Below are 104,884 nucleotides of genomic sequence, written 5' to 3' on the forward strand. Positions count from 1 at the left end.
GTATATATGGTGTGAAATTCAAAGAATACAATGAAAATGAAAAATGTGTCGAGAGAGACAAATATCAAACAATCGGGTAAGAACCAGCCCTACAATTTATATAGGTTTATGCTTAGAGCTATATAGCATAATAACAAATGGTCAGTGAAGAAATGTGCCAAGTGCATAACAAAAAGCCCTTTTTGCATACATGTAATTATCGGACTAAATTGCATTGGCACCAGATTGCATGTTATGCATGGTCGGAAAACAAGTCCTCATCTGATAATGACTGCGCCATCTCCATCGTGATCAAACCCTAACTTGATTCAAGTTAGGGTTTGATCACGATGGAGAAATGGGCGTGTATTTATCCCTGTCCATCCATCTCGATTGAGTTTAATGTTACATGTAGTGCGTTTTTGGTGCATGTGTCAGCCACTATACATTCTATGTAGACAATAGTAATGTTACATCTAATTTACATGTGGATTGGTCTTTGCATCAAGTTTAGTTCTTAGTAGGTTACTGTAATATATACATATATTTTCGCTTGGGTGTCTCTGGTAAGTTTACGAATTTATGTCATTTTCTCATTGTATACATAGCTGCAGAATTACAGCTCTCTGGGGGAAGAAATTGAAATGTACCATAGAGCTACAGGATCACCCATATAAAACTTGACATTGCAAATGTTTTTATCTTCTTACGACCAAGGTCTTATATCGCTATAGTCATTGCTGTCTCAAAATTAAGATATAAACAATTTCCTAACATATTTCCTAACACTCGTGTACTAACATACATCAAAAACCGAAAACACAGTTGAAAAATCGTTTGGTGACTTAGCCATGTACGGGTGTCAGTGACATAAGACATGATATGTGCGCAGAAAAAGCTACATGTACATTATAAATAAAAACGAATCGAAGGTTTTTATACCAGGCGGAGCTGTAGCTCGCTGACATTTCCTATTTTTCGCCACGAGGAACAATTTTCCAGGTAATGTACACCCATGGTACTATAAAATATTGACCATTACTTGAAAAAGCTCTTCAATATATTTATAGAACTCTCTAGTGGAAATGCACAAACGCAATTTCTATTTCTGAGCATCCTTCAATTCACCTTACCATAATCTTTTTCATTTCAATTTTGGATGAAACTCAACCGTTTGGTTTTTAAGAAGATACAAATGTGAAGTTTATGTTACATCTCTTAGGCATGCAGATAAACTGAAATTTAATTAATAAATACGTCATCTTATTGAGTCTGCTGGATTTAATCATGTGGTCAAAAGTTAAGTTTTACGATTAGAATAGTTTTGTGTTTCTTGGTAATTTATCTTATTATCTTCGTACATTAAATAAAAGTACTGAAAAATTTATTCCATCGACAATACTGAATTTTACCTTTTTTATTCACCAAAGTATACTCATTAAGTCCTTTGGAAGCGGTATTCTTCTGATGATTATTAAGTTTGTAATCACATTCCATAGCTTCATTGTTGTAGAGAAATTCTTCCCTAGACATCAAGTTAGACCTCAAGGCACATTCGGATAAACTAAGGGTAGCTTTTTTGGTGCGGAGAAAGAAACAGCAGCCGAGAAACCTCTCTTTGAAAGGTTAACACGATATAACGCTGTGACAGTGCGACTGGAATCGACTATTAACAGGACACTCTGAAGTAGTACTGCATAAAGACCGAATCTGACCATCATTAGCAGATTTAGCCTTTCCATTGTACATAAAGGTTTTTCTTTTGTGAATATTTGCTCCTAGATATTCATGAACATTGTCGACTAATGGGTTTTATGCAATGATAATCTCCAAGTTTCATTAATTATCATCGCAATATCTAACGAGATTTGTTGCCAACGGATGTGGATATTTATTATCTGCACGCTATATGTTTACCTTTAATTATTTGAGAAGTCTCTTCACTTAACGTATTGTATGTTCATTATCTTTATATGAAACGTACATCGCAGTAATGAGCGAGTAGCGCGGTCATATATGTTTGTTCTTTAAAAGTGCAGCATGAACTTCTACAATTATCCTTAAACGGACGACGGTATTAATGTGTTTTCGGGGCAATCATAATGCGGTCCTCTTCATCAGAAATGAAAGAATTGAAGTCTGTAGGACAATGTTTACATGACTTGCACAGGTGCTTGACGATCTTGTACGAAATATTCGGGTGTTGCTAAAACGCGGAACGGAACACGGAAACTATTGTATGCCATAATGTTATGTGGAGGTCAGCATTTTGTAAAATCAAAAGGCTTATTATAAACAAGGGAAGCAGAAATTACAGAGAGAACGGGAAGTCATCCACAGAATCCATCATTTCATATTAATACCTCATACTAATGCATTATTATGTATTTTAAAACGATGGATTTTGTGGATAAATGTACTGGTCAAGAGGAGCTTACTTAATTTTGCATAATTTTTAATACAAATACATATTTTTAGCAAGTGCCTGTTGGTACCATCCTTTTCCCCGGCTTTGCACCCCCCCCCCCCTCGATTGTTTGTTTCACAAATAAGGAAGAAAAATAAGATAAACATACTGAAAAAGACTTGAGTTATAATTGACCCCCTTTCAAATTCTAGTACTGTACCTTAAGAAAAGATTTTATGAGCCTATCCAATGAATAAAAGGTACACACCCTCCTCGAGAAAACATTATAAAAGATAAAATAATTTTTTGAACAATTTCTCACAAATATAGCCTATTTAAATCACAGGGGCTAAGCCCGTTTTGGGCCCGAACCTTGTGATACCATGGTACCACAGGGTTCGGGCCCAAAACGGACTTAGCCCCTGTGATTTAAATCAAACGTGCTTTTAATCGAACTAGATATGTTTAAGATAACTGAACTTGAATTTAGTTTTACACCTGTTACAATATACATGTATGTATCACATTAAATTTCAAAGCGGACGAGTCCGGTGTGGAGGAAAAGGTTTGCCTCATTTTGTTGAAACCGAAGAGAAAGATTGAAACCGAACCAATGTAAACTAGGTTGACGTTTGTACGATCCATAGTAAGAGGAATTAACAGATTTATTATTTCATAATGTATGAAATAGCTAAAAGCCTAACACAGAATTTATAATTGAATGGAATTAAAAGTCATCGCATTATTAATCTAAATGTTAAATCGAGGCAAGCTACTGACAAACAAGTTGATGGCACAGGGGTTTCAACAGTCTCAATTAAAGTCAGCATTTCGCAAATTCTATGATCGTTTTAACGATCTAGTTTGCCAATGCAACCTATCATTGGGTCAATTGCTGTCTGACGTGTTTCATACTGATTGTTAGACCGTTCTTGGCACACTGGTTTTAACTACAGATAACTATGTTTACCTGATCAAGATATGGGGCTCACGGCGAGTGTGACCGGTCGACATGGGATGCTTACTCCTCCTGGGCACTTGATCCCACCTCTGGTGTGTCCAGGGTTTGCCCAACTATCTAATTATGCCCCCCTTCAAAGAAGAGGGGTATATATATTGGTTTGCACTTGTCGGTTGGTCGGTATGTCGGTCGGTCGGTAGACCACATGTTCTCCGCTCAATATTTTGAGAACCATTCTTTTGATCGTAAGGATATTTCATATGTGGGTTGATTATGAGTAGAAGAGGATCCCTATTGTTTTTCAGGTCAAACGGTCAAAGGTCAAAGGTCAATCTACTCTGGACATAGGAATATACTGTCCGCTCCATATCTTCAGAACCCTTTGCTTGACAGACGTCAAACTGGGTACACTGGTACATCCTAAGGAGAAGATGACCCGTATTAATTTTGAGGTCACATGGTCGAAAGTCAAGGGTCAAACTGGAACATACTGTTTGTTCAATATCTTGAGAACCCTTTGTTTGACAGACATCAAACTTGGTTCAGGAGAAGATGACCCCTATTGATTCTGAAGTCACATGGTCAAAGGTCAAACTGGACATAGGAACATACTGTCCGTTCAATATTTTGAGAACCCTTTGCTTCACAGACATCAAACGTGGTACACTGGTACATCTTTAGGAGAAGATGACCCCTATTGATTTTGAGGTCACATGGTCAAAGGCCAAGGGTTAAACTGGGCATAATTATTTATTGTCTCCTATATTTTAATTATTTGCTTGATTGACACCAAACTTGGTACACCGGTACATCATAAGGAGTAGATGACCCCTATTGATATTTAGGTCATGTGGTCAATGTACTCTTGACATAGGACGATATTGTCTGCTCAATATTTTGAATTAATGATGCTACTATCAATTAAATGATGTGTGTGTATAATTCTTTTTTTAATTTTGCACCATGGGGGGCATATGTGTTTACAAACATCTCTTGTTTGTATTGCTTATAGAAGTTATGAGATTGATCACTGTTCGTTATTTTCATCCTTCATATACATATAAATGAAGGAATCAATCCAGTTCATACTGTTTGTAATATAAGATTAATAGAATCCTTCATTAGTACGAGTGTGGGATAGGAAAATTCCACCGAGGGGACAAGATTCTCAGTCTAGGACGAGGCTTTGCCGAGTCTTAGACAGCGAATCTTGTTCCAGAGGTGAAATTTCCCTATCCCACACGAGTAAATAATGAAGGATTATTTTTCTCACATTTTACCTACAATTTAGTGCATAAATTTAGGAGCTTTGAGAAAATTCTAAATTGTCAAAATCCTCATTTCAAATTCGATCCAAAAATTAATTAGATAGGCAGAAAGAGCATACCCGAAAATAGTCACTTGTCAGATAATTATACACAAGTCGACACAAGCAACTGAATAGTCGATATAATTAGCTGACAAGTCGACATAATTATCTGACAAGTCAACATAATTAGCTGACAAGTCGACATGATTATCTGACAAGTCGACATGAGTATCTGAGAAGTCGACATAATTATCTGACAAGTGATGACATACATATGCCACCATAATGATTGAACCTTCTTTAGCCATATGCTCTGTTTTCCACGTTTTGTTCAATAGTATGTTGTTACCTGTAACATACAGGTAAATCTGTACATCTCTACCTGTCTATCTCACCTGAGTGTGGAATTTGTAAAGCATAAACGTATACTGATTATACACCTACTGAACGGTTATATGTCTTATCAGTACTAACACACACAGCTTGTGTTACCCTCAGTGTAAACCATTCACAATTAATCTCAATATACACATACGACTGTGTCGAAAACACGGCGAAATCGTAGAAAATGAATTCGTTCAGGGATTTCGGATACGTACAATGTGTGATTATGTGTGCCTTTTGTTTTGAAGCAACTCTGTTTGAACTCGGGGGTAATAATTCTTCGTTGGACACTACTGTCAGCGTCCTAGATGTTGCCGAAAGTCTTGGAGCAACCACGTTCTTGGATTTTGTCCGTAAAACAAATCTGACAGGGAATTTTACTCAAACAGGTAGTGATATTTTTCGTTTTATTATAAATAAAGTTTACATTGTACCCTGTTTCACGTGTACATTACACATAATATATACAAAGAGTTTTCTACAATTTTCTTTTCACATGTTTAAAATATTCTGTGCTAATCTCAAAGTAACCCTCCATGCCAATATGACGAATTACTCAACTTGACCCAGTGGTCCAGATCTGTGTGAAGGTTTTGATATTTGTAAGGACGATGAACCTAAACTGAACACGTACATGCAATTCGATTAAATTTTGAACTCCGCGCAGAAATTCTCCCTTCGTTCACAAGATACGGACATGATCATCTACCCCCTTAGTTGACAATTTTTTTAATTACTTAGGGTCAATAACAGTGTTTGTACCATCCAACCAGGCTTTTGAGGACATTCCAAAGGAAGAAAAGGATAATCTGCAGGATTTATCATATGTCAAGTTCATCCTACTATACCATATCGTACATGGTGTCCACGAAAAACGCAGCTTCCGAAACGAAGTCCAATATAATTCTGAAAGCAGACAAGAGGCCCAGAGTGAACTACTAAAAGTCCGTATGAATGTTTATCACCGAGGAGAGGTGCGTAAAACATTCACTAACGGATCCAATAGGGTCAATACTGGAGCAAAACGAAATGTCAAAAATTCAAAAAGTCTTGATTACAGGTAGGGGTGTTTACTGCACATGCGAAATGTTTCCAGGTTTGATCGTGTAATGTTAGGTTTTTCTGGATGGCGCAGGAGTGAGAGCCTGGTTTTGCAACATACGAGGTCGTGAGATTTAATCTCACTGCTAACAGGCACAGCTCCTCATGAACGGGTATAAAACTGAGATACATGTACCATATCAGTACCCATAATTCATAGTCACGAAACGTAGAAGAATTCCGGTCTTTCTGGCAGCTAAAGATATTGGCGCTGTAAAGTAAAGCCGACTACACTCGGTAACACATTCATTAGTGAGACAGTCGTAACTACTCGGCTGTTTCCGGAACCGGTTAGGATCGTAACTACTCGGTTAGGGAAAAGGAGGAGCGTGATCTGATTAATAATACAAATTTTAGGAAGTTCATCATGATTTGGGATTTTAAAAATCTTGAAGTGACGTAGAACAGCTACGATGACCAGATTGCAAATCTGACTTATAGTGTTTCAAATAACCGTTTCTATATTTTTTGGAGAACAAGAAAATTTAATATAATATATTGTGTATGTTTCTGAATTATCATACTATTCTATGTAACAGATTATTACAGCATCTGGAAGTCCAATTATTAATTTTGACAACAAGGCAACCAATGGAATGGTTCATATCCTGTCACGTGTCATGTATCTACCTCCATCGTTTGGTTCGATTACCCGACTCACATCTCTTCCGATCACGCGTTACGTTTCCTACGGATTGTTAGACGGTGGTCTGGCGGAGAAACTCAACAGTAACAATTATATATCTTAAAAGAATGAATTTCATAGCAAAGTATGTTATTTAGGCTATAACTGAACTTAGTGCAGATTATGGTCATGACATAATCGGGAGTTACCTAACTGGTGTAGTACATAGGAGTAAAGGAAATCTGTGGCTGGACCGGGAATCGAACCCGGGACCCCTGCATTATTAGTAAGGTGTTCTAACTACTGGGCTACTCAGGCCGATATCCACGGTCCATATTGCCCTAATTAAGAATTCCTTCCTCCATTAATTCGTATTCCCTTACAAATCATTCGCCCCTGGTAGGAAAACCTACAATGCATGGGTGGACAACGGCACTACCTGTAGTATATACAAGAGGAGGAAATATGTGGCTGGACCGGGCATCAAACCCGGGACCCCTGCATCACTAGTCAGGTGCTCTAACTACTGAGCCATCCAGGCCGATATCCACGGTTCTTATATCGCCCTAACGACTGCACTAATATATAACCTAATAATGAAAAAGTGAAGACAACGAACAGTGATCAATGTTATGAATCTCATAAAGGTAGAGAAGCACGGAACCCTGGACACACCAGAGTTGGAATCAGGTGCCTAGGAGGAGTAAGCATTCCCTGTCGACCGGTCAAACCCACCGTGAACCCTTTATGTTGATATAGTATAAGGAATCTTTAGTCAGACTCAGAATGTAGAGAAAGGTCTAATAAATGGTGTAGAGCACGCCAGACAGCATTCGACCCTATTATCTGTTGTAGATCGTTATAACGACCATGATAGAATTTGCGAAATGCTTACTTTAAACGACACTGTTGAAACATCAACTTATTTGACATATATATACATGTACTTCGCTATTAATTTCATTCTTACGATTCATCTTATTGATAACTATAAGATGAATTTTAAACCCAAAAGCGTAAATGACGTCATGTGCAAAGTTTAACGTGCAGCATTATAAGTCAGTTAAATTGCGTGTTCCAGATTAAATTAGATTAACACACTTACTAGTAATCCATGCAGTGTGCATTGTTTTAGTATAGAATTCATTCTATAAATTTTGGAAAATGTATAAGGGTATGATCTACGGTGCCTCATGAAAAGCATGTCTGCTTGAAGCGTAAGTAGTTAAAATCCACTGACGTGGCTTGATACGACATGTACAGATGTAGGACACAAACAAAATACTGAAGCAATAATTCACTTGACAATACTGGATTGTACAATTTTTATTTTTCATGCACATAGTAAATACATACACAAGTTGTGGTTTCAATTTATTCAGGAAAAGAGCCATACACCCTCTTCGCGCCCTCAGATCTGGCCTTTGAAGCACTACCAAACAAAACGATGGATCTTTTCATTAGGAATAAAACCGCCATTCACCGTGAGTGTTAAAATGAGAAATGTGTGGTGTCATTTTAACCTCGGAATTAACAAACACTGACTTCGTATCGGACATATTTCAGGTTTGATGGAGAATCATATTTTGTCCGGTACATATTTTAGTAAGGGAATGGAAGCAAACGACACATTTAAAACAATGCTTGGAGAAACACTGACAGTCGATTCTATCAAAGGTTTGTGATAACAAAAATCAATAGCAATCTTCAAAAAGCCTAGCTTGCATGATCGAGATGAATTATTTCATAATAGCTGATTTTCTGCCCATCACAATCATCATCCCAACGACATGGTATAAGCAATATAAATTCACATGCTTTGTACATGATTTTATCCCAAATATCCAATAGGAATGAATTTTTATACACTTTTATTCAGTGACGTAATCAGAGTGACGTAATCATTGGTTTTGTAGGTAATGTGACAGTCAGTGGCGCCCTCCTCGTGCTCCCGGATTTTACCGCCACAAATGGGGTAGTTCACATAACCACAAAAGTCTTCCTACCACCCGATTTTTGCTGAATTAGAGGTCGACCGTACATGTTGTATTTATGTGATAGAGTTTACGATGGAATGTTTGACGATGTAGTCTTTGTTCTTGCTCATTACAACCTTCATCGTTTTCATTGTCTTAAAATGATGACGACGATCTAGGGTACATATTTTGGTATTCAGTGTTTATATAACCAATTTTGAATGATTTCAATCAACATAAATGTTTGTTGTTAAATAATGATGAAAAGTGAAGTTGATCAAATTCACATGACTTGTACACTCACAGGTACAGGATTAGAAACTGACCTTTTTGCACTCGAGACTTTTTTCGAAGAGTTATCTGCGCTTGGTAAAAAAAATAAATAAGAAAAATATGTCCAGTAAATAATTAATTCTATTTCATATTTTCATAAAGAGAAAGTGTATGTAACTTTTTACTACGAGATTTCTTTAAAGAATATTTTAATGAAACATGCTCTTCCGATAGACTAAATGAAACAGTAATCAAAATTCTAAAATCCCTATGGGGGATTATCTTTATTTGGTGAACCCTTCAAAATGATACCATGATTACAAAAATCCCATTATTCATTTACTACTTTTGAAATAGGATCGTTATACATTGAATACCTTAATTGAAACATGCAGAACTTTTGAATTTTGTTTCTTGTCTAAATCACAGGTTTGCATGATGCAATCGGACAACTCATTGTTGATGAAGTAACATTAAAATTAATGTATGTGTGACGTAGATACAGCTAAACCAGTCTAATTCGAAATGCTCTGCGAGACAGAGTTTGTGATTTGAGAGAATGTCGGCTTGCAGTGTTAAGAACACGGTAAAAAGGTCCGGATTCACAGTGAAACGGAATACACAGGTGTTTGGATATACAGGGTAAACTGTTTTATTATTTATTTTGTAACAATAAGTAAAATTAAGACTGAATACGACTATATATCGTCAGGCAAGTACATGTAGGGCTATCAAAACAAAGGTTCCACAAAGCTCACAGCATTGCGTGTTGTAAGGCAGTATTTACAGGCAGGGGTTTCAACAGCCTCGTTTAAAATCAGCATTGCGCTACTTCTAGGGTTGTTATAACAATCTAGTTTGTCAATATAATAACCTATCATCGGGTCCAATGCTGTGTGAAGTGTTTCATACTGATTGTATCCCGTGGGGATCCGGGTTAGAATAAGTCCTCAGTACCCCTTGCTTGTCGTAAGAGGCGACTAAATGGGGCGGTCCTTCGGATGAGACCGCAAAAACCGAGGTCCCGTGTCGCAGCAGATGTGGCACGATAAAGATCCCTCCCTGCTCAATGGCCATTAGCGCCGAGCATAGGCCTAAATTTTACAGCCCTTCACCGGCAGTGGTGACGTCCCCATATGAGTGAAATATTCTTGAGAGGGACGTAAAACAATATTCAATCAATCAATCATACTGATTGCCAGGCCGTTTTTGGCACATAGCCGATTTTGACTACGGATAACTACGTTTACCTGGTCAGGATATAGGGCTCACGGCGGGTGTGACCGGTCGACAGGGATGCTTACTCCTCCTAGGCACCTTGATCCCACCCCTGGTGTGTCCTGGGTCCGTGTTTGCCCAACTCTCTATTTCGTATTGCTTATAGGAGTCAGTGACGGATTTAATGGGGGAGGGTCCAGGCTGCGCCCCCCCCCCCCCTAAAATTTTCAAATTCAAGGTAAATCGTAGTATCTTGTTCAGAAAAATGTAGTAAACAATAAAAAAAGCAAGAATTTCTTCCACTCACGGAGAAATAAATGACGAAATCTTTTGATTTCTTGAATTACCTTATTGGGAGAACTTAATTTTTTCGAAAAACCCTTAAACTTTGCGTCATTTTATTAATTTCACCTTACATGTATAAAAAATGATAGAAAATAGTACAACTGACCCCAGACCCCCTGCCTCATAAAGTGGCGCCCCGCGTAACCGCAATTCCTGGATCCGCTCCCAAGAGTTGCGAGATTGATCGCTGTTTCTTATCTTCACCTACAAGGAAGTTTAGGATTTCCATCTCAGTGACTTGGGATTTCTTTTTTTTTTAACTTGAAAACCAAGATGAACCCAGATTTTTTAAAGTCACATTTGAAATGGAAAACAAACTATACAATGAAGATGCCCTTCTAGTAACCGTGTTTTTGCAGGGTTTCATTCCTGAAAGTTCGATGACACTTGAAAAACTCCGAGAGATTTTTCCCTTCAGTGATCTTAAACCCTTACATTTAATCCTTAAAACTATTTGAAAGTTTAAAAAAAAATTAAGGGATGAAAATGTTTTTAAAATATCGTGTGCAATAATTCGTAGAATTTCCCTTTATGAAAGGTGAATATAACGAACAGTGATAAATCTCATAAATCCCAAGAACAATACAAAATAGATAGTCGTGCAAGCACCCTTAGACATACCAGAGATGGGATCAGGTACCCAGGAGGAGTAAGCATATATAACCTCGACCTTTCATCTGTGATCTTGAAAGCAAATAAACGCTACTTACGATAGGGACTTTATTAAAAGAGAGAAATTTACTGTATAAGTTTGATTGAACACGTACTTGAATGAAGTATGCAGTTTAAATACTGGTACACACATACATTGTACAATACTCAGAAACTACATTTCAGTAAAGATAACCTTTTAAATTGAATACCGACACAGATACGAGCATGTCTGCAGAGTACCACCCATAAAAGCAAAATTTGAGTAAGAAGTTCCACTCACATTTCTTCCCGAGGAGAAGTTTCATTTTGTGACCTAATCAACATCTCATGTTCTGACCTTTAAAACTACTGACTTGATACAGGGTTTCATAATGTTGCACAACATCATAATATGACAAAAGAACCAAGTTCATTTGGTATCATATTCGGCCTCGTGAATATTTCAAAAATGAAGTACATTTCAGTAACTATAGATTGACCCTAGTAATATAGTAATCAATGATAACCTACCAGTGGGTCTTTAAGCAAGGTATTATACCAGATAAGATTTGCATGAAAAATTTTAATATTGCTCTTATACACAGGCACTACAGATCTTCCTTCTGGTATTTTTTCAACTACAACCTTGATAATAAATAGACACAAAGCGTCGTATATGACATTTTTCCTTTAAAAAGGAATGTTACACTAGAGTAATTCAATATGGCTGAAAAGTGGAGGATATGAATAACAGTATTTTGAAATTGAAAACTTTCAAATCTACTTTATTTAGTCAGAAATTGCAGTTTTAGTAGAAAGCAATATGAAAAAAATTAAAACCCCTGCTGTACTCGAACCCGCGATCTGCAGTTTAGCAGTCGACGATGAGCTATTCAGCTAGGTAATTAAAACTAAATAGAATAAACCAATATTGCTGATATTCATATTTTCATTCATGTTTTAAAAAGAAGTCATCTAATATGACGATGTAGAGTACCTAGCAAAAAATCTGAGAAGAGTTTAAAATGATTAAACAAAGGTAAATGTACGAACCAACGCAGGAACAGGAAAACTCTTCTATATCCGCTCCCCGTTCAACTCTAGATTGAATGACTAGTTTTACGGAAATTAATTTGTCAGCTAATAGCATACTTTTATAGCTGATACGACTTAAAATGAATATGACAGGAAGATGAATCGAAGAGCTATCAGTCCTGCAACACCCCCCCCCCCCCCCCCATCCTCCAGTTGTCTACCGAGTAAATCAGATCAATGTTGATCTTTCGATATGCATCTCAAAATGCCTTGATGTTTGTGACTAGAACACATTTACAACTTGTGTGGTTGTAAATCGTGCATATACATTTAATGATGGGCTTCATAATGGAGTTCTAGAATGGACTTTTATCAAATCATACAGCTTTTTGACGGATCTTGTTAGTACTTTCAAAAATCAGAAGTTGCAGGAACATTGAACGTGGGTAACAGCCCGTGTTACATGTAATTATGAACATAATCAAGCACAACCCGTTTTTTTCTCTATTTCTCCCTCTTCAATACATTATACACAGCCTGGGATTGATAAAACTGATTTTGGAAACGGTTGCTATTTTGTAAAAATCCTATCCATGCATGCATTAAGTCACCAGTAGTGAGAAGTTTTGGAAAATCCATTAATTTCGCCCGCGCATGTTTTTCATCGATACCCGCTAGCATATTCCAAAATCGCACAAATTTTTCGTCGTCTATTGGATGATTTCGTCCTTGTTCGTGCGTAGAGAAGAAATCGAAAAACTCCACCACACATCGTCGAGCTGCCGATTGAAACTCATTGGAGTTGGTGTATTGACCATTAAAATTATCGTGACTATTGGCAAACAGCTCAAAAGTAATGGAGTTGGTGCCCCTACGTAACACATGTGATTTCCACCAGGCTATCGTTTTGGCTCTGTCCATTGGTACATCCCTTTGTTTGAGATATATACGAATGGATTCTAGCTTTTCATTAGTCTTGATGACGTCAGACTGAGAGATGATTCCATCTTGGTCATGGTCTAAAATCTGAAACCACAGCAGCCATTTCTTTTTCATAAATCTCTGATCTGAAAATTAGATAATATGATTAGTGATTAAATGGTTTTTGGCAGCTGCAGAGCTACATGTATCAACGAATTCGAGAGTTTTTGCAGAAAGAATATTAATTAATAGTATTATAAATTTTGCCTGCTCCAAAATTCTTCCGATGATTTTTGAAAATTATTTTCTTTATACATGTACTCACATGTACAATTACCATAATCAATAACAAATTCTAGCACCATGTGAAAGTTTCATTTGTTCTATAGTATGCCTTGGAACTTTAGAATCACACGACAAAAAGGAATACAGAAAAATTACACCAGTGGTTGTTTGTTTTACGCCCCGTCGAGAATTTTAATTCATAATAAGACGTCACAAGGCCCAGGTCGAGTACCTATGCTAAGCGCTCAAGGCCGTAGCAGTGGAGGTTCTCTACTGTGCCAACGCCTGTCGCGACACGAGACCTCCGTTTTTAATGACATATCCGAAAGACCCATAATTCTCACTTCTTAATGTCGAATGTTTGGCGATTAGGAGCAATTATTACCTATCTTTATGCCTTAGGTTTGACGAAGTCATGGTACGAACGGTGCTCGAACTCAGGACCTCCCGGTTATACGAGGCGACCGCTCTAGTACTGTGCTACCACTACTTGTGCGCGAATGGTTGCGTAAGACTGATGTAAGAGGACGAGTTTGATGTCTTGTTGTAAATGTAAATGATCAACTCCGCCACAAAGGCAGCGATCGTGTTGGGTTGAAATTTCCTTGTGTCTCTTTTGTCCGCCATCGTAACAAAAACAGAGGTAAGCTAAACATCTTTGTCTAAATGTTGGTTTACTCATATGCAGACAGTCCCGTGGGGATCCAGACTAGAATAGGTCCTCAGTACCCCTTACTTGTCGTAAGAGGCTAGTCGGATGAGACCGCAAAAACCGAGGTTCCGTGTCACAGCAGGTGAGGCACGATAAAGATCTCTCCCTGCTCATAGTCAAATAAACGCCGAGTATAGGCCTAAAGTTTGCAGCCCTTGATCAGCAGTGGTGACGTCTCCATATGAGTGAAAGGGGCGTTAAACAACAACAATCAATCATATGGAGACCTTACCATTAAGAGACGTAAAATTTAGGTGTACATGCTCAGCACTTTACGGTCTTTGAGAAGGGAGAGATCTTTTACCATGCCACACCTGCTGTGACACGGGGCCTCGGTTTTTGCAGTCTCATCCGAAGGACCGCCCCATTTAGTTGCCTCTTACGACAAGCAAGGGGGTACTGAGGACCTATTCTAACCCGGATCCCCACAGGAATGTTGGAGGATACTTCGATCACTTTAATGAGACGTTAGAAAGCTTCTACAGTTATTGACTGTTAATGAGGTCTACTTACGACAACACGGACCAGGTCAGGCAGATACTTGTTTGTCCATCATATCAGTCAAATCGACCCTTATGTTTTCTATACTTAAACATTGATGTGCACACAAATGCTTCAAAACAACTTACTTTCATTTGGATTGACAGATATCCAATAAAAAATAATTATCAATCCTATCAAAGCTTGAATGGCAGTTTGTCCGATTCTGCTGTAGTACGCAAAGTCAAAAAATTCAGCGGCGCAGTACCAGGTCTCATTGCTAGCCTCGCTTCCGAATTTCCTCGATTTGTCCACAGATTCATTTGATATGCCAAACACCTCAGAACAGCCTAATAAAGATAATTCAATGAGGTGAATGGTCTGTTGCGATCTGTTTCTTATTGCATTACTGCATTAATATTTTTTATTTCTTTGCAAATACAAATGGACAGAATTTTACCATAACGAAAGAAGGGGAGGGGGTAAAAATTATGAATCATACAAACATATAAAAATCTTTTTTCCCCTGAAAGCAGATAAACTGTACGAAAAGTTACATGTATCATGAAAAGGAGCACAGCCAAAATTGCAAATTGATGACTCCTGGGTGCCGGAGAAGGTCTGGTAATGAGTAGGGGTTTGTAACTAGTAAGGTCTGGTAATTGAGTGGGACCTTACTAGGCACAGAACCCTACATGATTACCAGACTTTACTTAGACTTAGTGGGCACAGAGCTACACTCAATTGCTAGAACTTACTAAACACAGAACACCACTCAATTGCTAGAACTTACTGGGCACAGAGCCCACTCAATTGCTAGAACTTACTGGGCACAGAGCCCACCCAATCGCTAGAACTTAATGGGCACAGAACCAACTCAATCGCTAAAACTTACTGGGCACAGAGCCCACTTAATTGCTAGAACGTACTGGGCACAGAGCCCGCTCAATCGCTAGAACTTACTGGGCACAGAACCCACCCAATCGCTAGAACTTACTGGGCACAGAACCCACTTAATTGCTAGAACGTACTGGGCACAGAGCCCACTCAATTGCTAGAACTTACTGGGCACAGAACCCACTCAATCGCTAGAACTTACTTGGGCACAGAGCCCACCCAATCGCTAGAACTTACTGTGCACAGAACCCACTCAATTGCTAGAACTTACTGGGCACAGAACCCACTCAATCGCTAGAACTTAATGGGCACAGAGCCCACTCAATCGCTAGAACTTACTGGGCACAGAGCCCTACTCAGTTGTCATAACGTCTCACCCAGGCACATGAGTTATTGTCCTTGAAACCACTTTTAGGTATAGATGAATGATTATCTATGAAAAACAATATCTGTTTAATTGATTGTATCTTGTTTTAACGTCCCTCTCGAGAAGTTTTCACTCATACGGAGACGTCACCAAGACCGATGAAGGGTTATGCTCGGCGTTTACGGCCATTGAACAGTGAGGGTTCTTTAGCGTACCACACCTACTGTGACACGGGACATCCGTTTTTAATATCATCTCCGAGGACCCGTGACATTCACACCTGATGCCGAGCGTTTGGCGATGGAACTGTTACTACCTGTTTTGACGACTTAGTTCTCTTGCGGCCGGAATTCGAACCCCGAATTTCTGTATGCGGGGCGAACGCTCTACCTCAGACCACCGCGGTGGTTGAAAATACAAAAACTGTTTTTCAGTATGAAATCGTTTACTAGTTTTTATTTTAGTTTGATCGATTAAAATGTTGCAATAACAAAAAAACAACACAGACCCCCCCCCCCCCTAAAAAAAATTCCACAAACATAATATCACATGAAGATAGAATTACTATAAGTCAATAGTTTTTGTAAAATTTTCTTTGCTTTTTAAAATTACACAATTAATTCATGAATCTCAACATAAACATTTGTTAACGTAGCGATATTGGGCGGTAATGGTTTGCCAGTCAATTCGAACACCGTGTCATTTCCATAACTCATTTAATCTTTTAGAGACAATAATGTCTGCGTGAACTAATATCTTAACATTGTCAAATAATTTTCGGGAAATATTTTGGATGGAATCATCCTTGTCAGGTTAAATGATAATTATTCAAATAGGTGTGATTATTGAACTAATCTCGAGGCTCTCATTAGTCTGGTCCACCCCCCCCCCCCACCCCCCCCCCCCCCCCCACCCCCCCGCAGAGCTACATGTGAAGTTTCAAATCAATCGAGCAGACAATGTGGCCTGTAGAGTGTCTACAATCTTTTGTCAAGGTCACTATGGGACTTTGTAGAAAAAAGCTTTGCATGTTTTTCTACGAAGACGTTATATATATGTATATATATAAGTTTCATAGCGATAGATAGGCCGTTCTTGCCACACTGATTTTGACTACGGATAACTCCGTTTACCTGATCAGGATGTAGGGCTCACGGCGGGTGTGACCGGTCGACAGGGAATGCTTAATCCTCCTAAGCACCTGATTCCACCTCTGGTGTGTCCAGGGGTCCGTGTTTGCTCAACTATCTATTTTGTATTACTTATAGGAGTTATGAGATTGATCACTGTTCGTTATCTTCACCTTTCATGAAAAATTTCACGACGTACGACGGACACCGAGCGATGACAAAGAGTGCAAGGTCATTTTGACCCTGGGTCAAGGTAAAGTAATAATAAAATGATTCTAAGAAATACTAACCAATGATCCACAGCACATACAGGTAAAGGACATAAGCTAAATAGAAAACTGCAAACATTGTGTAGTTGGACTGATGTTTGATGATGTCCTCCTCGTTTCTCCTCGCTGCCTGTGGATGGCCATATTTTAACAGAATTATGTGTAAGAGTATGTATCCCAACACGGAGAGTCCCTCTATTCTGAGAATTTGGGGAATAGAGGAGGCCAGAGGGCAATCATCTGCATTGGTGAAACCTGAAAAAGTGAAAGTGAAACTATGATGTGCATGTTGCCTATACGTGACAAACATTTTCGGTGGGAGGTGAATTATGAGGACTTCCAACACGATGCATTTGACCGAAAGCACCAGATATGGTTCCTTTAATTATAACTATAATGTAATAATTATAACATTATAGTGTTAATTCTAATGTCATTTGTTTACAGAATAAGACTTCACCTTAACAGCATATGATTATTTGCCAACAAAACAGTTTCAAGCATCTAGAAAACTCTCTCTCTCAAACTATCTCTCTCCTCTCTCCTTCCTCTCTCTGTCTCCTCTCCTTCCTCTCTCTGTCTCCTCTCCTCTCCTCTCTCTCACTCTCTCTCTCTTCCTCTCTCTCTCTCTCTCTCTCTCTCTCTCTCTCTCTCCAGCTTACCCTCGTATGCATACACTATCCCTGTAACCATCAACGTAAAACCACCCAAGCCGTATAACACTACAATATAAATAATGGTTAATTTACCCAAGATACAATTTACCGAATACCTATGGCGAAATACGGATAGCATTACAAATTCTAAACATAGATATTACAAAATCAACTAATTTCCATTTGATATTTCTTATATTTATAATAATTATTTCAAGATAATTCCGTTTCTTAGAGGAAGAAAAGAATTAGACGACAATTCGGATCTTTATGATAAAAACTTAAGATAATTTCTTTTCTCAAACTTTACATACGCCTGTTATTTTCACAGAGACAGCCCTGTTTTTCCCAACATGTCGGAAGGTCATCTTCGTAGATCTTTGACTTGTGTTTCGTCGGAGTAGGAATCAAAAACAGTGAGTTGTAACTCGGTGGGGCACGTCCTATAATGAAATGGACATGCATAAAAGGTGGAGATAAGGAACAGTGGTCAATCTTATAGCTCCTATAAATAATACAAGATAGAGAGTTGAGCGCACACGGACTACTTGACACACCAGAGGCGGGAGCAGGTGCCTAGGAGGAGTAAACATCCTCTGTCGACCGGTCACACCCGCCGTGAGCCCTATATCCTGATCAGGTAAACGGAGTTATCCGTAGTCAAAATCAATGTGCCAAGAACGGCCTAACAATCGGCATGAAACACATCAGACAGCATTTGACCCAATGATAGGTTGTACTGGCAAACTAGATCGTTATAACGACCATCTAATTTGCGAAATGCTGACATTAATTAAACGATACTGTTCAAACCCCTGTACCATCAACTTGTTGCAGCTCTCTGTACACCGAAGGTAAGTAAGCAAGTACTAGAAGGAAATAAACCTGCATTCTGTATTGCTGTTTTATGCTAAAATGGGAGTGTACTACAACTATATGATAATATCAATGTCCTAAGAAATGGTGTACTACATTGTATGAACGTGGATGTTATTTAGGTGTAGCACGAATGATTGATTGATTTGTTGTTTTCCGCCACACTAAACAATATTTCAGTTACCTGGTGGCACCGGGTTTTTATTAGTGGAAGAGAGAACCCAGATACAATGTACCTGGGAAGAGACCACCGACCTTCCGAAAGTAAACTGGAAAACTTGCTCACTTACCGGCGCGAGCGGGATTCGAACCCGCGCCGGCCAGAGGTGAGAGGCCGTGTAAAATTTTGAGCGCTACGCTCTAACCACTCGACCCCGGAGTTCCTTTGTAGCACGATTAAATAGTTGTACATATACATCTTGTATTATGGTCCTGTAATAAAATGGACGTACATATCTAATTGCTGTCTAACGATGTAATATATTGATGTTGTATGAGGGACTTTTATAAAACTTCGTATTGCACTTGTCAATAGGCGAGAGCAGTAACATACCTTAACCAGAACACTTAAACACTAAATAGAGGGCCTCCGTGGCCGAGTGGTTAGAGCATCGCGATCAAGATCAGAAGGCCTCACATTTCTGGTCGGCGCGGGTTCGAATCCCGCTGTGCCTGTGCCTAGTATACTTTCGGAAATTAGGTGGTCTTCCCTGGTACATTATTTCTGGGTTATCTCTCCCACCAAAGGTCAGTAAACACTAAATATATATGTCAATAAATGAGAGACACTGAAACACTAAATATATAGGTCAATAGATGAGAGAGACACTGAAACACTAAATATATAGGTCAATAGATGAGAGAGACACCGAAACATTAAATATATAGGCCAACAGATGAGAGAGACACTGAAACACTAAATATATAGGTCAATAGATGAGAGATGCTGAAACACAAGATATAGAGGTCAATAGGTGAAAGAGACTGAAACACTAGATATAGAGGTCAATAGGTGAAAGAAGCTGGAACACGTGTCACATAATCCACTTTGATATGTAATCCACTTACTTGTACACTTTGGGAACCATGCTTTAATTGACATCAGTCCTGCGTTTACAGGCGGACAGTCTCAATGATTCAAGACACCCCCTATAACTTTGTTATGTGGGACAGGTCGGCATATGCGGTTAGTATGCGCTATAACTTCGTTATGTGGGACAGGTCGGCATATGCGGTTAGTTTGCGCTTACCTTTACCGTCGTGTGTCTTTGAAATGATTGGCGGAAGTCGCGGATATTGAACAAGTTGATCGTCTGCAGGAGGAATGGAATTTCCTCCTTTCCCTTCCTGAACCGTAAACACGTTCAAAGGTCGGACGGACATTCTTAAACGTAAGAGAGTTCCCCAGTCAGCCTAATGATGAATTTAATAAACCGACAGGCAAGAATATTCCAACATACGGTAATTGTGTCCCCAATAGTTAGGACATTTAAACATGCAAAGCTTTGTAAAATGGTTTGTGTACATGCATCAGTGGCTTTAAAAAATCACCATTATTCCAGTTTATCTAAACAGATGGAATTCAACGTCAATAAGTAATAAAGAATCGTTGTTTTTGTATGTACACCTGACATAAATTCATTTCACTGCTCGAAAATTGATATGGATGTTAACACTTAGGGAGAAACACCACGAGAGAGAGAGAGAGAGAGAGAGAGAGAGAGAGAGAGAGAGAGAGAGAGAAGTTTTCAAGAAAATTATCTGATCATTTCAGAGAAATTCAACCAGTCTTCACACTGTAGCTTCATGTATACACAACTTATTAAACAACATTTAATACAGATCTCTAGACCCGTGTTTTTTAAGGTTCTATTCAGAAATGCATGGATGGTTCGACGATCTTTAAATTTTGCTTTATACATGTACGTGTAAGCGCAGAACGTCATGTTGTTTTTACATACTTTATCAGTGTTCAGTGAAATACTTTTACATAATTATGTATCCAATGTAAAATAGCAGCTCTACTAGCCCATTGGCCCTTTTCGCAACAAATATTACGATTAAGACGAACATTTTAAAGCGCTGTCATTCTTTTATAATTCTTCACTTATATTTCTGAATGAGTAAAAATAATCATATACATGGGTGATAGCACTGACATTCTTACCGAGGGTATATAATTGAAATCGGTTTATAGTAAATAAACAGATACAAAATTCTTATCTTAGTCCCCACGGAGGTAAGAGATATCCCCGAGTCTTTGAAATGTTCATTGCGACATCGACTACTTACAGAGCCGAGAAGCTGTCTCGGTATTCAGAGTAAATAGCGCATTCACGCCAAATCCCGAGATTCTCCAAAAAAAAAAAAAAAAAAAAAAAAAAAATTAATTTCAATGGAATGGTCACAGACATGCATTTTAAAGCTGTTTGATTAACCTACGATTACGAGTTTATAATATAAACATACTCTACTTATTATGACATCATAAGGCCCCTTTCCTCATACACTGCTTCAAATATTTTCAGTGGAGATGAAAAAACCCCATAAGCATGTTCTTGTAACACAGGATCATTTTGTCACAGTTAAATCGATTAAGCTTATTGTACAGGTCATCGTGGTCGAAATATGACGAAAAATATCATAGGTGGCGAAAGTTTGAAAACATTATCACAAGTGATATTTTAAACATTTAAAAAAAAGTTCCAAAATCTATTCCGATTTAGATGCATTTACTGATGAGGTCAAATGGTTACAATACTAAACAATACATGTAGTTTCTCAGACTCCGCTGCATCCGTTAAAAATGTACCGCGAGGCTTTTGTTAAAAAATTTATATTTGTTTATTTCGATATGTAAATGAGGTAACTCATGATTGTAAGTATCTTTTGCCAATAAAATATATTTAATAGTATGTAATGGGTGAATCTATTATTTTTTTTTAATTTATAATAATTCCCATTGCTTATTCTATATATGACAAAGAAAAGGTAACTCAATCCACAGTCGACATTAAGGAAAGATCCATGTAACTCAATATGCAGCCAAGTTGTATACATACATCACCTCCCCTTTCCAATAAATTAAAAAAAACCCATAAAGATGCCCATGGGCCACATCGTTCACCTGAGTCACCTTGGCTCATATTTAAAGATTTTCCCTATATATTCGCATGTAAAACTTTGATCCCTATTGCGACTCTAACATACTTACTGGGGGCATGATTTTTATAAAATTGAATGTGCACTGTCATGAAGCTTTCATGTAAATATAAACTTATCTGGCCCAGTGATTTTTCAAAAGATTTTTAATTGATTTTCCCTATATATTTGTATGTAAAATTTTGATCCCCTACTGTGGTCTTATCTTACCACCGGGGACCATGATTTATACAAACTTCAATCTGCACTATCTCAGGAAGCTTTCGTGCAAATGTAAACTTCTTTAGCCCAATGGTTCTTGAGGAGAATTTTTTTCTATTAGTCATGTAAAACTTTAATACCCTATTGTGGCCCCACCCTAACCCCAGGGGTTATGAGTTTAACAAACTTAAATCTGCACCATGTCAGGAAACTTTCATGCTTATTTCAGCTCTTCTGGCCCAGTAGTTCTTGAGATTGATTGATGTTTTCCGTCACACTCAACAATTTTTCAGTTATCTGGTGGGGTCCAGTTTTTATTGGTGGAAGAGAGAACCCAGATACAATGTACCTGGGAAGAGACCACCGACCTTCCGAAAGTAAACTGGGAAACTTTCTCACTTACCGGCGCGAGTAAGATTCGAACCCGCGTCGACAGAAGGGAGGCGGCCGCGTGATTTTGAGTGCGATGCTCTAACCACTCGGCCCCTGGTTCTTGAGGTTTTTAAATGACCCCGCCCTATTTTTGCATTATGATTATCTCCCCTTTGAAGGCGGCATGACCTTTCATTTGAACAAACTTGAAAGCCTTTCACCCAAGGATGCTTTTGGCCAAGTTCACTTGAGCTTTCAGCACACACCAAACAACCCATTTTTGGCCTGAGAAACTATTATACACATTTTTTTTGGCATAACATAATAATTCGATTGGCTGAGAAACACGTTTCATTTGGTTGTGAAGGCGTAGTTAAAATGTTCGCTTCATGACCGTAAGGTCGTGGTTTGAGTCATGCTCGTACAGATGTACAGTGTAACTTGGCCGCCTCAAACCTACATTTAAAGCGTACAATACGAACGGGTGCTCTTTTGCCAAATGATCGGCTTTTCAAAATGAGAGTCGAGGGCGTCCCCGTGTCGCGGCAGACATATTGTCACGATTGAAAACCTTTATAGAAACGCCACTGTGCGCCACAGATCGATATTTAAATGTAGTTTACATTTAGTTCGTAACGTCTCAACGTAAAAACAAAACGAAACAAGGTGTGTTTGTGAAAATGGAACTAGGATAAAGGTCAATGTTCCAAAATTTTTGAGACACAGGCAATATGCATACCAAACAGAAAAGTTCCATTAGGGTGTAAAAGATATGACCAAGGTTATAGTTTTGTGCCAGACAGACGGGCAAAAAGCTATATACCAGCGAATTTTCGGTTCCGGGACATAAAAATCTAAGTGAAGTAACCCCCCCCCCCCCCCCCAAATAAATAATGTAGCGATCTGATGTCATGACTGCTGGACATAATTAAAATTCATGCTAAAGACTTCTTTTTAAACAAACCACACGATAAAGACTAATGACAAGTTATGGTGTTGGATTTTAGTACACTTACTGCATTTTTTCTTCTTCGTTGGTAACAGTCAAACTGTTGTCCTAAGGAAGCAGAAAAAAACTGTGGTTTATGCGTTTAATTTTAATGTTTAGCTTTTTTTGACTCTGCATATCTTAGCTTGTCTTACAGATGTGCAGTTGTAGAGAAGGTTTTCAACATTTTTTATCCCTCCTCTAAGACCCCAGGGGTGCAAGAGTCCTGAAATTTACAAATGATGTCCCCTATGTCCCAAAGCTTTGTACATATTTGAATAGAATTGGAAGGATAGGTATCAGAAGGTTAAAAAGTGTTTAATTTGTTGATGGCGATGGACGCTGACCAATAGCAATAGATCACTTGTAGTTGAGTAACTCGGGTGACATAAAAACCTACACTGTGCAGTACAGTAGGCATGAATGTACTCTGGTGTAATTTCTTGTAATGCAACAATAACAGAATAACAGCAACACGTATAATAGAGTTAAACATAATACTTCTATTACAAAAGTGTATAATTATGCTTACAAAATTGCATTTGCTATTTCATATTGTACATTAGAAAAACAAAGCACAATCGTAAAAAGATGCAAGCAACGTCTTTTCAAACGCCATGCTGATTTTGGAGGTTTACACTGACACGATTACATGTACAAAGAATTTCATCCTGGAAAAAAAAAAACAATCACCAGGTAATACAAAAAGAAAAAAAGACCCCCCCCCCCCCCCCAAAAAAAAAGGAAAACCCATAAACAATCCAATATAGCTATCTCCTTAATTTCCTTTCACATGATTTCAATATAATTTATGTCTACTTTTAACAGAGGTTTGGCATCTATAAGTACACTATGGGACATAAGCTAACAATCTGCCAATACATATTAACATACACTGGGTTACTGACTATCTAATGATAATGAGTGACTGCTATACATGTATATATTTGGTTAATATTGCATATGGAAATTCTGGACAAAGATGATACATGAAGATATAACAGGTGAAAAGTGTTCTGGAGCACTTAAAAAACAGGAAAATAAATTTAGTTTATTTTAAAAATTGATTTAAATTACTTCTTTGAGGAGCTTTATTTTTCTATCCACCGAGACTGCATTTCTATAATTTATTATCAGGGACACTCATATCCAAATTCATCAAATATAAATATACAATAATTAATTAAAAATACCAGAATACATGCATCATATTTACTTCCATTGTTCTTGTAAAACCTAACCAAGTTTTGTTTTTTATTATACATGTAATTTACAAACAATCTTGTGAATACTCCAAACATTACATATGTACATGTAATACCATTTTACAACATGGTAGTTCATCTCTGAATATATGTCACCTGTTCTACACTGCCCGGTAAATGTTTGTATTTAACCGGACACTGGGAAGTCCTTAAGGTAGGATTTACGAGCATCCATATCGTCTGCTGGCCTGTTATGTGGGGTCCAAACCGGTTCTCCCACGAAAAAACGGTGGGCCTGAATGTAGTTCTACAACGATATAACTTAGTGGTGAAGAAAAGCAGAAATGTTGTGGCCTACAAACTAGGATCAAGTTCAAGTGACAACAGTTTTATTGAAGGAAACAAAACAATTGTACAAGTTAGTGGTGATGAAAAGCAGAAATGTTGTGATTGATTGATTGAATATTGTTTAACATCCCTCTCGAGAATTATTCACTCATATGGAGACGTCACCACTGCCAGTGAAGGGCTGCAAAATTTAGGCCTATGCTCGGCGCTTATGTCCATTGAGCAGAGAGGGATCTTTATCGTGCCACACCTGCTGTGACACGGACTTCGGATTTTTCGGTCTCATCCAAAGGACCGCCCCTTTAATCGCCTCTTACGACAAGCAAGGGGTACTGAGGATATATTCTAAGCCGGATCCCCACGGGGTTGTGTCCTACAAGCGGGTCAAGGTCAAGTGACATAAGTTTTACTGAAGGAAATAAAACAATTATATAAGATATTGGTGATGAAAAGCAGAAATGTTGGGACCTACAAACTAGGGTCAAGTGACAACAGTTTTACTAAAGAAAACAAAATCAAGGTCTTTGTGATTTAAATATTTAGAAATAATATTAGATTTGTAGATTTAGTATGGATTTTGTAAAAAGGAATTATTAATGTGGGAGAAACAGTATTAATCAGAGAAAGCCCACTTCTATACAGCCAGTACTTCATTTGGGAGACTTTACAATTGACATTTCATAATCATATCTCCTTTAGTGTGCCATAATATGATGAATGTGATGTGATGTCAATGCTTTTACTTAGTGAGACATACACTGAATGTGATGTCAATGATATTATTTAGTGAGACATTATATGAAGAATGTGATGTCAATGGTATTATTTAGTGAGACATTATATGAGGAATGAGATATCAATGGTATTATTTAGTGAGACATTATATGAGGAATGAGATATCAATGGTATTATTTAGTGAGACATTATATGAGGAATGTGATGTCAATGGTATTATTTAGTGAGACATTATATGAGGAATGAGATATCAATGGTATTATTTAGTGAGACATTATATGAGGAATGAGATATCAATGGTATTATTTAGTGAGACATTATATGAGGAATGAGATATCAATGGTATTATTTAGTGAGACATTATATGAGGAATGTGATGTCAATGGCATTATTTAGTGAGACATTATATGAGGAATGAGATATCAATGGTATTATTTAGTGAGACATTATATGAGGAATGAAATATCAATGATTTTTAGTGAGACATTATATGAGGAATGAGATGTCAATGGTATTATTTAATGAGACATTATATGAGGAATGTGATGTCAATGGCATTATTTAGTGAGACATTATATGAGGAATGAGATATCAATGGTATTATTTAGTGAGACATTATATGAGGAATGTGATGTCAATGGTATTATTTAGTGAAACATTATATGAGGAATGAGATATCAATGGTATTATTTAGTGAGACATTATATGGGGAATGTGATGTCAATGGTATTATTTAGTGAGACATTATATGAAGAATGAGATATCAATGATTTTTAGTGAGACATTATATGAGGAATGTGATATCAATGGTATTATTTAGTGAGACATTATATGAGGAATGAGATATCAATGGTATTATTTAGTGAGACATTATATGAGGAATGTGATGTCAATGGTATTATTTAGTGAGACATTATATGAGGAATGTGATGTCAATGGTATTATTTAGTGAGACATTATATGAGGAATGAGATATCAATGGTATTATTTAGTGAGACATTATATGAGGAATGTGATGTCAATGGTATTATTTAGTGAGACATTATATGAGGAATGAGATATCAATGGTATTATTTAGTGAGACATTATATGAGGAATGAGATATCAATGGTATTATTTAGTGAGACATTATATGAGGAATGTGATGTCAATGGTATTATTTAGTGAGACATTATATGAGGAATGTGATGTCAATGGTATTATTTGGTGTGACATTATATGAGGAATGTGATATGTCAATGGTATTATTTGGCATGACATTATATGAGGAATGTGATGTCAATGGTATTATTTAGTGTGGCATTATGTAATGAATTGGATTAGCAATATGTGATGTGAACATTATTGTCCTACAACAGCAAGACATTCAAGTTCTTCATAGGAAAATCTGCTTGAATATATTCAATATTTAACCTGTTCTTCCAATCTGTTGTGTAATGTCACAAACATTCATATGACATTGAAAATTAATTGGATTTTTAAACAATAATTCAAATATTTTAACAACAACGAAAATCCTTGATAAGAAAATGATTTAAATGGATAATACAGGCCATTTTGTTCAAATCTTTTTTAAAGAATCAATATGAGTTCAAATGACTCATACAAGGCCTGTAAATAATAATACTTAAATGTTATGGTTTTGTCTGCATTTATTTCCAATTTTAAAACTATTAAAATTTTCGAATTACATCACCTGAAGGTTAATATAAAAGCTTTGGTACATACTTCTCACCTTTTCGTCCAGAGTAAAACCTTTGGTAGACAAACATTTCTCACCTTTTCGTCCAGAGTAAACCTGTGGTAGATACCAGCTGGGAGGATGATAAGGTCATTGGGCACTACTTCAATCCGGATCCATTTGTCATTTTTGTCTCGAACATCAAAGTATCCGCTCCCCTCAGTAACATAACGGATTTCCTCGTCGACATGAAGATGCTCCTCAAAGAAATGCTTCAGCTAAAATTGATTGCAGTTCATATTAACAATCAGAAAATGCTATCATCTGATCAGTTTGTCATCAGATCTATTGCTTTGATATTATGTGTTATTATATACCCATTGATGTTTCGTTGTTTGATGCGGTTGATTTCACAGAGTGTGATCCGATTTTCTGGATCACCACACTGTGGTGTTTTCTGATTCTGTAACCTCTGAAACTGATGACGTCACAATGCATCAATGCAACATTTTTGTAGAAAATATCGACCTTATCTCAAACAAAATTGCATACAGAAAATATAATCTCACTGTATGTCTGTGTTTTAAATAATTTATATTATATTCATTATCTTATAAATGTGGATTTGAAATACATAAGGGGGTATATACATAATAAACTGAGTTGACAGAAGCGGATCATCAGATAAAACTTGACGCTTCACGTCTCCTGTCAACTCAATGTGAGCCGACTCTTTGGATCAAGTTACTGTAGTAATAATATATACATGTATGTATTAATTATGTAAATATTCATTTGTCATGTACAAATTTTGAATATGAATTACTAGTACATTGTAAATCTACCCCAAAAGTTCTGTAAAAAGAAGGCACCACTGAATTCACCTACCAGCACTATCCATTCGATTATTGATTAAATATTGTTTAACGCCCCTCTTGAGAATATTTCACTCATATGGAGACATCACCATTGCCAGTGAAGGGCTGCAAATTCTAGGCCTATGCTCAGCACTTACGGCCTTTGAGCAGGAAGACGGACCTTTATTGTGCCACACCTGCTGTGAAAAGGACCTCGCGATGCCCCTGCGTTAAGGTGTCCCGAGTAAAGTTAAAGCAAACATCATATAATGTACCTCGGTGCACTTCATACTATATGACGTCACTATAAATGTACGTCATGATGTACAGGTCTATAGTTGTATCGCGGGGAAAATGTCATAATATTTTCTCGCTATTTATTGCCGTTATCTAGTGTTCAAGCTGTATGTGTTTAAATCTGTTTGTCAGATGATTTTTTCCCCAGTTTTCTTCGATAATATATATAAGTCTCATATTTTTATATATAGTATGTGCACGAAAGACTGTAAAGTAATCTTTACATCACTTTGTGAGCTTGATATCGCCCCCGATGTGTATAGTCATTTGGAATAAAGAAAACCAATGCATATACATATCGACTCCATACAGGTGAAAGATGACGATATTTTATTTCGATCAAGGCATATTCAGAAAGGTAACTAATTGCAGATTTAGGATTTTGATACCGAAGGTACAATATTTTGCCTCGTTTAGATACAATTTGAATGTGAATGTGGAAAATGCTCAACATTTGAGTTGAGATAATGGAAATTGCTATATTTGAGAGGATATTGTACCGATCCGTATCACTTTTTAAATTTACCACATCAATGTCGACATATCAAGCCCAAACTGCAAATGATTTGTGTGCATCTTTCACCTGTACCAAGGTGATAAACAAGTAAAAGTCTAGCGGATAAAAATAGCTCTACGTCACTTGTATGACGACGTAATAGTTAAGCAAAGGATTTCCCCACGTGATATGATGTTTGTTTATGTATTGACAAACAATTTTTACTAAAAATATGCAACGCTTGAAAGAATTTTACTTTTATATGAATATGCTTTATTACTTGTTATTTTACTCGGGACTCCTTAACCCCGCTGTGCCTATATAACTTGTACATGTATCAATAAATGGTACAATTTCCAATGTCAAGCACAATCACTTTTCCCCAATTTTGAGTATATATAAAACCCTAACACTCACTAAGACATATCATAATTCAAGGCTTGTAATTCATTTCATATGAAATGTTGTACATGATGACTAATTTCTTCCTTTCCTGAATCCTCTGAGCAGAAAGTAGAGGTCAATAAAATGGCACTCGTTTAAAAATTGTAAACAATGACTACTTTGTTTCCTCTTTCAAATATGGCTCATTTAGTGTTCATTCTGAAATAATTTAATTCTTATTGTATTCTAGTCTCTGATTGGTTGAATTCAAATTGAGGAAGGCAGGTTATTTTTGTATAAACTGGTTTGGTATGGGGACACACCCCCTTGACAACCAGTTGCTGGAACAATCAGACTGCTGTCGGAACTATTTTTTTCCTCTCTAAATAAAATTTACATTGCAGCACTGTTTGGGGCCTTTTATGGAATAGAAAGTCAATGTCTGCAATAAGATACTTCAGTTTAATACAAAGATTGTTTTCTCATTGTCAGTAAAAGGCTTTTTTTCCCCTTGCTATCTGTAATAAAGCATTTAGAAGATTGTCGTTGACAAGTACTCCCCGCCAAAATGTCTCTTTGTATCTTAACTAACGTCCCTCTCGAGAATTTTTCTCTCATTTGGAGATATGTCATCAATACCGATGAAGGTCTTAAAATTTAGGCCTATGCTCGGCGCTTACGGGCATTGAGCAGTGAGGGTTCTTTAGCGTGCCACACCTACTGTGACATGGGACATTTGTTTTTAAGGTCATCTCCAAGGACCCGTGACATTCACACCTGATTCCGAGTTTTTGCCGATGGAACTGTCACTACCTATTTTAATGACTACAAAAGGTCTTGCCGTGGCCCGGACTTGAACCCTGACTTTCTGCACGACTGTAAAGCATCCTGTTAATGAGCCAAATATCCCTTTGCATGTTTCTATTCAGTGAAAATCGACAATATAATGCACAGTTTTAGAGAAAGAGATCCTCGCACAGATCGCAAGCGTAATGAAAAACTCCGTTATGTCAGATGGCCATGCAATGTTAAATGGATCCGTCATTCTGATGTGCACATGGAGTTTGCATACTATATAGGCTAATGTAGCAGTGAGCTAAGGGAATAAGAAAAGATTTATGCTTTTACTGTGCATCAGCTGATGCCGTTTTGAAAGGACCAAAATTTATACAGAAATTCTGTTAGGTTCTCCCAGTCCGTGCCGATTGTCTTGTCAAAGGGATAAAGATTTTCAAAGAGAAACCCTCTGAAATAGACTGATGAGACCACACTCAGATAGGAACGATCACCTTTGTCAGAGTTTTGAACAGTCATTTTTTCACCTTGATTGTTTTTGAACGAAAAGAAAAAATATCTTGTCAGAAAAATAAATCTGTTCACTGTTTTATATCATCATTATGAATTTTAAATTGAACTTCAATGCAAAAACAAGAGGTACTGTGACCAATGCTCACTAAGAATACCCCCCGCTTACCCCAATCTCCCAAAGGGTGTTGGTAATAGGTATAAACTACCTCTTTTCTGAGTGTAAAAAACAAATGGCATGACAAACCGAACCATATTGCTACTTCGATGTCCAGTGCACCTGACCTTTGACCTTTTGACCCCAAAATCGATAGGGAACATCTTCATCCCATGGGTAGTCCATATATATGATATGGTGACGGTAGGTGGAAAGGGTAATGCTTTAGAGCCCGGAAACCATTGCGTCTACAGACGGACGGACAGATGGACAACCCGATTCCAGTATATCCCCCCCCCACAACTTGTTGCGGGGGGTATAAAAAGAGAAATAAATAAATTCCCTCCCTCCTTCCTGGGTCTGAAACCCCCGGGCGGCAATTCCAAACAAACATTTTTGTAAGGATGGACTGATATAAATATTTAATTTAGAAGGTTAAAAAAAGAAGAAACAGATGTAAAATAAACTAAGCATGCAAGGTTAAAGTTTTAAACTGTGGGTCAAACTTCAAGGTCACCAGATCATGGTATAAAATGTAAGGTATTGCTATATGGAATCTAAGTTTTCCTGGCTTATTTTTGGAGAAGAAGATGAAAATGTGAAAAGTTTAAAGACAGATAGACAATATGAGATACAACAGAAGATCAGAAAAGTTCACTTGAGCTTTTAGCTCAGGTGGCAAATTCAAAAGTTCTGGTAAATCAAGTCAGGAGTAGAAGTCCAAACCATGAAAATTTAGCAAACGGGACGCCACACAACAGGTGATCAGAAAAGGTCAACCCCACCCACCCACCCACCCAGAATTAGCACATAAAACATAGGTTCATTTTTTAAAGGGGCATGGACAGGATCTGAGCTGAAAATTTTCAAATTTCATTTTTCCATTTTTATTGTTTACAATGCTTAAATAAAGTATTTCTAATGGTCCTCCAAAATTTGAGTGTCAGTTGTTGAGTTACAAGTGAAATACAACACTCACAATTTTTTGTTATGTAAACATGGCTCGTGCCATGTTTTTGTTTACATATAGATTGCTCAGTAAAAAATAGCATGTTTAAAATAATGAGATGTGTAAAGTGCTAGAAACTAATTAATTTTGTTTTGAATTAACTTGTAAATTGAAAAAATACGCTTTTAATGAAAGTTTTACTAGTATTTCTAACCTATGGATGTAAACAACAATCAGATTGTGTAAACAAAAAAATGGCACGAGCCTTGTTTTACATAACAAAGGATTGCAAGCTCTGTATCCTCCCGGCTCCATGTACCTCTACAGCTGACATTCAACTTTTGCTGAGAATTTAGAAATACTGAAACATTTAAAGCATTCTAAACATTCAAAATGGAAAAATAAAATTTGAAAATTTTCAGCTGGAATAATTCAGAATTGTGTCCATGCCCCTTTAAGTACTACCCAGTATGAGTAAAAGATAAACACTGCAGTCAATGTAAGGAATTCTGACCTTTTCCTCGTAGTTGGGGAGTTTGTCTCTGCTGCATGTGATCATGTCCTGGTAACTGTAGCCCCGGTCTGCCCGTAACTTCTTCACCTGTTCCTCTCCTTTAGCCGGGTCAGAGTTAATCTGTTCAAATCATCAATAAATATGAGTGAGAAAAGGCACAGAGAATATTTGAATGCCCAAATTGAAGTGATTTCAACCTGATGGTAAATCCCAAAGATATTTTGCCAGGATGAATATTGGCTAGCCTTTTGAAATATTGTTTCAGCTGACCTGTATCCCCCCCCCCCCCTCCCCCTTCGTTTGATTGGAACTTTATTCTAAATTGTTTTCTCTTTTTATTCCAGTTTCCAATTATTGTGGATCCGATGGTTGTGAATTGTCAGGAAAAAAATAAATATCAATAAGACTGCTCTCTCCCCCCCCCCCCCCCCAAGATGTAATATAATTTTCGGAAAGACCTATCCCTATCCTCAGGAAACAAAAAACAAAAAAAAAACACGAGAAAAATATGCCTAGTTTTGATTGTTGCCATTGTCACTCTCTCAAATTCTGACATTTAAGGGGGAGAATTGTGGTCAGACAGGTTTGATCACCGGTGGCTAGATAGCTTAGTTTGAAATATATATGGAATACAGGGGCCTCTTGTCCACTCTATTCTCTATATACACAATTCATACACATGTATTAAGGTTTGTGGCTCACTACACCCAGAAATAGTTTCTCAAATCAGTACCAATTGATTTAATTATAAAAGATATGATGATATACAATAAGTATATATGCCAAAAAGGCAAAAAATATACAAATTTGGATATTAAAAACATGATTTTCAAAAAAATTATTTCAACACATATGGGATTTGAACTCGAGATCTGCAGTTCACCAGTCCAATGCTTTAACAACTGAGCTACGATGACAGACAAACAAATCGATCGATACAAATAATTTCACAAAACATTTAAATCGCCATCTTGAGACATGGTGTCATATACAGTATAAGCTTTAGTGTAGTGAGCTACCTTAAGGAGGAATGCTACACCAGAGAAATTTGATATGGATGAAAAGTGGAGGATATGTATGTTAACAATATTTTGAATTGAAAACTTTCAAATTTTCTTTAATTATAGTAAATAAAAAATAATTCAGTTTTAGTAGAATGGGATTTGAAAAAAAAATTAAAACCCATGCATCTGGACTCGAACACACAACTTAATACACAAATATTTTTATTCATGTTTTAAAAGAAAGTCAGTCATTATGACGATGTACAGTAGAGTACCTCCTTAATGACATATATATATACACTTGAGAGATTGTACTCAGGATGTCAGTTTAAAGTAATATTCTTAAAAATCAGTACCGGGGACTATAATAAGTATAAATAAGAACAAATTGGGTAAAAGGACCCTGAGGTTAGTAAAGCACCTGACCAGAGACTCGGAGGGTCCAGGTTCGAATCCAGGTCTTATCCATTCATAATACACAACCATGGATTTAAGGTGATTCCACCCTTCAAGAATAGGTTGCAATCTTATATTTTATTGTTGATTCTTCAAATAATATATTTTAGTAACAAATAAAAATGATAAAATAAGTAGATGTTGCAGTTTTGATAAATGTTTTATCAATTAGCACACCCATACCTGTATCAATGTCAGAAAATTGCAATTTTCCTTCATCAGCATTATCCAAATTTCGCAAAAACTGGTTGTAACGATGTAATAGTATTCATAACAATTTCATGAAACGGTTTCTTTAAAAAATAAACAAAATATTTGTGAAAAATAAGGGAAACCTATATGTAACATTTTTGGATAGAATAAGTCGATCATGAGTGACAGAAGTCAAACTTAATCTTAATTCTTCTTCCACTACGGAGTTGAACTCATGCTTGAGTGTTGGATAAACTGGATCTACTCAATAAATAACGGCATAATCATGTTACTTGATATACAGCAGATCTTTGATATACAGTTTATTCCGTCTACCCCACCATCCCCCACCACCACCCTACACGGTTGTTTTAATTTATACTTATTTCACCTGTGCCATATGCAAATGTTTGAAAATTTGCATATTCCTATAGTAATTTAATGGAATAAACCAAATTTAAAGAGCAAATAACTCTTACACTTTATCGCGAATCAAATAACATGATAATGCCTAAATAACAAATGAAAGCAAAAACTTCGGAAACAACATTCGGTACTTAATGACTTTGATCACTTCAGACACAGATGCTTAGGTACACATCTAACCTTATACATATGTAAATAATTTACATATGTATAAGATTCATATTTTAAAGCCCAAGCACCAGTGCCTGCAGACAGTGCGTGCACACATGCATACAGTAGACCTATTTGTTATCTGCTACCACATGCAGGCACCTGAAGTGTGGATAGCTTGTATAGATCCGCTCTCCCATTTCTAGTGTGACAGGGAGAAAATGCAACGGACCAGACCGGGATTCAAACCCAGGCCTCCTGAATCTCTAGTCAGGTGCTCTACCAACTGAGCTAACTGGCCACCGGCAATCGAACCCGGCTGACTGCTACATTACTCCCTCCTTAAATGTCTTCACACTTGAAGACATCAATCTAGGATCTTTATCCCTAGCTGGCATTTTCACCTGTCAGTTCCAGGGGCTGGTCTACGGCACCAAATGTAACAGGAAGGGAGAAGATGAAAAGGACCAGACTGGGATTCGAACCCGGCTGACCGCTACATTAGTTTAAACAGAACCAATAATTTATCGGTTCTGTAAAAAAAACAATTTCATTCTAGAAAGGGGGGGGGGGGGGGGGGGGTTCTAGCCAGCTATCCACACTTCAGGTGTCTGTGACTACTAGGCCTATAATAGTCACAAACTGACAAGAAGTGAAGTTTGAAGAAGAAATTAAATGACAAATCACCAGGATGTCACAATGTGGATTTACAGCGCTTTAATAGTCTGCAGCTGTACATTAATTTCAAAATGCGCACATCGCAGAAAGTCCGCGACTCAACCATGCAACATACAGTACATGTACCTCAAAATACAGGACCCCCAGTTCCTCCAGCTGATCCAGGGTGACAAACTGTGGCGGGTCCGTCATGTGGGGTTTCCTCTGATCCTCAGTCACATCGTTCATGAACCATGCTCGTACCATCTTTAGATTTTGGACTGCGACCGGTGTTTACCTCTACAACGTTGACACACTTATTGCACGGAGTTCACGAGCGAGTCGGTTCCTAGTCGTTTCGCCACCCTGTTAACTCGGCTTTGTCATTACACTAACATTTTATTTAATGGCTCGTTAAAACACTTCTTATAAAGTAAGATTTCACCATCGAAAAAGTGATACAAGCTCTCAATCATTTCATATGATTTTTTTGGGGGGTGATTTTTCCCGAATTGATAAAAAAAAAGGTGTTTGGTTTCCACTTGAATAAGAAATTTCGCTGTGATTTGGTGCATGATATGAATATCTAATAAAACATGCCTAAATGATTCACATATTACCGTTCTAAAAAAAATTAGAAAAAAATATTTATAAAAATTTAAAACATTATTTGTTAATATTTTTTTTAAAATCTATGAATAGAGTCTTCAAAAAACATGTTAGTTAGAATAGAGATATATCGAGGAAATATATTATAAATAGAAATTGAAACGAAATGACTGCATTTTAGATAAAATCACAATATTCAAACTGGAGAAAAAAGCACAGATCCCGATCAATATTGATAGAAATTATCAAAATAATCATAGTGTTGCTAAATGTATGCACTGCATGTTCATCAAGAAATCAATTTCCTTTATAAAGTCGTTTAATTTGTAAACCATTTTACATCAAGGAAATGTGGTTTTCTGATTATAATGTTCAATATGACTTTTTCTTTTAATAATTCCCATCGGGCTTAGTTCAAATTAGAAAAATCGTAATATTTCTGAATTATGACCATTTCATTTCAATTTCTTTTTAAAATATATTTGTCTGATATATCTTTTTTTCCCTAACTGACATGTTTTTGAAGACTTTATCCGTAGATTTAAAAAAAAGATTAGCAAATAACGTTTTAAATTTTCATAAATATTTTTTATTCAAAAAATTAGAACGTCTGTCTGAGTCGTTTAGGCATGTTTCCTTAGATATTCATATTATGCATCAAATCACAGCGAAATTTGGACTCTAGAGTATCTTATTTGGAAACAAGATACCCTTTTTATCATTCTGGGATAAATCATAAAAAATATCATATAAAAACTTGAGAGCTAGTATCACTTATTCGATGGTGAAATCATACTTCATAAGAGGTGTTTTAACGAGCCATAAAATAAAAATTCAGTGGAATGAGCTACAGTGTACCTTAAAATATTTATGTTAATGATTTAAAAAAAAAAAAGTTTGCTGATTGATCCATGCTTTCTAAAAATTGTTCTATGTTTTGACAAAGGAATGAAAGAAAACATTAAAATATTAACAACTTGTATTATTCATAGGTAAAAAAAAAAATCCTGTATGAAAATGGTTTATATTTAACAGTGTTATAAAAAAAATTAAATCGTGTTTTTTCTCATCAACTTAGTAAAAGTATTTAGAGATTTACAATTAAAAAATAATCATTTTACGTCATGTTTGAACTTTAGGAAAAGCCATTGGTGACTGCAATTCTCAACTTTGACAAATCTTTTCTGTTTCACTGTGGCAGTGGATTTCTTCAAGCTATCAAATTTATGATCAGATCTTGAAGTTGTATTTCATGGATTTGGCTAAGCCTACCGTTCATTTAGTTCACATCGTAAATTAAAGTTAAAGACCCTTTTAATGAATTTTGCAACTTTCTTTAGTTATTTCATTGGTCAATTTATACTGGAGTAGTACGTGAATTATACATTGTAGATCTGCCGAAGTTGAAACGTGCATGTTGTGTAAACCTTCTAGACTGAATAAATTCTAAAACTTAAAATACGAATAATAATTTTTTATGGTACTGTAATGAATCGGTTTTTATTTTCCCCATCTCATTGTCGGTATTTAAGTCAGAGCTAATTTCTGCATGAAATGCTTTTGAAAATTCCGAAATAATCCCGTATATAAGAACACCCGGTCCCAATAAAAACAAGACGGAATTTAAAAATGAAAGGTGAAGATAACGAACAGCGATCAATCTCACAACTGCTTTAAGCAATACAAAATAAAGAGTTGAGGGCAAACACGGACCCCTGAATATACCAGAGGTGGGGTCAGGTTCCTAAGAGGAGTAAGCATCCCATGTAGACCGGTCACACCCGCCGTGAGCCCTGTATCTTGATCAGACAAACGGAGTTATTCGTAGTCAAAATCAGTGTGCAAAGAACAGCCTAACAATCGGTATGAAACATGTCAGACAGCATTTGACCAATGATAGGTTGTATTGGCGAACTTGATCGTTATAACGACCATAGAATTTGCGAAATCTTATGTGAATCATCAGAAAGGGTACTAAAACCCTGAAGTTAAAGGCTATGTACCGAAAGACACAATAATTTACTTCTTAATTTTTGCATAATCTGCTATAAAGTGCCCCTGGTCTCTACGAGGACGAACATCAATGCCTCTATCAGATGAATGAGGAAACCCAAAACCTTGGGGGGTACCCAGAAACGGCATGAGATAAGGCGAAGAAGGACAATGTGGTTGCTCCATCAGTTGTATATTTGATTGCATCACATTTCCCAAGCTTCTAAATTGATATACTCCCTATTTTCCCTTTTCATCAACTGTCCCAAACCCTTCACATGTTTCCCCTTTTATCCAATCAGCTACAACATTTGCAATTTTCTTATCCTCGGCTACACCGTACAACTTCATTTGTAAGCTTACATAAATCAGAATTCTCATATTTACAATGAATGAATGTTTTGGAGTAAAAATCAGCATCTTTTAAAATTGCCACATCAACAGATATTAATAGCCCGGGTGGGAGTGGTAGTAGCTGCCTGACCATTCGTAGTTACTGAAGCGTTGTATGAGCCTCAGCATAAAAGCGGAGTTAAGATTGGCCTTTTTGGTGACCCCACGAAATTTGCTTATGCAATCGCAACATGCACAGGTACCACTAAACTGTCAACGCTCTCCTCTCTCCCAGTTAGTCTTAAGACATTCCCCAAATTATCTCCTGTAAGGCCCTCAAACTCTTCAGATTACATCTACATTTAACACAAAGGTTAAATAAATGTCAACATATCTCCATAATGCTGTAGTGCTGTTTAATTATTTTCTTCAAATAACAATACCTGGTTAACGAGTGGCTCTTCTCCAATCTATTCAAATCACCGTTGTCAATTCTCAGCTCCTGAGCAATAATTTTTAAAGACTGGCACCAGAGACTTCCCGAGAAGGGAATATTTACTAGGCCTGAGGTCATTCACCCTTAATATATAAATAGATAATTTATTATATATGTATTTCCTTTTTTAAATATATGTTATCGGAAATTAAATTACAAAACTGGAAAGTAAGTGTCTAAATTCCATGGCCTGACACCGCGCACGAGCAATCAGCCCCGATAGCCTAAATATCAAATATTTCTACTACGTACTAACTGTGTAAAATCACTGTCGCAACTGTTTTCTCCCCACCTTTTACAAAATACGCATACATATGTCTATTCTACCAGAATATATTTAACCATATATTAGTTTTCAAACCAGAGACCAGTTTCGAAATTCACGCTACCGTAAAAAGCGTGTATATATGTGAAAGTATATATTGTACTTAAAATCTTACCGATCGTTCATAGGGTCCTCGTAACACAAACCCCATGCATTGAATTAGGCCACTGCCGTGAAAACTCGTGCAATATCCACCCCATTGTCACAACAATTAAAAATCATTACGGCCCCCACCGGATGAAATATATACCATCAATAAGATACAGCAATATGGTATAATATAAAGCTGAAACCTATTCCATTGCCTCAACGGTAAATCATGGAAATAGGTTTACAAAAATGCAATTTTATTTCATTGTCCCCCCCCCCCCTTCCGCCATGTACTAATTCATCAGAAAAATCGTTTATTGTTATATTATTTTTTTTTTTTACTTTACGTTTAAAACTGTATATCCAGATCTCAATACAACATATGATATTGTGCTTGATATATTTCAAGTTCAAGTTCTTTATTGATCTTAGGTCAAACGATTCATCAGAAACAGAATAACATAAATATGATACAGTATATACAAACATCACACCGGCGAGTATACATAAATAGAACAAAAGCTAAACTAAGCATCTATTCGTAAGCATGTTGAATGCAAGTACTTTCTTAAATTAACCAATTCTTTGACATTTTGAACACTTAGTAATTCAACCAGTTTGAAAGCACTCGGTCCTTTATAATACTATTCTTTTTATATATATATATATATATTAAGACATTCATTTCAAAATTACAGATTATATCCCTTATGCATAGCTCTAATCCTTAGAAGAATTTGACTCTGGTCTTTGGCACCTTGGTTTTTTTCTTTTAGTTCTTGCAAGTTTATTGTTATTTCGAATTTCCAATATTTTGGCTTGGGCATCACTGAAAAGACATCATTTGTCGAAATGCGCATCATGTGCATCAAAATTGGTACAGTATAAGTTTTACATTTTGATCTCAGTTCATTATAGTATTTATGGACATTTAAGTATGAAATGGAATTCATCCTCTACAACAAGTTACATTTTTCAAAATACCTGTTATTTTTAACAATAAAGTTCTAAATTCAATTAGATACATGTAATTCTTATATTTTCTATCTGATAGGTTTGCACAAGTAATATTTAACAAAAAATTGTCATTGGGGTGTTGATACATGGATATTAAAAAAAAAATAGACATTTTATGAATATTATCAAATATCTGTTGTTTTATTTTGCTGATGCCTATCAAAACCTGTTCTACTGATTTAAGAGCAGGAAGTAGACTTTGCTATTTTTAACCTCGACTATGCATTGTAGTACGTCATTATCAAAGCCTGGCTTTAAGTACTTTCAGTACTATGATTATCTCTATGAAGTTTGACCATAAAATGCCGTTACATGTACTTGCAGTAATTCATAACCAAAGGTTGCAAAAGAGAGAAGATACATTTAACTGATTACAAATATAATTTTGCCAATATTTAGACAATGCATTAACCATATTTCATAGTGAATTTATCGTTTATTTTCTGCAATACCAGACAATTTTCTTCATATAGCTGATTGAAAATTGTCCGTATATTAACAGGAACCTGTCTGTGTAATGACAATAAAACTCGCATGTGGATGACTATATTGCGTTTTCATCAACTTTTGATTATCTGCTGGAAAGGGAGAGGTGAAGTGTTCTTCTATCAACATTGATTTCGTAATTCAGTCATTGTTATTTCTCACATGATTATCTTTAATAAGAGCTATATTGCGGGTTTATACGCATTATACGACGGAGGAGTGACGAAATCATCGACGACGGAAGAAAGTATTATACTAGTGAACAATAAAGCTAAACATTAGTACCATTCACTGTGGATGTGTTTCTACAGCCCTGTAACTAAGTACTTCGTTACTAGCTTTAAAATACGAAAGTGTACTTAATTGCCGTGATAAAATTTAGAAATTCATTTCAAAAACTACAGATTATCTCCTTCATGCATAGCTCTGATCCTTAGACGAATTTGACTCCAGTCTTTGGCACTCTGTTTCCAAAATTTCGGCTTGAGCATCACTGAAGAGACATTGTTTGTCGAAATGCGCATCTTGTGTATCACAATTGGTACCGTATAAGTTTAACACAATCATGGTACTAAACAGTACGTTCATCAAAATTGCCCTATTCCTGATTATTCATTTTTAGCATCAGTTTAGCTCAGTGTCCTTAACCATGTATTGAATCTCACGAAATAGAATTTTCACATTGCAAGGCACCGGGTCTCCGGCAGCACTACTGTTTTATATACTGTTGTAAGTTCCTTTTTTTCGTCCTCCACGGATGATAAAAAGCATGCCATCCTAAAACATGTACATGTAAAAAGAAATATAGCACATTATTGCACACACTTAATACTATTATTTATCTTCTGAAAGTGACATCTCAATGGAACTACAGATTATTGCTGTCTGCTTAAATCTATTTCCATCTTTGGGGGGTGTGACGCATGCCTACCTTGATAAGCCCAGGAAGTCCAACCCAAAAATTGTAATTAGGAATGACTTTCATGCCGCTATTCTTTCTGACGAAGACTTGGAACAAAACTCCCCCAATTAGGTATACGGGAATCATGGCAACAAATCTAAGATATACAAAAACAGTTTGAATGAAAGACGAAGATGACGAACAGTGATCAATCTCAAAACTCATATAAAGAATACAAAATAGAGAGTTGGGCAAACACGGACCCCTGGATATATACCAGAGGAGGGATCAGATGCTCACACCCGTCGTGAGCTCTACGATCTGGTACATGTATTCCCTGTCTCTTCTACGAAATCATCAAGTCTATCAATAGTCCCATGTTGTTGATCTACACTTCCCAGCTGCACCACCTATCAGTGATTACTATAGAAATGAATCGCAGTGAGATAGCTGGGTTTTATTCACCAGTGTTAGATGAAAGGTGAAGATAACGAACAGTGATCAATCTCATAACTCCTATAAGCAATACAAAATAGATAGTTGGGCAAACACGGACCCCTGGACACACCAGAGGTGGGATCAGGTGTCTAGGAGGAGTAAGCATCCCCTGTCGACCGGTCACACACCCGCCGTGAGCCCTATATCCTGATCAGGTAAACGGAGTTATCCGTAGTCAAAATCAGTGTACCAAGAACGGCCTAACTACCGGTATGAAACATTGTATATTAAAGTATTGTTTGTCTGTCTGTTTTACATTCCGTTAAAAATTTTCACTCATATTGAAACGTCACCATCTGTAGGTGAAGCTCCACAAATTTAGACCTACGGCTTTAGCAGCTAGGGAATGTTTTTTAACGTGCCAACGCCTTACGTAAAACGGGACCTCCGTTTTTAAGGCCATATCCGGAAGACTCGTGATTTTTTGTTGTTGTTGGTATTATAGTATTATCTAACAAAACTAATAGACTCGTATAGTAAGCAGCTTATTACCGATCGTTATAGAACCTCATCACCTTCATTATGCATAGAAACCGGTAGACATAATAATATTCCCAGAAATATGAGGATTTGTAAATACTGTAATTTAAATGATATTGAAGACGAATTCCACTTCATTCTAGGATGCTCTCTTTATAATGAATTAAGAAAAAAATATATTACACAATTCTATTATGCAAAACCAAGTGTATTTAAATTGATCGAGTTTCTGGGTGTAGATAACATCAAAGAACTAAGGAATTTAGGTAAATATCTTAAATATGCCGCGAAACTACGTAATGACACTGTTATTAATTAGTATATAGAGCATATTTTCTCTCTCGCATATATCAGATACAGTACATATTATGAATCAGTGTAATTGGTTATGAATACCTGTAATATATATATATATATATATATATATATATATATTTCCAATATCATTTATTACAATTGTTTTGATTGGACAAAAATAAAGCTGAACAAGAGTTTACACATCAATAAATCCGAAAACGCGATGTATTCATACACGCCTGAAAACAAATAACATAGTGCAGGGAAACTATTCAAATTTTTGCAATTGTTAATGAAGTGAATGAATTGGAATTATAAGAATCAAACATTCTTTTTGAAGAATTTATCGATGTGTAAACTCCGGACATTTTACTCACAAACTTAACATAAAAGTGCTTCGCACTTTTATTCAGTTTGTGAGTAAAATGTCCGGAGTTTACACATCGATAAATTCTTCAAAAAGAATGTTTAATCCTATAATATATATATATATATATATATATATATATATATATATAGATACTGTGTTTATATATAACTTAAATTTATGGAATAATATTACTATATAACGTTATATAAGTTTATACACTCTCCATATACGGTTCCTGTATGCATTATATCTTTATATCTACTGTACTGCCTGTGTATATTTATGTGAATCCAATGAGCTGTATCGCTCACGGAAATAAGGACAATGAAACTGAATCTTCTGTAATTACCTGCAAATTTTCTTATACTTACATAATAATCAAAATGGTTCCGGCAGACAGTCCAGCATCTGACCTGGGACATGAGTATTTACTTTTGAAAGACAAATTCTGAAAAAATAGAGTGCATTACTTAGACGAGAAGGATTTTCAATTATTGAATTATTATTCATACGCAACTGTAAACACACTATCAAAATTTTACATGTAAAATACACAATCTCATCATTGTACATTTATCATTAAAGAGAAATTATTTCAGAATGTTGAGTGATAAATTTGACATGTTCTGTTCACGGAGGATCGCCTAACCATGAATTTAAGTTTAGCAAAAGGTGAAATAAGAATTAATACAAAAAACAACTGACAAAATGACGTACTTAATTGACGCCATGGAAAATTTACTGTGTTACTTCATCATTAATGTGTTCTGATTTACTGTGTTACTTTATCTTAGTAATTCTTGTCAAATTGCAGATACGGATGAAATAAACTACAAAAGGTAATTGACAATGCTGACAGAATAAATTGAGTAGTTTTTTTTTCAAGTATCAAAATGTTTAAATCAGAGGTTAAAGTTCAACGAAAGGTGAAATAAGAAGTAATACAAAAAAAAAAAAAAAAAAAAAAAAAAAAAAAAACCAAAAAAACCCCCAACCAACAATAATAAACGTCCTTATTTGACGCCATGAAAAATTTCATACTGTTAAATTTCCCATTTGTATGAGACCAGAAAATGTATGCAATGAACTTTCTATTTCATGAACTGATATTTAGTCAAAAAGTTCTGTGCTTCACAGATGCATCAAATCTTGTTAAAGTAACCCTCTTTCAGTATACATTCATTATAAGAGATATGGTCTTAAAGGGGCATGGACACGATTTGAGCTGAAAATGTTCAAATTCTATTTTTAAATTTTTATTGTTTACAATGCTTAACTAAAGTTTTTCTAATGGTCAACCAAATTTTGAATGCAAGGTGAAGATAACAAACAGTGATCAATCTCATAAGTCCTATAAGCAATACAAACTAGATAGCTGGGCAAACACGGACCCCTGGACACACCAGAGGTGGGATCAGGTGCCTAGGAGGAGTAAGCATCCCCTGTCAGTTTTTTAGTTAGAAGTGAGACACAGCACTTGCAATTCTTTGTTATATAAACAAGGTTCGTGCCATGTTTTTGTTTACATTAGACTGTTTAATAGAAAATAGCGTGTTTAAAATAAAATGAGCTGTGCAAAACACTAGAAAAATATTTGATTGTGTGAAGAATTCACTTATGAATTGAAAAAAAAAAACTGCTTTAAAAACATTACACGAGCCTTGTTTACATAATAAAGAATTGTGATCTCTGTATCTCCCATGTACCTTGACTATTGACATTCAATTTTTGCTGATCAATAGTAATACCTTAGTTAAGCAGTTTAAACATTAGAATTCAAAACAATTTCTAGAACAAATCGTGTCCATGTCCTTTTAAGTTTAATACACAATTATAATACAATATAGTGCAATTGTTTTCTTTAAATAATGATAATAAAAACATTCTACGTACGTATGTCGCTTGCCCTGTTTCCCCAGTTGGCTCAAAGACATCTGGACCTTGCTGACAGAAAAGAAACAGAGTTGTGATTCTGAAATGGATGAAAGGTGACGATAATGAACAGTGATCAATTTCATAGCTCCCACAAGGAATACACAATAGAGAGTTGGCGAACACGGATCCCTAGATATACCAGAGATGGGATCAGGTGTCTAGAAGGCAAAAAATCCCCTGTCGACCGGTCACATCCGCCGTGATCCTTATATCCCAATCAGGTAAACGGAGTAATCCGTAGTCAAAATAAGTGTGCCAAGAACGACCTAACAATCAGTATGAAAGCCGACAGACAGCATTTAACCCAATGATAGGTTGTATTGGTATACTAAATCATTATAACGACCATACACTATGAGAAATGCTGACTTTAAACGAGACTGCTGAAACCCTTGTAACATCAAATTGTTTGTCGATTTAAAAACGATTAATGCTAATTGATATTCTATGTCTATTGCTTTCTTTTATGTACATTATCTACACTTGTTCGTATGTGTATGGTATGGACAAATATTACCAATGTCTTTCAATGTTAGATTTATTCTCGATAAAAATGAAAAAAGGCTCTATGATAGCTTCCTTTGATATAATAAAAATCATTGTGGAATAAGTTATATACCGCATCACCAGTTGTGGAAACTGATGGAAAAAAATCAAATGGGTATAACGAAATACTGTAAACTAAGTTTTTTGCGAGCGAGAAATTTTCGCGAAGATAGCGATAATCCCATCATCGCGAATAGTTCACGTCGTAAACCAGTCCATTGATGTCTCTTATATTTCCTTAATAACTAGTCTATCTCTGTTAAATCGCGAAATAAAGTAGTCGCGAATAAAAGCTGCTTTACAGTATATATGGGCTTACCTTAAATCGTTGCTCTTTGTAACGGTATCTGCCTGATATGTGAGTGTGTACACTTGTTCTGTGTCATCATAACCAAAAACAGCACTCTCCTGTGTTCCACAGTTGTACTGCAAATCTGCATGGGTTTGGCATACCTAGAACACGAGCTTAATTTCACGTTTTGTGTAAACCGTTTAAAAAAAAAATGAAGAAGAAAAAAATGCAATGTAAAGGATGTTTTGGGACGCAACACAGGAAATGGCCATGCATGAAATGATTACGTTGATCACAACTGATAATCTATTAATCATTTTTTTTTATGATGACATTAAGGAGAACATTTAGTGAAAGGTAAGCATCCCGTATAATCCTATAGCCATAATCTCCTGTACCCCCCCCCCCCCCCCTTCCCTCCAGTAATTGTATTAATGTATCACATGCATGAGAATATGAGATTGATCACTGTTGGTTGTTTCCACCACTTCGTGCTCACGGCGGATGTGACCGATTGACAGGGGATACTTACATCGCCTAGAAGCCTGATACATGTATACCCAGGGTTACGTGTTCTCTGTTTTGTTTTCCTTATAGTAATTATGAAATTGATCACTGTTCGTTATCTTTAACTTTCATGCATCTAATTGTATACATTTTGCTGAGAATTGGTCAAAGCTAATTTTCATTAGACAAGATAATTACCGCTGCATTAGTGCATGCTCCTTCCGAGAAAGATGTGCATGGATTCCAGGAAAACGTGTCCAACCCGCTACTGTCCAATACGTCATTAAATCTGGGAAACAGAAGCAGACATATAGCAAAGGTGTCACTCTAAGACCTCTACTGTTTATTGACAATTGCACATTATGTCATGTTTGATGATATTGTATTCTCTCTCTCTCTCTCTCTCTCTCTCTCTCTCTCTCTCTCTCTCTCTCTCGTGAATAAAGTCCACACAAGTTGTTTAAATTGATATTAAGAAAACAATAAACACACGCTAAATGTATAAATATAGAATTTATCATTGTTTTTAAATCGGTACTTCATGTATTAGGATTTTTTCATAAATCTAAAAGTTCTTCTTTGACTCATCATCCAAACTTTGTAGTATTTCTATATTCTGTAGAAATAGCACAACCGATACTCTCTAAGAAGATGCAGAACGTTCCAAATGTCAAAGAGAAATTCTGAATGCAAACCATTTTTTGTGGAATAAATAGTACTCAATAAGTTACACTGTACATTGTAAAGAAAACAATATCTAGATTTATGAATACCTGTGCCCATCCCCTGAATCATAAGGCGACGCACCTATACCACAAATACAGGTATAAAAAGTAAACAGCGAAAATGTAAAACTGAAAATGCACACAAAGTCAACCATAGTAATGGTGTGAATATCCGCTACTGTCTGACTCGTCACGAAGTTTGAGAACATATACATCAAATCATTATTTACGGCCGTCAATCTTTACCAATACCCGAAAATAAAAACACGTACATACAAGTAGACACAATTCAACGGAACCGACATCATTCGAACGACCAGTTATATTTGAAAATTAGATCGTTATAACGACCATAGAGTTTACGACACGTTGACTTTAAACCTTTCACCAGAGAGTTGAAACCCATATAACATCACGTTATTTGTCAGTAGATTGCCTCAATCTAAAAACTGATCCTACGCAGAACATGCTCTTGCGTTTCGATGTAGAGATTATTTCCAATTTTAGACATTGTCCTTCCCATCACGATATCTGAAATTAAACAGATATCAAACTCTTCTACTGTCCTTCACATCACAATATCTGAAATCAAATAGATGTCAAACTACTCTACTGTCCTTCACATCACGATATCTGAAATTAAACAGATATCAAACTCTTCTACTTTTCTTCACATCACGATATCTGAAATTAAACAGATGTCAAACTCTTCTACTGTCCTTCACATCACGATATCTGAAATCAAACAGATATCAAACTCTTCTACTGTCCTTCACATCACGATATCTGAAATTAAACAGATATCAAACTCTTCTACTTTTCTTCACATCACGATATCTGAAATCAAACAGATGTCAAACTCTTCTACTGTCCTTCACATCACGATATCTGAAATCAAACAGATATCAAACTCTTCTACTGTCCTTCACATCACGATATCCTAAATTAAACAGATATCAAACTCTTCTACTTTTCTTCACATCACGATATCTGAAATCAAACAGATATCAAACTTTTCTACTGTCCTTCACATCACGATATCTGAAATTAAACAGATATAAGACTTCTACTGTCCTTCAAATCACGATATCTGAAATCAAACAGATATCAGACTCTTCCACTGTCCTTCACATCACGATATCTGAAATCAAACAGATATCAAACTATTCGACTGTCCTTCACATCACGATATCTGAAATTAAACAGATATCAAACTCTTCTACTGTACAATATTTGACTCCTTTAATTCGAGCACAGTAAACGGGCACACTTTTAGTAGGAGTATCTGTAACTTGCCTATAACACTTTATTAATTCATAAGACCCATTGTATGTATTTAAAACATGGGTAGTTGGGCGAGCAGTAATAAAGCCCTTGATAAATTGATATTCTTTAAACGTAAGATATCCTTATATACGATATATATCGTTGATTTTTATTTTTGAAATAAATTTTACATTTTCTGCCTTGTCAAATAATCTAGCACTTCGCGAGTACAAGAAAATAAAAATAGTCGATAATACCAGTGTCTAGTCTAAAAGCATAACATCGCTCATATCAACGAACACCCTATAAAATGACGAATAATAACTGGCCTTCAGCATGAGGCGTATTTACCATTGCTCATAATTAGGACAAAAAGTGATAAATGTACAAATTTGGCCATTATTTTCAATTTTCATGTTGAAAAACTGCCAAGAGGCGCAATAACACGATTCACTTAGGGAATTTATACCTTATGAAATGTTTTAGAGATTGACGGCAAAATCGCACTCATGCGACATTGAGAGAAAGTTGATTGTAAGAAAGCAAGGCCAATATCGTACTCTTTCATGATTCCCTTTGATTTGAAAATCTTACACTGGATTTAACTAAGCAGTTTGATTTGAAAATCTTACACTGGATTTAACTAAGCAGTTTGATTTGAGAATCTTACACTGGATTTAACTAAGCAGTTTGATTTGAGAATTGTTTGAATCATTCATGGATCATTTGGTACACTTCTATAGCACAACAAATCGTTACATAATTCAATGTGCCATATTCACTCAGACGAATAACTTCGGTTAGATGTGTTGATGACGCAGTGGGAAAATTTCTCATTCAAATTTAGTGAGCTTTATATGTTCTAAACATCTTCAGAAATAGTGGGATTTTTTTCGTTATAGATTGCATGCCCTGATCAAGTAACTTATTTTATTAAAAACTTTTCCAAATGACCCAAGTTGCAAAGTTATAACACATTGTCTAGACAAAGAGACGTTTATCCAAAATACAAGGACACCCTGTCTGAAATTATGCTTTAAGAAAGGCGAAGATATAGCGAACAGTGATCAATCTTACAACTCCCACAAGGAATACAAAATAGAGAGCTGGACAAATACAGACCCCTGGACACACCAGAGGTGGGATCAGGTGCCTAGGAGAAGTAAGCATCCCCTGCCGACCGGTCATACCCACCGTGAATCCCATATCTTTGTGAGGTAAACGGATGCAAGGATATTCTGCCTCCATTGAACATCTGATTCTAACATTTATACCGGATTTTATTCTTCCTTCAATATAAAGTCAGGGCCCTGAGAATTATTTCAGGTATTTCTACTCGACACCTTAACCTTGGTTAAATGACCTCAGTTCAGAAACATGGCGTACAGGTATTGTCTTTTATTTCGCGAGATCTTAATTTAGCATGGATGCGATGATGTATTTATTAACGAAACAAAACTCTCACGAATCATTACTTATTGCTTAAGTCTTCTATGTGTAAGAGTTTATAAGCGAGAACTGGATCGCAATCACGCATAGTCCTCGCAACTAAAATGTGATATACAGTTTATAAGTAACCTTGCTCCTCCCTTAAAATATCACGGTCAACATTTATTCTGACAGTCTTGATCTTGGCCTAAATTGCACTGACACACATTGTGATGTAATATAAAACTTGTGTGCCAATTATGAGCTTTTAATGTGTACATGTATCTCCAATACAAATTACCGGTCGCGGTATGTCGTTGGTAGATAGTTCGCTTCGTAACCGGAAGTTTGTGACTTGTGCCACGGCCGCGTCAAACCTAAGACATAAGCATAGGAAGTGATTGCTCCTTTGCCAAACGCTCGGTATTTAGATGCGAGAATCACGGGTCTTTCAGATATGACCTGAAGAACGGAGATCCCGTGTCGCGGCAGGCGTTGGCACTCTAAAATCCCAGAGCACTAAGCACACATTGCGGTACTACGCCTACAGCAGGTATCGTCTCAATATGAAGGGAAAATTATTGCCAAGACGTATAAAAATTATCCAAAAATCAGACCTTGAATAGGTGTTGTCTCGATAATGAAACAACACTTTTACGGCCCTGGCCTGGGCACCATTGATCGGTCAAAATTTGTGGCACATCACGTAAAGCTTGCGACCACAGGGGCTAAGCCCGTTCTGGACCCGGACTCTGTGATACCATAAATATAGAAAGGGGTCTAATACTGACACAGATAAAAAATCTACCCACTCGCCTCAAAAGTCAGAAACTAGGTGCGATATACGTAATATGTCGGTCTCCCTGCATAGATTAATGTTCGAAGTACTTGCATGCCAAATAAATTTCAAGCAACAAGTTCTTAAATATAACAGAGATATACGTCATCGCCACTGTCATAGCCAAGAAAGCAACCAATGACCTGGACCGGTAAATGTCCTAGTAAAAATAAACAGGTGAAATCGAGAGAACGATGACGTATATCTCTGTTATTTTAAGAAGCTGTGGCTTGAAATTTGGCATGCAGGTATAGTTCAAGCATTAATCCATACATAGAGACCGGCAAATTACGCATATCGCACATAATTTCTTATTGTTAGGCATTTGAAGCCAGTGGATAGTTGTTTTTTTTTTTATCTGTGTCAGAGTTGGACCCCTTTCTATATTTATGGTATCACAGAGTCCGGGCCCAGAACGGAGTTAGCCCCTGTGCTTGCGATGTCTCAAAGTAAATGAAAAATTCTCAAATGAGACTTACAATAACAAACAACTCGGCCTATCATTGAGTAATCTTACAAACTGGTACTTACGCGGCTCCGTCGGATTTCGCCACCGGCGACAAATCAATCACGTCCCCATTGTCAAATTTACATTTACACGAATTCACTTTTTTACATGTGCTTTGTGCGGATATGTAAAACAGCGTGTTAAGTAGAGTTAATAAAATCACCAAGGATTTCATGGTCGTCAATGAGCTTAATAATCTCAGCAAATGAAATAATTTTCTGTTACAGTGAATCTATCTGTGATATGTAGAGGAGATAAAATATCATTGATATCGTCATTGTGTTTAAAATAGATAGATATGATATGTATATCGTGTATTTTAACTTCCTTTTCACAATAACTCATTAAATATGCTATCTTATCTAATCTTTATGGGCACTGAATACAACAATAACTCATTAAATATGCTATCTTATCTAATCTTTATGGGCACTGAATACTATATATTACCTAACTGCATATAATCAAAATATTTGTCACAATGATTAAATTACTCTTAAATGGTTTTCAAATGTAATAATCACACTAAATGCATTATACATTGTATCTGGATTTAGATAATTATACTTACCCTTACCAATGAAAGGTGAAGATGACGAACCGTGTTCAATCTCATAACTCCCACAAACAATACCAAATAATTCACTGCACGAAAAATTGCGTTTAATATAAAATTAAACACCAATTATTCCCCAATTAAATGTCAAATTTAAACGTAAAATGCACATTTAATAGAAAATTAAATGTCAAATTTACTTTGCGTATCCAGTGGCGTATAATTTTCCGTAAACGCCGAAATTTAATGACGTTTAATGTCGATTATATGCCAAGTAAATGCCATGTTTAAATAAAATTAAACGTCATTTTACGTCTAGTTGAGAATTTAATCATCTTATTTTACTCCATTAAATTTCACATTTAAGCAATATTAAACGTCAATATACTCGAAGTTTGGCGTATAATCCACCCATATCAAACTTCATTTTACTTGAAGTTTCACGTATTTTCATATTTATACTCCATTAAATTTGACATTTAAGCAATATTAATCATCAGTATACTCGAAGTTTGGCGTATAATCCACCCATATTAAACTTCATTTTACTTGACGTTTCACGTATTTTCATATTTATACTCCATTAAATTTGACATTTAAGCAATATTAAACGTCAGTATACTCGAAGTTTGGCGTATAATCCACCCATATTAAACTTCATTTTACTTGACGTTTCACATATTTTCCTCCATTGAATTTCACATTTACAGCTGTAAGCAATATTAAACGTCAAATTACGCAAAATTTGGCGTATAATGCATCCATATTAAACTTAATTGGAGTTTCGCAGAATTATTCTGCATCTCTATAAAGCTTCCATATAAGCTAGAGTTCAACTTTCACTTTAGGAGAAGTTTAGATAAGTATAAGCATACGAGCTATATAGTAAGCTTCTTTCTGTGAAAATTCACAAAAGTTATCATGAATTAGTTGCCGTAGAAAGAAAAGGCATGAATAATTAATATTTGTTATTGCATTTTTTTTTATTTCACATAACATCTTGCCTGGGATATAAATTCATATATAAGAAAAAAATATATGTAATGAACAATATTACGATACAATGTGAAAAATATTGCTATTAAAAATATCAAAATAATACAGGAATACCAAAAAGGATTACATTCAGAAATATGTCCCAGACATTTAAGAAATGCATGAAATGAAGACAAATACCATCCAATACAATGCAATCATACTATTAAAGCCTATCACAATGTGGAGTCCAACAACCGCACACATGAGTATAAACTACATTAATAAACAAATTGAAGGTAAATATGACTAGACACACACACACACACACACACACACACATACACACACACACACACACACACACACACACACACACACACACACACACACACACACACAATATGCTATCACACAAAAATCATATAAAACTCATGAAAGGAAATATATAAAAATATATATTTTGATACAAAGCTAGCATTGCACTGTCAGTGCAATGCTAGCTGTCTGTGATGATGTAAGATTGTCTTGGCATAATATAAAACTACTTCACACATTGATGGGTATGTAACCTGGAATTTTCCCAGTAGGCTGCCCTAAACATTGCTTCTTTCCTCTTTTGACACATTTTTTCTCTAACAAAGCAGTGAAAGTTTATGGGGAGAAGCATGTCGATTCAATGAAGACAAACTATTCCCGAAAAAGTAATGTTTTCTTAGCTTATTCCTTTGAAAAGCAAAATGAACAAATCTTAATGACATATGCAATATATATTCATCTACAAGTATCATGATATATGTACATAATAACTAGAAAACTGACAGGTCAGAAAAGGACCTGTAATATATATTTCAGAGGCAGGAATGACATAAAAAGTACATATTAAAAAGTTAAAAAGTTCCATAACTCTATAAGGCATGACATATAATATTAAATATAATCAAAGTACTTAAAGTACTCGTGGGAGTTGAACATTGTGGAAATTCAGTTAGAAAAGATAGTACTGGAAGGGTAGGGGGATAAATGACTGAATATTATCATGATTTTAGATACAAATCAACTATTGTTGTTTTTCAAAGCGTTACAACAGCAAACATGGATAATGGAAGACCCATGGGCCACAACGCTCCTCGAGTAACTGAAGTCGTGTTGTTGTTTTCTAGAATTTCACCCCTTTATATTCTCATGAAAAATGTGACCACATATTATGGCCCAAACATTCAAATCAATATGGTTATCAATGCCTTGCAGTTATGAAGAAGTTTTTCCCCTGTATATATACATTCAAGTTTAATCCTAATTATAGCTAATTCTAAGGATTCATTACTTGAAAAGGTAGTCCAATATGCTAAACTGTCACCTGAGTATACTACAGTCCTGTAGAGGATCATTGGAATGGTAAATAATTGTATAATAACTCAAAATAAATGAAATGCAAAAAAATTAAAAATTGTCGGGCATCGGAAATGCACAAGCCGAGTTGCGCAAGGAATGGGCATAGAGGGAACCGGTAGAAAAGTTTTCAAGAATTATCAAGCAGGGAGCAAAATTTTGCGTACATAAATTTCAGCCGACTTAAATCCTTTGTGACCTTGACCTTTAACCCTTGACCAAAATCAATAGGCTTCTTTGTCTCATCAAGGGCGATAATCCATCTAAGTTTAATTGAGATCCTATAATTTGTTAAAAAATTATAGTGCAGAAAACAAAATTTTCTCCAAATTTCAATCTATTTATAGCCACTGTGACTTTGACCTTGTGACCCCGTAATCGATAGGCTTCTTGTCTTACTTAATCGATCTAAGTTTGATTGAGATCCTATAATTCGTTCAAGAGCTATGGTGCGGAAAACAAAATTTTCTCCAAATTTCAGTCTATTTATAGCCAGTGACCTTGACCTTTGACCTAGTGACCCCAGAATCGATAGGCTTTCTCATCTTACTGAGGGTGACAATCCATCTAAGTTTGAATGAGATCCTATAATTTTCTCAAGAGCTATGGTGCGGAAATGAAATGTTGATGCGTGCCCGCCTGCCCGCCCAAAGGCACTTCATCAGATCATAAGCCGAGTTTGACTTCATCGCAACTCCGCTAAAAATGAAACACTAGTCAAATAATGTTATTTATTGCCAAGGTATTTGGGATATTATACTGTGGCTCAAACAGGGGGTGAATGAACCTGACAGTATGGAAAGCATATAGTGGAATCAGACTTGTGATGCTGGAAATCTATAGTGATTAATAAACTATACATGTACAAGATCCATAACTATTTTTTTTCCCAGTTTGTGAGGGAGAATCCTCATGTCTCTTTCATCTGTAGACAAATAAACAATGTGCTTTGACCAGAGCAATTTCCAATCCTTTTTGCAGCATAAATTCAACATTGTGGCAACTGGGTTAAACTTTGATAGTGAAGTAATACATGGCAGCACCTTATCCCATGCTCTTAAAATTTCTGTTTGACACACACTCATGACATCCACTCAAACATTACAGAGTGCAGCAAAATCCCATTGTAATAGGGGATTCAAAATGGATAACTGGTACAAAATATGGTACATACTATTCAAAAAGGATAATGAATTTGACATATTGATGTCTTGGAAAAGGAAATTCTGACATCGGGGCTCAAAGCGTTTTCAAACATTGTCATTTGATAAAAGTGTTCTACATTTTTAAAAATAGAGATTAATATGTCTTTACATACATAGGTGAGAAAGTTTCCATTATTCCTAGCCGAGACATACTATGTATGCGCAAAAAATTCATAAACAAATATCACACTACTCACGTAGAAAATGTGGACCTTACCGTCATCAAGCGCAGCGAAACACGCCATTTCGAGATTATAGTCGACGAAAGCTCGGTAACAGTAATGAATATATGGTACACTCATTTTGTATCTATTTTGTGACTTTCTTCATTAAAAGGAACAGTTCTCTAATGTGTAACGTGCAATTACTACGTAATTCAATAACTTGAAGCATGAAGCAGTTTCACTTTGCCACCGGATATAAGAAATTTTATTTCGTATTCCGATCCCAATCGAAAGTTGTTGACTGGGAATGACGTGTTTTAATTCAATCTACATGTAACATCAAGCATTTTTTATATCACATTAAAAAAAAAACCAAATATATACACATACACAATGTTGTAGAGTTATTTCTTGTAAATTTTCTGAGGTTTCGCACCATATTCGATATTTCGCGCCACGGTGTCAATAGGGCTTATGTGCAGTTGTCGTTCGTTTCCCTATCAATGTTTATAGGTGACGCTGCGCTACAAACGACAATTTTCAACCTTATCTTTTATTTTTCTATGTCTATCAGTATCAATTTGATCGAAATCTTGTATTCAAATTGATTTGAATACAATATCATTGCATTTATTTACATGTCAATTATCAAAATTAGATTAATTCAGAAAAGTTACATGGATTATTTAATGGCGGATGTTTATAAAAGTTTATGTTGATTTACCTAGGAGTAAATCAGCTGACACAGAACCCCCGCTCACGACCACTATACAAATCAATACAAATTACTGCGCAGAAAAGTGCGTGATGACCCAGGGAGATTGAACATAGTTCAACTCCCAAAAATGAAGTCTCAGAACTCTGCAACAACAAAGTTAATAACTATTCAAATTGAAAGGGATCTTCATTTGCCTAATATTTTATTAATGTTTAGTGTATTACTTTAAAAGAGTTAAAAAATTCAGTTACACAAATGAAAAAGAAGGTATCCGATACAATTACAAAATTAACAAGGAAATTGTTCATATTCTATTACATGTAAGTATTGAGAGCGGTAATACGCGTGTTACAAAGAATCTATTTATGTATTGGTCTCATCCTCAAGCTCACTATCATTCTGTTCAGCTTGAATTTGAATTTGAAGTTTCTTTTCCTCTGCCCTTCTCCTTCGTTCCCCATCTCTATCACACGCAAAGCGAAACCAGTCTTTTGCCACGTTTAAAATTTCCACGTCTGTTGCATTAACACAGAGGCGATTCTTCCTCACTGTTTCTGATTAAAATAGATAAAAAATGTTCATCAAAAGTGTTTATTTCTCAAAGCTTGTTCATGAAATCTCTCTCTTTCTCTCTCTCTCTCTCTCTCTCACACACACACACACACACACACACACACACACACACACACACACACACACACACACACACACACACACACACACACACATACGCGTAAGCACCTTCAAGTTGGGTCCTCTAACTCAGCACGGGCAAATGGGAACCCCCTTTTCTAGCTGGTATTTTGTAATGGTTTTTTGGCTACATATTGATTTTAATATTACCAAAGACATGTGCTATTTCAAATTTTGATTTGACAAGTATTTCACAATATGACCTAGCACCTTCAAGTGAGGACTTCCGGTACAGATACACCCTGCCAACCTGGGACAACGATACACACACAATCAACTGAGGACACCATATACATACTGACAACTGAAACCGTTACAGAATAGCAATAGCTAATTCTTTTGTATCAAAACATTCTTGCAGTTTTTGCATAAAAGTGAGAATATTTTCCTATTACATTTTCGAGCTCACTACGAAAATCTTAAACCGAACGTACTTATATTCATCATAAAGAGCAAAATGAAAATAACTATTGACTTTATTGCCCGGTCTCTCCCCGAGGAAATTTAAAAGTTTGAGAAATTTATATGCGGAAACTTAAGCATAGGTATTTAGCAATGCTGCAGTATTTTCCTTTTAGAGAAAAATCATGAAGTTGTCAGGACAACGAATAGACAATGAAAGGATTTTTGCAACACAGATTAGTTGCATTAAACTTGAAAATTCAAGTAGATGTCGACATTCCCTTCACGCTGCATCTCCACGGCCAGTCTTGCACATGCATAAATTATACGAATAGCGCATGCGAAATACGTCGGAGGTTTCCGCTGATGTTGCATATCCAGTTTTAGTTTGTCGAAAGCATAATGTATATATTTTTCTAAAATTTAATGTTCATTTCTTTTGAATATTGGAACGATTTTTAAAATCACAATATACATTTGTGAAATTTCAAATGTCGAATGTCATTTAATGAGTATTTCCTGAAATATTGTTAATATACTTCAGAAATGTTTTTAGTTCATCATGATATCTGTCGGCATTCTCCTGACATAAACATCAGAAGGATTTTAACAATGATCCGATATAGATATGACATTAACAGACAACTTTAGTAGAGAGAGTGTCAAATAAGTATATATTCACTTTGAAACAATCCAAACATTTGATTGATGACACCGTGTAAGAGGATTTGATCACCTTAGTCTATTGAGGTCAAATCGATACACACACACCATCAAATGAAGACTATTACTTTTTAGGTTTGTTACTGACATTTTTTCATAGAGAATAACATACTTAATAAGAGTTTTGTTTTGTTGATGACCAAAACCTTTTCATGTTATTATATATAAGAAAGTTGCTAAATTTCGCCACTCGCCAACAGTTACTACAACAATTTAGACGTCAATCACGTGACGCATTTTAATTAATGACAGAACGTCATTCTAGTCCGAGGCAAAACAATTTAATATATACATACACTCAACTGAGATCAATTCATACACACCGTCAAATGAAGACTGTAATATACACACAGTCAACTGAGGTCAAATTGATACACACACCTGCAAATGAGGACTTTGATATACAGACAGTCAACTGAGGTCAAATTGATACACACACACCTGCAAATGAGGACTTTGATATACACACAGTCAACTGAGGTCAAATTGATACACACACCTGCAAATGAGGACTTTGATATACACACAGTCAACTGAGGTCAAATTGATACACACACCTACAAATGAGGACTTTGATATAAACACAGTCAATTGAGGTCAAAATGATACACGCACCGTCAAATGAGGACTTTCATATACACACAATCAACTGGGGTCAAATTGATACACACACCGTCAAATGAGGACTTTGATATACACACAGTCAACTGATGTCAAATTGATACACGCACCTGCAAATGAGGACTTTGATACACACACAGTCAACTGAGGTCAAATTGATACACACACCTGCAAATGAGGAATTTGATATACACACAGTCAACTGATGTCAAATTGATACACACACCTGCAAATGAGGACTTTGATATACACACAGTCAACTGATGTCAAATTGATATACACACCATCAGATGAGGACTTTGATATACACACAGTCAATTGATGTCAAAATGATACACACACCATCAAATGAAGACTTTGAAAATCAGTTTATGAGGGGTTATGGTAATCAAAATGTTCGTGGACTGATGCTATAAAATCATCATCGGCAAAGCTACAAGAATGAAATTTGGCATACTTATAGATATACACAAGTTTCACTTATATATACGATATTCATTCATTAATTAAGTATTATTGATGATAAAACACCGGGCAATACGTCGACACGGCACAACCCTAAAATTATATAAGATACCAGTACTCTGCTTTTTATAAGGATCAAGGAATGATATTTATATCTATTGATAAAGGTTCGTGAATCTCTAGAGATATAATGTAGTACAATTATACATACTGCTGCAAATTTTAACGTTATTTCTACCGTTTCTAAGGATTTTTGGTCGATTGCGTGAATGAAGTTCTAAACATTGTATACAAAAAATGACGATGGCGGACAGTGTATTTTTCCGCAGCGTAATTAACATTTGTCTTAAATTTGGAAATTGACCAACAGAAACTGTTTATCAGTTTTGCGAATCTGGTGTATCATATCAAGTGTTCCAAACTGTAATTATTAGAAGGCTTAAACACTTTAAGGAAACAAGAGGTCATTGGGTCACATCACTCACCTGAGTCACCTTGTCTCATATTTAAAGATTTTTCCTATATATTCACATGCAGAACTTTGATCCTTATTGTGGCCCCATCCAACCCCATGGAGCCATGATTTTAACAAACGTGAATCTGCACTATATCAGGAAGCTTTCATGTAAAGCTCAGCTTTTCTGGCTCAGTGGTTCTTGAGAAGAAGATTTTAAAAGATCCTTCATATATATTTGTATGTAAATCTTTGATCCCCTATTGTGGCCCCATCCTGTCCTCGGCGACCATGATTTTAATGAACTGAAATCTGCGCTATGTCAGAAAGCTTTTCTGTAAATTTCAACTTTTCCGGCCCGGTAGTTTTTGAGAAGAAGATTTATAAAGATTTCCCCTATGTAAAACTTTGACCCCCACTTGTGGCCCCATCCTGCCTCCTGGGGCCATGATTTGAACAAACCTGAATCTACACTATGTCAGGACGCTTTCATCTAAATATCAGCTTTTCTGGCTCAGTGGTTCTTGAGAAGAAGATTTTTAAAGATTTTCCCTATATATTTGTATGTAAAACTTTGGTCCCCTATTGTGGCCCCATCCAACCCCCGGGGGCCATGATTTTAACAAACTTGAATATGCACTATGTCAGGAATTTAAGCTTTCATGTAAATCTCAGCTTTTCTGGCTCATTGGTTCTTGAGAAAATTGATTGATTGATTAATGTTTTCCGCCACACTCAACAATTTTTCAGTTATTTGGTGGCGCCCAGTTTTTCGGGGTTTTTTTTGGTGGAAGAGAGAACCCAGATACAATTAATATACCTGGGAAGAGACCACCGACCTTGCGAAAGTAATATGGGAAACGTTCTCACTTACCGGCGCGAGCGGGATTCGAACCCGCGCCGACCAGAGGTGAGAGGCCGTGTGATTTTGAGCACAATGCTCAACAACTCGGCCACGGAGGCCCTCTTTCTTTAGAAGATTTTAAAAGATTTTTCCTATATATTTGTATGTAAAACTGTGATCCCCTATTGTGGCCCCATTTCAACCCCCGGGGGCCATGATTTCAACAAACGTGAATCTGCACTATGTCAGGAAGTTTTCATATAAATTTCAGCTTTTCTGGTCCAGTGGTTCTTGAGAAGATTTTGAAATGAGCCCACCCTATTTTTGCATTTTTGTGATTATCTCTCCTTTGAAAGGGAAATGGCCCTTCATTTGAACAAACCTGAAAGCCCTTCATCCATGGATACTTATGGCCAAGTTCGGTTGAAATTGGCCCAATAGTTCTGGAGAAGAAGTCGAAAAAAGTTTACAGACAGACGGACAAACGACGGACAACAGGCGATCAGAACAGCTCACTTGAGCTTTCAGCTTAGGTGAGCTAAAAAGAGAAAGTATTAATGACGACGAAAAAATAGGATGTCCATAGCTATAGGTCTTATGGGTATATATCAGCACAATCAATACTGATTGACTAATCTCTTTGCGACTTCGCAATAATTTCAAGACAAAAGAAATAGCGATTTTTGTTTCTTATGATTAGGAGAAGTTCATCCAGTTTCTTTCGTACGTAAGGGTATTGCTGCCAATTGATATAATTTTTTGCTATGTCGTAGGTACGAGATACTAAGTCGTACGAACGAGATACTAAGTTGTACGAACGACATACATATGTAATAAGTCGTAATTACGAGATAACAAGTCGTATAAACGACACATACTTAGTCGTACGTACGACATAATAAGTCGTTATAACGAGATATAAGTTGTAGTTACGGGATGATAAGTCGTACGAACGACATAATAAGTCGTAATAGCGAGATAATAAGTCGTAATAGCGAGATAATAAGTCGTAATAGCGAGATACATGTAATAACTTGTACGTTCGAGAAACACTAAGTCGTTCGAACGACATAATAAGTCGTTATTACGAGATACTAAGTCGTAATAACTCGATACTAAGTCGTAATAACGAGATACCAAGTCATAATAACGAGATACTAAATCACACGAACGAGATAATAAGTCATTATTAAGAGATAATAAGTCGTTATTACGACATAATTAAGCCGCATGAATGACATACTTTCACCAAACAACAAATATGGACGGCGTAGAAACAGTTGACAAGCTTGTGAAGTTTTATTTCAAGATAGGATCTAACCACAAAGAAATTTTGCAATCGCTAGCTTTTTATAATGGGATCGTGATTAGTATTAGAAGCTTGAGAGTCTTCTGGCAAATATGGGTTTGTTTCGCCGCAAGGGTTATTCGAATATTCTTGCTGTGGCTATGTTTATAATGGAACAAGTTGATAAATCAGGTCAGTTACAAGGATATAAACTGTTACACTTGAAGTATATCAAGAATGGCTTTGTTGTGAATCAGGAGAGTGTTCGATTGTTGCTTCAAGTTATTGATCCAGCGGGCGTTGAAATAAGACAGCGAAACAGATTTCAGAGGTGAAAATACTTATGCAGTGGACCAGATTTTGTAAATTGAAGCCATGCGGATTTTGCATAATACCACCTTCACACTCGCGGATTTTTCTTACGAGTCCTTACGGATCTCAGACTCGTAGTCAATCGCAAGCATTCGTAAATCACTCGTCGGTATCCGTTAATAACTCGTCACAACTCGCACACACTCGTAAGGATCCGTGAAAGTAGGGGCAAATTTTTTGACATGTCAAAAAAATTCACGATTGTCCACGGATTTCATTTCCCGTAAATAACCCGTAAATAACTTGTAACAATCCGTAAGACTTTATTATCGTAAACTGGTCGCAAGAACACGTAAACTGCTCGTAAGAATCCGTAAAACACTCGTAAAAAGTTTTTTTAACGAATCTTTGCGGCTAGTTTACGATATGTTACGGATAGTTTACGAGTTGTTTACGGATATTACGAATGCCTAAGTGATATTTACGATTGCATTCACGTCGGGTTACAATCGCTTTTACGCTTTTTCAGAGTCATTACGAACGCTTTACGTACAGACACGAGTACTTTACGAGTACATACTTAAACTTTACGATTAAGGAAAGGTATGAAAGACGAAAACTCTGATAGTTTCTTTCAGTTGTTATCAAGACATTAAAGAAGTTACACATTAATGTCAGGGCTGCGTTCAAGATCGTAGCGGGTAGCCTAGCTGCTAGGCTAGATATCTAGATCTATTAAACGCACTGTATGAATTAACGCTTGTTATTCCTACGTAGGACTAGAGGACCCAGATATCGTGGTTTATATAACTTAATATTTTATGATACGGTATAATGAAGATACTGCATGTCTGGTAAATTATGGAATTGTTCTTGAGAAGCAATCTATTTTTACTGTTCTCTGCACATTTTTCCTTTGACAGAAGTGTAACACTTCAGTTGAACAAATTATATTTCACTCAACCTACATGTATGAATGTTTTGTGCCAGGTTTGGTTGAAAGTTGGCCCTTCGGTTCTAAATAAGTTTAAAATCATAAAATTTACAGATGGACAGATAGATATAAATAAATGGACACCAGAAAACTTTTAGCTTCAAATGAGCTCAAAACTAATGAAGACCTAGTTCCTGTTCAGCAAGAAGCATTGCTCTAGTTTTCTTTGATCAACTCCCATGAGTACAATCTGTAATTTGAATTACATGACCTTGACCTAGACACCTTGAGATTCATAATACTCTGTCAGAACATAAACGTACTTTGTGTCAAGCATATTGTCACAGTTTCAGGAATATCTCTTGAGAAAGTTTTAAAATCTTGATAAAGACCCAGGTGCAAGATCACAAGCATACCAAGCATAAGTTTGATGTTTTCTGTCATTGTAAAAGTTTTCAATCTAAAATATGACTGTAATCAAATTCTAGGACCTTGACCTTGATAAGAATGAGAATTGGTAAATAGTTCATAGTAAATCATTAAGTATCATACAAGCTTTCATGAAAAGCAAGAGTTACTACTGCCTCTTGGTTATATGTCTATGCACGGTATAAAAATTCTAATGAACATACTCTCCATCAAAGTTTGGAGAAATTACAAAAGCTTTAAATTATAGTGTCAAAAGTATTCGGTTTTCCTTTGGAGACATAGGGAATGAAGGTCAGGACAATGCTAAATTCTTGCTCTGTACTGGTATAGTAAAAAACCCTACTCTTTGAATATGTAGCTTTTAGTAAATGTAAAAGACTAAAGTGTTCATGGGTGTATTTTTGATGCTTATTATCTCGCTAAGACCACATTTAAAATATCTCATCCGTACGACTCACTGTATATCATTTGTACGACTTATTATCTCGTTATAACGACTTAGTATCTCGGTATTACGACTTAGTATCTCGTTTGTACGACTTATTATCTCGTTATTACGACTTATTATGTCGTACGTACAACTTATTATCTCGTAATTACGACTTACCATCTCGTTCGTACGACTTATTATCTCGTCCGTACGACTTATTATCTATTTCGTATGATTTAGTATCTCGTTACTACGATTCATTATCCCGTTATTACGACTTAGTATCTCGTTATTACGATATAGTATCTCATTATTACGACATAGTATCTCGTTATAACGACTTATGTCGTTTGTACGACTTTCTGTTTCTCGTACGTACGAGTTATTATCTCGTTATTACGACTTATTATGTCGTTCGTACGACTCATCATCTCGAAACTACAACTTATTATCTCCTTATAACGTCTTATTATCTCGTAAATACAATTTATTATCTCGTAAATACAACTTATTATCTCGTTATGACGACTTATTATGTCGTACGTAAGACTTAGTATATGTCGTTTATACGACTTATTATCTCGCAATTACGACTTAGTATGTCGTTCGTACGACTTAGTATCTCGTACGTAAGATATATTATCTCGTAATAATGACTTATCTCGACTCGTACGTACGACTTGGTATCTTGTTCGTACGACTTAGTATCTCGTACGTACGACATAGCAATAAATGGATTAGAAAGCAATGGATAATAGTCTTACGTTACCACTTTGCACAATAACGTCGCATGACATTAACCGAAGCGCGGAGTTTGCGCCGAAGTAACTGATCGTGAAATATATAAAAGTGTATACTAAGCTTTTACAAGAATGCATTACACTGAAACTTTCCACACTTACAGAAAATATGTCTAATAAAAATTACAATAAAATTCATTGCAATCGAACAAGTACTTTTTGTTATATGTCATTAGTTCATGAACTTGATAACCACTCGTACATTCAGCGAACCGAGATCAATTCTATATGTACACACAGCGAACCGAGATCAATTCTCTATGTACATACAGCGAACCGAGATCAATTCTATATGTACATACAGCGAACCGAGATCAATTCTTTATGTACATACAGCGAACCGAGATCAATTCTCTATGTACATACAGCGAACCGAGATCAATTCTATATGTACATACAGCGAACCGAGATCAATTCTATATGTATATACAGCGAACCGAGATCAATTCTATATGTACACACAGCGAACCGAGATCAATTCTCTATGTACATACAGCGAACCGAGATCAATTCTATATGTACATACAGCGAACCGAGATCAATTCTCTATGTACATACAGCGAACCGAGATCAATTCTATATGTACATACAGCGAACCGAGATCAATTCTATATGTATATACAGCGAACCGAGATCAATTCTATATGTACATACAGCGAACCGAGATCAATTCTCTATGTACATACAGCGAACCGAGATCAATTCTCTATGTACATACAGCGAACGGAGATCAATTCTCTATGTACATACAGCGAACCGAGATCAATTCTCTATGTACATACAGCGAACCGAGATCAATTCTATATGTACATACAGCGAACCGAGATCAATTCTATATGTACATACAGCGAACCGAGATCAATTCTATATGTACATTTACCGAGAATTTTCTCCCCTCTTTTTTTTTTAAAGAAATCTGATTGTGTTCATACAGCTGCTGATAAAAGCGAGTCAAGATTTAACTAGTTTAAACCTATTTGTCCACGTATAGATATATACGCACTCCTTAAACTTTTTTTTAAATTGTCCTCAAACGCATTATTTTGTTCATTTAGTGAGAATGTTATTTTTTTCAAATAATTATAATAAATATGGTTTATATTGTTAAATGGTGTCGTATTTTATACTTTTGAGGTTGACTTTGCGTGGATTACTTTGTGATCAATCGAAACTTTACCTACACTGAGAGCACGGACTGAACGGACTACATGTACATAGACTGACGTCATACTTTCAAATGTAGTTGTAGTAACCTTTCATATATGGAAGAATTGGCTACCTTCTATATGATGTACTATTTTCTTGAAACGCCCGTTACCTTCATATCCGCATGAACCACCAAAAAAAAAAAGCATTTTTTGTTTAAATATACACCGTCAAGTGAAGGCTTTGATACATTTGTACACAAAGTCTACTGAGGTCAAACTGATCCTAACCTGCGCAATGGAATAAGCTCCGCAGATATTTCTACCAATATTTCCTTCGATTTTTTAAAAGAAATTTTACAATCATCCCAAGGCAGATTTGATAGGGGATTAAATCAAAGATCATAAACTAATACGGTACGTCGTTCTAGTTATCATGACATTTATTATTTAGGAATCATATACAATAGCTTTTAAATTGCAGTTTACCGATTTTGTGAAGTACTAATTATTTGTAAACGTATTTGATACTCTTGTCACCGTCTCGATCATCAGGCATGCTAGAGTTAAGACGTGTTTTAAGACGAACTTACAACATATCTTAGTCATAAGTGTGGCTAACAAAGCTATCCTAACTTTGGAGACTTCCTAATCTTCGTCATAATTTTAAAACAACAATGGGGTACATAGGATACACCTGTTAAAGTATCGATACTTGTAAATATATATGACTTACGTCCAATAACAAGAAAATCAAATTGCCAACCATGATTTTTCATGAACTGGGGCTCATAACATAAAGGGTACTTAAGTCTAAGACCGTGCTTATGTAGGACTTAAGTACATTCTTAGACTAGATGCATGCTAAGCTAGGACAATTCGAGCAAAAATTAAGTTTGTCTTCCATACTTTTTACACATGTTTAAAGATATAAATTAATGATTCCGGGATTAGCATTTTCTAGGGTACAAAAATAACAAGAGGTTCTGTGAGCAATGCTCACTAAGAATACCCCCCGCTTACCCCAATCTCCAAAAGGGTGTTGTTAATAGGTATAAATTACCACTTTCCTGAGTGTAAAAATATGGTATGCCTTTGTAGAAGAAAATGGAAGGTATAGTCCGAACACAAATACATGGTACAAACCTATAATTTTGAGCTCGAGATCAAAGGTCAAGGTCAGAAAGAGGTCATGAATGTACATGACACATCGTCTCATGGTGATACACCCATATCTTCTGGTATGACTATGTCAAAACCCTATAATCAATTTTGACCTCGAGGTCAAAGTTCAAGGTCATATAGAGGTCATGAAGGTACCCGACACATCGTCTCATGGTCATACACTCATGTGTCAAATATGGTATGCCTATGTCAAAGAACAAAGAAGTCATGGCCCTGACACAAATCCATTGTAAAAACCTTTAATTTTGACATTGAGGTCAAGGTCATATGGAGGTCATGAAGGTACATAACACATCGCCTCATGGTGATACACTCATGTATCAAATATGGTATGCCTATGTCAAAGAACAAAGAAGTCATGGCCCTGACACAAATCCATTGTAAAAACCTTTAATTTTGACCTTGAGGTCAAGGTCATATGGAGGTCATGAACGTACATGACACATCGTCTCATGGTGATACACTCATGTGTCAAATATGGTATGCCTATGTCAAAGAACAAAGAAGTTATGGCTCGGACATGAATCTGCACAGACAGACGGACGGACGGACGGACAGATAGTGATTCCTGTATACCCCCCTGAACTTCGATTGGGAGATATAAATATCAGTTTGTAATGTATAAGATAAATAGATTTAATATCTATTACTTCAAATAATGAATATAAGGATTATTTTTTAATGTTAACATTTAATCGAAAAATTCATTATGAAAGCAACTTTAAAAACTTTAATCGACAAGATAAGGTCTTTGTATAAACTGTGCATTTACGAAGATAAATTAACCTTTCTATGATAATTTATTATCATTACATGTTAGATATGTATTAAAATACAAAGGAGATAGCAAGAAATTTTTTAAACAATTTGATGTAGTTTTTTTGAAAATTCAGAGTCACAGGGTAACAGCAAACGTCCTTCACATACAGGATATTTTAAATTTTGTTGAGATTTGTTTGCTGGACATGACTTTTGGTGCTTCCATAAGTCTGTAGCTACAACAACGGCCAAACAGTGTGCACATGGCAGGTACTTTTCTTTTCATTTTTTCTCGGTCTATACTTTGGTACGACAATCCATGTTCCCTTTTCAATGAATGCTGCTGTCATAGGCGAGAAATGACTCCGTGACCTGGACTGGTAAATGTCCTAGTAAAAATAAACAAGTGAAATCAAGAGAACAACGATGTATATTTTTGTTATTATAAGAACCTGTGGCTTGAAATTTGGTATGCAAGTAGTTAAACATTAATCTATGCGAGTAAAATGACAAATTACACATAGCGTACCTAGTTTAAGATTTTTTTGGCATTTGGACCAAGTGGTTAGTTTTTTTTATCTGGGTCAGAGTTAGACCCCTCTCTATATTTATCATGGTATCACAGAGTTTGGGCCCAAAACGGGCTTAGCCCCTGTGTTTGAATCTGACAAAGCTCAGACAATAAAAATTGAACATAGTAACAATACCTAATGATAACAATAGGACATAATTAGCATATATCTATGATTTAAAACTTACTCAGTTTTTGGACTTGCAAGAGACATGCCCTAACTTCCTCATTCGTTCCATCTAGAATGATGATGGACTCACTGCTGATTGGTATCTCCTTGGACGGAATAGTAATCAAATCCTTAACCTCTGATGAAGAAATAATATGAAACAAATTTTAGCAATATTTGTTAAACGAAATGCTATAAAACATGATTTATTTTCAAACAATTGGAAATGGTACCCATAGCCATTCAAATGGAAAAGATAATGTAAAAACAGAAAGATATTGGGGATTTTATATCATATGAACAAATAGCATTTATTCTAATATTAACAACAATAGTCTAGACTCACAGTCTTATGTGACCATTCAAGAAGCTAAGAAGAAAAAAGTCACACAAGACAGGGAGTCCCTTTTAAACAGTCCAAAACTAGTCTCCAGGGCTTCCTCATTCCTGAAACTATACTAACTCCAGAAATGTTATCTATATCTAAAAACTAGTTTTTAATTAATGCACATGTGACTGATTTTTTAAATTTTATATGCTTTTATGCTGTAAAAAATTACTTACAAAATGGTATAAGGGGAGTTGATTCATCAACTATATTAATAAAATTCTTGAAACAAATGGGATATAAAAGTATGTTAATGTATTTTTGGCTGGCAGGTAATGCACATCTTGGTTATGTTATCTGTAACCATGCAATTTTTTGTACACTTTTACAAAGTGTTTCACAGGAAATTTCATCACTAATAAATCAAGATAATTCTGAACATTAACTGCATAAAAAAAATATTTCAAACAATGTTCCAGGTGTCCGACTTGCAATTTGCCATTTATATTTATTGACTAAGATACCTGGTTATCCCCCAATATATCCTTCAAACACAGATTGATTACATGATTTCTTTATATAAATACATAAATTGAAAAGTGCTTTTTCAAATGTCCAGATATTTATGCAAAAAAAATTGCTGTTTAGAGGTCAAATTAATTGCTGTATATACAGGGTTTAACAAAAGTCATTGTAAGGACATGGTACGAGTACTTGGATTGCCGAGTCATCAAACGCCTAGTTAAGGGATAAGTGATAATGACATTTATGAGAAAAAGAGTAAAGACTTCATATACATGTAATTAACAAAACAAAACAATATAATGTTTTAGTCAACTTGGGACACCATTTTTCAATTACGAACAATGGAGTAAACAAATAGGTTTGTCTCAAAGTCACTTAAAACAGTTTAGATGTCGTTTTGGTACTAAAAATCACAGTTGCTCATATCCTAAGGCAGAAGGTCACTTAATAGTGTTTTTATGTAGATGGGACTAAATATGATTACATAAGACAGAGTCATGTAATACAGAGAGCTATGGCAGTCTAGATTGTATTATTCCAGTTTATCCCTTAAATAAGTAACTAGTTATTAAGTCAATTCATACAATGTTTCATAGTTACAAACTTCTGGTGAATCTATGCTTACAGCTCAGTAAGTTTCATTCTGCCTAGTCTTGAAAAGCATTATAAACTCATGAGATATATAATAAATTCTGTTTATAACGAATTAAATAAATTGTTGTCCCTGACACTTCACTATTACTGTAGTCTGCTTATGGCGATTAAATTGGTTATTTTCAATCTCAAAATTTGGGGGAAGGGGGGGGATATCAATATGTTTGGTGTTGGGTATGGTACTAATTATGGGACCAGTTACACAATGTTATTGTAGTATCACTAGCTCATTAGTTATGGATGAATTACATCTGTTTTAAAATATGTCACCAATTGCAGAATAAATGATATTTTAGTTTATATGTAAATTTTTTATTTTAAGAATTACTGTCAATCAAAAAACTGCAAGAATTAAAGGAAAAATTGGGAGAAACATATTATACAAATCTTGACTGAAATTGAGGGCAACACTGATTAGGGGGCTCACATTATCAATGCCATCCACATTCTAAAATTATCCTTGTCACCCAAACAGACTCTGATAATACTCCTTCACCCACAGGAATTATATTACAGACATACTAGCTGGGTTTTTTACTCATCAATCATTTACAAATCCTTGTATCTGTTAATTCTGCGAGCAAATCGTTGCACTGTGCACTGTGCATCCATTGTTTATGTGTCTTGACTAATTACCTATTATGATGTCACATTGTTTTTGATTCGCGAAGGTTTATTTACGTCAGTCAACGAATCTATAAATTGGATGCAATACATTGAAATTATCAGAATATTATCTCCATATTATTCCTATCCGGTCAGTATTAAAAAATATATTGACTGGTCAATATCTTTTGGATGGGCTACCATTTCAATTGTTGACTATTCGTCAATACAGTGAGAATATATTACTGAATATAACAATACAAATTAACAACCTACCTAAGTTGAAGGAAATCCAACTAGTAGGAAGTTCATTCCTTCTAATAAACTGCCATTTCTTGCTAATCTGGATAATTTTGGCTCATTGTGCACAACTCCAGATAAATAGTCACTATTTATCTCATATTGGTCCTGAAAAATACAGCCTAAATTGCTTTTATTCAAATAAATACTGTGGAAACATTAGAATTTGTTGTACCTCAATTTTTGTGGAATTCATGGGTACCCCCACCAATGATTTTACATCCTAATCAAATCATATTTACATCCACTAAGTTTTTTCCTTCATTTCTTATGAAAATTGATAGGCTAATACAACAGTCTATGAACAAAATATCAAATCTAACCAGTTTGAATGACAAAGATTGGACAGGTAGTTTCAGAGAAGTTAAAAAAGAGCCTATGGGCCACATTGCTCACCTGAGTCACCTTGGCTCATATTTAAAGATTTTTCCTATATATTCGCATGTAAAACTTTGATCCCTATTGTGGCCCGAACCTACTCCCAGGGGCCATGATTTTTACAAACTTGAATCTGCACTATGTCAGGAAGCTTTCATGTAATTGTAATTTTTTCTGGCTGAGTGATTTTTCAGAAGAAGATTTTTAATGATTTTCCCTATACAATGTACATTTGTATGTAAAACTTTGATCCCCTACTGTGCTTACTCCCCGGGGGGGGGGGGGGGACCATGATTTTTACAAACTTGAATCTGCACTATGTCAGGAAGCTTTCGTGCAAATGTAAACTTCTTTCATCTAATGGTTCTTAAGGAAATTTAAAAAAAAGATTTTTATCTATTTATTAGTTATGTAAAACTTTGATCCCCTATTGTGGCCCCATCCTAGCCGCAGGGGGTCATGAGTTTAACAAACTTGAATCTGCACTATGTCAGGAAGCTTTCATGTAAATCATCGCTTTTCTGGCTCAGTGGTTCTTGAGAAGAAGATTTTTAAAGATTTTCCCTATATATTTGTATGTAAAACTTTGATCCCCTATAAAGGATGAGCGGAGCCCCCTCCCTCCAATTTGGGAGTACGAAGTTTGGACAAAAGAGACAATTTAGGTTCCTTTTCTGCTTGTCAACAATTGTAGAAGACAATTCTCCTCCGACTGTCCCTATACACTTTGAAAAACGATTCTGTGTGTTTGCTTACTATTCTAAATCTTTCCAAAATAATCACTCAGTGATACGAATTACATTGGTTTTGCAATTGGCAGCCGCCATATATAAATTATAAAATAACTGGTGGCCACCAGTTTATGTATATGGCGGCCGCCAGATAATAAGTGGCGGCCACCAGTTAATTTATATGGCGGCCGCCAGTTAATTTATATGGCGGCTGCCAGTTAAAGTGGCGGCCGCCAGATAATAAGTGGCAGCTGCCAGTTAAACTAAGTGGCGGCCGCCAGTTAAATAAATATTAATTCCATACCCTGGCACCTATCGGCTTCCGTACAAAATCGATTATTCCTTTTAAAAATGCATGAATTTCCAGGTACGTTGATGAAAAGTTACAGGATGGACAATATTGTTCAAATTTTGACCTTCGGGCCACAAAAAGGATTTCTTTGCAACATCAGTTTTTGTTACACAAAACAGAAATAACTTTTAGATATTCAATCAATGAACCCAAAAGAGTTTAGAAGTTAAACTGTAAAGAGTAGAATGCCTAATGATTATAACAAAACCTCAACCTTTGTTACTTTTACCCATCACTAGACCAACACAAATATATGCTACTAACCTTTTATTTTACATTAAAGCCTGCAAGTACCAAGACAACAGGGAGGCCATCTCTTTCCTGTAGAATTTCAAAACATATTAGATACAGAACTAGTAATAAATCTAAAAGCTAGGTAGATTTAGTCAAAACTTCTCTAAAATTAGAAATTTGGACATGACTCAGTTGATTTAGTTGCTATGCTAATCCCATGAATATTCAATCTGCCAAATATATGTAGGCTATGGTAAAAATTTGACATAACACTAAAGAAAGTACCCAATGTATTTATATTTTCTATATACATGGGGTTAAGGGTGCATCACATTGACCTATATAATTATTTCGCTAGAAAATAAAACAAGTTTGAATTTTTGTACCTTGTCATTTGGATCAACAGAATTAATTTCTATGTCGACATCATCAGCTGCATATACATCAACAGGTATCATCACCTGGGTCTCCTTCATGCTGCCACCTGCAAGTATATTTCAAGCTCCTTAAAGTCCAAAGGTATATCATAAGCACTGAGTGACATTTTAGATAAATAAGCAATAGCATTTACTAAAATAAAGTTGAACTTTGATATCTCGAATATCAATATCTCAAATACCATGATGTATGCATATATGGAAGTGAGTTGGAATATCAATCACTGTCTCTTTATGTATTTTAACCTCAATATCAATGTCTCGAATCCTCGCATTACCTTTGTATTTCCTCAGCCCCAATGAGTTTGAGATACCTAGGTTCCACTGTACTTAATGACATCTTTACATCATAATGAAGATTATAATTAATAATAATATATGTATATTAGCAAAACAAAAATTTCACAAGGCCATCCTTGAAAATATTGCCTTGCTGAAGTAACTGAACTCATCACTATTTTTCTTCAACAGGTACTAGGTATAGTTTTTACTCTACCATAGATCTGGGCTATATTGGATGAGAATTTTAACAACATAATTGAACTACCTGAAATTAATGAAATAAATTATTTTAAAAATTAAGAACTTAAAATTTTTGTTAAATATAGATTGAGACAAGTCTGAGTAACCAATAACCACATATATATCTTTTTAAGAATCCCCAAGTTCAAAATACTAGCTATGAATTGAAAAAAAAAAGCATACACAAATAAGCTATGAAAGGACAAGGTACGGTTTTAGCCAAAATCTGCCCTGTCAAGGAAATTCACCAAAATACTAAATCTGGTATTTGAGAATGTGCCATTTATGAAAATGACCATTGTTATTCTTTATCTACCATAGTAGCTGCAATATATTCAACGGAAAACTTTATATTAACCTGACGACGTCACCAAATTTGACGTTAATTTTGACGTAATATACGAGAGTTCTCCACAAGCGATGTTTTGAGTAGGAAAATAAAAACTGTATCACACTTAGAAATATTAATTCTTATAAATGCGAAATTATTGGTTTTTGTACTGATTTGAATGGGTATTAAATGGAAATTGAAACCACATCAGATATGCTGCACAGGGGCAAAAACTGCAGGTATATGTATTCGCGGAAAGCTTTTCTGGTGCAGAAATATAATGGTTTGAACACCAAACTAATTAAAGAAACATTTATATACTGGTAACAGTGATTTCTTATTTCTGTCTCCAACTTCCTTTATTGTGGCGAATTTTAAGATTTTTTTTAATATTTGTTAGAGTTTCGCGTGCATTCGAAAAAAAAAATGATGACATCAAACGCAGCTCAAATTCAAATCACTGAATTTTATGTGAAGTTTGAGTTATCACCAATGTAATTCTTCACGAATCGGAACACAATAGAATTCATCGGTATTTGTTTTTAATGTGGCATACGCAATATTCCATATAGGCCCTATGTATATTCTCAATATTATATTCGTGGTATTAAGTTGGAGCAAAATGTCATTTCATAGGTATTCTCAGGAAAAAACGCAGTGTTTCTGAGAAACACAACTTCAAAAAAAGGGAAGATAATTATGAAACGGTTACGGTTATCAGTGGTAGGGCATTCGCTTCATAACCGGGAGGTATGGTGTGTTCGAACCCCGCTCATGACATGCCACATCGAACCCGAGACGTAGACATACATGTGCTCTTCGACAAACGCTCGACAAAAGTGAGAATCACGGGTCTTTCAGATAGACACCTGATACCACCTCGACTGTGTCCAGGGGTCCGTGTTTGCCCTACTTTTTATTTTGTATTCTTTATAGAAATTACGCAAATTCGAATTCATCACTATTCGATATCTTCAGCTTTTCGTGACCTTAAAAAAGGAGGTCCTGTGTCACAACAGGTATTGGCACGTTAAAAAAAATCAATGCTATGGCCTTAAGTGCTAAGCATAGGTTTTATATGTGGTACTTCACATACAGCTGATGATATCTCAATTTGAGTGAAAAGTTCTCGAAAGGACGTAAAATAAACAAACAAAAACAAGAAAAACTTTTTAAGTCAAAATACCCCCCCCCCCCTCTCATGAATATAGCATGCCTCAAACAGACCGTCTCTCATTCACATATTCACACACACACTCTCACTCACCACTATTCAGGCTTCTCCACAAAAAAATCGTCAGTGTGTTCGGTGCTGTACAACTGAGCGATACATGTACAAAGCTGATACACCCCAACACTTGGTTTGTGCAATTTAGTGTCATTGTATCCACTTTTGCCCAAAGAAACTCTCTTAAAAGTTGTAAAATACAAAACTCATTCGATAGTTTATATAAGAGAAATAAAACTTAAGACTTGCTAACCAACCCCCGCCCCACGATAAAAGAAAACCATTCAAATATAAACTGCATTTTCTCATTATGCAAGTATATACATACATCGTATATTTATCTCGAATTGAGAAAAACAAAATTTTGGCGGAATGCTCAATACTGCGAATCTCAATAATATATTTGTATATATCCATATGTTGTGTATTCGTTTTGTGTAACCCCCTTCCCCGGACTGCATTTTATAGTAGTAGAGAAAGATAGATGAAATGTAATTGTAAGTGATACACTGGATACATGTAATCAACCCACTCCATTGACCAATGATACCAAAATCCCTATTTTTGTGTTTGTCAATATGTTTTCGAAAAGTCACACCCCCCCCTTTTTTTTGAAAAACGATCTATGCGCCTATAATCTATTTCAATTGCAATCATTGTAAATTAAAATACATATCGTAATACGAGTAACACATATGGAGCAAATTATCTTTCAGGCACCTCAATCATACCATTTAAAAATAATTTTAATGAGTAACATATATTCCTTTTAGGACTAATGCAAGTAAAAAGTGCCTTGCAAGAAATGTATATTAATCCCTATCTTAGCTACACACACTTTTTTTGTTTTATATTGTGTTTTCAAAAATGAAAGTGAATTAGTGTTCCCCAAACAACGAAATATTGTTGTAACCATTGCAGATATAGTAGAACACTGAAGACCCCCAGTGCCACCGGTCATCCGTTTTTAAGGTCATCTCCGAGGATCCGTGATATTCACACCTGATGCTGAGCGTTTGGCGATGGAACTGTCACTACCTGTTTTATCGACTTAGGTCTGTCGCGGCCGGGATTCGAACCCCGGGCCTTCCGCATACGGATCGAACGCTCTCACTGCTCGGCCACCTGTATATTTATAGATATTGTGCGTAAAATTTTATATTCGTGAATAACCATCGTAAACTTTCTGACAAATAAATTGTTGTCTTTGAAAAATATAAAATGTTACACTCGCACTAAATACGTCACTGATGTACGTACGTACCTAGGTGGATATCGTCGTCTGCTAATCTTCAAGGAGTATATTATTTATTAAAAGAATCGTCCATCGTTATATAAACTATTTAAATGTAGTTTGCCTGGTATGTAACATGAATTCTCACGAATCGTCAGTTGGTGCTATTTATACACCGTTCTGTTTACACTATATAGTCATAACAACTAAAAAGGCATCCGGTCTGTAAGATAGGCTTAAATTTATCCGGATTTTTATTATTATTATGATGATTTTAATAAATGTCAATGTGTTTAAATAAATAACTATAAGAGCATATATTATTTGAAAATATATTTACTACTCAAATGATTCTCATTTCCTCTTCAACCGCCACGATCAACGCAAATTGCGTCACGATGGCGAATTTGTTAGCATCTTTTAACCGATATTTTAACCCCTCTTCCATCGTCGCCCGGGATGAAACTAAGACGAATTGTAAGTTATTTAGTAAATTTTTAATCCATATAAAAATTATTCCGGGCGACGAGGGAAGAGGTGTTCAATTTCACAAGTTTATCAATATAAAAACCATGAAAACACCACAAATAGCCTGAAAGCCCTTACTTTATTTGATTATATACTACGCATGCGCGTAGATGAGTTATATTAATTGATTTCCATATGCTTTTGAGAGTTACTATAAGTTACTCTTTTAGGAATTTGACATGAAAACATCTGCAATGCAAAATAATTTTCCTCCATAAACACCGGACAGAATTTGGCCAAAACCGTACCTACTCCTTTAATCTTAAATTATAGCAGAAAATGACATAATGACCAAAAATAAAGCTTTTGGTCAATTTTGGACAGTTTTTGCCCTGCCCCTAGGGCCTCAGGGGTGCTGGAGTCCTGAAATTTACAATTTATGTCCCCCTTGTCCCATTTATGCTTCATTTCTGAGTTTACTCAGGTGACCTAAAAAAAAAAACCCGCTAAAACGCATCAAAGATGCATATAGCCAGGTTGCAGTTTGGAAAATTATTCACAAAGTAAAAACATGCACGTATTTAATATAGTTTATAAGTATGAAGCTTTGAATGGCCACATTAGGTATTTAGTGTGATAATGACCTTGACCTTTGGATTTCAAAAACAACATGAATCTTGAATGTCATCAGGATTTGAGGTCTGATAAACATGCACCAGCAAGTACATGTATAAAAGATAGAGGCAAGCTCAAATCTACAGTATATAGTGAAAAAGAGACCTTGACCTTTGGTCTTTTGACCTCAAAATAAATAGGAACCATCCTCTTTTGGATGTGATCAAAATATGCAAATCTGATAAAGATGCCCCTAGTAGTATGAAAGTTAGAGACCGGACAAGATCAAATCTATGGCATTTAGTGACAAAGTGATCTTGACCTTTGGACATCAAAATAAATAGGAACCTTCCTCTTTTGGATGTGATCATGTTATGTAAGTTTCACAAAGATGCCCCTAGTAGGATGAAAGTTAAAGACCGGACAAGCTCAAATCTATGGCATTTAGTGACAATGTGACCTTGACCTTTGGACATAAAAATAAATAGGAACCTTCCTCTTTTGGATGTGATCATGTTATGTAAGTCTCACAAAGATGCACCAAAAAGTATGAAAGTTAGAGACCGGACAAGCTAATTGTGGACGCCGACTGGACGCCCATCATTCGCCAATTTAAAAGCCGAGATTTGTTATGCAACTCGGCTAAAAAGTAAAAAGAAAAATGTAAGGTCTTCTGTAACAAAAGACCATCGTAATATAATAATTTAAACCAGACTTACTAGATTTGTTTTTATCCTGAATAAGTGTGCATTCAATGGATGATTCAAAATCTTAAAATTTGCACTTTAAAACAGCTCCCCACATTTGTGTGGAGGGCACATCTTTCTTTTTAAAAGTATACAATCCAAAAATGACTTTAAATGTAAATTATCAATGTACCTGAGAATTCCATGGATAAGACTTTAGTCTGTAATCATATAATAGTTCTTCTCCTTCATTAATGTCTCTGTTATGAATAAAATTAAAATTTGACAACAATAAAACAAAAGATTATTACTGATTAAGGTCAATTATATCATATTATACAGTTATTATATTATACAGTTATAGACTTGATATAAGGGAAACATGATTTGCTGGACCTTCAAAACAGAAATGTTGCCCAAATTCAAAGGCCGAGGCCGACATTTCTGTCTGAAGATCCAAAAAATAACTTTACTAAATCCTAGCCAATAACTGTTTTGTTATACCCTTCATTCAAATATGAGTATATTTTCGTGTAGTAAACAGCCATTTATGTCAAACTGCACTTCCGTCATTTCTGACTTCTGCTGAGATTGGATGAGTGGTAAAGACCCATTTCATGGCCATAAGTAGGCAGGACCTAAACAAAACAGTTGTTATTTAACTGGAGTGACAAGAATCTATCAAGGTGCTAAATTCTATTCACAGAGAAACATTGATTGATTGTATATTGTTTAACATCCCTCTCGAGAATATTTCACTCATATGGAGACTGCCAGTGAAGGGCTGCAAAATCTAGGCCTATCTTGGCGCTTATGGCCTTTGAGCAGGGAGGTATCTTTATCGTGCCACACCTGCTGTGATACGGTACCTCGTTTTTTTTGGTCTCATCTGAAGGACTGCCCCATTTCGTCGCTTCTTACAACAAGCAAGGGGGTACTGAGGACCTATTCTAACCCAGATCCCCACGGGATCATAGATGGAACGTAAAATAAATTGAAAATCTATCTAGCCATCGTTTTAGAAATTCAAATAAAAAAATTATTCATTGCATTGAATCGTTTATGATTATTTATCTTTATTGACTTCACTTATATATAATTAGTTTGAGGATGTTAGCAATTGGAAGATTATGAATTTCTCTAACCATATAATAGTATTTTACAACACTGCAGTTCATCTCTGGATATGGTCTCACTTTAAAAAAAATACTACGAAATTAACTTTGCAGTAGATGACATGGTAGATACTCTTACTATCAACACACTCAGTTTGGGATGCCCAGTTGACACGCTTGGCCGAATCTGTCAATCAGGGCCTGAGCAATTGTTTCTTCTTTGATTGACAATCGGTATGTTATTGATATCTGTGCAAGTAAATTTGAGGGAAGGTGGCTTAAAATTGGGTCTTTAATCAGTTGAGATGGTGTGGTCCAACAATTTTTACGTTTGACTAGCAGACTGGTTGGCATCTAAATTGTTAGTCCAGTCAAACAAAAATTCATTTTGTTGGATTTTTTGTTTGTAAAAAATATAAAGATGAATATTTATATAAGGGTGTAAAAGTATACTAGCTGCAATAATGTAGCCCTCTCCAATTTCTTTTGGGGGGAGAGAGCTACAACTCCTTAGGATCTCCGTAATGGTGCAAATGCGGGAGTGATCACTCCCGCAACATTTTCGATCATTCTCAACATTCGCTGACTTTCTTTACGTAAATAAAATGATATTCTATGTTTCTTAGTCAAGATATATATTTAGAACCTGCAACTTAAGATTTGTGAGGATCTACTCTACCGTTTTCAACAATTTCGATACATTCCAATTTCTCGATTCATATTTGTGCACCATGTTTGATGTACTGAAGTTTCTAATTCTGATTGTCAAGTTATTTGCATATGCCATATAAGGTAGTATTTACATCAATGGACAAGTACGGAGGAGAAAGCTATTTCGTCGGTATTAAAAAGGATTAGATTTAATATCAAGTTAAAAAGCGAACAGCAGAGTGTAAATTCTTTCTGCAACCATATGATTTTCCTTTCTTTGTCGGAGTGGCTCGAATAACTACATTTACGCGCAGATTTTCAATGTTTAGGTTTTTCAGTAGATCCACCTACGATATCTCGCAATAACAAGCATGGCGGAGCAGACAAAGAATTTTCCAAGCTGTATATGATGTTTACTGAAAAACACCTTTACTAGACATACCCAAGCACAAAGTATGTACTCCCTTTGGTGTAAACAACATTTTGGACTAATACATGGAGCTTATTATCGGTTATTCATAAAATTATTTTGCACCATTACGGAGATCCTATGGAATTGTAGCCCTATCCCGAAAACGTCAGAATAAAAAAAAAAATTGGATAGGGCTACATTATTGCAGCTAAACAGTATACATACATGTACATTAATTTACTGAGTTGGAGGGCAACACACATTGTTGGACCCGAGAACAAAACTATTGCCCAAGGCAGTTAGACTGAAGGCAACACTTTGGTTCAGCAAAATGCATTTTGCCCTTGAGTCCACTCAAAGAATAATTTGTTATATACCTTTTATCTTTCAATGTGACAAAATTTTGATGCCAGTTAACTACAATATGATATTATCTTGGATAGTTCTGTATGTAGTAACTGTCTAACATTTAAACAAACGTAAACTATTGCTGCTCTGTAAAAACATTGCATTTGGAAATGTTTGACATTGAATAGGAAAGATTCACATAGGAAACAAGCATTTTGAGAGCAATGTACAAGCAATACATGTTCCCTACCGGCACCCAAAATTCCATTAAGGGATATTACTTAATGTGCTAAATACGTTTCGAGAAAATTCGGACATAGATATGTTAATTTATTTTTCATGTAGAATTATTTTGAGAAATCATGCATATTATATCTTCAAGAATACTAAGAATAAACGCTTTGTTGGATAGAATGTTACAATTTGATCTGCAGCATTACTTACATTACCGTCTTCTCCTTTTTCCCCACCTCGATTTCAATATATTGGGGCACTAACCCGATCATAAATATGAGAGACATTTAAAAAATATTAACTTTAACACCTGTTGATAAAAAGTAATGAAAGTCGAATTTGATAAGTAATAATTGCTATGTTGGATCTGCAGGATAAATTCCCGTCTTCTGTTTTCTCACCTGAACACTGATCGAGCGTAGCACTAACCCGACCGAAGACAAGTCGCATAAATATATCTGTTGATCAAAAGTAACGAAAGTCAAACTTGATCTGTAGTTTCACGGAAAGACAGAGATAAAGACTATATCCCCCCTGGTTTCATCGGTAGGGGACTAATAAATTTTAAAGGTATAACAATCATATGTTATATTGAACTATTCAAGCTGCTCCCAGTAGTAGTCTAGCTTATACGGGCACATGATCACTGATGCAAACAAAATTCTAATTATAGAACATCTTAAATAATTCAAAATACATTAATTTTTGTAAGTAAAGTAACAATTGTAAATACCTGGTTGCAAAAAGACACACTGAAAAACATAAAACATTGTATCACCCCCTCCCCCCACAGATTAGGAATTTTGCGATTCGAGAATGAATTTATTTATCTATTTTTGCTAACTGTAAAAAAAAATTGAGTTGAATTATTTTTTGTCGGGGGTGGTGGGGTGAGGGTAAGTGTAATGCGCAGAGCCCCCCCCCCCCCCCCCACACACACACACGCGGATTAGGGTTTCGCCTCTGGGAATGTTTTAGGGTATTTCTTCTTTTTTTTTTTTTTTTTTTTTTTTTTTTGCTTGTTCAAATTGAAATTAAAATTTTGCAGGGGGTGGGTGGGTGAGTAAAGGTGCAACCCTTCATCCCTTCCCAGAAAAAAATCCTGGATCAACGCCTGGTATGAATGAATTAATTGCATGGCATGGTAGAAGAAAACCGGCAAATTTTGCTATGATGCTTCTCCTGTACGTCCCGTAGGGATCCGGGTTAAAATAGGTCCTCAGTACCCCCTTGCTTGTTGTAAGAGGCGACTAAATGGGGTGGTCCTTCGGATGAGAACGCAAAAACCGAGGTCCCGTGTCACAGCAGGAGTGGCACGATAAAGATCTCTCCCTGCTCAATGGCCATAATCGCCGAGTATCTATAGGCCTAAATTTTGCAGCCCTTCATCGGCAGTTGTGACGTCTCCATATGAGTGAAATATTCTCGAGAGGGACGTTAAACAATATTCAATCAATCAATCATCTGCATATGTACAAAGTAATTTTGTCAGTTTTAATGCTACACAACTTGAATGTTTAAAAGAGTCGGATGAAAAAAATTGAATAGTCCGTGATTTTATAAAATGGCCAGCCCTGTGATTTGGGTAAGCTCTAGCTGCAGTTTGATCAAATTTTATTTTATTTTACTGTATATGTTGTCTCCGGTATGACAGTGGGTATGGACATTTTTGGATTCCATGTTTACAGTGAAAATTCTTAAAACCTCATGCTATAAGCATGGTATATTGATTGTGCATTTCTAACCGATCGTTGGAAGAAAATTGACATAATTTAATAAAATTCAAATAGAAATGTCTTCAATCTAGAGTCTTCAATGCATGTTTCTGCCAACATGTCTTCGGTTGATCGTATGTATGGGAAATTTTTTCATTTGTACATCTACACGGATATTTCATTGACAAATCGCTGTGGAAATTTGCCTGCTATGTATCTGAAACATATCGTTTGAATGAGAAGGTCATCACACGACAAAATCAAGTGAAAATGCCTTTCAATTACTGTTCATGTTTTGTTGTCAATGTCCTCAGTTGATAGTATGTATGTGTTAATTTTGTGATTTCCATCGTTGCAGAGATAATTCATCGAAATGACGTACGTTCGAGTATGAAGGTTATCGTATGATGATGTACACATAAAAATGCCTTCAGTATTCTATTTTATTCTATTATTTATTTATTTTTTTGCTGTTACGTGTCTCTGTTGGTCATACTTGTATGAAAGTCTATGATGTTTACGTTTGTTTAGTAAAATTAATTGACTTCGTGCGTTGGATATAACATTTTATAGTATGTATGTAACATTATGTTTGTAAAAGAAGATACTGAATCTATGATATGTTGCCTAATAAGCAATAAAATGAAAAATAAATAACACATACCTTCATCTGTTTGGGTGACATTGATTGTCCTTGATCTGTATGTTTTGAAGCACTTTTATGACCAAGAAGGCATGTAAACTTCCGTTTTAACACGCGCATGCGTATTACGCCTCGTGGTGTGTATACGGCCATGCTGGCTGACTGGAAATTTTATACACACCACATACACAAAACTACAAAACACCTCCAACTGGTCCATGCATTAATTTTTATATATATGGTTTATGGCATGGTTTTGAGCATTTCTGAAGAGAAATTCAAGTGAGGACCGGATTTTGGTTCTCACTTCATTTTTGTGTCCTCAGTTGTTGCTGTGTAACCTGACGTCGGTTCTCAGTTGAGACCGTTTACACACACACACACACACACACACACACACACACACACACACACACACACATACATACACACACACACACACACACACACACTTTACATACCTTTCAATATTTCCTGTAATTTCAGTGAAGAGAAGGCAATTTCCCCCCTTTTCCCATCCAGTTGATGTTTACTGCTAGTTTTGTGGTGATCATGTGGGAAAGTAGTCTCCTTACTGAACTTTTCGTGTTTTCACCACCAATAGTTGATAATGATCTCACCTGCACATTGTAAATATTGATAGAGAGTCAAGTGTACATACCATTTCATGTATTGATAATTCAAAATACAATATCTTAAGATGAACATAATTTTGCAGGTTTTTTTTTTAAATAAAAAAAATACATGTATATGTTTCAATAAAACAAAATGATCAGTAACCTACCAAAGTTTTACACGTGTTTTTACTCTGCAAGAGGTCCTCCAGCTTCTGTATATCTTGTTTTCCCAGAGGAAAACATACATCTAACTGCAGTGTAGTGTCGGGCTCCTCTGCACCAGGAGCAGGACGGCTTTCAAGTCTATCGATCTTTGTGATTGTGGCCTGCAGAAGCTGCGTATTTAGGTGGGTCTGTACTTTTATTTCCTCCACGTTTGTCATAAGTTTCACCAAACAGTTTAGGATTTTCTTTTCTGTTACTGAAAGAAATCCACGCCAGAGTTTAAGACAGACATGCAATTAGTCCAAAATGTATGTATGGTTTTGATATCATTTATTTTAAAAAATGGAATCAGCACAGAATATCATATAAGTACCTGAGCTAGTGGGGCTTTTGTCAAATAGTGAAACTGTAGAACTTGATGTTGCTTTGTTGAACACGTCTTCTAATTGACCATTATGACGTCCCTTTACCCCTTGAGTACTTGTTCATTTTCTGTGAAAAGAGATAGTCAGCAAAATAGATTTTAAAAAAAACCAATATGAATAATTTAGAAAGTGTCTTTGAAAAATTTGAATATGCAGTGGCGTGGGGGGAAAAAACCAAAACGGAAAGATTGACCTGCGATGAACACTTTCTAAGCCTTTTTTGTACACTGTTTTATAATACATGTGCAATTAAGACAATAAAAATATTCAAAAATGATTTTTTTTTAAATCAAAGCACTTTGTTACTCTGGTTTTAAAAAATCTCAAACGTTTATTTTTAAACATAGCGCAAACCGTGTACACGAGTTTGAAATAAGGCTTAGCCTTATATACATTATTACTTTAAATAAATACAGCATGACAGCCAAATAATTTTCCAGCCCCCCCCCCCTCGCATGCACAAGATAAATGCATTCAAAAATTGAAGATTTCACATATGTGAGGAAAAAAAATCAACATCGGTCATTACTAAATCATGTGACCGGCAAATCACGTGATATCTTAAAAGGTGAGGCGGAAAAAGACGAAAGTAGTAAAATTGGAAAATTGGAAAATTCTTAATCATTTACTTTGGAAAACAGTATAAGTAAAGTATAATTCATTCTTTGGAATTGTACATCATATTAAAAAAATTATGTAAATACGTTCCTTTGAATGTAAGCCTGACATTATGTAATATATATATATATATATATATATATATATATATATATATATATATATATACTGTAGATACAGCCCGGAACGTGTATTTCAGTAAAAAAAAAAGTTAGAAAAATCACACATTGAATAACAAGATGTACTTACATATTGTCTTGCGAAGTAGTATATCCAAATTTCTTTAATCCAACAAAAATTTCCGTGTGCACCAATTAAGCACCTCAAATGCGAAATTTGTGAAATGGATACACGTGCTGACCATCTCGATATATTAGATTTCGCAGTTACCAAGGAAACTGGCCAGTCTCCTGCTGTGAGAAGCACTGATGATGTTGACCTAATTTCTTAAACAGAGAAACTTTCTCTTATCTCAGAATGTGCCCCCTAAAATCGGCACTTTAGCAAAATTATGTAATCAATGTTTCTAAGATTTTACAGGTCTATTAACAGATTAAGTGTTTGGCGTCTTTTCATTTCTTTAATTTTAAGCCAACCCCAACCCCCACTTATTTCATGTTCTAGCATATTTATAAAAGATATCAAATCATTGTGATATCACATATATATGTATTTAAAAAATTATTTACGTGTTAATTTATCGTAACTATTATATGCGATTTTTAAAATAAATGTATGCCGATATCCTGTTTAATGTCAGTTATCAAGTACATTTCCAGCGTTGGGCCAACGTTGGCCCAACACAACTATTCCAACGTAAAAAAAATACTCTAGGGCGCACATTGCTAACATAGCGCCGTTGTTGGACCAACATTGTCTTCCCGACTTAAGTGTGACGAAAATTAAAAAGCAGCATGTTAGCATTGGGCCAACGTTGTGTCAACGTTGTATGCCCAACGCCAACCATCGGCCAACAATATAACCATTTACCAACGTTGGCCCAACATAGTCATGTTATCTGGGCTAGTATAAAACTGGTTTTCCTACTGTAACGACTTTCCCTTAGCTCTAACCTCTATTCTGTTATAAAAGTACTGGTATCATGTATATATATATATATATATATATATATATATATATATATATATATACACACTTACTCTTATGTGTGGAGGTACAAAGAGGCTGGACTCTTGTTTTCGGGTCTTTTCGGGTATTTGTTTTGTCTGCTCCTTAATTTCTTTAACTTCCTTTGCCAGATCATCAATTGGTTTTTTTTCAATCAGCATAAATATTGTATGATTTCATTGTATAAAAAAATAGATGCAATCTTAGTGAAACACTTTCATAAATATATAAATTGCTGTATGATACTGGTAACCATTTTGTATTTGCAAATGAAGGACAGCATATGAAGAGAAACATTTGTCACATTAAAGTTCTCTCGAATTTCACAAAAATTTGTTGCGAAAGAATATTAGTTGGTTTGTCTTACCCTTGATTATAAAACTAAATGTGAAGTATCAAATCAATCGAATCAGTCCTATTGATATTTTTTCCCCTCTCACAATAAATATTGTGGGGGATAATAAAGGAGACTCGTGATGCAGTGCTATGTACAGCTGGTGATACATACAATATTAAAATAAATGGCAGTCTTCTAGTTTATAGACGCATTGTGTTGAAGTATATTGGAGAGGATCATTAAATTGCAAGGACTTATACGTATCCAATCTATTTGTATGTAGCTCTATTATACAATAGAATAGGTTCAAATCAAAATAAATGGAAAGAAGTAATTTACGAATTATCTGTGTCCATTGGTTCATTTTCGAGTCACATGCATGCCTATTTACTATAAATAAGCTGTCTCGAATACTTAGGGTACATGTACAAGCTTTCCAGTCTGATTGACTTGGCAGTTGGCACAGGCACTACCCTTGGTACCCCCTGTGTTCGGGACATTTTATACTGTTTCAATTTACTTCCCATATATGGCATACTTGTTGTGCAGTGCATTTGCCATCGGTATTATTATGAGCAATGTCCAGACCAATGTCAATATAGAAATCCTTATAAGATCATATGCATAAAGAATATACATTTGTATGGTATCATGTAGTTATAATGTTTAATTGTTAGAATTGTTTATCCTCCCTGTAGACCAGATTAATAAATAAATATACCTCTTGACCTATATGACACTTTTGGACCATCTGCATTTATTACTGTACAGAGAATCAACTGTAAATATATTTGTGCAGATGGAAGGGTTCAGAATAAAGATGTTTCTTACATTTGTCCCAATATCAAAGGTGTGAATATATGATGTTCTAAAGCAATATTTCATAATGTACATGAAGTGTGTTCATTTCAGTAACGTATACTTGTTTAGCAAGTACTTGAAAGATTTTTAAAGTTAGTTTTGTCATTTTGTGGTAATTGACAATGTAATGTTTGAAGATGTTCATGTATAGTCATCCGCCGGTTAACTAATATCTCTGGAAGGATGTTTCGTCCTGCACCAGATGATAAATATCTCTCGGAAGGATGTTTCATCCTGTGTCGGTTGACAAATGTCTCTCGGAAGGATGTTTCGTCCTACGCCGGTTGACAAATGTCTATCTGGAAGGATGATTCGTTCTACGGCGGTTGAGTAATTAATGTCTCTCGAAAGGATGTTTCGGCATGCGCCAGTTGACTAATTAGTGTCTCTCGTAAGGATGTTTCGTCCTTTGCCAGTTGAATGGAAGGATGTATTCTGGGAATTTTTCATATCAATACAAAACTTTTCAAATGATCTAATTTGAACATTTACACTTGTGATTATTAACGATTAGTAATTTATACTTATGATATATATACTTTTAAAAACTATTGAAATGTGCAATAAACCATTGTTTATACTTGTTGTGATGTGATTATTACTAACAGGGTGAACAATTTTGAGGAATATGAACGCTAATGCTGAACCCATTGCTAAAGCATATGGTGCATGAAAAAGTGAATGTAATGAACAGTGATTATTCTCATAAATCCACAAAGAGTACTAAGAGTAGGGCAAACGTGTACCTCTGGACACAACAGAGGTAAGGGCGGGTGCTTATTGAATCAGGAGCACGTATATCCTCTTGATCGGTTGCACGGAGGAATAACACACATTGCAAATAAACACTGAAACCAAGGCCTGTTCATTGTGTAATTGATATAGAAAATCTGTACTTGGATTCTTGCTAGAATTATAAACTGACAACAGGGAATGAATACTCGTTTATATTGTGTATAGTCCATATATACATTCTGTAGTATTTAATATCTTAAATTCTTGTATTTATCAAGCGGGGGTACATGTAACTTATGCGCAACATTTGCGTAGTGCAGGTCGGACTGCCTGGACAGTAGAATATGAATATTGTACAAGCAGTGCACGTGTGTAAGATCTACTTGAAATCATACATATTTGATAGAAACGTATACATTTGTGTCATATGGGATAAAATTTACAATGGTTATTAAATTCATATTATATATGAAATTTACTAACATTAAATCTGCATTATACATGGAATAAAATTGGAAATTAAATTTCATTTTACGGACACGTATAAAATTACTGTAAACTCGAATTAAATCTGAAACTTCACGAATAATATAAGTTTAATGAAATATAATATCTGTAAACGCCAAATTTCATGCAGTGTATAAAGAGTTGGGCAAACACGAGTCAAAACCAGTGTGCCAAGAACGGTCTAACAATCGGTATGAAACACGTCAGTCAGCATTTGGAGCAATATAAATCCTGTGGCATACAGTTGCTACAAATGCTACAAGTTTGTTGCAACTAGTTGCGGCATATTTGCCGGAACTATAAATTCTGTATGCATTTTTTTCTCTGGCACACAATTGTGGCACACTCATGCTGCACACGTCTGGCACATAGCTTGCTGCATCTTTGCAACACAACTTGCTGTACACTTCCGGCACAGTTGGCCGTAACTTTGCGAAACACAATTGCTGCACAGATCTAACAGTCTGTTAGAAATCAAGAGATTCTACATAAATCGTACATTGTGTGCCGCGCTGTGTGCCGCTAATCTCACATTGTGTACCGCTAATCTCACATTGTGTGCTGCTAATCTCACATTGTGTGCCGCTAATCTCACATTGCGTGTCACTTATCGCACACTGTGTGCCGTTAATCTCACATTGCATGCTGCTAATCGCACATTGTGTGCCGCTAAACACACACGGTGTGCCGCTAATCTCACATTATGTGCCGCTAATCTCACATTGCGTGGCGCTAATCGCATATTGTGTGCCGTTAATCGCACATTGTGTGCTGCTAATATCACACTATGTACTGCTAATCTCACATTGTGTGCTGCTAATCTCACATTGTGTGCTGCTAATCTCACATTGTGTGCTGCTAATCTCACATTGCGTGCCACTTATCGCACATTATGTGCCGCTAATTGCACACTGTGTGCCGCTAATCTCACATTGTGTGCCGCTAATCTCACATTGTGTGCCGCTAATCTCACATTATGTACTACCAATCTCACACTGTGTGCTGCTAATCTCACATTGCGTGCCGCTAATCGCACATTGTGTGCCGCTAATCGCACATTGTGTGCCGCTAATCTCACATTGTGTGCCGCTAATCTCACATTGTGTGCCGCTAATCGCACATTGTGTGCTGCTAATCTCACATTGTGTGCCGCTAATCTCACATTGTGTGCCGCTAATCGCACATTGTGTGCTGCTAATCTCACATTGTGTGCCGCTAATCGCACATTGTGTGCTGCTAATCTCACATTGTGTGCCGCTAATCTCACATTGTGTGCCGCTAATCGCACATTGTGTGCTGCTAATCGCACATTGTGTGCCGCTAATCGCACATTGTGTGCTGCTAATCTCACATTGTGTGCCGCTAATCTCACATTGTGTGCCGCTAATCGCACATTGTGTGCTGCTAATCTCACATTGTGTGCCGCTAATCGCACATTGTGTGCTGCTAATCTCACATTGTGTGCCGCTAATCGCACATTGTGTGCTGCTAATCGCACATTGTGTACCGCTAGCTGCATCGGCTGCACACCTCTGCCACACAGGTCTGGCCCACAGATTTGTATGACGCAAAACGGCACACTTGCAACAAACTTTACATTTTTGTAAAGGCTTAATCTTTCCCTACAGAAATATTAAGAAAATTTTATTTCTTTATCCATTGATCAAATAGCCCTACTTTATTTTACGTCATCATGGACCTTATTACAGCAGTCTTATCATTTTATATTATTAAAAAAAACAAAAAAACAACAACAACCAGAAAACTATCAAACAGTAAAAGTATGATAGAAATAACGATCGATACACACAATCTAGAATTATTAGAGAAAATTCGGTCTACTTTATAACTTATTGACTTTACCAATGTTTATGAGTTCTGCTCTACAAAAGACAGAAATACGTTCATACTGTTGATAGGGTGCACGTTGGAAAGTAGGACCAGATTTATGATAAATCACTAGTGTATACAATTTATATCAACTTAAATGAATATTCCAGGGACCTTTGGCATGAAAAGATTGTAACTTTAAACTAATCTTAACACAAATAACTAGAATTTCGTGTATGTGAAAAGAATGTATACTTTCATAATTGTTTTTTTGGTGGCAATAATTTCTCTGAAATGTATGAATTCCCAGTCTATCCCATCCCTCTTTCGATTCATGTAATCGTTTCACGCTTTTTGTAAGCTTTAGAGATTGGCCTTCTACCGGTATAATAAGATACACGCGTATTTTATTATACCGGTAAAAGGCCAATCTCTAAAGCTTACAAAAAGCGTGAAACGATTACATGAATCGAAAGAGGGATGAGATTAATAGAGGGCGAAGCCCTCTCACGGCCCAAAGGGCCGTGAGAGCGGAGCTCTCCCTATAGGTAACACGTTTAAAAGGGAAATATAGGAAAATAATGAAAAATCAAACCATACCTATGGAACTTGAAAAGTTTGGTACCAATGGCGTCGATTCGAATATTAGCTCGTGGACATGTATTCCTCCATTTTGAATCTCGTCTACCCTAGTTCACGTCGTTCTGAGATGTTACATAAAATCCGTAAAAGCATGTAAATCTTATTTTCTTAATCACATATAATCACTCCACGATTAACGCCATGTTTTTTGTTGTGGTTCAAACGCTATGTTTGTAAATTTGCTAAATAACGACGCTGAATATGACATCACAATATACTGTTTACATCAATTGCGTTATATTTCCCGCGTTCAATATATAGGCGGATCAAATGTCCAAAATTAGGATGCTTTGATACAGCTCCGTCCGCGTGCTAACTTCGGGTTGTTTTTGTCCTGTTTTGGATATAGATACTAATGCCAAAACTTTTTTGCTTCGCCCTCAAACACGGTCACGCCGTAAAACATATTAGAATCCTTCATTAGTACGAGTGTGGGATAGGGAAATCCCACCGAGGGGGACAAGATTCGCAGTCTAGGACGAGGCTGTGCCGAGTCCTAGACGGCAAATCTTGTTCCAGAGGTGGAATTTCCCTATCCCACACAAGTAAATAATGAAGGATTATTTTTCTCACATTTTACCTACAGTTTAGTGCATAGATTTATGAGCTATGAGAAAATTTATCCTCATTTGAACTTCAATGCAAAAACTAATTAGATAGGCAGAAAGATCATACCCGAAAATGGTTTACACTGTAAGTGTAAACTAAAAAACTCAAGGTTGTCCATCAGAAAGTATACTACATTAAAATTTAAAGAAAACAATGCAAAATATTTTACTTCACCGTGTAACGTAAATCTTCACCGTGTAACGTAAATCATAGAAAATATATGACGTCACAATCAAATGACGTCGCAGCAGTGTGAGACAGAAAATTCTCACATGGCTGTCTCGCATGGGTAAAGTCGATCTCACACTGGTGATAATGTGAGAAAGACTGGGAATTCATACATTTCAGAGAAATTATTGCCACCAAAAAAAATTATGAAAAAGGGGGGGGGGGGTAGTAATAGCCATACATCAGGTGCCTGTGTTTAGAGTAGCATTACATATATCATATGATAGGTGCCTTAATTTTGTTTTCTTTTTTAACTTGGGAGGTCAACAACCAGTAGAAACCCAGTCAAAACACTTCTCCATATTTCTTATTATACTTTCGCCTTCTAAAGAAAGTTCGGGTATGTTCTGGCTTCCCTGGTCCGTCTGTCTGTCGCGCTTTTTTCTTCTTCCTCAAACTCGTCTTTTATTCTAAGCAGTAACCAATTAATCTTTTTTGAGTATTACAGATGGTGTTTTGTAGATGTGTAATTAGGTTTCGGAAGTTTCAATTGTACTTTGATAGGGGAATAGGGGTAACAAAAAGTCATATTTTTTTTTTTTTTTTTTTTTACTAAAGGAAAGAATCTGATTCCCAGGACTCCTCATACACTTTACGCAGTAGCAAACTCATCTTCTGGAAGATGATTAATAATGGCGGCGTCCTGTAGATGTGCAATAAGATTTACGGAATTTTCATTTTCCCCCTGTGGCCAGATGGTGATTAAAAACGATGTTCTTCTACAAAAACGTCCGTCCGATAAGTTTTCAATTTTGAAATATAAGAGAAAAGATTCAGTGAATGCAAATATTGAGGAATGAATGGAAAAAATCTTCTAATAGGTTAACATAGTAGAAGTATCATGAATGGAGAAAGATTTGAACTATTAAGTTATGAGTTTATTCTTCATTAAATTATGACTTGATTGTGATTATGAAATATTATAAGATGCCAGGTTGCATTAAAGTGCCACTATATTTTCAAAATTACCGCCTCGTGCTCATTACATCTAAATACTCTACAGTATCGCTACTGTCAGCCAGGACCTTATGTACGTGCATGTCTAATGCAGAACACATGGAATCGAGTTCTGGCAATATAGCGGTATAACGTATTCCTCTCAGGGGCCCAGAGGTCATGTTCTCACCTGTGCATTATATGCTAAATTTGATCGTGTGTATTCAGGTAAATTATAGAATTAATACTGTGGCTCCTTTGCTAGTAACACAATTACGACGGGGAGTGTACCTAATAGCAGATGACATCACTGTCTTTTGACTAAATCTAGTCTACTGAACCTTAGATATTATCGCGCTAATTAGCCCGCACGTGGATAGACTTCCTTCGTGCATAAAAGTTAAATTGATGGATTTCTACCGATCCACACGGAAACACAAAGGACAATGGGAATAAGCGTAATGGATTTATCGCAGGGCAACATTGTTTCCCATAATATCTTATTGTTTATGTGAAAAAGAATCATTTGTATTGACATTTTCTCTGTCAGATTCACGAAAATCATCACTTCACATATGTTGCACCTACTCTCAATAAATGTGCGACTTACTGCCGCCGGAGTCTGGCATATTGATTATTCATAATGTTTGGTACAATATCAGTTTTTCTGGAAAGGGTAAATACGTCTTCAATAGAAATCAAAATATATCAACCAATTGATGTGTAACTGAGTATAGTGAAGTCTCTGTTACATTACACAAAAAGGATACGTACGTTACTGACGCCAGAGCAGGTATTTTATAGTTCAGTGTCAGCGATATAGAATTAACAATTAACAGCACTATGTTCGTCTTTTAAGTAAAGTGGAATAGCATGAATGAGACAAAAATAATAGGTTTATCGTGGTGTTTTTATTTTTGGTAAATGATTTTCTGTATTCATATCGCCGATCCACAAGTTTCAGCATTTTAGATAGTGACCTTTCTTTTTCCGCATAGAGATATTAATTTTATAGAAAATACTCGAGTTGGATAATAATCATATCCAACCACAAACCACGTGAGATTCTTTTTATCATATATTTTGTCCTAACAGATCATTGAATTTGCATTTTCCAAAATATTCTGTTTTGTTTACCTCAACCCGAACTACACGTACAAGTGGACATCAGAGTTACCATTACACCACTACAAATAATTCGTTAGGAAATATTGATGAAAAGGAATATTGACTGTCACAATGTTGAATTTATTAAATATCATTTTTAGATGAGAAAAAACATAGGACGTATTACATTGAAATTGTGTGATTAATAATGATAATGTCAGTCATCCGAATTTGTGACATAGATGACGCGTGGTCTTTTTGTGTGGATGTGTCACATAGTCTCATATTTGAATGTTGACGATTAATTTTGTGTGTGCAGTTGAATGTGGCGTATCCCGGGTTCATTTGGTGCAAGGAGTTGAAAGGTTGATATCCGCTAGATAAATGGATAAATATGTGATAAAAAGTCTTCGTGTGTTCGCTTCCTAATAACGTATTCGAACACCCAGAACATTTTCCACAGTACATCGTTCTGACAACGGGGGGGGGGGGGGGGGGGGGGGGGGGGGGGGGGGGGGGGCAGTAGAACGATTTTCAGTTTCAAGAAAAACGATTGGAGGTCAGGTCATGTCACCTAATGTTGTTTGGGTTTTTTTCTTTGAATATAATTTTGTTTCCTTAATTATTGAGAAAATTTACGACCGATACAAAACATGATCAAGGGTTGTATGCATTACCGAGCTGGATGCTGTTTCATTTCTTAGAGACGATGACTAGGCTAGATAATGAATATGGCAGGTTTGTTCCCTCATTCGAAACTAATTACTTCACATATAAATACATTGAAAAAAAAATATCAACACCCGTGTCACTTCCATTAATTTTTATTATTTTGGGGGATTTCTGTCGCCCTGGGCCGAGTTTTACTAAACATCGTATACTCCAACGTAGACGTACACGTAAACGTAGGCTTTGCGATTGATTTTACGTGCGTGTAGATTGTGTTTTACAAAGCGCCGTATCTGTATCCATAAACGTAGATATTTACGTAGGCTTTCTCATTACTTACGACTGGAACTCTTCAAAAAAAAGAAGGTAGAAATGTTTTCATAGTAACGAAAGTTACGCATGCGTATTGCTTACTTTTCTTTTGCTTGATCTCGTCTGCTCGTCGAAAATGAACGACAAAAAGCTAAGAAAGCCCAACTGGTCGGATGCCGAGATGGACGTGTTCCTATGCACATTACGTCACGCGGCGTAGGAACACCTATCATGGGATAAGAACAATATCGTATGAGTGATATCCACTGGATAAAAGGGGTAAATATGTGATAAAAGTATATATGTGATACTGTAGATTCTGAAATATGCGCAAGCAATTTATCGCGTGATTTTGCCAGAGGCATCACTCACGAAATAAAATCATTTGCTTAAATTATTTTTATGTTGCTAGATAACATGTAAGAATTTTTTATTAACAGATTACACGCGAATTCTTGTTCACTCGATTTGACGTAAACGAGTCATTTCGCCACATTCATTAATCGCGTAAAATAAGGAATCGACAATTGTACTTGTTATGAACAATACATTGGTCGAACCGTACGTGACCGGAACGTACGTCATCAAATCATACGAAACTGTGGTTAAATACTTGTCTAACTTGGCATCAAGTATATATGACTACGGCGGTTTAAAGGATTTGAAGGAAAACGGACACAACGCAATGAATCTGTAAGGTGAAGTAAGTGTGACGAGTTCATTAATTTTGAAATCTTGCGATGTAAACACATACACGTACAGGAAGAGTTTATAATGCAAATAAATTCTAGAAATAAGAGTGTACTTTTTCCATTTCTGTACTTGTAAATGATGCTCTAGATTTATAACTATCCCATTCTGCGGTGAAAGGTGTACGTGATCAAGATATAGGGCTCACGGTGGGTATGACCGGTCGACAGGAGATGCTTACTCCTCCTAGGTACCTGATCCAACCTCTGGTGTATCCAGGGGTCCGTGTTTGTCCAAGTCTCTATTTTGTATTCCTTATGGGAGTTATCAGATTGATAACTGCTCGTTATCTTCACCTTTCATTGTAACGTACATTTTATTTTTATGTTTGTATACTACTCGATATTTGACTCAAGCTTTAGATAAATGAACATGAAAGAAAAACTACAATATATTTAGTGCTTACCTAAGAATTAAGGTAGCTCACTACACTAAAGCTTATACTCTTTATGACAGTACGTCACAAGATAGCGATTGAAATGTTTTGTGAAATTATTTGTATCCATCGATTTGTTTGTCTATCATCGTAGTTCAGTGGTTAAAGCATTAGGCTGGTGAACTGCAGATCTTTTGTTTATGTGTTACAATAGTTTTTTGAAAATCATGTTTTTATTCAAATGTGCATATTTTCTGCCTTTTTGGCATATACAGTGGAGCCTCGGTAATCCGGACGCCATTAATCCGGACGCTTCACCTTCCGGACGATTTTTCTAGGGAACGGAATTTTTATACGTTATTTTGCATCATTAATCCGGAAATTCGCGTTCCGGATCCGGACGGTCACTTTTTACTACAAAACGTTATAATGCATTGAAAATTGTACCGTTAATCCGGATGGTAATTTTGTTTAGGGAAGGTCTGTGTCGGACTATTTTAACAAGGCGTAAATTATAAAGAAAACAAGCCAAACTGTCTAATTGAAGCGATTACCTGTACCCTGTCAACACCTCCCTCCAATTAGGTGGTGTGTGATGATAAGTCCGTTAGATAGCACGTGCCGATCGAGACATTGTATTGCCAATTTTCGCACATAAGATCTTTATTGCGTGTAGTGTTGAATTTTGTAAATAAATCTGTAGCATATTATTTTGTAGTCTTGATCAATACCCTAATAGTATTAATGAATTAAACATCATGCCGTAATGATAATATTTTAACTGCTACACATATCAGTTGTACTGATTCGTAAATTGATATCGGCTTATTCACATCCAAAGAGTGTAGATTATACTTTTAGATTCTGGATTTTATACTGTTGATTGGCGTGAAATATACATGCATGTTCATGCACATGTATTATGTAGTATAAGTTTTTAACGTTTAGAATGTCACGCATTGTAGAATGTACCTGTGTACGATTGATTCTTGTTACAATGTTGTAGAGCTTTATTGCTTTCGAATTTTTAAACTCTGGGTAGAAGTGAGAAAATTACCATTTTAAGGGAAATGACAATTAAATTCTGTATGTACCTGTAATGTTAGTTTCACCCGAGTTTTGTTCCGTTATTATCGCATCATGAAAATAATAGGTGCGCGTGACTAGATCAAAGCAGTAGTAGGTCTTTATATTACGAGCTTAAATGATTTTGTTCTCCCGATATTGTCTTGGATAATTATAGATTAAGAAATATAAACTCTGGCAGATTGAATTTTGGTTAAAGAATGTTGTCAATTGACATGATAATCACGAAATTTTTACACAACTTTGGACGATGAAGATTGTTTTAACAGACCGCCGAACCTGTGAATCGTGACAAATGGAAATTACCGGCCTCTTTAAGAAATAAAAGTGTGATGAAATGTTTGAAGTGTAAATGATTATGTTAGTTACTAATGATTTATTTACTTATAGTTACATAAAGTGATTCATTATTTGTTTTAGTGCAGACGGTACACAGTTTTGTATATTTATTTGTAGGAATCATATGTATGTACAATGTAAGCACAGGCAAATACACTGAACACATACATTAAATTTTAGTGCTTTGAAATACATGTAAATGTTAACATTATATTAATTTATTTACTAATGCAAATGGTTAAATCCAATGATAGAATGTGTTTAATTCATTATGCATCAATAAAGTAGACACTTACTGGTTACTTATGCAAAGCTAGAAAATATGCGATTCAATTATCCGGACGCTTCATTTATCCGGACGATTTTTGCTGGGAACCAAAGTGTCCGGATTAACGAGGCTCCACTGTACATATACTTTTTATATATCATCATATCTTTTATGTTTAAATCAATTCGTACTGATTTGAGAAACTATTTCAGGATGTAGTGAACCACCTTAAAACATGTCCTAAATGACTCGTGTTCAACATTGTATTACTTGAAGTAGACAACTACAGTCACCCAGGATCATGAGGATCCTCGCGACTCTTAATTTGAAACAAAACACATGAAACAGGTTATCATGCATGCCTTAACATGTTTTCGACTGAAATATTTTACGAACTATAATATCATATTCAGCAATCATGTATGGCATTTTCCATTCAATGTGTGGCAGATTCGGTTTCACTTTCACTTTATTTAATGTACACATGTAAAACTTATACGGTACCAATTTTGCTGCACCAGATGCGCATTTCGTCAAGTACATGTGTAATGTCTTCAGTGATGTTCAGGCCGATGTACTCCAAACTCAATTATGATAACTACAGTAATACTACATGTATTTGCCAATGGCTATTCTATATTTCATCCCGTAACTTTAATGACAGCTCCTGATGTCCCTGATACTATAAAAAGCCGTGCAGCGAATTTCTTGGTGAAGGGACTCTTCTCCGTCCATTATTTCCTATACCGGACCCCTGTCTGTCTGTCTGTCTGTAGTGATCCCTTATATCAACTGTCCCATTATTTACTGGTGCTATCTAATTCTATTGAGTTTGTTTGGACTGTATATTTTCAGTTAAGCCTAGGTCGTATAATGTAGGCTCTAATGTATTTACTATCATCATTGTTGTCATGGTAATGAATTCGTACATGCAATATGTTGTTAGTCTTATCAAGTTTTCATTTCTTTTTAATTCATGATTATTCTGTGGTTTGGTCACATACTAACCACCTCACAAATAGACAGAGACACACAACACAGAGAACCGACTTCTAAGATCGCGGGACATGCTACGTGTACACAATCTAGGAGAAATAGTGAAGCCCTATGGTCAAATAACGATGTTGTTTAAGAGCGCTAGCAGGGAAATCCCTTCTCATTATTTTGATACAATTCAAATGCATTGCAACCTTATTTTATGTTCCATATTTTTTGTTAAGACTTGCATTCATAACTTTTATAATATCCTATTTCATCATTATATTCAAAATATGCACATACGTTATATACAATGCATGTGTGCTGTTAGGATTAATAACCGTATACAGACATCTGTATACACAATTTATCAAAATGAAAAGACTACATTTATATTGAGTGTACGTTTTAAACTTTCTCATTTGTAGGAAATGAACAGAGCATTATTCCATTTTCTGAAAACTTCGTTAGCTTTGGGTCTAGGACTGGCTACAATCTTTCTAATCCTCAACTGGAGTAGATCGGATGATGCTGTCATTCAAACAAAATCTATCGGATATCAACAAACATCTCCATCGGCCACGTATGTTCCCACAACTAGCCCCAAAATAAAGAGAAAACCGACAAAATGCGGTGAAACAGATAGCGATTTCAACCTCTCTGGAATCGAGACCGTCAAACCGTTGATAGACCGAGTATCACCAAAATTCAGAAGCAAGGACCTGTCCTGCCAAGAAAAGAATTTTCCAAAACCATACGCTCAATTGACAGCAGAGGAAAATCAACGAAAACAGGAGTGTATAAAAAATTGGAATAAAGACTACAATGCTGGATTTGGGTCGTTTTGGACGGGAACCACGCAGTATATACGTCACACCCACCACACATATTTAAACGCAGATAGCACCATATTCGATATCGGTGGAAACAAGGGTGAAGACGCAGATGCCATGATAAAAAGATACCGTCCTAACAATTACCTTATATTGGAGCCAATTAAGACGCTGTATTCCAATCTTGTTAAGAAGTTTAAAAATGACAGTAAAGTGGAATTGTATAACTTTGGCCTCGCTAGGAAAAATGACAAATTCTATGTCAATGTCTGGGGCAATGGTGGAGACGCGACTTCTGTTTTTGCGGGAAATGATGATGGCGGAAGTTGTTTACTGCGTGTTGTAAACACAACACGCTTTCTTCTGCAGGCTGGTGTTCCGTGTTACGAAATCGATCTAATTACAGTGAATTGCGAAGGGTGTGAGTTTGAAATAATGGAGGAACTTATAGGTAGCGGCATGATGAATCAATTTCGACACGTGCAATTTGCCACTCATCCTACTTTGAAACACCTTCTAAAGCCCGCAGAAAGATACTGCGAAATCCAGGAAAAACTAAAACGAACCCATACGATGTCCTACCAGTACAAATGGTGCTGGGAAAGTTGGAAGAGGAAAGATCTAGTATAAAACAATAACTTGCAGCGGTGTGCATTTTTCCCCCATAATTAGCGTTGTTCATTTTACTTCAAACCATTGCATATTATCAGTACAACAGATGTAGTGATAACATTTAAAGTTATATAGGTACATATTCTCTAATTTCAATGTTAGAGTCCTTTAAAGGGACTAGTTCACGCTCTTTTGATTTTTGTTTTCATTTTTGATGTTATACATTCAAAATATAACTCATTTAATGTTAACAGCCAAAATGTTAACCTTCTGAATGCAAGAAAAAAGCAATATTTTAGTCTTAAATCTGTGTTATGTAAACAAAGACTCGAGTCTTGTTTACAAACAAACCAATGAAATATAGCTTTTGTAATATAAATCATCTTAAATTTGCATAGTCACAAATTTTAACTTTTATATAGCATATTTTACCCAAAGAATGTTTGAAATGTGAAATATATAATAAACTTAGATTGATATCTATTTCTTTTGAAAATGTTGTAAACAATAAAATACCGCAGTACCTGTTTACACAACAGTCAACTCCCCAAACTGAACCACTGTGATACGGTACCTGTATAACCTGAATTTCTTGTGAAATCCTTTTAGCACATTTGGCAGTAGATTTTCATCAGTAAAAGTGAAAAACAAAATTCTTGGGGAAATCGTGAATCAGTCCCTTTAGCAAAGATAAAATATACGGTATTCTATGAATGAAAGGTGAAGGTAATGAACAGTAATCAATCTTATAACTTCTATAAGCTATACAAGTTAGATAGTTGGGCAAACACGGGTCCCTGGACACACCAGAGGTGGGATCAGGTGCCTAAGAGGAGTAAGCATCCCCTGTCGACCGGTCACACTCGCCGTTAGCCCTATATCCTGATCAGGTAAACAAAGTTATCCGTAGTCAAAATCAGTGTGTCAAGAACGATCTAACAATCGGTATGAAACACGTCAGTCAGCATTTGACCCAATGAATACAATGAAGCAAACGCTCTATTGGTTATACATCCAAAATCTACGGTTGTGTAGATATAAAAGGAATCACAACATTTTTGTTATGTAATCTTTTGTGTTTTTTGTACATTAATTAGTATAATGGAATTTGATATTTACAAACAGTACATTAAGTCACCTGTAACCGTACGTTAAGTTGATAAAATTGTCGATTTAGAACTTAATGATTTAGTGTACTATTACAGGTAACATAATGTATGGGTTTTAAATGTTGAAAGCAAGAAAACTACATCAAGCGCAAAAAATTGTTCTGGACTTCAACAGTAATGAAAAAGAGCAAATATATTATTTGATGCACATTTACGCATAACTAGATATCAAACATTTGTATATGAGGTTTTCAATCATACTCGTATCCAATGCGAAATGACATACTTTGAAGATAGTCGGTCTTTCTACATGCCTACTTTCCGAACGAGTGCTGACCACGCTACTGGATGAAAGGTGAAGATAACGAACAGTGATCAATCTCATAACCCCCTATAAGCAATACGAAATATAGAGTTGGTCAAACACGGACCGCTGGATATACCAGAGGTGAGATCAGGTGCCTAGGATGAGTAAGCATCCCCTGTTGACCGGTTACATCTACCGTGAGCCCTATATATCTTGATCAGGTAGCACAACACGTGTTGTGTTTTTTAATCTGTGCATATGTTACTACTCTTTAAGGTTTTACACATAATCTAGCAGTTTCTTTTATCCTTTTGTGTTTCGTAAATTAGGAGTGATTAAAGAATTAGATCGGATACATAAGGACTATATATATTGGCCCAAGTTGACAAAGATTGTAAGAATAATATCTTTGTATGTAAGACTCATTATTACCCCTCTACATGTACCTGATAATTCGGAAGGGACTTTGCACTCTGTCCGTCCGTTCGTCTGTCAGTCCAAGAAATAAATTGTCCGCACGTTTTTGTCATGCTTGCAAGTACTTAATATTTAATATTTGGTACATTGATATCCCGTGACAGGTTACATTGATTTTGTGATTAGTCATGGACGTTGGACATAAAAAATATGGAATATGGCATTTATTTTATGAGACCTGGTTATACATATTTGCATGTTTGGTTATTCATTCAGAAAATTGCGCAGACGAGTTGACTTGGGGTCGGTGAGGAACATTTAATTTTATGAAATACTTTCTGAATGGTTGTTACAACCATTTCAAACGAACTGGGCTTTACTTTCACATCAGAAATGTATTTGCCCGAAGTTCCCTTTCAAAAGACGAAATTCTTCTAAATCATGCTTCTGTATTAAACCCTTTTAATATCCCAGTCAATAGGACAAATAATCACGAGTTATCATACCTATACTACATTCCAAACCATTACAAAAACCCCTAAAGATACATTCCAGAATCCAGTAAATGTCCTACCAAATCCACATTTTTGCTCCTCAACGAAATATTAACTGCTTTGAAGGAGAAACGTTAGACATATTGTACCACACCATATGCATAAAGTGGTGTAAATGAAATGTGGATTCTATTTTTTTTTTTTTACTTATATGTAATAAAACAACATTTCAACAACATCAAACCGTATGACTTTTAAATACTTCATATACATCCAATTCTCACGATAAATTGAAATCTATACTTTTTAATATCACACACAGCTGGGTTTTTTTTTTTCAATAACACACGGAAATGTATCTTGTATTCAGTCGTTCAAAATCTACTTTATTAAACGACTTTGATGTTACGCACATTTACTCTAAAGTTAATATTTAAGGATGGAGACTTCTCAGTGTTTTTTAACGTAAGTAAGTCTCCATAGTTTGAGTGACGTAAAATTTATGTTGTTAGTTTTCGGAGAATAAACAATTAATAAATGATTATATTGGAACGGAAATAGCAATTTTGTATCATTTATTAGCAGAATTCATTGAATTTTCAATGCTTCGATAAACGCACGAAAAAACTTACGACAACCATCTTAGTTCTTGCGAACGTAAACAACATGGAAAAATCAAGGTGGCGAGGGCAGTTTGTGAAGTCTGTTACCACAAATAGATAGAACATTGTCGCCAAAGTCCAGTGAAAAAGATGGGAGAAAAGCATTGTTCTTTTACAGCATGATTATGCAATTTCCTCCGATATAGACAACAACACCTGGCACTGACAGACGACAAATGACAATAATACTGTTGCACACGAAGAAAATGTAAATGAAATGTACACCATCTGTTCTTTTGGGAATAGTAAATCTTTAATTATTATCTTCCGTAAGGTCAATACAACTATTCTATAAAATCGTAGGCCTGCAAAATATTTGTGTACACATGTACATGTATGTAGCTTGTACGTCATGACTCTTTACTAGTCAGTGCAGTCACAGGAGTTTGAAATTTTATTAATAAAGTTAATAAAATGTACTTGCTTGGTCAATCAAGTACATTTTATTAACTTTATTGATAAAATTTCAAACTCCTGTGGTGCAGTACTGTGTACATACACGTACATTCACATGAATTTTTAATACTCGGGTAAACTGACATACTTATGTACCAACCAACTTTAACATTGTCAATGAAACAATGATAATTACGTGCATTAAAGATGCAAATTTTCTCAAAACCCCATTCCAGTGCTTTTGTGTTTATAATTAGAGAGAAAAAGTGTGGTGTCCCTGTCAGGTCTAAAATTAGTAAATCATAATGTATGATGTGGATTTCCAAAAAAAAAAAAAAGGTCTTAATTGCTCTTATTGAATGGAATGGGGTTGATCAGGAACAAATTACAGAATTCTTTTTTATTTTATTTTATTTTAAAATAAGTGATTGTTTTGAGAATCAATTATTTTTAACTATTATAAATATTTTTTGAGATGTGAAGATGCATTCATGAAATATCGTAATGAAGGGATAGAATGCTTTTCATTTTATATTGAAATAACACTTATCTCTATGGTGAACTGATCAGATGTGTCCAATGTCACTTAGATGCCTACTGTTTTAGATGGGCTAAATTACTGTAGAAAGGACAATAAGCATTTAGCTGCTCATAAGTATTCAATGTTTTATTACATTGAAATTGCAAAGAAAAAATAACTGAAAACATTCTATGCATGTTTAAATTATTGAACTAATTTTTTCACAAGGTATATGAAAACTCTAAGGTAAATTCACCGTGGAGAACTGGCAGAAGAGTTAATTTCCAAAAAAAAAAAAAAAAAAAAAAAAAACCCATTGATATATTTCTTTTGTTGAAAATGTAGACTTCTCATCACAACATTTCATTAAATCTAGATAATGATGATTATCAAAATTTTAGGAAGCAATCAAGAGTTGTGATGGAGATGAGAGAAGGAGAAAATTTCAAGTGTGAGATTATATTTGATGAGACTGATATGACAATGGTACATGTACCAGAGCCAACTGTCAAACAGCACTCCAGCCAGCAACATTTTTCTCTTGTATTCTTTGACTTGGAATCAAAAGGATTAGGTTTGCTACTGTTTACTACCTGCCCAATATTTAAATTGATTGTTCAGTTGAGAAAAGAGGTTCTTAAATGAATAGATGTATTATATTTTGGTGTTAATTCATTTTCCAGCTAGAGATTCTCATATTACAGTTAACTGTCGTG

The 104,884-nt window shown here is 35.7% G+C and overlaps 4 protein-coding genes and 2 long non-coding RNA genes across 9 annotated transcripts; 2 read left to right on the forward strand and 4 right to left on the reverse strand.

The window, feature by feature from the left end:
- Nucleotides 1-5,118: 5,118 nt before the first annotated feature.
- Nucleotides 5,119-8,930, forward strand: LOC125666062 (transforming growth factor-beta-induced protein ig-h3-like). The gene is made up of 6 exons (XM_048899188.2): nt 5,119-5,429; nt 5,782-6,014; nt 6,681-6,870; nt 8,149-8,250; nt 8,333-8,443; nt 8,683-8,930. The coding sequence occupies exons 1-6, from the start codon at nt 5,225-5,227 to the stop codon at nt 8,787-8,789; spliced, it is 948 nt and encodes a 315-aa protein (XP_048755145.2). The 5' UTR covers nt 5,119-5,224; the 3' UTR covers nt 8,790-8,930.
- A 3,045-nt stretch (nt 8,931-11,975) lies between these two features.
- LOC125666061 (uncharacterized) lies at nt 11,976-20,564 on the reverse strand. The gene is made up of 6 exons (XM_048899187.2): nt 20,090-20,564; nt 18,278-18,406; nt 17,970-18,029; nt 17,329-17,562; nt 14,794-14,994; nt 11,976-13,313 (listed from the first exon to the last, which is right to left on the reverse strand). The coding sequence occupies exons 1-6, from the start codon at nt 20,220-20,222 to the stop codon at nt 12,751-12,753; spliced, it is 1,320 nt and encodes a 439-aa protein (XP_048755144.2). The 5' UTR covers nt 20,223-20,564; the 3' UTR covers nt 11,976-12,750.
- Nucleotides 20,565-24,045: 3,481 nt separating this feature from the next.
- On the reverse strand, nt 24,046-51,514 carry LOC125666064 (acireductone dioxygenase-like). Of its 2 annotated transcripts, none has more exons than XM_048899192.2 (7): nt 51,338-51,511; nt 46,748-46,838; nt 46,070-46,203; nt 45,163-45,241; nt 32,491-32,610; nt 27,630-27,809; nt 24,046-25,074 (listed from the first exon to the last, which is right to left on the reverse strand). In XM_048899192.2, the coding sequence occupies exons 1-7, from the start codon at nt 51,487-51,489 to the stop codon at nt 24,955-24,957; spliced, it is 876 nt and encodes a 291-aa protein (XP_048755149.2). In that variant the 5' UTR covers nt 51,490-51,511; the 3' UTR covers nt 24,046-24,954. The 2 variants fall into 2 exon arrangements, with proteins under 2 accessions (XP_048755149.2, XP_048755148.1); XM_048899191.2 differs by lacking the exons at nt 24,046-25,074; nt 27,630-27,809; nt 32,491-32,610 and adding exons at nt 39,604-41,500; nt 41,655-41,781; nt 43,641-43,717 and having other exon boundaries at nt 51,338-51,514.
- A 4,954-nt stretch (nt 51,515-56,468) lies between these two features.
- Nucleotides 56,469-84,558, reverse strand: LOC125666072 (uncharacterized). Its single transcript, XR_007366496.2, has 4 exons — nt 84,451-84,558; nt 84,080-84,333; nt 83,757-83,915; nt 56,469-56,878 (listed from the first exon to the last, which is right to left on the reverse strand). It is a non-coding gene; the product is annotated as an uncharacterized LOC125666072 (long non-coding RNA).
- On the reverse strand, nt 67,831-81,203 carry LOC125666070 (uncharacterized). Of its 3 annotated transcripts, XR_008799037.1 has the most exons (8): nt 81,148-81,184; nt 78,682-78,815; nt 78,371-78,437; nt 73,043-73,140; nt 72,687-72,743; nt 70,938-71,069; nt 68,568-68,687; nt 67,831-68,197 (listed from the first exon to the last, which is right to left on the reverse strand). It is a non-coding gene; the product is annotated as an uncharacterized LOC125666070 (long non-coding RNA). The 3 variants fall into 3 exon arrangements; XR_008799038.1 differs by lacking the exon at nt 78,682-78,815 and having other exon boundaries at nt 81,148-81,203; XR_008799036.1 differs by lacking the exons at nt 68,568-68,687; nt 81,148-81,184 and having other exon boundaries at nt 78,682-78,850.
- A 9,089-nt stretch (nt 84,559-93,647) lies between the features above and the next one.
- Nucleotides 93,648-101,313, forward strand: LOC125666452 (uncharacterized). The gene is made up of 2 exons (XM_048899613.2): nt 93,648-93,726; nt 99,247-101,313. The coding sequence occupies exon 2, from the start codon at nt 99,250-99,252 to the stop codon at nt 100,279-100,281; it is 1,032 nt and encodes a 343-aa protein (XP_048755570.2). The 5' UTR covers nt 93,648-93,726; nt 99,247-99,249; the 3' UTR covers nt 100,282-101,313.
- The last annotated feature ends 3,571 nt before the right edge of the window (nt 101,314-104,884 follow it).

The sequence above is a fragment of the Ostrea edulis genome, chromosome 10 (assembly GCF_947568905.1).
Source record: "Ostrea edulis chromosome 10, xbOstEdul1.1, whole genome shotgun sequence".
Lineage (NCBI taxonomy): Eukaryota > Metazoa > Mollusca > Bivalvia > Ostreida > Ostreidae > Ostrea > Ostrea edulis.

Bases quoted from the DNA above. Each gene is read 5' to 3' on its own strand.
- LOC125666062 (XM_048899188.2), top strand. From the start codon at position 5,225: ATGAATTCGTTCAGGGATTTCGGATACGTACAATGTGTGATTATGTGT. The intron at 8,251-8,332 runs GTGAGTGTTAAA...GACATATTTCAG, and splicing joins GAATAAAACCGCCATTCACC to GTTTGATGGAGAATCATATT. The intron at 8,444-8,682 runs GTTTGTGATAAC...TTGGTTTTGTAG, and splicing joins GACAGTCGATTCTATCAAAG to GTAATGTGACAGTCAGTGGC.
- LOC125666061 (XM_048899187.2), bottom strand. From the start codon at position 20,222: ATGTCCGTCCGACCTTTGAACGTGTTTACGGTTCAGGAAGGGAAAGGA. The intron at 18,407-20,089 runs GTAAGCGCAAAC...ATTTCATTATAG, and splicing joins AAAGACACACGACGGTAAAG to GACGTGCCCCACCGAGTTAC. The intron at 14,995-17,328 runs GTTAGTATTTCT...TATCTTTATTAG, and splicing joins GTATGTGCTGTGGATCATTG to GCTGTTCTGAGGTGTTTGGC.
- LOC125666064 (XM_048899192.2), bottom strand. From the start codon at position 51,489: ATGAAATCCTTGGTGATTTTATTAACTCTACTTAACACGCTGTTTTAC. The intron at 46,204-46,747 runs GTAATTATCTTG...CTCGTGTTCTAG, and splicing joins GAGCATGCACTAATGCAGCG to GTATGCCAAACCCATGCAGA. The intron at 25,075-27,629 runs GTGAGAAATGTT...ATATCGTTGTAG, and splicing joins GGTTTACTCTGGACGAAAAG to AACTACATTCAGGCCCACCG.
- LOC125666452 (XM_048899613.2), top strand. From the start codon at position 99,250: ATGAACAGAGCATTATTCCATTTTCTGAAAACTTCGTTAGCTTTGGGT.